Raw genomic sequence first — 132,161 nt, forward strand, 5'->3', positions numbered from 1 at the left:
ATCTTGGTTCATCAAGAGGAGGAGGTTGCACCAAAAGTACAGCTAGGGGCAGCACAGGGAGCTGTTCCTTTCTTCGAGCACAGTCTCTCAAACAGACATCTCTTCAACCATATGTTGACCTGTTGGAAGTTAAAACTATGAGAAAAAGGCATAGAATAATCATCGTGAAAGCAAGAACATCATACCTATAAGAGAGGGCAGGCAGGTAATCACAACAATGAGATACCACTTAACAATGGGTAAGATGGCTATTATTTTAAAGTATATTTTATTGATTATGCTATAACAGTTGTCCCATTTTTCCCCCTTAGACCCCCTCCACCAGGTACCCCCCTTCCCTTGAGCAATCCCCCCCTTAGTTCATGTCCACAGGTCGTACATGTAAATTCTTTGGCTTCTCCATTTCTACTATTCTTAACCTCTCCCTGTCTATTCTGTACCTACTAATTATGCTTCTTATTCCCTGCACCATTCCCCCCATTATCCCTCTCCCCTCTCCCAACTGATATCCCTCCAAATGATCTCCATATATATGATTCTGTTCCTGTTCTGCTTGTTTGCTTAGTTTGTCATTTGGATTCAATTATTGATAGTTGTGAATTTAGTGCCATTTTAATATTCATCATTTTGATCTTCTTTTTCTTATATAAGTACCTTTACCATTTCATATAATAAGGGTTTGGTGATGATGAACTCCTTTAACTTGACCTTATCTGGGAAACACTTTATCTTCCCTTTCCATTCTAAATGATAGCTTTGCTGGATAGAGTAATCTAGGATGTAGGTCCTTGCTTTTCATGTCTTTGAATACTTTCCAGCCCCTTCTTGCCTGCAAAGTTTCTTTTGAGAAATCAACTGATAGTCTTATGGGAACTCCTTTATAGGTAACTCTCTGCTCTTCTCCTGCTGCTTTTAAAATTCTCTCTTTATCTTCAATCTTTGGCAATTTGATTATGTTGTGTCTTGGTGTGGTCCTCTTAGGGTCCCACTTGTTTGGGACTCTCTGTGCTTCCTGGACTTGCATGTCTATTTTCTTCACCAAATTAGGGAAGTTTTCTTTGATTATTTGTTCAAATAAGTTTTCAATTTCTTGCTTTTCCTCTTCTCCTTCTGGCATCTCTATGATTCAGATGTTGACACATTTGGAGATGTCCCAGAGGCTTCTTATACTATCCTCATTTTTTTTTTTTGAATTCTTGTTTCTTCTTTCTGTTCTGGTTGAATGTTTATTTCTTCCTTATGTTCTAAATCATTGATTTGAATACTAGCTTCCATCCCTTTACTGTTGGTTCCCTGTAGATTTTCCTTTATTTTACTTAGTGTAACCTTCACTTTTTCCTTTATATTGTTGTACTCAGTGAGTTCTCTGAGTATCCTGATCACCAGTGTTTTGAACTCTGCATCTGATAGGTTGGCTATCTCCCTTTTGTTTAGTTCTTTTTCTGGGGTTTTGTTCTGTTCTTTAATTTGGGCCATATTTCTTTGTTTCCTCAACTTGGCAGCTTCCCTGGGTTTGTTTCTGTGTATTAGGTAGAGCTGGTTTGATTCCCTGTCTTTTGATTGCCAGGGTGGGGCAAACCACTTCACTACTTTGTGGCTCTGTGTGGGTGGAGGGCTTGGAGAGGGGACAGTGCCACTGCCTGACTTCTGGAGGTTTGCCTGGCACTTGACCCATTTCCAGTCACTTCACCCACTCCCCACATGTGACTGGATCCCTTTCAGCTGTTGCCCTGGTGCTGAATCCCAGAATGGGTGGGTTTGCATACATTCAAAGACTGTACAGCCTCTTTAAGTGGAGTTTCCTGAAAATCTGGCAGTTTATTCTGCTTCCCCAAAGCCCACTTGTTTTTATAGCCATAAGTTATGGAGATTTATCTTCTTGGCTGGAACCCTGGGCTGTGCAGTCTGGCATGGGGCTGGGATCATTTGCTCCCAAGGTATCCTTCCTAATTTTTATCTACCACCTGTGAATATGTGACTATCTGTTATGCCACCACCACTGCCACCTCTCCATGCCACACCATGTCACCTTGCCTATCCACCTGTCTCTGGGTCTCTGCTCCTCCTATCTATGTGGATGAATGTGGCTTCTTTAAATCCTTGGTTGCTGGACTTCCATACAGTTCAATTTTCTGACAGTTCTGGGTGTTATTTGTTTTGAGGCTTACCTGTAATTCTTTTTGTGGTTGTGCAAGGAGGTGAAGCATGTCTACCTATGCCTCCATCTTGACCAGAAGTGCAGATGGCTATTATTTTGTTAAAAAAAAAAGACCAACCCCCCCCCCCATAAAATAACAAGTGTTGTTGAGGATGTGGAGAAAGTGTACTGCTGGCATAAATGTAAATTGGTGTAGTTGCTCTGGAAAACAATATGGAGGTTCCTCAAAAAAATTAGCATTACCATGTGATCCAGCATTTCCTCTTCTGGGTAAGTATCCAAATGAATTGAGAGCCACTCCCTTACTGGTGTAGCTCAGTGGGTTGGGCATTGTCCTAGAAACTGAAAGGTATCTAGTTCTATTCTGGTCGGGGCACATACCCAGGTTGCAGGCTAGGTTCCCACTTGGGGGCCTGTGGGAGACAACCGATGATGTTTCTTTCACACATTGATGCTTCCCTCTGTTTCTTTCTCCCTCCCTTCCTCTCTCTCTAAAAATAAATAAATAAAATCTTTTTTAAAAATTAAAAGAAAGAACTGAAATCCAGGACTGAAATACATATTCCACAGCCACGGTTATTATTGCTCACAATAACCAAAACGTGGAAGCAACACAAGTGTCCATTCATGAATGAATAGGTAAGCAAATGTGTTATATGCATATAATGGACTGTCATTCAGCCTTAAAAAAGAAGGGAATTCTAACATATGCTACAGTATGGATGAACATTGGAGATATTATGCTAAGTAAAATAAGCCAGTCATAAAAGGAGAAATAGTCCATGATTCCACTTATATGAGATACCTAGAGTAGTGAAGTTCATGGAGACAGAAACCAGAATGGTGGTTGCCAGGGCCTGAGGGGAAAAGGAAAGGGGAATTATTGTTAATGGGTACAGAGTTTCAGTTTTGCAAGATGGAAAGTATTCTGTGAATGGATGGTGGTGATGATTCCACAACCATGTAAACGTACTTTATGCCATTGAACTGTACACATAAAATGGTAAGTTTATGTTATGTGTATTTTACCACAATTTTTAAAGGTTAAATGAAAAGGGAGAGAGAGGGCAGGAAGAGGGAAGTACCTGTTTCACCCACCATGATATTCCTCAGCTGGCTTCTCTTGATGTTAGAACCTGCTGAAATCTCTGAGTTGAACCCTGGTACAGTCACCTCTGTAACCCTTAATAACAGTGATAATCGAATCAGAATCTCTGGAGTTTTTTCCTTGGTCATCAATATTTTGAAAGGCTGCCTACATGATTCTCATGTGTAGCCATAGAGGACATCCACTGCTTTAGATACCCATTTAAACAATTTTATTTTTTAAGATTTTATTTATTTATTTTAGAGAGGGGAAGGGAGGGAGAAAAAGAGGGAAAGAAACATCAATTTGTGGTTGCCTCTCATGCACCCGTTGTTGGGCACCTGGCCTGCAATCCAGGCATGTTCCCTGACTGGGAACCGAACCAGCAGCCCTTAGATTCACAGGCTGGTGCTCAATCCACTGATCCACACCAGCCAGGGCCCATTTAAACAATTTTGAAGTGTACAATTCAATGGCACAAAGTACATTTGCAATATGTGGAACCATCATCACTATCTAGTTCTAGAACTTTCCAGTATCCACAAAAAGAGACTCCACACCCATTAAAGGTCACTATCCATTAACCTTCCCCCCAGTTTCTGGGAACTAGCATTGTACTTCCCGTCTGTATGGAATTTGCCTAGGCTACATATTTCATATATGTGGAATCATATAATATCTGTCCTTTTGTGTCTGGCTCATTTCACTTAACAATGTTTCTGAGGTTGATCCATATGGTAGCATGTATCATTCATTCATTTATTTCTATGGCAGAATAATATTCCATTGTATGAATGTACCACATTTTTATCCATTCATCCATCAATGGATACTTGGGGTACTTCTACATTTTGGCTATTGTGAATAATTCTATGATGAACATGGGCATACAAGTAGTTGTTCGAGTCTCTGCTTTTAATTCTGTTTGGTATATACTTCAGAGTGGAATAGCTGGCTCACATAGTAACTGTACATTAAATCTTTTGGAGAAGCACCATACTATGTTCCACAGAAGCTGTAACATTTCAAATTCTTACCAGCATTGTATGTGGGGCCTGGAAGTTGGCTTTGATTAGTCCTGGGAGAAAAGAAGACACTGTGTATAGGGGAGGGACTGGCTGGTACTTAGTTTTGAGCCAGTTTCCCTTGTGTTCTGTCTTTATACTTTTATGAATTGTGCTAATAAATCTTTTTTTTTTTTTTTTTACCAAATCTTACCATGCTGGCCCCATTTTGGAAGCCTTTCAATCACTAAAAGATTTCTGAGGAACCTTATGGTGCCGAGAAAACTGTTCCACACCTCCCAGGGCCATGTCACATAACTCCACTTGCGCTGCTTATTAGGCTTGGACTCAGAGAAAGGGCAGGTGCTGTGCTGCCGTGCTGTTCAGCCCTTTGCCTAGCTTCCCTTTGGCAGTGGCAGCAGGAGCATCTGAATGAGCAGTCTCCTATGGCCTGGAGCAAGCCTTCCCAGCCAAGTGCACTCAGGCAGCCCTAGAAGACATCCCCTCTTACCTTCTGGCCTCCTAATGTTTTGCTTTAAAATACTCATTTTGGCTTTTCCTTTGAGTCAGTTTTCAGGGAAGCAATAAAAGATGAGCCATTAACATGTGGCCCGTGGAGATGTAGTGGATTGAGAAACAATTACAAGTCATTCCATTCAAGCCCTTTTGGTACTTTTCCCCACACACCAGCATTGCCTAGAGTGATATGTGTCCTAGTTCCAGCTCTGCCACTAACTGAAGGTGCAATTTTAGCAAATCTCTTCCCCATTCTGGGCTCAGTTTCTCTATATAATAAATAAGTGGGGAGTCTCCAAGGAGCCCTCTGACTCTAAATATTACATGATTAATATTCAGACAGAGTCAGGCTCTAACAAAAACACTGGGCATTCCACTCTGTGCAGGAGAATGGTAGGGAACACTTTGCAGAATATTTTCTTTCCCTGGTAAAATGGTATAAAAATTTCTCTTTTATAATGATACCAGTTTCAACCTCTTCAAAATGGAGCTCCCCCCTTAGATATGTTGTAAGATAAGGTTTTATTTGCAGAATTTCAGTGTGACCTTTGCTGAGGCAGAACACTATGTTGGGGGAGCAGGGAAAGGAGAGTGGTAAATGGGGGTGGGAAATGCTGGATTGTGATTAACCAGATAATGAACCCCATCTGCTTTTAATCAGCTCCTTCCTGTTCTCCCAGACCTCTAAACTTTTAATATTAATGGAAACAGATTTGAATTCTGGAAAGAGCTATTCTGGAAAATAATTGGATATTTACTAGGTGAAAAGTGAAATTGCACAGGCATTTCATAGGGCTTGGTATTTGACAGGTGCCATTTTTCTTTCCAATGTGTTGCATACCTCCGTTTTATAAACCAATATGGATAGTGGCATAAAAGGATTACAGGTTTACATGGTGTTGAGGCCTGGGAATATGTTTCTGAGTTGGAGGGGCATTGGTGGGCAGAGAGAGAGAACTTCAACTGGGGACAAGGCTGAAATGCTTGAATTTGTAGGGCAAAACTAACTGAAAGCAAAGAATTATATGTCTTTTAAAAAATAGGGCCATGTTCATAAATGAAGATTGCACCCAGAGAAAGAGAAAGAAAATATTTATGGAACTAACCTGTGGAAGTCTGACTCCATCTAGGAAGGTAACACCTCCCTTAGCTTCAAAAAGGACTTTGTAGTTAGAAGAAGTAGAAAGGCCCTGTAAAGGAGTAGGGAACTTTTATTAAAATAAAGCACAGACCCCTCCAGGGTTGTAGGCGAGCTGAACACGGTATAGACAGATCCATTAGGAAGGAAGGAGTTGCCCCAGTGGGATGACTAAGTCCTCTCTGGTTCTTTGCCTGGGAAGCCTCTCACTTAAATTGTTACTGCTGTGAGCATCATGGTCCCCCCGTGCTCCTCCTTTAATGGTCTGGCCCTAGTGTGAACAGGGTCCTCTTGGGGGGAATTCCTCTGGATGTAGTTAAAACAGGCAGATATTTTTCAAATTATTTTTCTCTACATGAAGGAGAGAACCAAAAGGAAATCCTTTACAAAGAATACAAGAAGCATACAAATAGGTTTCCCAATTAGATATTTTCCTGATGCTGCCTTAATTTACTTATAATCCCAAATGACTGGTCTAGTTTCACCAGAACCTTAGCTTCTTTTTGGCCCTACTACCTCCCTGTTAGTTTCCACATGGTAGTTACTATCTTGTTTTCTACCTGGAGAGTGTGAGCACCCAGTCATTTTTTCTGTCCAGCCAAACAGGGAAAGAGGTGGTTTTCATGGTTAATTTTTTCCCCTCAAGTTCCTGGTTCTGGTTTTCAAGCTGAAGGATGCTCTTTGTTCACAATCAATTGGCAGGATGAGGTGTGTCTTTTATCTGTGAGTACAATGTTGATCACAGATGAGGCTGGGCAGAAAAGTCAGGACTTCTTAGTGCAAATTGAGCCAATACTGGGAGAACAATGGAACCCCACACCTTTTATATTGATAAAATCGCATATTTGCATTTCAAGGGACAGACACAATTGCTTTGCAGGACTTTATTTATGTTCTTTAGGGAGGACACTCTAGGAGCATTAGTGCGGTATCTCAATCACATAAAAGCTTTCTTTTTTAAAAACTCCTTTTTCACTTTTCAATTCCAGTTGACATACAATACTATATTAATTTCAGGTGTACACCCCAATGATCAGACATTATATAACTTACTAAGTGATCATAATTCTTGGATGGCCATGTGTTTCAATTTTTTTAGGTGGTTACTTAGAACAAAAGATGAAATATTTTAGCTTCTGCAAACTTATGAAGATTATGGTGTACTTTCAGCTTATCCTGAAAACTTTGCCTTTTAGGAGAACCAAGATGGCGGCGTAGGTAGACACACTGCGCCTCCTCGCACAACCAGAACTGACAGAGAATCGAACAGCAAGGGGGACCAACACCAAGAAAATAGAAAATAACCATTCATCCAGACTGGTAGGAGGGGCGGAGACGGGCACCGGGGTGGAGAGGACTCTCGTGGCTGTGGCAGGACTGAGACTGGCGGAGTGTGGGACAAATGGCGCAGGCAGTCCGAGCACTAGCAGACCCTGTGGCCCCACATTTGCACAGATAAACCCAGAGGGCCGGACTCAGAGTGGTGGAGAGTGGGGCAGGCAGAGCAGCGGGTAGCACCCCGCGGCACCACATTTGCCCACAGAGAAACTGGACAAACGGCAGGGAGCGAAGCAGACCACATAACCCAGGGCTCCAGCTCAGGGAAATAAAGCCTCAAACCTCTGATTGAAAACACCCGTAGGGGTTGGGGCGGCAGCAGGAGAGACTCCCAGCCTCACAGGAGAGGTTGTTGGAGAGACCCACAGGGGCCTAGAGTGTGCACAGGCCCACTTACTCGGGAACCAGCACCAGAGTGGCCCAGTTTGATTGTGGGTATCGGAGTGAAAGATTGAAATCCGGAGGAGAGTGAGGCAGGCGCCATTGCTCCCTCTCGGCCCCGCCCCCACGTACAGAGTCACAGCACAGCGACCAGCGTTACCCCGCCCTGGTGAACACCTAAGGCTCCGCCCCTTAAAGTAACAGACGCGCCAAGACAAGAAAAAAAATGGCCCAAATGACAGAACACTTCAAAGCTCCAGAAAAAATACAACTAAGCGATGAAGAGATAGCCAACCTATCGGATGCACAGTTCAAAGCACTGGTTATCAATATGCTCACAGACTTGGTTGAATCTATTCGAAAAACAGATGAAAAAATGAAGCCTATGCTAAGAGAAACAAAGGAAAATGTACAGGGAACCAATAGTGATGAGAAGGAAACTGGGACTCAAATCAATGGTGTGGACCAGAAGGAAGAAACAAACATCCAACCAGAAAAGAATGAAGAAACAAGAACTTGGAAAAATGAGGAGAGGCTTAGGAACCTCCCAGACGCCTTGAAACGTTCCAACATCCGAATTATAGGGGTGCCAGAAGGAGAAGAGGAAGAACAAAAAATTGAAAACTTATTTGAACAAATAATGGAGAACTTCCCTCATCTGGCAAAGGAAATAGACTTCCGGGAAGTCCAGGAAGCTCAGAGAGTCCCAAAGAAGCTGGACCCAAGGAGGAACACGCCAAGGCACATCATCATTACATTACCCAAGATTAAATGCAAGGACCTACATCCAAGATTACTGTATCCAGCAAAGCTATCACTTAGAATGGAAGGGAAGATAAAGTGCTTCTCAGATAAGGTCAAGTTAAAGAAGTTCATCATCACCAAGCCCTTATTATATGAAATGTTAAAGGGAGTTACCTAAGAAAAAGAAGATCAAAAATTGGAACAGTAAAAATGACAGCAAACTCACAGTTATTAATGGCCACACATAAAACAAAAACGAGAGCAAACTAGGCAAACAACTAGAACATGAGGGTTGTCATTAAGGGAGTGGGAGGGGGAGAGGGGGGGAAAGGTACAGAGAATAAGTAGCATGGATGATAGGTGGAAAATAGACAGGGGGAGGGTAAAAATAGTGTAGGAAATGTAGAAGCCAAAGAACTTATAAGTATGACCTATGGACATGAACTATAGGGGGGGAATGTGGGAGGGAGGCGGGTGGGCAGGATGGAGTGGAGTGGGGGCGGGGAATGGGACAACTGTAATAGCATAATCAATAAATATATTAAAAAAAAAAAGAACTATAAAAAAAAAAAAAAAAAACTTTGCCTTTTAGACCACTGTTCTTGGAGATGGGAAACTGAGGCCCATATACGGGAAGGAACTTGTCAGTCACTCAGTAAATCACTAACAGAGCCAGGACTAGATTCCAGTCTGCCCGGGTGCCAGGGCAGTGCACTGTCAGATAAAGAATTTTGGAGAACCAAATGAAGACAATAGAATTAAGTCCCCTGGCTCACACAGAGTTCAAACCCAGGACCAAGGACACGCCATTATTGCGTTCTGATCCAAGGTTCTAAACGGCCCCCATCTAGTACAGGAACTTTGAGCAAGAAAAGATCTCTTCATTCTTACCAGGTTCAGTCCCATCACCTGGACTCTTTGGATATAGCTAAAAGCTAGTTCGTGGAAGAAAGTTCTTTTTTTTTTTTTTTAATATATTTATTGATTATGCTATTACAGTTGTCCCATTTCCCCCCCCACTCCACTCCATCCTGCCCACCCCCCTCCCTCCCACATTCCCCCCTATAGTTCATGTCCATGGGTCATACTTATAAGTTCTTTGGCTTCTACATTTCCTACACTATTCTTACCCTCCCCCTGTCTATTTTCCACCTATCATCTATGCTACTTATTCTCTGTACCTTTCCCCCCTATCCCCCTCCCACTCCCCTATTGACACCCCTCCATGTGATCTCCATCTCTATGGTTCTGTTCCTGTTCTTGTTGTTTGCCTAGTTTACTCTTGTTTTTGTTTTAGGTGTGGCCGTTAATAACTGTGAGTTTGCTGTCATTTTTACTGTTCCTATTTTTGATCTTCTTTTTCTTAGGTAACTCCCTTTAACATTTCCTATAATAAGGGCTTGGTGATGATGAACTTCTTTAACTTGACCTTATCTGAGAAGCACTTTATCTTCCCTTCCATTCTAAATGATAGCTTTGCTGGATACAGTAATCTTGGATGTAGGTCCTTGCGTTTAATCTTGGGTAATGTAATGATGATGTACCTTGGCATGTTCCTCCTTGGGTCCAGCGTCTTTGGGACTCTCTGAGCTTCCTGGACTTCCCGGAAGTCTATTTCCTTTGCCATATTAGGGAAGTTCTCCTTTATTATTTGTTCAAATAAGTTTTCAATTTTTTGTTCTTCCTCTTCTCCTTCTGGCACCCCTATAATTCGGATATTGGAACGTTTCGAGATGTCCTGGAGGTTCCTATGCCTCTCATCATTTTTCTGAATTCTTGTTTCTTCATTCTTTTCTGGTTGCATGTTTCTTTCCTCCTTCTGGTTCACACCATTGATTTGAGTCCCAGTTTCCTTTGCATCACTATTGGTTCCCTGTACATTTTCCTTTGTTTCTATTTGCATAGGCTTCATTTTTTCATCTACTTCTCGAACAGATTCAACCAATTCTGTGAGCATCTTGATAACCAGTGTTTTGAACTGTGCATCTGATAGGTTGGCTATCTCTTCGTCACTTAGTTGTATTTTTTCTGGAGCTTTGAAGTGTTCTGTCATTTGGGCCTTTTTTTTTTTTTGGTCTTGGCGCTTCTGTTACTTTAAGGGGTGGAGCCTTAGGTGTTCACCGGGGTGGGGTAATGCTGGTCGCTGTGCTGTGAAGCTGTACGTGGGGGAGGGGCCGAGAGGGAGCAATGGCGCCTGCCTCACTCTCCTCTGGATTTCAGTCTTTCACTCCGATACCCACAATCAAACTGGGCCACTCTGGTGCTGGTTCCCGAGTGGGTGGGCTTGTGCACACTCTAGGCCACTGTGGGTCTCTCCAAGGACCTCTCCCGTGAGGCTGGGAGTCTCTCCTGCTGCTGCCCCAAACCCCACGGGCACTTTCAATCAGAGGTTTGAGGCTTTATTTCCCCGAGCTGGAGCCCTGGGTTGCGCAGTCTGCTTCGCTCCCCGCCGTTCGCCCGGTTTATCTGTGTGCGAATGTGGGGCCCCGGGGTGCTACCCACTGCTCTGCCTGCCCCGCTCTCCACCACTCTGAGTCCGGCCCTCTCTGTTTATCTGCACAAATGTAGGGTTGCAGGGTCTGCTAGTGCTCGGACTGCCTGCCCCGTTCATCCCACACTCTGCCAGTCTTAGTCCTGCCACGGCCACGTGAGTCCTCTCCACCCCGGTGCCCGTCTCCGCCCCTCCTACCGGTCTGGATGAATGTTTATTTTGTATTTCCTTGGTGTCGGACCCCCTTGCCATTCGATTTTCTGTCAGTTCTGGTTGTGCGAGGAGGCGCAGTGTGTCTACCTATGCCGCCATCTTGGTTCTCCCAGAAAGTTCTTGTTAGTTTCTCTCCCAATTATTGCTTTCAATTCTCTACATTTATCCCAGACATTGTCTTTGTTCTATAAAATTCACGGAAAGCATGTTTAGAGTAAAATGTATAGAGGAAGAAAAGGAGAGAGAAGAGAGGAAGAGGATGGATTTCCTTGAATCCATGAGTCAAGCTCAGCCCAACCACATGCAATACCTTGGGCTATGTCTCCTCCTGGGGATTACTCATCTTCAACAGACGATCCAGAGATGCCTGCTGTTGACCAGATATCCTCCAAGAACCACTTCCCCTAGTCTGCAACTTTCTTGCTCTACAAACACCCAGCTGAAGAAATTATTGTGCGTTTCGGTTTGAATAATGATACAGTATATTTATGAGTCAAGGATTCACTTTGTGGGACATGTATGGCGATTATGTCTTACTGAGGTGAAATTCCTGTAACAAAATTAACCATTTTACAACAAACAATTCAGTGGCATTTAGTACATTCATGATGTTGTGTAATCACTACCTCTGTATAGTTATAAAACATTTTCACGATCCCAAAAGGAACCCCATGCCCATTAAGCAGTAACTCCTTATTCTCCTCCCCACTGGGCCCTGGCAACCACCAATCTTCATTCTTTCTCTATTGATTTACCTTCTTTGGATGTTTCATATAAGTGAAATCATACAATATGTGACATTTGGTGTCTAACACCTTTCACTTAGCATGAAGTCTTCAAGATTCATCCAAGTTGTAGCTTTGTATGAATACTTCATTGCTTTTTATGGTTGAATAATATTCCATTGTCTGGATGTACCACAATTTGTTATTCCTCATCCATTGATGGGCCTTTGGCTATTTCCATGTTTTGGCTATTATAAATAGTGCTGCTTATGACTATGTGTGGACATGTATTTGTTTAAGTTTTCAGTTCTCTGGGGTATATATCTAGGAGTAGAATTGCTAAGTTATATGGTAATTCTGTTTAAATTTTGGAAGTGCTTTATGGCAAATTTTAAATATTATTCTGACTTCTCTTGACCACTTCTCAAGCTCCATGGCCACAGTCTCCCACTCCATAACTGGCAGATGTTCAGAGGATATTAACCGGGTTTAAAATTAGTGTACTTAACCTAAAATTAATCAAATAAAAAATTTAAGTGTTTTATTGCAAATTCTTCATAAAATCCTTTTTAAAATCAGACAGGAAATTATGTTTAGATTATAGACTAGCAGTATATACTAGAACTTTCTGCATTGTCCAGTGTGGTAGCCATTAGGCACATGTGAACACTGAGCACTTAAAATGTGGCTAGGGAGGCTGATAAATTTAATTTTAAATTAATTTTTATTAAAAACAAAAATTAAATTTAAATAGTCACATGTGGCTAATGGCTACTACAATTATAAACTGCATCTCTAACCTTTTCCAGCTGAGTAAAAACTGAAACTTATCCCCAAGTAGTATTTATTTTTCACATCAGTGAAGGGAAATAACTTTGGATATGGTAAAACAACTTACTTTTCTTTGTAAATATCAAGCATAAATGCACAATGGTGGTAATATTAGTGTAGACATGGCATTTTCAAACAGTGTGGTGGCGGCATAAATTTATTTATTCATTCATTCATTCATTTACCCATATTACTCAATAAATGTTTTAGTTGAATGCTTATTGTGCTCTAAGCACTGTGCTATGTGCTGGGGATGCAGAGATGACCAAGACATGATCTCTTCCCTCAAAGGTCATGGTCAAGTAGCTGCCTAAACATAAAATTGCAATTGGATGTGATAATAATAGTAGCTTTCATTTTTTAAGCACTGACTTGTCAGTGCTAAGGACTTTATATACATTATTTCATGTAATTCTTGTAATAGCCCTGTGAGTTAGGCATGATGATCTCCATTTGACAGACAAGGAGGCTGTGGCTTAGAGAAACAAATTTGCAAATGTTGTATCATGAATGTCATAGTTGAGATATATATAAGGTACAGTTCTTGGACAAATGAGGGAGTAATTCACTTATGCTTGGAGTGTAAGTAGGAATAGGAAGGGGGAACAGCTGGATTTTGAAGGATGAGCAAGAGATATGCCCCACAACAATACATTTAGTTCTATAGCTTTAAAATTGTGTCACATAATTTGACACAGTAACTCCACTTCAGGGAATTATCTCAAGGAAATATCCAAAAGTAAGGGCACAAACCCTACAAAAATGAAGATGTTCATTGATCAATTATTTATAATACTGAACAATTGGAAACAAGTTACATGTTTAACAACAGGAGACTGGTTAAATAAATTATTGTCTCTCCTCTCTATGTAATATTAATGCAACCAATATAAAATTTTAAATGATAATTAAGAAGACTATATAGCAACATCAAAAACATTTATGGTATGATGCCAAGTGATAAAAGCAAACCACCATATTGTATATTAACTGTGAATGCAATTAGGGAGAATGTGATTCCATAGAGACAGGGTTTATAAGCAAAACACACACAAAAAGTTAAGTTCAGGCTGTGGGGTCAAGGGTAAGAGTTTAACTTTTCCTTTTTTCAAAATGTTATATTGTATTACTTGAGTTTTTACTATAAAATAAGGAGAAATTGAAAAAAAAAGAGAAATCAATCACTTGCCCCTGGTTTTAATGTGACTTTTACTTGTTCCAAACACTCATTTTCACTTGAAAATTTGAGATTCCTTTTAAAATGGGTTGGCTATGGAAGATATTGTGTGGTCCACTCTGTCTCAACCAACACACAATCAACCTGTGGGTAATAGAAGTAAGTTGCAAGTTGTTTTTGTTGCCCATGTTTGAGTGGTCTTGACTGCATTGTGAAGACCAACAGAAATCACATTGCTGTCACATATTGGCTGATGTTTATGAGGCCAAAGATTTGGAGTAAGAGAACCAGTGGGTGACAGTCATTCCATTTTCTTTTTTTTTTTTGATATATTTATTGATTATGCTATTACAGTTGTCCCATTTCCGCCCCTTCACTCAACTCCATCCTGCCCAACCCCTCCCTCCCACATTCCCCTCCTATAGTTCATGTCCATGGGTCATACTTTGGCTTCTACATTTCCTACACTATTCTTACCCTCCCCCTGTCTATTTTCCACCTATCATCTATGCTATTTATTCTCTGTACCTTTCCCCCCTCTCCCCCTCCCACTCCCCTATTGACAACCCTCCATGTGATCTCCATTTCTGTGGTTCTGTTCCTGTTCTAGTTGTTTGCCTAGTTTGCTCTTGTTTTTGTTTTAGGTGTGGTCGTTAATAACTGTGAGTTTGCTGTCATTTTTACTGTTCCTATTTTTGATCTTCTTTTTCTTAGGTAACTCCCTTTAACATTTCCTATAATAAGGGCTTGGTGATGATGAACTCCTTTAACTTGACTTTATCTGAGAAGCACTTTATCTTCCCTTCCATTCTAAATGATAGCTTTGCTGGATAGAGTAATCTTGGATGTAGGCCCTTGCCTTTCATGACTTGGAATACTTCTTGCCAGCCCCTTCTTGCCTGCAAGGTCTCTTTGGAGAAATCAGCTGACAGTCTTATGGGAACCCCTTTGTAGGTAACTGTGTCCTTTTCTCTTGCTGCTTCTAAGATTCTCTCCTTCTGCTTAATCTTGGGTAATGTAATGATGATGTACCTTGGCATGTTCCTCCTTGGGTCCAGCGTCTTTGGGACTCTCTGAGCTTCCTGGACTTCCTGGAAGTCTATTTCCTTTGCCAGACTGGGGAAGTTCTCCTTCATTGTTTGTTCAAATAAGTTTTCAAGTTTTTGTTCTTCCTCTTCTCCTTCTGGCACCCCTATAATTCAGATGTTGGAACGTTTCAAGATGTCCTGGAGGTTCCTAAGCCTCTCCTCATTTTTCTGAATACTTGTTTCTTCATTCTTTTCTGGTTGGATGTTTCTTTCTTCCTTCTGGTCCACACCATTGATTTGAGTCCCAGTTTCCTTTGCATCACTATTGGTTCCCTGTACGTTTTCCTTTGTTTCTCTTGGCATAGCCTTCATTTTTTCATCTAATTTTCAAACAAATTCAACCAATTCTGTGAGCGTCTTAATAACCAGTGTTTTGAACTGTGCATCTGATAGGTTGGCTATCTCTTCGTCGCTTAGTTGTATTTTTTCTGGAGCTTAGAAGTGTTCTGTCATTTGGGCCATTTTTTTTTTTGTCTTGGCCTGTCTGTTACTTTAAGGGGCGGAGCCTTAGGTGTTCACTGGGGCGGGGTTACGCTGGTCCCTTCCCTGTGAGGCTGTACATGGGGGAGGGGCCTAGAGGGAGCAATGGCGCCCGCTCCACTCTCCACTGGATTACAGTCACTCCCTCCGCTACCCACAATCAAATTGGGCCCCTCTGGTACTGGTTCCCGAGTGGGTGGGCTTGTGCACACTCTAGGCCCCTGTGGGTCTCTCCAACGACCTCTCCTGTGAGGCTGGGAGTCTCTCCTGCTGCCGCCACAACTCCCACAGGCGTTTTCAATCAGAGGTTTGAGGCTTTATTTCCCCCCGCGGGAGCCCTGGGTTACGCGGTCTGCTTTGCTCCCCTCCGTTTGTCTTGGTTTATCTGTGCTCGAATGTGGGGCCGCCGGGTGCTACCCACCGCTCTGCCTGCCCGGTTCTCTGTCACTCTGAGTTCGGCCCTCTCGGTTTATCTGTGCACGAATGTGGGGCCGCAGGGTCTGCTAGTGCTCGGACTGCCTGCCCCGTTAGTCCCACACTCCGGCAGTCTTGGTCCCGCCACAGCAACGCAAGTCCTCTCCGCCCAGGTGCCCGTCTCTACCCCTCCTACCGGTCTGGATGTATGTTTCTTTTTTATCTACTTGGTGTTGGACTTCCTTGCTGTTCGATTTTCTGTCAGTTCTGGTTGTGTGAGGAGGCGCAGTGTGTCTACCTACGCCGCCATCTTGGTTGTCCAACAGTCATTCCATTTTCAAACTGCCTTTCTCTTGGGACCAAAGTCGGATTTTGGGTGTATTTCTGTTTAATTTATGTGATGACATTAATATAAATCGAAGCCTTGATTTTGATAATGGGCTGCTGCTGATAGACCATGTGAAAGAGAGGAGAAGGAGGTATTTGTTTTTCTTAAACTGTTGTTCACATGACATATTTGTAGAAATACAATCTCAATAATGCTGTGACCTTGGGGCAAGCGGGGAAGCCCTTGAGGCACAGTCCTGGTTGACTAATGGGACTGCTGTAGGTGTTTAAATAAGGAGTACTGAGATATTATTTTTGTTCAGAGGTTATTTCACATTTAACAAATAAGGTCAACCATTAGGCTCAGCATGACATATTGGTTACGAGTCACACAGGCCAAGCCTCAAATCCTGTTATCCCAGCTGTGTGACCTCGGCAAATTACTTCACCTTTCTATGCCTCGGTTTTCTCACTTGTAAAAAAGGAACAAGAGTAAGCTCATCTCATAGAGTTGATTTGAGCATTATCTGAGACAATACCTAGTGCTCAGCACAGTACCTGACACACACGCTAATAGCTTAATAAATGGTAACTGCTATTATTAGCATGTGTAACATACTGTGCTAAGTAATAAATCATTGTCTTTTCCTTCTATTATAAATTACTTAAGGGCAGGGGCTAAGTGTGACTTATTTACAATTGTAAACCCAGGTCCTAGTACATGGTCTGGGAAACATTAGTTGCTCAAGAAAATTCATGGATGTGTTGTATTCTTTTTTGAGATGGTTAGTCAGATGTGGCCACAAAAAAGGAGGCAGAGGAGAGGCTTGGGAAAACAAAATTTATTATGTTCACAGGTACAGGAGGTACTGCACATCCCACAGGGCTAATGGGAAAGAGACCAGGCTGGTCAGGAGGCAAAGGTTTACGTTGTGGCCTTTATTGTGGTTTTGGCTGGAAAGGCAGGATAAAGAGTTTGGGATTGCCTAGTTTGAATAATTTCCCTGGGTTTTGGGATATAAGGGTGGTACCTAGTAGTCTGTCATCTGGCCCTGGGATGATTAAGACAGAGAAATATTGTCTCCTGGGGTGTAGGGACTGGACAGAGGAGATAATGGCTTTAGATTGGTTAGTTTGCATATCAAAAGCATGCAACTGGCTAGGTCTTTTTTTGAAGAATTGCCTAGCCTCAGGAGGGACTGTCACTCCTTAGCCAGAAAAGTTTTTTTAAAATGTCAAAACATCATAATATACAAAAATGTAAAATATTTGTAATTCAGGAGAATTAATTCTAATGGCTGCCTAGTGATTTTTTTGGAGGCACCAGGAAGCATGAGATGTAGCCCCTGCTCTTCAGGAGTTTATAGACAGTGTGGGTGGGAGTAGGGAGGAGGGCAGGGAGATGTGAACAGACAGCTGGGGGTTTGAGGGAACAGGTGCTCAAAACCAGAAAACCAGGTTTTAACTACTAATTCTGCTTACTAGCTGTGTGGTCTTTGGAATGGAAGTTAACCTTTCCTTAACCCTAGGTGGGAATAATAATAATAATAAACCTCACAAAATGTTATGAATTTACGTGATAAATGCATATGAATGTGCTTTGTGAACTGAAATGAAAAGCTGTATGTAGACCTAAAGAGGTGCTTATTTTAAATAACATCAATGCTATGCTGGAAATGGTAAGTTTCAGATGGGTGGATCTTAGTCTCTCTAAGGGCTATAGGAGCTCTGAAAGAAAAAGACCTGAACTAAGTGTTCATTGGATGACTATTATTGTGTTGGCTTGTCAGTTAAAAATATGTTTATTATTCTTCACCCTTCAGAGATAGAATAAGGCCTAGGAAATGACCTGCATTATATCATGTCTAATCTTTACACAAATTGTTTCTAACATCGGGGCAATTGATTTGGAAATCTTGAGATTGCCAAATTTTCCTTCTGCTGCAATAATGAATGTTATCAAAACCAATTTGGAAGCGTGATAATAAAATTAAAATTTGGATTTTTCCTCTATTTTTCTTCTTCTTCTTCTCCTTCTCTTCCGCCTCCTCCTCCTCCTCCCCCTCCTTCTTCAAGCAAGCCCTTTACCATTTATTGTAATACTGGTTTGATGAGAATAAAATTTCTTTAGTGTTTTCTTGTCTGGGAAGCTCCATCAATTTTAAATAACAGCCTTGCTGGGTAAAGTAGCCTTGGTCATAGGTCCTTGCCTTTCATCACTTTCAATATTTCATGTCAATTCCTTCTGGCCTGAAATGTTTTTGTTGAGAAAGCATCTGATAGTGTTATATAAGAAAACTCCCTTGTAGGCAACTTAATTGCCTTTCTCCTGTGGCTTTTAAGATTCTCTCCTTGTCTTTAAACTTTGTCATTTAAATTATGATGTGTCTTGGTGTGGGCCTCTTTGGGTCCATCTTGTTTGACACTCTGTGTGCTTCCTGGATTTGTGTGTCTTTTTCCTTCACTAGGTTAAGGAAGTTTACAGTCATTATTTCTTCAAATAGCTTATCAATCCCTTGATCTCTCTTTTCCTTCTGGTACCCCTGTGATGTGGATGTTGTTATGCTTCATATTGTCTCAAAGGTCCCTTAAAGTATCTTCATTTCATCATTATTTTTTATTTGTGTTGCTCTGATTGGTTGTTTTTTTTTTCTATCCTGTCTTCCAAATCACTGATTCAATCTTTTGCTTGATCTAACTTACTGTTTATTCTTTCCAGTGTCTTCTACTCCTTGGCTATAAAAAAGAGGAAAATATTACCCTTTGTGACAGCATGTATGGACTTGGAGAACACTATGCTAAGTGAAATAAGTTAAGCAGAGAAAGTCAAGTACCATATGATTTCACTCATATGTGCTATCTAATGAACTGAACTAACACACGAAATAGAGACAGGCTCAGAGAGCAGACTGAAACTCTGGGAGGGTAGGGGTGGAAGGATTGAACAAAAAAGAAAAAAAATGAGAAAGAAGTCATGGACACGGACAACAATGTGGTCATTGAGAGGGGGGAGACGGGTGTGTGGAGGTGGAAGACAATATAGGAGGGAATAAATGGTAAGGGGGGTAAACGTTAATGAAAAAATACAATAAAGTAAAAAAACAAAATAAAATAAAATTTGAATTTTAAAAAATTATACTGACTTTCAAGTCTCTCCCTCTGTCCTCATCCTCTCAAGTGACTCTCCAAATTGTTTCAGCCCTTGAACTGTAGTAGAAATACCAACCTGATATACCTGAAGAATGGGAAGGGCAAGTGTATACATAGGTAGGCAGAGGGGTTTGTTCTAATATTGATTTAATTACTGGGCAAAGGAAAAGCACAAAGCATATGGGAACCAGAAATACATATACATATCTGGTGTATTCTTCCTTAAGTAGGTGCTTCAAATCTTTGAACCCACTTGGTGATCTGCTGTTGCTGTTGAAATCACTAGGCTAGTCTGTATTTGGCCCAAGAGGAGTGGGTATGTGGTTTTCCATTGTTTGGTATCATAGAATCTTCAGCAGTTGCAGAAGCCATTTTTCTGATATGTTCAGAAAACAGCAAAATACAATTGTGACTCATGCAGCTCAACCTCTGCTTTGAGCATAACAACATAAAAAGCTTGATTCAATGGGGGAAGAAAAATAGTGTTCATTTTTACCCTTTGTTTTGTTACATGGCAAATTATGCTCAGGAATTGAGATTGCCTTTGCCAATGGTTTATTTAACACAAGTTCACTGTGGGAATTATAATAATTTCACAAGTAAATACCATACAGGATATCTCTGAATAAGCCAATAAAGAAATAACATACTCCAAACCAATGATAGGTTAATCACACTGTTATTCCAGGCAAGGGGAGATGAAAGGAATAAAGTCCAAATTTAGTTGAGGTGGACCTTAGGCAATGGAAAGCTGATGTATAGCTGTAAGTGCAAAAGTAAAAGACCCCTGTTATTACAGTCAGTTGCTAGGAAATGAAAACGCCAGTGTTGGGTGAGCAACAGGGTCTCTTTCTCTTTCTCCCAGGCTGCTATGTGGTGTTCAACACTGCTGGCAAAAGACTTGCCTTTACCATGGCAGGAGTTAATGCCCCAAAGGTTTTTAGAGAGCTATTTATATCTGCAAAGTGCAGCCTTGCTCAAACTGAAAGCTCTCAGATAATCCTTACAAACTTTTGGAATTTATACTCTAAATGTCCTCTCACCATAGTTGCTTCACCACAATTTTTTTTGTAAACCTTATGCCAAAGAGACATGATTTAGGGTGGCCAATTCTGCCCCCTTTAATTTGGTTACTTTTAATTTTCCTTCTTCCTTCATTAATTGGGTTGGGAGGCTATTGTACTATACTAAGACAAACATAAACTTTGTGGTCAGACAGTTTGGGGTTTGAATCCCAGCTCTGCCCCTTAATAGCTGGGTAATGTTGGGGAAAGTCCTTACTGTACTCTGAGCCCTAGTTTTCAACTGAAAAATAAAAAAAGCTTTGGTGAGGGTTTAACGTGACATTGTATATAAAGCAACTGGAACATAGACTGTTCCAAAAATACTAGGTAAGGGAAGTAAAGGTAATGTTTTCATTTTTAATTCAAAAGAAAAAAAATCACTGGAAAGAGATTTAGCCTCTCTGGCTCCTACAGCATGGACTCTTGGGGTCTTTATTACACCTTTAATGGCAGCATTTTTCATATATGTTAATCAAGAAGCATTACATGTGAGGATGGTACAAGTATCTTCACTGGTCTGACTGGGGTCTGTGTAACAGTTGTTTTTCTCCACATTATAAGTGAACTCTTATTTTTGTAGAAATAATTAAGTTTTTATACTGAACAAAACATTTCTGCCCAGGTTGGTTCTTTGATCCATTAAAACAACACTAGCAGATTAATTGTCCTGAAACACAAAGTTGAGTGTAGCATTACCCTACTCACTAGAGTCCACTGGCTCCCACTGCCTACTTCCCAGTCTGGCAGTCAAGGCCATGTCTGGGACCATTATAGTATTATATCATACTGCATTATCCTAAGGGATCACTAAATGGCTAACAGCAAAGTAGTTGTTTTGTTATTTCCAATATACAACATGTGTTTTCCTAGAAAGTTCTTGGGAAGGGAAGGATGGAAGAGAGGAAGGAAAAATGGAGAATTACTATGGGGTTTTCAGTATGTATGCATGTGGGTATGCATGTGTAAACAAATGCATGCACATGTGTGTGTATGTGTATGTGCACGACCCAGCCAACTTTTTTCATGCTCTAAGAAGGACTTCTGCTGTGAAAAGACAGCTGGGAAAAGCCATTTCTGTAGTTAGTGGTGATGCCAACTGAACTACCATTATTCCTTCAATTTGCTTCAATTTTTCTTGTCTCATTCTTTGGAGAAAGTGTTTCACATTCTCCCCTGTACCCATCCTCATCTCCACTTATGAAAACCCTACCCAGTCACCAAGGCCAGGTTCAATTTCCACTTTCATTTCATGTTACTTCCCTCTCTTCTGAGGCCTTTATGTACTGTAATATACATTGTCAATCTCTTCTAACCCTGTATTTGAGTGGTTTGTACTTCTTTTGTTTAAATATTTTATTTATTTATTTTTAGAGAGAGGGGAAGGGAGAGAGAAAGAGAGAGGGAGAGAAATATCAATGTTTCTCCCCTTGCATGCTCCCTACTGTGGACCTGGCCTGCAACCCAGGCATGTGCCCTGACTGGGAATTGAACCAGCGACCTGTTGCTTCACAGGCTGGCACTCAACCCACTGAGCCATGCCAGCCAGGGCTGTGCTTCTTTTCTGATAGCAGAACTGCCAAATCCAGTTATTCTTTTTGTGCCTTTCATAAAGGTGTCTGGCTACAGGGGCAAATAGGGGCTGAAATCCACCTGACATTCAGTGCTTGGAGGGAGCGCCATTTCTAATTTACACAAAAACACAGGGTGTAGCTAGCAACTTTGCCGGTGAGATTAACATCTCCTTGAGGACAGGAACTGGATCATGAACACCTTTGTGTCTTCCCAGCACTTTGACCAGGGCTTGTTGGAGGCCTTGTTTTATGCATCAAATGTGACCTCTCTCTCTCTCTGTCCACCACTCCCTCAGTGTCTCCATCTCCCCCTTCCCCTCTCCCTCCCTCTGATGATTAATTTTATGTGTCAACTAGACATGGATAAAGGATGCCCAGACAGCTGCCAAAACCTTATTTCCCAGGTATGTCTGTGAGGGCATTTCCAGAAGAGATTAGAATTTAAATTGTAAAGATCAATAAACAGAAACTTCATTTACACTGGAGTTGGGAGGGCCTGTAGGAGGAGCTCACACACCCTACTACTCATCACCAATTACCCCAAGCAGGAAGAGACCTACTTTCCATCTCCAACAGCAAGGTGTTTTTCTACTCTACTACTCCAGCAGGAAGAAAATCTGCTCATCCTAACAACCACTCAACCAATGAAAGCGTGTTATAACTCAGTCAACGAAAAGCCACTACACTTCGAACTTCCAGTTTTCTCTAATGGACTCTGTTTACAACAGCCCCTCTGAACTCCCTCTTTCCTCCATAAAAGAATCTTCTTCTTTTTTGTTCTCTGGATTTGCACATGGTTCACCATTAGACCACTTATCCAGAATTGCAATTCTTTGTTGTTCCTAAATAAACCCATTTTGTTGGAGAAATATCTGGCTCTTTATTTGTTTAAGACCAACAGAATCAGTAGACTGAGTAAAGAAGATCAATTCATCATCGAATCCACTAAGGACCTCAATAGAACAAAAAGGCAGATAAAGGGTAAATTCTCTCTCTCGTTGAGCTGGGATGTCCACCTTCTCCTGCCCTCAGACATTGGAGCTCTTCGTCCTTGGATGCGAATTATACTACCAACTTTCCTCACTTTCCATCTTGCAGATGGCATAGCATATCTCAGCCCCCATAATCACATGAGCCAATTCCTATAATAAATCTCCTCATATATCTATATGTATCTTATCAGTTCTGTTTCTCTGGAGAATCCTAATATACTTTCTCACTCACTATATCCAATTAATCACCCTGTCCTGTTGATTCTACCTCTTAAATAATTTCTCTAATCCACTAAGCATTTCTCTCTATTTTCCTGGCTGTCCCCCCTAGGGTATTGTCGTCATCTTGCTTAGAATTCAATACAAATTCAATAGAAAAAGTTTCTCAGCCTTCTGCCTTGCTTCCTTCCTACATATCCTATATGTTCTCACAGCTACCAGATAATCTAAAATATAAAAATGATCATGTCAAACCCAATTGCTGTGCCTTTATGATCTATTTCTGCTCCAGTTTTATCTCTCACTCCCCCACACCCACCCCTTCCCTACCCTGCATTGCCTAATCATTCCATTCCTCAAGGACCTTATTTTCTCATTTTGTCAATATTTTCCTTTCTGTTTAGAATTTCTTGCTGCCAGCTCCTGTTTTTAACTGGATAACTCCTATTCATTTTTCAGGTCTCTCTCTCTCTCTCTCTCTCTCTCTCACACACACACACACACACACACACAGAGTGCTTTCCTTATTACACTGTGTTACAATTGTCCACTTATGTCTCTGTCTTCTCCACCAGACTGTGTGCTCTCGGAAGAAAGCATGTCTGTCTTATTCATGGTTATTTCCCTCTGCCATCTCCTCCCACTGTGCCTGTACACAGCAGGAGCCCGTTATTGTTTGTTGAGTGAATACTTGAACTCCAGAGATTCATTAGCTCTCATTCAAGAACTTTTGAACACATAATTATATGGTGCCAGTGGTAATTTTAACTTTATAATAAGGGAGAATAGTTTTTTAAAGGATTGCCTGTGTATCATCAGCAATGAGTATAATGATGTATACCTGCCTATACCAATTCAGATATGCAGATCAAAACGAAGACTGTGTTTCAGGGGAAAAAAAGCTAGCCCTGACTGGTGTAGCTCAGTGGGTTGGACATCATCCAACAAACTGGAAGGACTGGTTTGATTCCCAGTCAGGGCACAAGCTTGGGTTGAGGGCCAGGTTCCTGGTTGGGGGCATGTGAGAGGTAGCTGATCGATGTTTCTCTCCCTCTCCTCTCCCTCCCTTCCCCCCTCTCTAAAAATAAATAAAAATAAAATCTCAAAAAACAAATAAAACATCCCTGCACTGTTTGAATTTAGACAGAGCATCTACAAAATCCCTCCCATTTCAGCATTCCTTTAACTGTTGTTTTTTTTAGTGGCTATGGTTTTTTTTTTTTTTTCCTGCTTTAGTGGTGGTTATTTTTCCCCATGGTTTAAAATGATTTCAGCTAAAGTAGCATTTATGAAAATCCCCAACCAGATGTGTTCTCTCCATAATCTGAACTCTTCCACAGCCTCTTAAATTGTTCTCATCGTGATACCCAGTGTTGCAATTATATGGTTACACACATAAAGCTTCTTGAGGACAGGGACTGCCTTTCATTTTTGTGTCCCAAGCTCCTAGCAAAATGCTTAAGATGTAGTATCTAGGGCATATTTGTTAAATGAACAGATGCAATAGATTAAAGGATTAATCTTGAGAGTAGAAAGTCATTTGTAGCTCATAGACTAGGAAGGACTAAACAACCTCTAATGCATTATACAGGATGCAGTCTCTAGTCTTCCATTCCCATCAGTCACTTTTCTCTAAGTGTATATAATCCATTTTTTTCTCTAATTGGAATGTAACAGCACAAAAAGAAATGAATGTAGATAAATTGGACTTCATTAAAATTAAAAATTATCCTACAAATATCACAATCAAGAAAGTGAAATTACAATCCATAGAATGGGAGAAAATATTTGTAAGTCATTTATCTGATAAGGATTGAGCATCCAGAATATATAAACAACTCATACAATGCAACAATAAAAAGACAACCTACCCAACTAATACATGGGCAAAAGATCTGAATGACATCTCTCCAAAGATGTACAGATGGCCAACAGGCACCCAGAAAGATGTTCAACATTATTAGCCATTAGGAAAATGCAAGTAAAAAACACAGTAAGATATCACTTCACACCTACTAGAATGACAATAATAATAATATAAATATAATAAATGTTGGTGACAATGTGGAGAAACTGGAACCCTCTCATGTTGCTGGTGTGAATGCAAAATGGTGCAGCTCTTTGGGAAAACAGCCTGGGTGTTCCTTAAACAATTGTACATTGAGTTGTGACCCACAAATTCCATTTCTAGGTACATATTCAAGAGAAATGAAAACATTCACACAAAATTCATGTGAATGATTATAGGAACATTATTTATAATAGCTAAAAAGTGGCAATAATCCACAATATGTAAGTACATCATGGTGGCATATCACACTTGCTTACCTATTTTTCTATTTAGGAGGATGAGCTTTGACTGTTTATTATAATAATAATTGTTTTTTATAGTATAGTAGTTTATGGATAGCCATGTTATTTAAAATTAATTCTATTATTGAATATTAACGTGTCATTAGCATTTAAAAACAAATATAGTTTTGATAATTGTTTAAAATATTTTAAATTTATTTTTAATTTTTTATTTTTCAAAATACATTTTATTGATTATGCTATTACAGTTGTCCCAGTTTTCCCCTTTGCTTCCCTCCACCTGGTACCCCCATTCCCTCCAGCAATAACCTCTTAGTTCATGTCCATGGGTCGTGCATATAAGTTCTTTGGCTTCCCCCTTTCCTATAGTGTTCTTAACACGCCCCTGTCTACTCTGTATCTACCAATTTGTACTTCTTTTGTTGTTGTTGTTGTTGTTGTTTAGTTGTTATTTCATAAACGTAACTCTTCAAACCAGCTAGACTTGGAAGGGGTAAGGAAAACATGGAACCCAATGAACTGTGGTGAGAGCAGGAAGATTATAGAACATTCCAAGCAGATGAGGGTGAAGGGGAGCTCTCCTGAGCTACAGAAGGAATGGTCAGGTGGTTAAGATAAAACACAAGTCAAATGTATTAGAGTTGTCCACAGTCAGATGCTGATCTTCTTGCTGGTCTTGCCATTCCTGGACCCATAGTGCTCCATGGCTGTCACAACATCTGTGTGTCTTTCACTGGCCGAAGACCACATGCTTGCCATCCAGCCACTCAGTCTTGGCAGTGCAGATGAAAAATGGAACTGTTTGTGTTGGGTCCAGCATTTGCCATCGACAAGATGCCGGGGCCTCTGTGCTTCAGGACAAAATTCTCATCATCAAATTTCTCCCCGTAGATGGACTTGCTGCCTGTGCCATTGTGGCATGGGCAGTCACCACTCTGGCACCTCAATCCTGGAATAATTCTGTGAAAGCAGGAGCCTTTATAACCAAATCCTTTCTCCCTAGTGCTCAGAGCATGAAAGTTTTCTGCCATGTTTGGGACTTTGTCTGCAAACAGCTGGAAGGAGGTGCGGCCCAAAGGCTCGACGTCAACAGTCATGTCGAAGAACACAGTGGGGTTGACTATGACTGGGCACGGGAAGGTCCAAGGCAGCAGCGTCTGCAAGGCCCCAATTTGTACTTCTTAATCCCTACACATTTTCCCCCATTCTCTCCTTCTCCCTCCCAACTGATAACTCTCCAAATGATCTTCATGTCTATGATTCTGTTTCTCTTCTGCTTGTTTGTGTAGTTTGTTTTTTAGATTCAATTGTTGATAGTTGTGAATTTATTGCCATTTTAATATTCATCATTTTGATCTTCTTTTTCTTAAATAAGGCTTGGTGATGATGAATTCTTTTAGCTTTACCTTGTCTGGGAAGCACTGAATCTGCCCTTGCATTCTAAATGATGGCTTTGCTGGCTAGAGTAATCTGGGTTGTAGGTCCTTGCTTTTCATCACTTTGAATACTTCTTACCAATCCCTTCTAGCCTGTAAGGTTTCTTTTGAGAAATCAGCTCTTAGTGTTATAGGAACTCCTTTGTAGGTAACTGCCTGCTTTCCTCTTGCTGCTTTAAGATTCTCTCTTTCTCTTTAGCCTTTGGTATTCTAATTATGATGCATCTTGGTGTAGACCCCTTGCATCCAATGTGTTTGGACTCTCTGTGCTTCCTGGACTTGTATGTCTATTTCCTTCACCAAACTAGGGAAGTTTTCTTTCATTATTTTTTCAAATAAGTTTTCAATTTCTTGTTCTTTCTCTTCTCTCTGACACCCCTATGATTCAAATGTTGGTACAATTAAAGTTGTCCCAGAGGTTCCTTACCCTATCCTCATTTTTTTGGATTCTTTTTCTTCTTGCTGTTCTGATTGAATATTTTTTCTTCCTGATGTTCCAAATCATTGATTTCATTCTTGGCTTCATCGACTCCATTCTAAATTTTTCTTTAGTTCACTTAGTGTAAACTTTATTTTTGCCTGGGTCTATTTTATGCTGTTGACGTACCTAATGAGTTCCTTGAGCATCCTAAAACTAGTGTTTTGAACTCTGCATCTGATAGATTGTTTATCACCATTTCGTTTCATTCTTTTTCTGGAGGTTTGATCTGTTCATTCATTTGGGCCATATTTCTTTGTCTCCTCATTTTGGCAGCCTCCCTGTGTTTGTTTCTATGTATTAGGTGGAGCTGCTTTGACTTATTTTCTTAGTAGCATGGCCTAATGTAGAAAAGCACACCCATAAGTTGAAAGGGGTGGGGAGCCTAAGGTAGTTACCTGGGTGGGGTAACCTACATGAACCAGGTTGATGGAATCTCACATATGTGGCTCTGTTTGAGCAAGGGCTCAAAAAAGGGACAATGGCTGCTGCCTGTACTTTGGAGTTTTGTCCAGGAGGAAGCTTTGCCCCAGCACTTGCCCTGATGCCAGACACTTCAGTTCTACATGCCATTAGTGCCCTTTAATTTGCTGCCCCAGTGCTGGTGCCCAGAGGGAGTGAGTCTGCATAAGTCATAGTCCATTGAGGATGCTTTAAGAGGAGATACCTGAGAATCTTGCAGTTTCTTCCATTGCCCACACTCCCACCGGTTTTTGCAGCCAGAAGTATGGGGACTTATATCCCTGGCACTGGAACCCTGAGCTGGGTGGTCTGGTGTGGGGCTGGGATCCCTTACTCCCTAGATATCCCTCTGATTTTTATCTACCACATGTGGGTGTGGGACTGCTCATTCCATGTCTCTGCTTCTTTGCATCTCTGTGTCTCCACCCTCCTACCCGTTTGAATGAATGCGACTTCTTTAATTCCTTGGTTGCCTGGCTTCTCTACAGCTCAATCTCTCACAGTTCTGAGTGATAGCTGTTTTGTAGTTTAGTTGTAGTTTTTGCTGTAATTGTGTGAGGAAGCAAGCATGTTTACCTACATCTCCATCTTGACTGGAATTGTTTAAAAATCTTAAAGAAAGAGTCTATAGTAATTGTATTCTCCAGAATAATTTTTCTAATGACTTGTCAAAATCTATAAAATTTCTCTCAGTGGCTTTCATTTGTACTACATTAAATTTATGTATAAACCTAGCTACATTTATAGTATTTGATATCTCAAGTATTTTTTCTTCTCAGTAAATAGCATCATTTATGCATGTCTTCCTGTGCTTTTTCCACTGATAAAATTTTCTTTCAATATTTGTCTCTCAAGTTGAGTGAATAACCAAGTATTTAATATTTTGTCATTATTGTGAATCTCCTTTCTTGTTATATTGTCTAGCTTTGTGTCACTTATTAGTGATACAACTGAGTTTTGTCAGTTATATTATATTACTTTGTTCAACATTAATTTTTAATGAATTATATATTGATGACAGACTTCTTTATATAATCCTGTCATTTTAGAGAAGTGGTATTTCTATTTCTTCCATATATTTATAATTCATTTATTTTTCTTTTTCAGTCTCATTTTACCATAACTTTATTTAGCCTGATGAGAGAGACATCATGTTGTATTTGTGTTTTTAGTAGGGTGTCTCCAGTGCCTCTGGATCTTGATTTTAGGTTTATATAATGATTCTGTTAAGAAAGGAAATTTCCCATGCCTTTTTATTTTGTTCAACCAATGGAAGGTTTAAATTTTAAGAAATGTCTTTTTACCATCTTTTGAAATATTAGGCCTCAGCTCGAGGATCCCCAAACAGGCCTTTTTTGATACCCTATCTAATGTGATCACTCACCTATGGTGACACTCTAATATATCGCTGTTTTATATTCTTCAGAGCACTCGTCACCATATGAACCTATTCTAGAGAGTTATTGCCTTACTTACTTGTCTACCCCATGAGAATGGAAGCTCCGAGAAAGTGAAGTTTTTTGCCCATTTTGTTCACTGTTGTATCCCCAGTGCCTAGAACAGTGCCTGATACATACTAGGCACTAAGTTTATATTGTATGAAGACAAAAATAGATATAGTTTGTAGAGTTTATCCATTAAGGTGATATCTTATATTGAAAGTGTTTTTAAGGTTATAACATTTTTATAACTAGTTCATAGCTCTTTTGTTGTATTGTATTCTTTTTGTTGCCATATTCTTTAGAATTTTTGTGCCCATATTCATAAAACTAACTTATAATTTTATTTCTTGATAGTGTTGTTTTTAAGCATTTAAATAAGAAATATACTTGCTTCATAAAACAAATTTGGTAGTATATCCCAGGGGTGTCAAACTCATTTTCACCAGGGGCCACATCAGCCTCGCAGTTTCCTTCAAAGGGCCAAATGTAATTTTAGGACTGTATAAATGTAAGTACTCCTTAACAGTTAAGCGAGAGCTTAGCACTGCCGCTGGGTAGAAACAAGGTTCCAGGCTGGATAAAACAAGGCGGAGGGCCGGATTTGGCCCATGGGCCTTGTGTTTGCCACCGGTGATATATCCTTTTCTGTACTTTTGGACAGATTGCTTAATTAGAAGTATTGTTTCTTGGCAAAATTCTCCAGTGAACCAGAGCCAGGTATTTGATTTTATATTATTTTATTTATATTTATTTTTTCTTTCAGCTTTATTGAGGTATAATTGTGCATATTATTTTAATATGCTTTTTATATTGTTTTCTCTGTGAATAGTCCATTAATACTAACTTTGCTGCATATAGCTGGTATTGTATATATCTGTATGAATAGAACCTCATTCATAGCTACTCAGTTATCTCTTTCATGAGCATGTAACTGAGAATGATAACTCATTCAATTCAATCATTCATTCATTCAACAAAATATTTTTTGAATCATTGCTCTTAAGTACTGATGGAACAGAAATGAATCAGGCACAGTCTCCATTCTCGTGGACTCCATAGCTGTATTGCAGAAGGTGCAGGTTAGTCTCTGTTTGTGGCCCTCTCAGTCCCACTCCATTCATACTGTGCCCTTCTCTGCACTGCTCTGTGCCTTGGGACATTGACTCTATGGAGTCAGTCACCAAGACTCACCTGCCCTCTGGCCTCAAGTAAGATTTCATCTTTGGAAGGAATAGCAGGAAATGAGAAGTCCTGAGGTATGAGAAATGAGTGTGTTTATTCTCCTGGATTCTGCATCCCAGGCTGTTTGGTGGTGGCTTCATTCTCCTACCTATTATCACAACTCCTGTCAGGCAGCCCTTCTCTCACATCTCCAATTCTTGCCATGTTCCCTTAACACCATTCCTGTTCCTTGTCCTTTAGTACTGGGAAAATATTGACTTGTTGCTATTGGTAGCCCCAGGGTGCTTCAGCCTCCCTTGTTGGTTCCCTTAAATCTGTGATTATTATTGCAAATAGTCCCTTTATTAGTCTCTTCAATAAGATCTTCTGTTTCCTGCCAGCAGCCTGGTTAATACAATAAGACAGGCATATAAACATATGATTAAAGTATAGCACAATAAATATTTTCATAGAGTTACATACAGTGTGCTATAGAAAGAGAAGGGTACACAGCCATAAGTGTTTTGAATTTCTCTTCTATTTGTTATTAAAACACTTTTGCTCTTATGTATGATAAACAGTTGATTAATTTGTCCAAAAAACCTACTTTTTTCATCTCTGATTTATTCTTTATTTTGTGTTTTTCTTTTTTTTTTTTGTAATTCATTTGGCCAAAAATTGTGCTAATGGGTCAAAGAAACAACTGTTAGTTTGTTCACCAAATGATGCTTTGTATCTTTTCTATTTTGCTGACTTTTATTTGGCTTTTCTATTTCTATATTTTGGGGGCTGCTTTCCCTTTAAAAGGATTCAGAGATGTTTGTTATATTTCCCTTACTCTCTGTTTCTTACTTATTAATACAGACATTTACAGTGATACTAGCTAGTATATTTCATATACTAGCAGCATTATCAAATTATTTCTTTATATTTTCATTTTACATATTTTTAACATTTATTTTATTGACTTTATTGGAATGACATTAGTTAATAAATTTTTAGGTTTCAGCTATACAATTCTACAATATATCATTGGTGTATTGCATTGTGTGTTTACCACCCCAAGTCTTCTATCACCATTTATCCCCCTTCACCTCTTCTACCTCCCCCTAACTTCCCTTCCCTGTCATTTTCATATTGCATTTCTTCCTTCACCTGGGAGTAACTTCAGAGAGTTTTTAACATTCTACATTGTTATTTATTATTTAGTTCCATTCTTGCTATATATATTTTAATATTATTTCATTGTAGTCTGAGAATGTGCTACATAGATTTTTTGTATTTACAAAATTATTTTTTTGCATTTTCTGCTTATGACCAATTTTTGTGACATTTCTGTATTAACTACAAATAAAGTGTCTTTTATGGCCTGACCAAAAGGTGTCTCTATGTGGTAATGTTGTCCAGGCCAGTGTGGCTCCTTTAAAAAGCTGTTCCAGCCCCTGCTTTCCTCAGCAGGTGCCACCACCTAAAGGACTTCCATGGAACATACCCTCTTTTTTTTAAAAAAAACCCCAAAATCTGAACAACTAATCTGACTCAAAACTCAAACCTTGTCCCGTGTTGTTTTCTGGCAGCAGTGGGTGGGAGGGTTGCTTGTTTGCTTATTTGTTTGTACTCTTTTAGCCACTGATTTTGTTTCCCCTTTTCTATTATGATGTCTTTGTTTGGTCCTTTGGAATTAATGAAGAAATGAATGAGTCTTTCTTTCCTTTGACAACTTTATCTGCTATTCTCACTCTTCTTCAACTTAAGGCCATTTTAGGTAATGTGTCTCCTAGTTGAATCTGACTTTTAGCCTTGTAATGAACTCATGGACAAATGCTGCCTTATTTTCTATGTTTGATTTTAAATATTTGTTCTTCACCTCTCTGTAACAGAGGTGGCTAGTTCGTTTGTCAAGAATCACCCTGGCAATCCAAGATGGCAGCAGAGTATGTAGAAGTTACGCTCACTTCCTCCCAGGACCAAATTTGAAGTACAACTAAAATATAGAACAATTAACCTGAATAAACTAACTGAAGAGTAGCCGAACAGAAGTGTTATAACCAAGGACTTACAGAAGAAGCCACATTGAGACTGATAGAAAGCACAAAGATGGAAAAAGGCCTGGCCCCATTCCCACTGGTGGCAGTTGAGATTCCAGAAGGATATTTCAGCTGCAAATGTTCCCTGTGAAAAGCAGGGGTCTCAACCCCATGCCAAGCTCCCCAGCCCAGAGCACCAGAGCCAACAAGAGGTGCCCACATAAAATCTGGCTGTGAAAATCAGCAGGGTTTCCATCTGCAAGGGAGAAACAGGAGTCTGCTAAAATCCAGGAGACCTCTTAAAGAGCCAAGGAACAAAATGTCATTTGTAACCACTTATCCTGGGCTTTAGCAGAGGGAGGGCAGAGTGGAATAGTGTTGTGTGAGGAGAGACTGGGGTTTGTTGCTCCTGGAAGAGAGCTAATGAGACATCCACCAGTGTCCCTGTGCTGTGTCACTCTCCCACAACTCATATGCTATCTTTTTTGAGCTGAGCACTCCCCTCCATATAGCATCAGCTTGGGAGAATGCAATAACTCCACTCTCCAGATTCCCTGTAGCCCTACCCTGCAGAGTTCATGCCTTGTGTAGGAGTCAGCTTCCTGGGCCACAGTTGTAGAGGTATGAATGGACACAGAATATGTCAGTGACTGAGTTGTGTGGCTCTGGGGTGCAGGCATAACCCCACTTTGTCCTGAACATGACCAGGGCCTCCACCTCACAGAGGTCCACTAGACTTACCTTCTGGACTCTTGGTGGCCCCACCCTCTGGGCTCCTAGGAACCCCCCTCACAACTTCTGGAAGCTCTGCCCTGCTCTCCAGGAGTTCTGGGCAGAATTGAGGCCAGACTGAGCGGTGTGGCACCAGGACAGAGGCCATTTTTCTCTCATACATGACCAGTGAAGAGCCGTTCCTTCATATGGCCAAATTTGGGTCTGTTTGGGCCTGATAAACTTGGCTGTCCTCACCCTGACAGCTCCCTGAGACCCCATGCCACTACAAAGGTCTGTGGACACCTGGCGCATGGCAGCCAGCCTTAGTGTATACTGGCACTTTTTCTGAGTGGCCTCAAACCCAGCACTGGTACCAAGATTTAACCTGTATCAATCTAGTGAACACCATTCTACCCTGCCTGGTAACTCACTGAGAACCTGCCTCATGCAACTTGAATCCTGCCAGAGGCTCTTTCAGTGACTGAGCATAATAGGCATCCAGTAGGTAGAGGCATAGCTCCGGGTCCTTTGGGCCTTTTGCTGACTTGCCACCAGGCTCAGTGCTGGTGGAAGCTGACCTCAGTAAAATATTAATAAAATATTAAGAACAACTACATGCCAACAAATTGGACAATCTAGAAAAAACGGATAAGTTCCTAGAAACTAAACCTGCCAAAATTGAAGCAAGAAGAAAAAGAAAATATGAACAGATGGATTACAACAAATGAAATAGAAGCAGTAATTTAAAAAACTTCCAACAAACATTTCATTCCTGGACTGAATGTGAATGGCATTGCAAGGGAATTTTACCAAACATTCAAAGAATTAACACTTATCCTTCTCAGACCATTTCAGAAATTCAAGAGAAAGTAAGACTCTTAAACTTATGTTACGAAGCCAGCATTATGCTAATTCTAAAATCAGATAAAACAGTCAAAGAAAGAAAATTATAGGTTAGTATTTCTGATGAACATAGATGTAAAAATTTTCAACTAAATATCAGCAATCCAAATCCAAGAAATTTCTGGTCAAGATGGCACCACAGGTAAACATGGCTCACCTCCTCACACAACCATATCAAAATTACAGATAAAATATAAAACAACTATCACTAAGAACAATTAGAATTAGAGTTGAATGGAAGTCTGACAACTACAGAATTAAAGAAAACAAATCCATCCAGACAAGTAATAGGGGAGGAGATGTGGGATGGGCTGGTTCCACATCCACATATGGAAGATAAACATTTGGGAGGGATATTTCAAGAGTGAGGAGTTCTATCCACACACAAGGACCCCCAGCGCAGGGTCCTAGTGCCAGGAAGACAAATCCCCATAAATTCTGGCTACAAAAACCAGTGGAATTGAATCAGTGGAAGAAACTTCTGGGGTCCCAGCAGTTCCTTTTAAAGAACCTATACACAGATTTACTCAGACTCACTTCCTCTGAGCTGCAGCATTCAGGTAGCAGCTTGAAAGGCACCAGTGGTATATAGGGAGAACTGAAGTGTCTGACATCAAGGCAGGAGCTGGGGAACAGCTTTCTCCCAACTAAAGGAGGGCACAGGCCATTATTGCTTTTCGGAGTCCCTCCTCCCCACAGAGCCACAGAACCTGCAGGTGGGATCCGTATTTGAGGCTCCATCAACCCGTCTAACACCGTTTGCCCTGCCCTGGAGATCGACCCAATTTATGGGCCCATTCAAAGTGTGAACAGTGGCTTTTCCACATGAATGTCTGGTCTTGGCTCATGATTCACAGCTTCCTAAATCCTATCAAACAAGCAACAGCCAGTCACTAAGCCCCCAGCCCCCATACTTCTTGCTAAGTGGTCCCTGGCCTGCCACTAGCAGCAGCCAGCCTAGATTCACAGCTTGGCTTTGCCTGGGAATCTTCAAGTCCAGCACAAGTAGCAGCCATCTGCAGATTTATAATGAACTATCAGAAAAGGAAATTAAGAAAGCATTCATATTTATAATTGCATCAAACAATACCTCAAAATAAATTTAACCAAGGAGGTAAAAGAACTGTACTCAGAATATTTATAGAACTCTGAAGAAAGAAATTGAAAAAGATACAAATAAATGGCAGCATATTCCATGCTAATGGATAGGAAGAATTGTTAAAATGTCCATACCACCCAGAGAAATCTATAGATTTAATGCAATTCCTATCAAAATACCAATGGTGTATTTCACAGAACTATAATAAATAATCCAAAAATTTATATGGAACCACACAATACTCAGAATAGCCACAACAATCTTGAGAAAGAAGACCTAAGTTTCAGGAATCACACTACCTAATATCAAACTATACTACAAGGGCACAATAATCAAAACAGCCTGGTACTGGCATAAAAACAGACACATAGATCAATGGAACAGAATAGAGAGCCCAGAAATAAACTCACACCTATATGGTCATTTTATATTTTACAAAGGAGGCAAGAACATACAATGGGTTAAAGATGTTCTATTCAATAAATGGTGTTGGAAAAATTGGACATATACATGCAAAAAATAAAATTAGACCACCTTTTTACACCACATACAAGAATAAACTCAAAATGCATTATAGGCTTAAAAGTAAGATTCAATACCAAAAAATTCTAGAAGACAACAGAATAGTCTCGGATCTTTCTTTTAGTAATATTTTTTTCTGAAATATCTCCTTGGGCAAGGGAAACAAGAGAAAAATAAACAAATGGGACTACATCAAACTAAAAAGTTTTTGCACAGCAAAGGAAACCATCAACAAAATGAAAAAACAACCCACTGAATGGGAGAACATATTGACTGATGATACATATGATAAATGGTTTATATCCAAATTTTATAAAGAACTCATACAACTCAACACCAAAAAAACAAACAGTCCAATGATAAAAAGTGGATAAAGAACCTAAGTAGACACTTCTCCAAAGAGGACATACAGATGGCCAATAGAAATATGAAAAGGTGCCCCACATCACTAATCATCAAATCAAAACCACAATGAAATATCTTCTTACACCTGTCAGAATGACTATCGTCAATAAATCAACAAACAACAAGTGTTGGAGAGGATGTGGAAAAAAAGGAACCCTAGTGCACCCTTGGTGGAAATTCAGATTGGTACAGCCATCGTGCAAAACATTATAGAGGGTCCCCAAAAGATTTAAAATGAAACTGCTTTATGATCCAGTGATTTCACTTCTGGGTATACATCTGAAGAAACTCAAAATACTCATTTGAAAGAATATGTGCAGCCCTATGTTCATTGCAGCATTATTTACAATAGCCAAGGTATGGAAGCATCCCAAGTGCCCATCAATAGACAATGGAATAAAAAGTAGTGGACATATTACTCATCCATTAAAAAGAACAAAACCTTTCCATTTGCTACAACATGGATGGACCTAGAGGGTATTATGATAAGTGAAATAAGTCAGTCAGAGAAAGGGAAATACCACATGATCTCACTTATATGTGGAATGTAAAGAACAATATAAATGAACAAACAAAACAGAAACAGACTCATATATACAAAGAATAGACTGGTGGTTTCCAGACAAGAGGGGGTTTAGGGAACTGGGTGAAAAAGTCGAAGGTACTGAGAAGCACAGATTAGAAATTACAAAATAGCCATAGGTTTGTGAAGTACAGCATAGGAAATATAGTCATTAATATTGTAATAATTATGTATGATTTCCACTGGGTATAGGAAATATCAGGGGGAACACTATAAATTATGATTGGCTAACTACTATACTGTACAACTGAAACCAATACAAAATGTAAACTGTAATTTAAAAATTAAAAAAATAGAAAAAAAATAAGGAATAACCCTGCTCCCTCTTGCATACTGTGGAATTGTTCCTGGGAGATGGCTGTAAAACCAGAGACTAATTTTCCCAGATGCCTTTGCACCTAGGCATAGTTATGTTCTCTCCAGTGGAATGTGAGCTTATATGGTCTGTATTACTTCCAGACTGGGGCTTTTGAGAACTGGTGGGGTTTTCCACTCTTTCCCTTTCTGATGTCCAGGAGCAGAGGACACTGGGGTCCTATGAGAATGGTGAAAACTCAGAATGGAAGCAACTTGGTCTCTTAATTATTACCGGAAAAAAGGTGTTCACTAACCAGGAACATCCACATTCTACCATTCAGTCAGTGAAAGCTTCTAATGTGTTAAACAACTAAAATGTTGGTGTTTATTTTGATTACCAAAGCTAGTATCACCCTAATAATATACTTTTTTAAATGTCCTATCTCAAATATTAAGATTTCTAATTAAATTTAATGTAATCCTTTCTTCTGATATTTCTGTCAGTTTTATTTTTAATTGTATGTTGTTGATTTGTAGCTAGAGATATAATAAAATCAGAATATTAGGTTTTGCTAATTTTTTGTCATGGTTTCTTTATTTAACCAGTTATTGTTTTGCAATGTTATCTATTTTGTCTTCTATTTTTAAGAATCACTGTTTTGCTGGCATTTCCATAAACTATAATAGACCTTAAACCAGCTCTTAACCTTGGATAATTGTGTGCATTTTCATTTAATATATTTTGTGAATGATAAGATGTATTTTTCAAAAGTCATTCTCTTACTCTCCTTTTTAGACAGGAATTCAAGCCATATATACACTGTTCTATAATGGATATTCTGCCAGTATGATTAGGTGAAAGGAATACTGCATTTAGATCCCAGACCCATCCAAGTCCTACTACCACCATTCAAAAGGTATGCGACTTACGATAAGTCTTCTACTCTCTTTGGATCTCAATTTTCTTATGTATTAAATATAAGTCAAATATTACAGGATTGCTTTGACTATTAGCAATTACAGGATTGCTTTTGATAAAACAAAAATGTGAAATGTCCCTCTTGAACTCTGTTGACAATTTGCTTCAGTTTTTCTAGAAATTAAAGTATATTGCTTTCTGAATGAAATTTCAGTTTGGTTGAATCCCTGTGATGACAGTTCCAATTAATTTAGTTTTTCATAGATTTTGCTTCATGATTTTTCTTCTCCAGAGCATGAATGGCAAGATTTAGAAGTATCCTTTAAATATTTTCTTTATTTTCTTTGGTCAGCTCAATAATGTCTTTCATCTTTTTAAAATTATTTTCATTTTTCATTTTTATTTTTATTGTTGTTCAAGTACAGTTGTCTCCATTCTCTCCCCACGACTCCCCCCACCCCAGCCTATTTTTCAAATTATATTTTATTGATTATGTTATTATAGTTATCCCAATTTTTCTTTTATTAACTTTTCAAATAAGTTTCCAATTTCTTGCTCTTTCTCTTCTCCTTCTGGCACCACTATGATGCAAATATGGAATGCTTGAAATTGTTCCAGAGGCTCCTTACACTATCCTTTATTTTTTTGTATTCTTTTTTCTTCTTGTTGCTCTGATTGGTTGTTTTTTACTTCCTTATGTTTCAAATCATTGATTTGATTCTCAGCTTCATCCACTCTACTGTTGTTTCCTTGTAAATTGTTCTCTGTTTCACTTAGTGTAGACTTTGTTTCTGACTGGATCTTTTTTATGCTGTTCAGCTCCTCACTAGGTTCTTTGAGCATCCTTATAACCAGTGTTTTCAACTCTGCATCTGACAGATTGCTTATCTCCATTTTGTTTAGTACTTTTTCTGGAGTTTTGATCTGTTCTTTCATGTGGGCCATGTTTCCTTATCTCTTTATTTTGGCAGCCTCCCTGTGTTTGTTTCTATGTGTTAGTTAGAGCTGCTATGACTCCCTGTCTTGGTGGCACGGACTAATGTGGTAGGTGTCCTGTAGTGTCTAGGGCACATCCTCCCCTATCACCCAAGCTGGGTACTTGAAGTGTACCCTTCATATGGGCTGAGTACACCCTCTTCTTATAGTTGAGCCTTGGTTGCTGTTGGCAAATCAATAGGAGGGATTTACCTAGGCCAGTCAGCTGCAAGGACTGGCTCTGACCACTGACCACCAACATCTGCCCTCCATGGATGATCAGCAGTGCAGGGGCAGGGGTGATGCTCCAATGTGGTCTGTAGCTGTCCACTGGGTGCACAGGCTCTGGGGTTCCCCGGGTGGTGCAGGCCAAGGTCAGCCGCCACCTGTGTTCTGCCAGGGGCCACCTTGCATGAGCTATGAAGCAATCTGAGATGGCTGCTATTTGTGTTGGGTTTGGAGATTCCCAGGCAAAGCCAAGCTGTGAATCTAGGCTGGCTGCTGCTAGTGTCGAGTCTGGGGCCAATTAGCAAGAGGTTCAGGGGCTGGGGCTCACTGTTGCTTGTTTGAAAGGATTTAGGATGCTGTTGCAAATCATGAGCCAAAACCAGCCATTCATATGGAAAAGCCACTGTTAACAGTTTGGGTTGGCTGGTAAGTGGGTGGGACAGAGCCTCATGGATTTCCAGGGCAAGGCAAACAGTGTTAGCCAGGTTGATGGAGTCTCAGATATGGCATCAGCCTGCTGGATCTGTGGCTGTTTTAGGGGAAGCCATGAAAAGGGACAATGGCCTCTGCCCCCTTCCTGTCTAGGAGAAAGCTCTCCCTGAGCTCTCACCTTGATGCTGGACACTTCAGTTCCTCTCTTTAGGCCCCTGGTGCCTTTAAAGGTATATCCTTGTATTAGTTAGAGCTGCTGAAGCTCAGAAGAAGTGATTCTGAGTAAGTCCCTGTGTGGGTTCTTTAACAGGAATTGCTTCGGTCTCCAGAAGTTTCTTCCACTGATTCAATCCCTGCTGGTTTTTGGAGCCTGAATTTATGGGGACTTGTCTTCCTGGCACTGGAACCCTGGGCTGCGGGGCCTGGTGTGGGGCTGGGACCCCTCACTCCTGAGGTACCCCTCCCAAATTTTAATCCACCACACATGGATATGGAACCAGCCCATTCCATGTCTCTGCCCCTCCTACCAGTCTGGATGGATTTAGTTTCTTTAATTCTGTAGTTGTCAGACTTCCATTCAACTTGATAGCTGATGGTTCTGAGTGATGATTGTTCTATAGTTTGGTTGTAATTTTGATGTGGTTATGTGAGGAGGCAAGCAGTGCTTACTTATGCTTCCATCTTGACTGGAAGTTAATCTGTTATATTGAATAATGTTTTTCATCTTAAAGTGGAAATATTTGATATGTTAAGTAGCAGGATTTGAATCCAGATTTTCTGACTTTTAAATCCTGAGCTCTTTATAGTGCATTAGAATTGCTAGTAGAAGATGAGACATTAACTTCCCACTTCATCTCTCATTACCACCACCATTAAAACAAAACCACAAAACCAATGACCATTTACATGACTCAAAAAATCGTGAAAGGTGTGGTGGGTGGTTTAGGGCCATTGAGGTTTTATTGAATTCCATGATTTTTCCCCTTCAATTAACTTGGTAATCCCTAGATATAATAGCTTTCTGGATGATTAAGAGATTTGGAAACAATGATACAAGATAAGTCATCTGGGAGACAACCTTATAATGCTGTTGATTCATTATATAATTGTCCTAAGCCTGAATGCTGGTGGTACCAAACAGTGCTTTGTTGTTCTCAGAAACTCTAAGAGAGCAACTCTGGCACAACATCTTTCACTTTCCAGAGAAAATATAGCTTTCAATGAGCAATCCAATTATGGGTTTTGGAAGAAGGTTTTCTGGGGACAGAATGAGTATCCAGTGTTGTGGTTTTGCAGTGAGATCCATAATTGTGTGTTCCCAAGGGAAGAGGTTCAAGAAGGGCATCTCAGAGAGAAATTTCAGCCTTCCTCTGCGGCCCAAGCATGATCATGGGAACTGAAAACTAGATGTATGAAAAGACTAGTGCCAGGCCTGGCCTTCTAGGAAGACAATCACTTGCCTGGTGTACTCTGAGGGGCATCAGAAAAATCCCCCTCATTACATACTGCCCCACAACCACCACTGATTCCAGCAACTTAACCTGGGCATTTTTGCATTAAGCATTGGCATCTTTAAAACATAAATCACTCTGGTGCCAGTGAGGTAGCATAGAGTGAATTTAGGGAAAAATCCTGTCAAACAGAATGAGAAAGTAGGAGTGGATATCACAGGCAAAAATGCTGCTAGGTCTTCTTATCACAGCCCCCACCTCCACACATGATCAAAGGGAAACTTTTTATGGCAGGAAACCACTGCTGTGGACCTAGAAGTCACCAACAGCAAGGACTGGCTAAAACCAGATCAATCCAAGATGGAGGAAAAACTGACTGGGGATAGACCCTAAAGTTCATTATACTATTATAATAAAAACTGACATCACAAGTAGAAGGGGGCTGGGGGCGCCGAATGCCATGAGAACACCATGATGCTTCCTGAACATATTAAGAGCAAGACCCTGCTCCCATCCAGGAGGCAGAGTCACCATTTGGCACCACAAAGCTTAGAAACAACCCACACTTGAAAATATATAAAATCCCAAGAACTGACTGACCATGTGAGTTGGCCCATGTCTATCTGGTTGTGTACTTTCACTTCCTTCAAAGGGGTGCCCCTGTCCTGGCCTCTCTCTTTTCCTCTACCTGAATAAAACTTGCTTTAATTCTCATTGTGACTCATTTTTGAAACCTTTCCTGCATGAGTCAAGAACATGGAGGTCCTGGATTGTGCTGAGCAGGACCAGCCCATGGCATGTAACCCATCTAGTGACACCAAGTACCTGTTAAGCTGCTAGTGAGCTCCTCCACATGAATGAGTTTCTCAGATCCCTTTCCTTTCCTTTATGACTACAGAAGCAAAGCTTTAATTGCTTTGGGAGGAAAGGTGGGATGGCAATGCAGAGGGAGCTGTTACCTGCCTGATTCACATTTTCCCTAGCCATTTTGGACCTGGATCCCTTGGTGTTGTTGTTAGAAAGTTCCTCGGCATATCATCTGCTCCACAAAGACTTTGGAGGTTCCTAGAGCTTTGGGTCTCATCAGAAGCCCTGGAAGCCTTTGAAGGAGTTGTTCCTTGTGGCAGGGCTTGTTCAAGGCCCTTAATGGCCCCTGGTCTAGGAATGCCTGCCATAGTTCTGGTAGAGGTAGGTGGGAGGTGGCCCTCTGGCTGAGAATCTGGAGCTGGTGCTGCTCCCCCTCTGGCTGGGGTTGCCTTTCTATCCCCTCTCCTGCTCATCCACATAGAGGGAGAAGAGGCTCTTTTGGCCTTGTTTGATGGAGCTGGCTGCTGAGGAGGGGAATGTGCCAGGAAATGAAAGACAAATGTTTAAATTCTAAAGGGGAAGGGTGGAGTTCAGAAGGAAATCACTGACTTATCTATATTATCTCATGTATATAAGAAAAAAAAAAGTTACCTGATTCACAGCTGGCTGAGGAAAGAAAGGAAATGGGGATATTGCTGGGTGAGGAGAGCTTCTCTGTCCTAGCTCCTGAGGAACAAAGGAAGCTGGTTTGTGTAGATTCCCACCTAGTTCCTAAGGCTTGAGCCTTCTTGGACCATTGTACTGCCAGGGAGGGCCTGAGGCCAAATTATGAAGCAGGTAGATAGACCTGAGCTTTGTTGTTCCCCTCTTCACCACTGGACTCAGTTCCCATCTCAAATATCTCTCCCCTTGTCTGTCCCTTCTCCTTGTACCACTCAGAGTTAAGTGTTTCTGAGGTCTATCCAGGAGGAAGAACTTATGCTTCATTCAAAATTTACAAGGTGATAACATCAAGTGGCATCCTAACTAGATTACCTTTCTAAAGAGGATAGTGGAGGCAGATATGAATGACTATCTCATCACTAGACCTGAATCTCTGATAGAGAAATTTTAGAATGAGGGGGTAGGAGTCTCAGTGTTCATAGAAGGTTGGGACCTGGTTTGGGAGGGTCAAAAAAGCAGCCTAAGAATTACCATCACTGGAATAGGGAATTCTGAGCTGTTTTACACCTTTAATCTCATTGGGGAGAGAGCCAAGTATGGCAGTAACTCACTAGAACAGTTTCATATGGTGACAAGTGCTCTGAAAAAATAAGAGTGATATGATAGAGTGTGACCAGGGGCTCTCTTCCCACCCCCAGAATGCACCTCTCTAGCATTTTGGCAAAAGCAGCCACGATTTCTTTCAGTCTGCTCCCTTCAGTGTCCAGAATGATACTTTAGGCTGAGGCTGTTTGAATGAAATCCAAACAGTCTGCCCTGCCTTAGATCAGAACTCAGACAAGCAGAAAAACTCTCAAAACCTCACCTGTTTGTGGTTATTTTCCACCAATCAGAGCTCCACAGTAAATGCAGTTACAGATAATTCAAGTATCCAAATTGGGGGGAGAATCTCCTAATCCCCCTTTCCCAGACCCAGGACCAAAGAAAGTTGAGCAGAGAAGATGGCTTTTAATGGATTCCAAGAGGCTCCTAAACAAACGTCAAGTTTAACATTAATGTGTTTAGAAAATCACCCAAGATCATTCTTCTAAAATCTATTTTGTAAACTGCCAGCTAGCAGGCCTCCCAGGATCATTTCTAATTTGTTGGGTTTATAGATGAAAACTGTCCCTCAGAGACCCCAGGCAGTCAGAAACATGCTTCTATTGATACGGAAAAAAAAAAAAAAAAAAAAAAAAAAAAAAGGAGACTCATGAGAAAAGAATTTTAAAGCTAGAGCTGAATGTATTCAAAGACAAATTAAAATTAGGAGTCAGCCTGAAGAAACATATGGCTTGAAACTGACCATTCCAACCTCCATCAGGGAGTTTTCCATTCTCTATGCCAGCCCCTTAAGTACATCCCTATGGAACCAAAGAGGAGTTCCCAGTGTCTTTAGGCAATTGTGTGAATCAATTGCCTTCTTGTTTGGTAAAGTAAGTAAGCCATTATTTACAGTTGTCTCTCAGGAACCTCTGGAGATGCAAAATAATTATAGTTCCCAGCAATATGATTAAATTGTTTGCAAGTGATGCCCTGCAGCAAGAACAGAACAGAAAAGTGAGGCAGTACTTTGTTCTAATGGGTGTTTAAATTGGAAAAACACACACAGGAATTTGCAGCCAAGAAGGAGGAATCTTAAAGAACATCTTTAAAATACATTGTTCAAGCTTGTTGGGCCATATGTCTTTCTTGGATTTGGGGAATCACTTCAGATTGGTGTCCTCTGGAGCTGACTGGAGCCAGGGGAAGCACAAGTCCTGTGACTTATTGGATTGGTTTACATCTAGGAGGAGCCTACTTTTTAATAAAAATTATTGAATTTATTGGGGTGACATTGGTTAATAAAATTATATACGTTTCTGGTGTATAACTCTATAATAATCAACTGTATATTGTATTGTATGTTCACCACCCCAAGTCAGGCTTCCTTCCATCACCATTCACCCTCCCTCTACCCTCTTCTACGTCCCCCCACTCCCCCTTTCCCCCTGATAATCACCATACTGTTGTCTGTGTCTATGAAACATTTTTCTTTGCTTTGCGTAATCCCTTCTCTTTTTCTATGCATCCCTACAACCCCCTCCTCTGTGACAGCTGTCAGTCTGTTCTCTCTATCTATGAGTCTGTTTCTGTTTTGTTTGTTAGTTTATTTTGTTCATTAGATTCCACATACGAGTTGTATAAGTGAAATCATATGGTATTTGTCTTTCCCTGACTGGCTTATTTCACTTAGCATAATGTTCTCCAGATACATCCATGCTGTCGCAAAAGGTGAAGTGGGCCCCTCTAGACTCTAAACACACAGTGATCCAGGAAGGGAGTTTCCACATAGGCCTTTGCAGCCAAGAGAAAACCTGGGGGTCCTCATGAGAGGGGAATGCATGAGGGGAGGGGCATGGGATAAACATTCCAGAAGGTGTGACGGAAGCCTCCAGAGAATTCTTGCTTTTCTATAAATCTGCTACTTTAAATTTAACTGTATGAGCACTTTTTTTTCTTTCCTTAATTCTAAATGAAAAACTTAGGAGGCAGATCCCATAGCCATATATGGACTGAAAGTTCAAGCTCATCAGCTAGAAAGCACACCTGCATCAGGGTGTGGGAAAGCACATTTCTTTCTATCTACACATTTGTCTTTTATTTGGGCAAATCAGGAAAGGCATTCCTCTTAACACAATTGACTCTGGAATAAAGGAGAGCTGTGGGGCACAAAGAGAGAGAGTGCTTGTATGGCCATCAGAAAACTTAGCTTCCAGGTTTAGCCTTCCCCCTCCTTTGGGTTATATAATCTTGGATCATCCGTTTCTCCTCATGGAGCCTTTTTTCCCATGTGAATTTTCATGTATCTATATATTTACTTTTAATTTTTTAAAATTCTATTAAATTTATTGGGGTGACATTGGTTAACAAGGTTATGTAAGTTTCAAGTGCACAAATCTATAATACATCATGTGTGTATTGCACTGTATGCTCACCACCCAATGTCAAGTCTCAAGTCTCCTTCGAACACAAATATATTTGAGCCCCTTTATCCTCTTTTACCACTCCCACACCCCCTTTCCCTCTGGTAATCACCATACTGTTGCCTGTGTCTATGAGTTTTTGTTTGCTTGTTCATTGTTGCTTTCTGTTTTATATCCTATATATGGGTGAAGTCATATGGTTCTTGTCTTTTTTTATCTGCTAATTTCACTTAGCATGATACTGTCAAGATTCATCCACCTTGTTGTAAATGGGAGTGTTTTCTTATTGCCGAGTAGTATTTCATTGTGTATTTGTACCACATCTTCTTCACCCCCTCATCCTCAGAAGGACACTTAGGTTGTTTCCATGTCTTGGCCACCAACAATAATGCTGCAATGAACATAGGGGTATATATAGTTTTATAAATAAATGTTTCCAAATTTTTCGGGTAGATACACAGAAGAGGTATTTTTGGGTCACATGGTAGTTCTGTTCTTATTTTTTTGAGGAGTCTCCATATTGTTTTCCACAGTGGCTGTACCCCTTTACATTCCCACCAGCAGTGAATTAGGTTTCCTTTTTCTTCACATCCTCTCCAACACTTGTTTCTTGTCTTGTTGATGATAGCCATTCTGACAGATGTGAGGTGGTATCTTATTGTGGTTTTGATTTGCATTTCCCTTATAACTAGTAAAGTCGAGCATTTCTTCATATATCTGTTAGACATTTGTATGTCTTTTTGGGAGTATTGTCTGTTCAGGTCCTCTGCCCATTTTTAAATTGGATTTTTTGTTTTTTTGTTGTTGAATTATATGAGTTCTTTATACATTTTGGATATTACCTGTATCAGAGGTATTGTTTCACTAGTGAATTCTACCAAATATTCAAAGAAGATTTAAAACCTATCCTTCTCAAACTCTTCCAAAAAATTGAAGAAGCAGCAATATTTCCTAACTCATTTTATAAGGCCAACATTAACTTGATACCAAAACTTGGCAAGGGCACACAAAAAAGAAAATTACAGATGAACATCTCTGATAAATACAGTTGCAAAACTCCTAAACAAAATACTAGCAAATTAAATATAATAATACATTAAAAAATACATCAAGATCAAGTGGGATTCATTTCAAGGGGGCAATGATGGCTCAACATATGCAAATCCATCAATGTGATACACCACATTAACAAAACAAAGGATAAAATCATCTGATCATGTCAATAGATGCAGAAAAGCATTTGACAAGCTACAACATGCATTTATGATTAAAACATTCAATAATATGCATATATTTTTCTCATCTTTAAAATGAAGAGCTTAATAATTTTTTAAAACTTCCTTCTCCTTCAAGGAATCTATCAGCTCTGAAGACAAGAGCTGTCATCTCAGGCCCCACGTGTTCTATTCGGGTTCATTTTCTCCTATTCAAAGGTCATGCTTCGAACAGTTTAAGGGCCATTCTTTATTCTCCTTTTTATTTCCATCACCCAACAGATTCTCCTTGGCAGTGAGCTCTTTGTGAAGACAGCAGTAGTTTGAACCCATTTGCATTCTGGAGCAGCTAGTGTCCTGGATTAGTCTAGCTTGATGTCTTCTCAAGGAATCCCTGAAAAAGTAGAGGTATACTTAATCATTTTATGATCACATGATTTTTATTAGATTATTATTCTAAGTGAGTTATAAGTGCATTTCTTGGTGTAGTCTGGTGCCAACGGATTTGAAGCATGCAGAACTCTTGATTACGAGGCAGATATAGACTGTGTTTGGAGCATGGGCTTTGGAGTTAGACCTGAGTTTGAAGCTAGGGCTCTCTATAACTTTCTAGATATTTGACCTTTGACACATTACCTGACCTTCCTAAGCATAATCTTCCTCAATTGGAAAAAGAAAAAAAAAGGGCCATGGTAAAATTGTCATGATATTTTTGGTGAGAATTAAATAAGCTAACACATAGAAAGCACCAGTACAGTGCCTGAGACTTATTCAAAATTCAATCAATGCAGCTATTGTTGTTATGGAATCTGGCTAATATCAAACATCTACCTCTGTTTGCAGTGGTAATGTTAAAAGCAGCTACCTCTTTCACTGTGTAGAGTGTTTGCTGTTGGATTTTCTGCCTCTCTCCCGCTCTTCCCTTTGGCCCTGTTCACCCATCTTCCCACTTTATTTTCCTCTTCTTCCCTCCTCTCTGACTTTTATGTTTTCCTCCCTTCTCCCTCGTTCTCTCCTTACCTTCTTCCTCCTCATACACTCACTATCACACAAACATTTGTTGTACCTATCTTGGCTGGTTTCCTGGTTCAGACTAACTAATTTCAGATATGGCCTTAATGTTATACCAATAGCAGTTAATTCACACAGCCCATATTATGTGCTTTACACATAGCAACTCACTTAATTTTCATAATCCTAAGAGGTAGCTACTATTAGTATAACTGTTTTACAGGTGGAAGTATGAAATCTTGAGAAATAAAGTGACCTGCTCAGGGTCATATAACCAGTGAGTGGTGGAAAAGGGAGCCAAGCCCAGACAGTTTGGCTCCAGGACCCGAGTTCCAGGATCTGCGCTCTTAGTCCCTATAGGACACTGCCTCTGTGAAGCAAAAAGACACAAGAGTCTTGTATCTTCACAGACAATCCAACAATGAACAATTCACTTATTGATAATTAAACAGATTTTGAATTTCCATGGTTGCAGAGGTTGTTATACACTATGAGTTGAACTTTTGCTTCTCTATATTTTAATAGCACGAAGGAAGAGGAGCAAGGTAGAGTGGTGGAGTACAGTGATGTGTGGGTAATGATCCCAATGAGAATACAAATAGCCCTGTAGTCCAAACATGCCCCAAGTTGCATCCCTGAGCAGGCCCTAGGAAGTTGTTGAGAAGCACTGGGAAGTTGGGGCTTCCACTTCTGAGGACACCTTTACTGTCACACCTTAAATGGATCTTGCCATTCCTGTTGTGACTGAGGCAGGTTTTGCTGAGGTAGCTAAGGGTCTCTTTCCACTAGCATTAATAGCTAGTAGATCTCTTGCATCACTCAGTCAGTTTCCTCATCTGGAAAATGGGAATTTTCTTAACTACCTTGTAGATAGAGTAACTTTGTGGACCTAAAGAAGATAGGGTGTAACTAATATAATATTGCATGGCAATTGTAATTTAAAAATAAAAAAAGAAGACAGGGTATATAAAGTATACTTAATACTATTCATGGTCCACAGTGGGCACTCTTCATAGGATTCCAAAAGGATGGCCTGTACCTTCCAGTTTTTTACTGGACCATAGCATTCTCTACCTGACAACACCCTACTTGAATCCCTTGTTGAAATTCTGGTATCTTGGGAGAGTCCCTTGCCCATCTGGGGCATACTCTTCACATTCACCAGCCCCTTAGGCTAGGAAGAGTGTCCTTTGACCTTTGTCTCTGGAAGCTTAATGCAAGAATTTGTCCCCCCACCACAGTGGCAAAGTGTGTGACCTTATGTAAGTCATTTCCCTTTAATGAGTTTTATTTACCCCTATATTAGATAAGAAGGTTGGATTTAGTTCATGGTTCATAACTTGGAGCCCCTCGATATGTGAAGATCTGTGTATACCTACCTTCACATGGTAACTCAGACATCTGATGTCTGTGCTGAGAAAGTACACGTGTGATATTGAAAAGCTATATGCATCTTTAAACATGGTAGTTGCTGGAGTTTTGGGGAATTTACTCATGGGTTAGTTCTTGAAATGGGCTCAAATTTTGTCAGTTCTGTTTAGTGAGTTGTTTCTCAGTATGAGTCCCTAATTTATCTGCTGATGGAACTTACCTCATTCATTCTCTAATTTATTAACCTCAGGAATTAGAATTAGAAGGCAAAGGTGATATTTCTTTGATAGCAATTTATTAACCTTTCAGTTATCTGACATTGTCATGTAATGAAGAATTCAGGTTATCTGGTGAGGGGTTGGAGATTCTTCTTTTTACATTGAAATGATCCTAGAGAAAATGTTTCCTCCTATAGGAGTAGGGTCTGCACTCTCAAGAACATCACTCTTTGCTATTCCTCACCTCCTTTCTAAGCTCTGGTGTTTAATCCTGCAGACAGATCAGGGGTCAGGAAATGATGGCTCATGGGTCATATCTGGGCCACCACCTGTGTTTGTACACCTGTTGTGTGAGCTAAGAATGTTTTTGACATTTCTAAATAGTTGGGAAAAGTCAAAAGAATGCTATTTGGTGACACATGAAAATAACATAAAATTAAAATTTTACACAGCCACTCTCATTCATTTACATATTGTCCATGGTTACTTTTGTATTACAACAGTGGAGTTGATTGATTGCGACAGAGCCTTTACCACCTGCAAACCTACTAGCTAGCCCTTTCTATAAAAATTTTGTTGGCCCCTGAACTAGATCATCAACCCTAGTGTTGTGAATTTGGGAAGAGATTCATGAAAACTCAAAGTCCTGGTTACTTCTGGACCATCAGAACAAACCTAGGGGGATTAGCACTCCCTAACCCCCAGCCCATTCAACCTTACCATACCCAAACCCCTATCCAACCACAGATTCAAACCTCAAACAGGTGGAAAGCATAAATCACTAAACATCCAACTCCTTCATGTCCATGGGTGAGCAATTGTTTTGAAATGTTCTGCTTCAGGCTCAGCAGCAGAGGGGAGGTACCTCTGACCTGTGTGGCTCACCTCTGCCTTTGTTCTCAGGGACAGAAAAACCATGGGGCCATACTGCTGTAAGTGTAACTTTTTGAACTCATTTGTATGAGGCAGCCTCCAAGAACAGATCTGAGTCACTCTGACAGCTCCCATAGCCAAAGGACTTCCAGATGGAGATGGTTAATTTGCTGACCAATTTTTCTCCTTGTAAAACACATGTCTAAACCCAAAGTCATCTCTTCACTGGGGTGCAGGTATAAAACATTCATCCTTTCAAAAGAAAATTAATTTTACTTCAGAAAAAAACTTTGAGGTTTAAAAAAATGCAGAAAAGCTGCTTCTAAGAGCCAAAAAAAAGTAATGCATTTCAAAAGGTGGTGACAACTTCCTCTGAAGTCCAGAGTTCAGCAGATAGCAGGTGATGGTAAATTATACACCCACCACACACCCACCAGCTGCCCATCCTGCAACTCCTTGCCTGTCTCCCTCTCCTCCCAGCTGCCTGTCTTGTCTTGCCCACTGGTTCTCCCTTTGGATTAATTTGATCCTCTCTGCTTCTGGCCCTGTCTCTGTCCATTTTTCTTCTCTCAATTCCTCAACTCTCAGCGTGTCATCTTCTCTCATCCCCTGTGTTTTATCTCCCTCTCTTCCTGTAGCCTACCCCTAATAGGTCCATACTATAAAATGGAAGGAAGTCTTTAAATCATTTATAAATAGTATTGATGGCTTCAACTTAGTTTTAAAAGCAGTCGAATAAAATGTTTTCTATTTGTCAAACTAAGTGTTTTTTGCTTATTGGAGTGCCTTGGTAACAATGCTAATAGCTACCATTAATTGAGCACTTAATAAGTGCTGGGCACCAAGTTAGGCACTTAAGATGTTATTAACTCATTTAATACTAACATGATGAAATATCAATTGTTATTATTTTCATTTCAAAGATGAGAAAATGGAGGTTCATATATTAAATGTTTTGTCTGAGGTCCTCCAGCCTGTAACTGTTAGAGGTTGAAACTCAGTCAGTCTGGTTCCCAAGTTCACTACTTCTTAACCTTGAAACTTAACTAATGGCCTGTTGTTAGATGGCCCTCAGCTGAGAGAAGGCACAGAAGTTCCTCCATTTATTATTCATGCTCCTTTGCAGGATTTCATGCTTTGGGTATGCACCTCTCACATTGATATATTGGCCTACTTTTATTTTCAAAGAAGTATACATAGAGATGGAGAGCACGGCTTGGAATCCTCCTACAACCTTCTCACTCTAACTAAAAGGTGTCACTTTAATTTTTATATTCTACCTCTGTATGTTCACACTAACCCCAAGTAGAAGTCTCTCTTTTTTTTTACGTTTTCTGTTTCACAGGGCATAAAAAATGAGGGGTCATGGTTCTCCCCTGCCATTTGCAGACTATTATTTCATGGCCATTACTCTCCAACCACATTCATTTTGAAGCCTGATGATGATGATGATGATGATGATGATGGTAAAAAGAATACCTGGAGAGCATAAACATTATCCCCAAAGCATGAATTTCTTATGATGGAGACATCATGCTATGTGGAAACAGTATGTAGGAAACTTATAAATAATAATAAATATTAGTGATTACTGAACACTTACTATGTGCCAGACTCTGTTCTAAAGACTTTACATATATTAACTTATTAAGTCTACTTAAGATACTTATGATAACTTTGTGAGGGATATTGTGTTACCAATAAGGGAAACAAGGATCAGACAGGTCAAGGGATTTAAAGTCACAGAGCAGGTCAGAGGTTGGACCCTGGTTGAAGCCCAGATCTGTCTGACTTTAAAGCTTGACCTTAAAAAGCAAAGTGCTATATTGATGACCTTCAAATTATATGATGTAGATAAGTAATTCTTGCTCACAGCCACCATGGGTACTACTCTTCCTCAACATTTCCAGTGACATAAGTTTCTGCAAGCACAAACTTGACCCCTCATTTTCTATCCAATTTCTGTAGGTCATCTGATATAGAAGAGATTGGTTTGTTCTGTCTCCATGGGGAGTGAGGGACTTGCCCAGAGCCAGCATTTTCTTAATTCTTTTCCTGCCTCTTTTTCTTGTTTCCTAAAGGCTACTAAAGTCACTTTTTTTTTCCTGAGGATGATTTTGTTGTTTTTCCTTTTGAAAATTGTTAAAAAGCATTTTTTCCAGTTTTGAAGTTCTACCTGGCAGTGTTTATTTTGGTTTTAATTAATGGAGGTATTTGGCAAATTATAAAAGTAAATATAACTGATGAAGAAAATTTTAAAAATAAGGCAAAGAAGAAAGACACAGGGTATCCTGTCATGCTGGCATAACTGCTGTTATCATTTGGCAGAAGAGCATAGAGAAGGGGCCCAGGTTCTGAAGACAGACTGAATGTGTTTAGATCCCCAGCTTTGCACTTATTAGCTATGTTAATTAACCTTTCTCACATTGTAAATGGGTTCTGATACCAATTTCCAAAGTGTGCTTGTGGGGGATGGTGTTCCCCTCATACCACTCAATTCTTCCACACGAGTTGGGTGTCCAACAATTAAACTCAATTCCAGAGATAGCATCAGATCCCACAGGTTAAGAGTATTAGCACGGAGAACCAAGATGGCGGCGTAGGTAGACACACTGCGCCTCCTCCCACAACCAGAACTGACAGAGAATCGAACGGCAAGGGGGTCCGACACCAAGGAAATAAAAAATGAACATTCTTCTAGACCGGTAGGAGGGGCGGAGACGGGCACCGGGCTGGAGAGTACTCGCATAGCTGTGGTAGGACAGAGACTGGCGGAGTGTGGGACGAACGGGGCAGGCAGTCCGAGCACTAGCAGACCCTGCGGCCACACATTCGAGCAGATAAACCAAGAGGGCCGGACTCAGAGTGGCGGAGAGCGGGGCAGGCAGAGTGCGGGTAGCACACCGCAGCCCCACATTCGAACATAGATAAACTGGACGAACAGCGGGGAGCGAAGCAGACCTCGCAACCCAGGGCTACAGCTCAGGGAAATAAAGCCTCAAACCTTTGATTGAGGATGCCCGTGGGGGTTGGGGCGGCAGCAGGAGAGACTCCCAGCCTCACGGGAGAGGTCCTTGGAGAGACCCACAGGGGCCTAGAGTGTGCACGGGCCCACCCACTCGGGAGCCAGCACCAGAGGGGCCCAATTTGACTGTGGGTATTGGAGTGAAAGATTGAAATCCAGAGGAGAGTGAGGCGGGCACCATTGCTCCCTCTGGGCCCCTCCCCCACGTACAGCGTCACAGCACAGCAACCAGCCTTACCCCACCCCGGTGAACACCTAAGGCTCCGCCCCTTAAAGTAACAGACACGCCAAGACAAAAAAAGAAAAAAAAATGGCCCAAATGACAGAACGCTTCAAAGCTCCAGAAAAAATACAACTAAGCGAGGAAGAGATAGCCAACCTATCGGATGCACAGTTCAAAACACTGGTTATCAATATGCTCACAGAATTGGTTGAATCTATTCGAAAAGTAGATGAAAAAATGAAGCCTATGCTAAGAGAAACAAAGGAAAATGTACAGGGAACCAATAGTGATGTGAAGGAAACTGGGACTCAAATCAATGGTGTGGACCAGAAGGAAGAAAGGAACATCCAACCAGAAAAGAATGAAGAAACAAGAATTCGGAAAAATGAGGAGAGGCTTAGGAACCTCCAGGTCATCTTGAAACATTCCAACATCCGAATTATAGGTGTGCCAGGAGAAGAGGAAGAACAAAAAACCGAAAACTTATTTGAACAAATAATGAAGGAGAACTTCCCTAATCTGGCAAAGGAAACAGACTTCCAGGAAGTCCAGGAAGCTCAGAGAGTCCCAAAGAAGCTAGACCCAAGGAGGAACACACCAAGGCACATCATAATTACATTACCCAAGATTAAACGCAAGGATCTACATCCAAGATTACTGTACCCAGCAAAGCTATCATTTAGAATGGAAGGGAAGATAAAGTGCTTCTCAGATAAGGTCAAGTTAAAGAAGTTCATCATCACCAAGCCCTTATTATATGAAATGTTAAAGGGAGTTACCTAAGAGAAAGAAGATAAAAAATAGGAACAGTAAAAATGACAGCAAACTCACAGTTATTAACGACCACACGTAAAACCAAAACAAAAGAAAACTAAGCAAACAACTAGAACAGAAACAGAACCACAGAAATGGAGATCACATGGAGGGTTGTCAATAGGGGAGTGGGAGGGGGAGAGGGGGGAAAGGTACAGAGAATAAGTAGCATAAATGGTAGGTAGAAAATAGACAGGGGGAGGGTAAGAATAGTGTAGGAACTGTAGAAGCCAAAGAACTTATATACATGACTCATGGACATGAACTATAGGGGGGAATGTGGGAGGGAGGGGGTGGGCAGGATGGAGTTGAGTGAAGGGGCGGAAATGGGACAACTGTAATAGCATAATCAATAAATATATTTTTTAAAAAAAGAGTATTAGTACTATAAGAGTGCCATTCAGAGTGAAAAAAAAGACTGCCATTCGAATCCCCCCACTTCAGGAGCCGATCACAACCCCAGGTTGTCACTTGTGCTTCTGAATGATCAGCTATATATAGGAGGTTCCCATAATCCCCTTCTTGGGTTGGATTAATTTGCTACATCGGCCCACAGAACTCAGAGAAACATTTACCATATTTTTCAGACTATAAGACACACCAGACCATAAGCCGTACCTAAGTTTTAGAGGAGGAAAATAGGAAAAAAAAACCCCGCTCCACCGCCGTCCCCTTTCCCCCCAGCGAGCCAGGTAAGCTACATTCAGACTATAAGACACATCCCCATTTTCTCCCAAATTTGGGGGGAGTGCATCTTATAGTCCGAAAATACTGTAATAACTAAATTATTAATTTATCATAAAATAATGTAACCCAGGAACAGCCAGATGAAAGAGATGCATAGGGCAGGGTATGGGAAAGGGGTGCAGAGCTTTCATGATTTTTCTGAGGGCATCATTTTCCCCAAAACTCCACATGTACAGCAACCCAGAAGCTCTCTGAACCTGGTCCTTTGGGTACCTATGGAGGCTTCATTACATATGTCTGATTGATTAAATCATTGGTCATTGACAAATGAGTCAAATTCCAGCCCTGCTCCCCTCCCCAGAGGTGAGAGGAGTTGTATTGAAAGTTCCAATCAACATGGTTGATTCTCCTGGCAATAAGTCTCATACACTGGTGGGCCCCCCAAATCAGGTAATTAACATGACAATGATACTTTTATCACTCTCATCACTTAAGAAATTCCAATGATTTTATGAGTTTAATGTCAGAAACAGAAAAACCAACTATATAGTTCTTATTATAAATCACAATATCACACTTTCATTTCCCACATCTGAAAAATGGAGTTTATATAAGGTCAGTGTGAGGATCTAATGAGAAGGCATAAAATGCTTATCTCTGCATCTTGCATGCTTGGTATTTATCCAATGAATACTTTCTTTCCAGTCTATTTCCCTAAGCAAATTCTAAATAATTATAATAATATATGTAACTTCTTATATTTTACTTCTTTTATTCATTCATTTTTAAATTACAGTTTATACTCAATATTATTTTGTATTAGTTTCAGGTGTACAGCACAGTGATCACACAATCATACGGAAATAAAGAATACAATATATGAAATGAAGAATGCATTGGGAGGAATAAATACTAGGCTGGATAAGCAGAGGATCGCATCAGCAATGTGGAATTTGCAGTGAAAAAACCACTCAGTCAGAGCAGTAAAAAGAAAAAAAGGATTTAAAAAAATGATAGTAGAGTGTAAGGAACCTTTGAGGCAACAGGAGCCATAACAACATATGCCTCACAGGAGTACCAGAAGGAGAAGAGAGAGATCAAGGGATTGATAAGCTATTTGAAGAAATAATGACTGAGAACTTCCTTAACCTAGTGAAGGAAAAACACATGCAAATCCAGGAAGTACAAAGAGTCTCAAACAAGATGGACCCAAAGAGGCCCACACCAAGACACATCATAATTTAAATGGCAAAGGTTAAAGACAAGGAGAGACTCTTAAAGCCACAAGAGAAAGGCAGCTACCTACAAGGGAATTTTTTAATATAATACTGTCAACTGATTTCTCAACAGAAGCATTTCGGGCTAGAAGGAATTGGCAGAAAATATTCAAAGTGATAAAAGGCAAGAATCTATAACTAAGACTACCTAGCAAGGCTATCATTTAAAAATTGAAAAAAAAGAAAGAAAGAGCTTCCCAGACAAGAAAAAGCTGAAGGTGTTCATTGCCACCAAATCAGTATGACAAGAAATGTTAAAGGGTCTTCCTTAAGAAGAAGATGATGATGAAGGAGAAGGAAAATGAGAAGAAGAGGAGGAGGAGGAGGAAGGAGGAGAAGACAACAGAGGAATATGGCTAAAACAATAAAATGGCAATAAATACGTACGTATCAATAATAGGCATGGGGAGGTTAAGAATATTATAGGAAATGTAGAAGCCAAAGAACTTACATGTACGACCCATGGACATGAACTAAGGGCGGGGGTAATGAGGGTGGGAGAGGGTGTATAGGGTGGAGGGGAATAAAGGGGGGGAAATGGGACAAATGTATTAGCATAATCAATAAAATATATTCAAAAATAAATTGTATCTTTGCTGGGTTAAAAAATATCACTTTAAACGTAAATGACTTAAATGCTCTAATCAAAACACATAGGGTAGCTGAATGGATAAGAAAACAAGACTCATATACATGCTAACTAAAACACCACCTCACGACAAAAGATACTCACAAACTAAGAGTAAAGAAATGGAGAAAGATATTTCATGCAAATGGAAAGGAAAAAAGAAGCTAGGGTAGCAGTACATATATCTGACAAATTAGACTAGAAAACAAAGGTTACAGTAAAAGAGAAAGAACACTACATAATGATAAAGGGAACAATCCAACCAGAGGATATGACCCTTGTAAACATTTATGCATCCAACATAAAAACACCTAAATATGTGAAGCAAATCTTGATGGACATAATGGGAGAGAGTGATAGTAACACAGTCATAGTAGGAGATTTAAACAGCCCATTGACATCAATGAATAGATCTTCCAGACAGAAAATCAATGAGAAAGCAGTGGCCTTAAAGAACCCACTAGATCAGATCAATGTAATTGATATCTTCAGAGCATTTCACCCCAAAACACCAGACTATATATTCTTTTCAAGTGCACATGGATCATTTTCTAGGATAAACCACATGTTAGGATACAAAACAAGTCTCAATAAATTTAAGAAGATTAAAATCATATCAAACATTTTCTGAGATGATAATGGTATGAAACTAGAGATCAATCACCAGAAAAACCTGAAAACACACAAAGACATGGAAGCAAAATGACATGTTAATAAGCAATGAATGGGTTAACACTGATATCAACAAAGAATTCAAAAGATACCTTGAGACAAATGAAAATGAGAACCAAACACACAAAATCAAAGGGACAGAGCAAAAGTAGCCCTGCGAGGGAAATTCATAGCATTACAGGCCTATCTCAAGAAATAAGAAAAATCACAAATAAACAATCTAACTTTACACTTAAAGCATCTTGCAAAAGAACACCAAAACAAAGGCTAAATTAAGTAGAAGAAATAATAAAGAACAGAGCAAAAATAAATAGAATCTAAAAAACAATATAAAAGTTCAATGAAACCAAGAACTGTTTTTTTAAAAAAAGATAAACAAGATTCAAAAACCTTTAACCAGGCTCTTCAAGAAAATGAGAGAACCCAAATAAATAAAATTAGAAAAAAGAAAAGAAGTAATAACTAGCACCAAAGAAATACAAAGAATTGTGATTAGGAAGATGGCAGCTGAGCAGGTGGAAGCTGAGCCCACTTGCTTGTAACTCCAGTATACATTTTTGGCTGATCTGCCAACAAGTGACCAGAACAATCAAAGGAATCTCAACTGATATGAATTTTTAAAGCCAAGGAGTACAAAGAATGCTTTGCACCATCCGGTAAGAGATTTTATAAATTGAGGGGTAAATGCCCTGTGTGAGGTATCTGCAGCAGAGGACAGATCAGACAGAAAATGCGACTGAGGGTCTCCCTCCCCTCCCAGAGCAGGGCCCTGGTCCCACACAGGGAAACCACCAACCTAATCTGGAGAGACTTAGGAGGATATACAGTCTGGGAGAGTTAGGCTACACACACAGTGAGCAGCATGTCCATATCTGCAGCGCCAACCAGGAGAGTTCCAGAAAGAAACTCTATCTCCTAAAACTGTCTGAGGCACGGCAGGCTGCGTACAGCCCTGACTGAGAGAGGCTTTGTGCTTTGAGGGTAGGTGGAGAGCGTAGAGAAGTGGCCCAGGGCTCGGTGCTGCAGTGTGGGGGACACATAGAGAGTCTTTTAAAAGCGGAGCTGAGGCAAGACTGGTAGGGACCCTGTGCTCATGCGCACACGCAGCACCTTTGCCAACAAAGAAACCAGAGTGAAAGCACAGTTCAGTCCCACTGCATCCAGCTGCACAAGAAGAACAGAAAGTGTCATGCTGAAGGGACTCTGGGATCTGATCCAGCATGGCTGGTGAGCAGGGGGCTGTGCAGAGTGGAGAGTTCGGGCCTGAGTCTCCTGTGAGACCGGCAGGCTGGGGACTAGCTGGCCAGGAGCTCAACACCTGAGATTTGTTGTAGCCAGGCAGGTTGCCTCACAAGCAAGTGTGTCCAACCCCCATCTATGAGGTTGCACACTTTGCAGATTAGTGAGGCCAGGCTCAGGAGCCCCCAGCTCAGTGCATATCCACAGGAGAAAGATGGAGAAGCTCTAAAGGGCCCTTTCTGAACTTCTGTCAGACGCTACGAGATGTGCTGGTTCCTTGGGCCCTGATCCATGGAAACCAGCAAAGCAGAGAAGTTAGAAACAGGCACGAAAAGGAAGGGATGCTCAGGGCCCCACTGAACCTCAGCTCTTATACAGAGCTGTTATCAGCACCAGTAGGGAAGAGCTGCCCTTTTTACACAGATGGGTCCCTCACAGGGAATGGAGAGCTAATCCACCAGAAACTATACATTATTGGAAATAATCTGGGATAGACCAAGACCACTGGCAGGGGGGCCAAGAAACACTCCCACCATCTTCCCTGAAGACTGAACAGCGCCCCCTGGGAGTTACCCAGGGTTTCCACCCTCCACATGGCACCAGAGGCTCTCTCTGGAGGCAGGTGGAGTTGGCACTGGCAGTGCTCTCAGACATTAGATGAACCACCCCTGGGCTTTGTGCTGATGGAAAGCCAGAAGGGCAGAACAGTGGGGACCAGCCAAGCCTGAAGGAGACAGCCACAGAATGTGGATTGTTTGCAGTCTCCAACAGGTTGCCTAGGGCCAGACTAGAATACCATCTGACATTACCAAGGGTGGACCCAGAAAGAGAAGACAGTGGCAAACACTAGACTCTGCTGAGACGAATTCCACCTTGGTCTTCTTTGTTATTTGTGTTATTTTTCTCCTGCATAGCTTTTTAACATTTTTTTCTTTTTCTTCAAGTTTGTCTCTATTATTTCACTATTTTTTATTTTAATTTATTTCAAATCTCATATTTTACTCCTCCCTTCTCTTACTCCACTTTGCCTTCTTCCTTCCTCTTTTTATTTTTGTTTTAAATTTTATTGTTCCCTTTCTACTTGTTTCTATTCCCCTCTCTTACTATTTCTCCTCCCTCCAGTCTCTCAAAAACATTTTTCTTGCCATTAGTCAGTTCACATTCTTTTCCCCTTTCTTATAATATACTTATATTAATCTTTGCTCATTGGTTGCTGATATTGTGGTTGTTGTTGCATTTCTTTAATTTTATTCCTAGATGTTCAATATTTTGTATTTCAAATCTCAAATTTTATTGTTCCCCTCTCCTACTGAATTTTGCCTTCCTGCTGCCCTTTCTTTTTTTCATTTTAAATTTGATTTTTCACTCTCTTGGCCTGTGTTTCATTCCTCACTCTTATATCTTCTCCCTCTATCTTCTCAAAATCATTTTTCCTTGTTTTAGATATCTCATAATCTTTTTTTTCCTTCTTATTCCCTTTCCACCTTTATTAATGTGTGCTCATTTGTCAATCGTATTGCTGTGGTGGTTGTTTTTCTTCAATTTTGTTCCTATTTTTTCATTATTTTTTTAAACCTTATATAATACTCTTCCCTTTTCTTACTCAATTTTACCTTCTTTCCTCCTTTTTTAAAATTTACAATGCAAATTTTCTTTGTTTCTTCACTTTGTTTCCATTCCCTACTCTTATTATTCTCTTCCCTCTATCCTCTCAAAATCATTTTTCCATTACTCATCTCATATTTGTTTTTCCTCTTATAATAGCCTTATTCTTTTCCCAACTTTATTAATATTTGGTTATTTGTTGTTAATAGTGTAGATATGGGTGGGGGTTAATTTTGTGGATGTGGGTTTTGTTTCCTGGGTTGTTTTGTTTTGTTCTGGCAGCACCTATAGAGCAGTATAGAAGACATGGTGGGCGGTGTGACTCTCAGTCAGCCAGCTAGAGGGAAGAACCCACCAAAGAATGAGCTAACAACAATCAAAACCCAATTACAAGACGGCCAACATATATGGCATAAAGGGCACCCAGCTCAGGAGATTAAGGAGACTGTACCACTGAGTTCCACAGGTTTCCTGTCAGAGAAGGCCACACCACAGGACAGGGAGTCAAAACAGATCAGTGAAATGCAGAAACAAATGAAAAGGGCCACCTAAAATGGGGAGACAAAGAAACAATCCCCTCTGAGAGGAAAGGAGGCATCCTTTCCTTTCAGGGTGCTAAATGAAATTGAGGCAATCTATCAGAATTTGATCAAAATAATGGTTGTAAACATGCTCCAGGAGCTCAGTGAGAACTACAAAGAACTCTATGGAAGCTACAAGGAACTTACTGGGAACTACACCAGCATGAAAAAAGACATAGAATCTATTAATAAGAGCAAATGAAGAATACAATATCTGAAGTGAAGAATGCACTAGAAGGAATTAAAAGCAGGCTACATGAAGCAGAGGATCAAATCAGCCAGTTGGAGGACAAGGTACAAAAAAACACCCTGACAGGGCAATGAAATGAAAAAAGACTAAAAAAGAATGAAGATTGTTTAAGGGAAATGCAGGACAACATGACAAATAATAATATTCCAATCATAAGGATACGACAGGGAGAAGAAAAGGAGCAAGGAATGGAAAACCTGTTTGAAAAAGTAATGACAGCCCTGGCTGGTGTGGCTCAGTGGATTGAGTGCTGGCCTGCAAACCAACGGGTCTCCAGTTTGATTCCCAGTCAGGGCACCTGCCTGGCTTGCGATCTGGGTCCCCAGTGGGGGGTGAATGGCAGACAACCAAACATTGATGTTTCTCTTCCTCTCTTTCTCTCTCCCTTCCCATCTCTCTGAAAATAGATAGATGAAGTCTTTAAAAAAAAAAAAAAAAGAAAGAAAGAAAAAGTAATGACAGAAAACTTCCATAACTTGATGAGGAAAAAAGTCACACAAGTCCAGGAAGCACAGAGGGTCCCAATCAAGATGAACCCAAAGAGGCCCACATCAAGACAAATCACAATTAAAATGACAAAATTTAAAGACAAAGAGAGAATCTTAAAGGTAGCAAGGGAGAAATAGCTAGTAACAAACAATGGAGCTCCGATAAGGCTATCAGCTGATTTCTCAATAGAAACACTACAAGCCAGAAGGGAATGGCAAGAAATATTCCAAGTAATGAAAAGCAAAGGCCTGCAACCAAGACTACTAAACTCAAAAAGGCCCTCATTTAAAATGGAAGGCAAAATCAGGAGTTTCCCAGACAAAAAGAGGCTAACAGTGTACATCTCCATCAAACCAGCATTTAAGAATGCAAAAGGGAGTGCTTTAAGAAGATGAAGAAAAAGAGAGAGACAGCTAGGAACACAGGTACAGAGGAAAAAATGGCAATGAATAAGTACCTTTCAATTCAAACCCTAAATGTTAATGGATTAAATGCTCAAATCAAAAGACATACGTTACTTGAATGGATAAGAAAACACTATCCACATATATGCTGTCTACAAGAGACCCACCTCAGAACAAAAGACCTACACAGGCTGAAAGTGAAGGGATGAAAAAATATTTCATGAAAATGGACATTAAAAAAAGCTGGGGTAACAATATTTATATCAGACAAAATAGACAGCAAAACAAACATCGTAACAAGAGACAAAGAAGGTCATTACATAATACTTAAGAGTTTTCCAACAGGAGGATATAACCCTTGTAAATATATATGCACTCAACATAGGAACATCTAAATATATAAAGAAAATCTTGGAGGACTTCAAGAAAGATATCAAAAACAATATATTCATTGTAGGGAATTTTAACACCTCATTGTCAACAATGGATAGACTTTCCAAGCAAAGAATCAATAAGAATATTGTGGCATTGAACAACACTTTAGATCAAATGGACTTAATTGATATATAGAGAACCTTCCATCCCAAAGAAGTAAAATATACATTTTTTTAATGCACATGGAACATTTTCAAAGATAGAGCACATGAGAGGACACAAAACAAGCTTCAAGAAATTTGAAATCATATCAAGCATCTTCTCGGATCACAGTGGCTTGAAGCTCAAATCCAGCCTCAAGGAAAAAAAAACCAAAACATTCAAATATACGGTGACTGAATAACATGTTATTAGATAGTGAAAAGGTTAAGAATGAGAGCAAGGAGGAAATCAAAAAGTTTCTGGAAACAAATGAAAATGAATAAACAATAACCTCAAACCTATGGGACACAGCAAAGGCAGTCCTGAGAGGGAAGTTCATAGCAATGAAGGCCTACCTAAAGAAGATAGAAACATTTTAAATAAACAACCTAACCCTACATCTACAAGAACTGGAGGAACAATGACAAACAAACCCCAGAATGAGAAGAAGGGAGGGAAGAGTCAAGATCAGAACAGAATTAAATGACATAAAGACTAAAAAACATGGCAAAATATCAATGAATCCAAGAGCTACTTCTTTAAAAAGATAAACAAAAGTGACAAACCCTTAAGCAGACTCATCAAGAAAAAAAGAGAGATGACCCAAATAAACACAATCAGAAATGAAAGAGGAGAAGTAATGACTGATACCACAGAAATACAAAAGATTGTAAGAATTTACTATGAACAACTATATGCCAACAAATTGGACAGCTTGGGTTTAACAGACAAATTTCTAGAAACATACAATCTTCCAAAACTAAATCAAGAGGAAGCAGAGATCCTGAATAGACCAATAAAAATTAAAAACTAGTGAAATTGAAGCAGTAATCAAAAAACTCCCCATAAACAAAAATCTTGGGCTGAACAGGGTAGTCTTTGTTGTAGGTCTTGCTTTTCATTACTCTGAATCTTTTTGCCAATCCCTTCTGGTTTGGAATGTTTCTGTCGAGAAATGAACTGACAGTATTATGGGAGCTCTCTTGCAGGCAATTGTGTTTCTCTTGCTGCTTTTAAGATTCTTTCTTTGTCTTTAACCTTTGCCATTTTAATTATGATGTGTCTTGGTGTGGGCCTCTTTGGGTTCATCTTTTTGGGGACCCTGCATTTCCTGGACTTGTTTGTCTTTTTCCTTCACCTGGTTAAGGAAAGTTTTAGTCATTATTTCTCCAAATGGGTTCTTAATCTTTTGCTTTCTCTCTTGTCCTCCTGGTACCCCTATGATGTGAATATTGTCATGCTTCATATTGTCGTAGAGGTCCCTTAAACTGTTTTTATTTAAAAAATGTTTTGATATGCAGATTGCATATTTTCTTCTATCTTGTCTTCTAAATTGCTCATTTTATCTTCTGTTTCATCTCTCTTAATGTTGATTCCTTCTAGTGTGTTCTTCATTTCAGACATTGTATTCTTCATTTCTGACTGGTTTTATTTTTTATGGTTTCTATGTCCTTTTTAATGCTTCCCATCTCTTTAAGTTCTCACTCAGTTCATACATTCTTGTCCTAACTTCCTTGAGCATCATTATAACCATTACTTTGAACTCTGCATCTGGTAGATTGTTTGCCTCTATTTCATTTAGTTATTTTTCTTGGGGAGTTTCCTGTTCTTTAATTTAGAGGTATGTTTCCTTGACTCCTTATTTTAGCTACCTTTCTGCACTTGATTGTGTGTATAAGGTATATCTGCTATTTCTCCCAATCTTGGTATGGTGGCCTTATGTAGTAGTGGGGGCCTTACGCAGTGGTTGTCTTGTGGGGCACAGTGGCGCAGTCTCCTCGATCAGTTGTACTAGTTGCTCCAGGTATGTCTCTTGTGTGGGTTAAGTGAGCCCCTCTGTTGTAGCTAAGTGTTGATTGCTGGTGGCCTGTCCATGGGTGGGGTTGATCCTCAGGGTGGTTGACTATGAGGACTGATCCTGACCACAGTGTATGATTTGTTTTGCGGGGACTGACCCCATGGAGAAGAATTTGCCCTGGCAATACTTAGTACTTGCCAAGATCTCTCTTTAGGTTTGCTGCTTGTGGAGCTAATTTACTGTGCTTTGATGTGGTCTGAAGTCTGTCACCAGGTGTGTTTGTTTTGGGGCCTTTTGGGTGGATTCTGCTGCAGATCAATGGCACACACTGCTTGCGGCCAGCCCTGGATTACCTGTATGAAGAATCAAAGTGATCCACAGTTTCTGGCTACCTTTGCTGGGCATGGGTGCACATGGGAGGGGTAAAGCTGAGTACCATAGCTGGCTTCCACCAGCACTGAGTCCAGGGGCTGGTCAGCAAAAGACCCAAGGTATCCTGAGATATCTGTCTCTACCTGCTGGCTATCTGTTAAGCTCAGTCACTGAAAGAACCTCTGGCAGTATGTGGGTTGCATTTGGAAGGGTTTTAGTGAGTCACCAGTTAGTGGCAGGTGGTATTCACCAGGTCGATACAGATTCAATGGAAGGTTTTCAATGAGTTAGCAGTCCGTAGCAAATGGTATTTACCAGACTGATACAGATCCTGTCAGTGACAGTGCTGGGTCTGAAGCCACTTAGCAAAAGTTTCAGGGTAAACCATGGCCAGCCACCACCCACTGGGGGCCTAGAGATTTTTGTCATAGGGCAGGGTCTCAGGGAGTCATCAGGGAGAGGCCAGCAGAGTTCATCAGGCTAAAACAGACCAATATTTGGCCACATAGAGGGAAGGCTCTGCACAGGAATGGTGGTGCCAGCATGTGAGGGGAAAATGGCCCTTGCCTTAGAGCCACAGACCTCTGTGCCACCCCCTGAGTCTACCCAGACCTTCTCAAGAGCTTTTCATCAAAGCCTGCACTTATAGGCCCAGTTTCCACAGCCAGCTGATTCCTTTATAGTGCTAGAGCTTGACAGTGTGGGGCTACAGGGAACTGGGAGAATGGGGCTAGTTGATCTCTCACTGAGGGAGAGCTCTAGTCAGGTGTGAGAGGGGAAATAGTCTTCACCTTAGTGCCACGCCACTCAGTATTTCCCTGTTCATTTCTGATACCTCAAGACTACTTGCACCTATGTAAGGACCCTCCAGGAAAGTCATTATCATGGGCTCAGGCTGGCAACAGCCAGCATATTTTTTCTTCAGGGTGCAAGCTTGGCAGGGTGGGGACACTGGGAGTTCAGAGGGCGGGGCTAGCACATTCCCTTAGGCTGATGCCGTAGGGAAGGGAGTGCTTGAACCAGGAAAGATGGTGTCTCTGGGCAGCTTGGGGGAGGAACTCAGCACAGGCAACTTGGTGGCTGTCCGTTAAGCCTTCACTCTGAAGCCACACAACTTTCTTAGCTGCTTCCCTTTGCTGGAGTCCAGGGTGAGTGACTGTGAAGAAGATTTTGTGTGTTGGAAAAAAAAGATTTTGTGTGTTGGCTCTTTAAGACAGCACTTGGGTCTCTAGCAGACTCCTGTCTTACCCTAGCAGATGGAATCTCAGCTGATTTTTACAGGCAGATATTATGTGGGCTTCTCTTCCTAGTTCTGGTGCTCCAGCCTGGGGAGCCCAGGGTGGGGTCGAGACCCATCACTTCTCAGGGGGAACCTTTGTAGCTGAGTTAACCTCCATATTCTCAGTCACTGCAACTGAGTGCGGGGCCAACCCTTCATGAGTCTCAATACTGCTTCTTCCTTAAATGCTTGTTCATAAGACTTCTGTTGAGCTAGTCTTCAGTTGGTTATTCAGGTTGGTTGTTTTATAACTTAATTGTGATTCTTTTTTAGTCCTGGTAGGAAGTGAATGTGACTTTCAGTTACTTTGCCACTGTCTTGGATCTCCTTTTATTTTGTTTCTTCACCGAACATAAGTTTTCATGGTGCTACTTAGTCTTTATGACCATCATTTTTAATGATTTTATGAATGTCCATTAAGTGAAGCATCAATAATTTACTTAACTTCTCTTGTATTGGGGCAATTAAATCATTTTCAGTCAGTGTGTGTGTGTGATTTACCATATTTTGATAAGATGGTAATATATTCCTTACACTTTGATTTTTTTACTTTAATTTTGTTGGTGTTTCTCAATCTAATTAAACATCATCAAAACATTTAAAAATAATCAGAATGCTTTGGTTTTTGGAGGGGAGGTGGTAAAGTTATTATACTCAGAGATTGATTCTATCTTTACCAGCAATTTATTTAGTATAGGTTCACTGTGGGAATTATAATTTCACAAGTCAATAACATACAGGATAATATTTCTTTTTAAAAAAATATTTATTTATGTATTTTTAGAGAGAGGGAAAGGGAGGGAGAAAGAGAGGGAGAGAAACATCAATGCGTGGTTGCCTCTCACATGCCCCCACTGGGGGACCTGGCCTGCAACCCAGGCATGTGCCCCAACTGGGAATTGAACTGGCGACCTTTTGATTCGCAGCCCACACTCAATCCACTGAGCTACACCAGCCAGGGCAGGATAATATTTCTTAATAAGCCAAATAAATGACATATTCCAAACAAATGACAGACTATTTATACTATTGTTCCATGCAAAGGGAGGTGAAAAGAATAAAGTCCAAATTTAGAAATGTACCTTTTATATGAGTTTGATTTCTCAAAAGAGACCACTTAACCCACCAACCAACCAGAAGCTGACTTCTGGTTGCCAGTGCAAGAAGGAAGTCTCTTGTTGGAATAGCACGTTGTTAGGGAACAAAGATGCTGGTGTTGGTGGACAGGCTAAAACTGTTCCTAAGGTTATCACCCCAGGGACTGTTGACTCATTTAGTACCATTGACAAAGACTCCCCTTGGCTGTGGCAGGCAAAACATCTCCATATTTTTGAAGAGCTGTTTAGGTCTGCAAAGTGTCACCTTGCACAGATTGAAACTCTGAAATAGCTCTCACAAACTCTCAGTATTTACAGTCTAAATGTCTGCTTGCTATAGTTGCTTCTCTACATGTTTGTACTGATAATCCTTCAGCGGGGCCCCTCAGCTTCTGGGCTGCTGGGCTGCTGATGGCTTATCAATGTCGACAAGCATAGAATGATGGCATCCTGAGACAACTTACTTCATTCTTAAATCAAAACATCTTAACTTCCAAAAACAACTGGTTTTGTCTTTGTCATAAACAAGTGGATAAAAACAACTTCACTTAATCCATAAACAATTGGTTTGATACATTAAACCAACACACAGCACAGAATAAAACCACTGACCTGGTTCCTGAGGGGTTTCCAGATTTTGGGGGAGGATAAAACCTTCCTGTGTTCTTTGTTTTGGACCCTGTAGCAGATGGTTTCTGAACCATGTTCGGCACCTGAAGGCATCCATCAGACAAGGAAGGGGAAAGGAGATTCCCCTGTAGTTGCTTTGTTTTAAGCTTCCCCACATGGAAATCATTTACCTGATACGAAGGCAAGAGATTCTGAATGAGATGCTCTTACTGTCATTACTATTTTGGGAGACCCTTTAATTTCCCTGACCTAGTAGGATGGGCTGATGATGGACTTAGAAGACCTCTTTTACTGAATGTTTCTGAAATGAAAGCACAACATAATAGAATATCAGTTTCATTTGATGCTGTTCCTCAATAGCCATTTGATTTCATTCTCCTCCATCTCCATAGCAACTGCCTTGGTCTCAGGGCTGGGCTAAGGTGAAGCCACTGAGTCACTGGCCTCTACTATAAAATTTAAAAGGGTGCCAAAACCCTCACATTTTAATGCAGTATTTTAATATCCAAATTAATGCAAAACAATCAGTGATGAACAAAATATTAAAAATTTAAGTACAGAATCCAACAGTGCTGTTTCAAACTTGAAGCAAAAGTAAAAATGTGTGTCCCTATATACATGTTTTTTTAATGTATTCTAAGGGTTTTTTTTTCTGGAAGAAGATTGTGAAAATATCATTGATGGTTTATTTCAATTAAATTCAGAAAAGTAAAATTATCATAAATTATGTTTGGGGTAGAAACAAAATATTGAAGCCCAAAATAATGTTAGAAGTTTTAGTATACCTACTTAAATTTTTTTCAGTAATTTCTTCAAGTCCTTTACTTTCAGTTTTTTTATGAGAAAAATTTTGTTTCCCTTGTCTGCCTTTACAAGTTCATCCTATAAACCAGCAAAAAAATAACTGAAGTACTATCTCTCCAGCACTGGGCTGGATCCTAGGGATGATAAAAATATGAGTAGGATAGAGGGGTTGCCTTAAAGGAGCTCACGGTCTACTAGAACAGAGATTGCAGTATGTGCAAAAGCCTACAGTCTGAAAAAGGGAGACCCACTGGCAGCAGCATAGAGTGTGTGTAAAGGGACCTGGAAGTAGATGAGATGGGAAAAATAGCCGAGCCCAGAAATGCAGAATCTGATAGTATACTTGAGAATGGCTCTGGAGTTAGCTAGCTCTGGTTTCAGCTCTCAGCTCTGCCACTGACTGGGCAAGTTATTTTGCCTTATTCTGCTTACTTGTAAACTGAGTGTGTGCTGGACATTCTCTGTGTGATCCTTCAGAACCCCCTTCGCCCTTCTCTACCCTGCTCTGTTACCAGGAGGCAGATCTTAATGGACTGCATCTGTGGGTTCCCATCCCCTCTGGCTTATGGTTGAACTGGGCCAATGGAAGGTACTAAGAGACTTGAGATTAAGAGGAGAGTGAGAAAAGTTTATTTGTCCACTTGGCTACCTCCTTATGTCAATGCTGTAGGTTGCGTGTATTTTATTCCCCAGTCACTCACCGCATTTTTCAAGTGCAGATGCCTTGAGCCAAGGCTCCTTTGTTCCCTCGGGCTAAGGGATCCCATCCGATGCTAGCACAAAGGTGCTTCATCTTTGCTGGCCACCCTAACTCTGCCTGTACTTTTGTAAACAGTCACTTCATTATATTCTACTTATTTACATCTTTGAATATGCCATCTTTTTTCTGTTGGTACTTGGTACATAATGTGTTAAATAAACACTAGCCCATACGCTATACTTCCTAGATGAAATCTTTAATGGTGATATCTCCTGCTGAAAGTCTCTGTCTTTTTCAAAGATCTGCTGGGGGCCCTGAACTAGCCCACATGTCAGCAAAATAGAACACAGGATTCTCAATTTGAAGTTAGCAGCTGTGCCAGGTTAATTGTCAGGACTGATTTCCCAACAGAATTGCTCTGTGATGCCAGCCAAATACATATTCCAGGCAATCTCTCCTGCCATTGTCCCCTTGGACTGGGTCCATCACTTTGTCACCTGGTTCAGAGGGTTCAATGAGCAGTGCATCAACATTCATTTTAAGTGGCTGTGTTTCCATTTTGGTTTTTGTTTGTCTTTGGATTAATGCAGGTCAACCACTCAGTCTATGAAATAAAGAACTTGGTGGCAGCTCCTTCTTCCCCAGTCACATATTGTGAGACTGGATGTGAGAGTGCAGCACTATTCAGGATCTCAACTGCGGCAACATCAGGCATTTTAACAGGGACCGTCCCCGGGTGGATTTTGGTATTGTATTGATCAGTCAAAGGAGAGGAGTTTCATTTCTGAGAACATTGTTGCAGAAAGACATAATACATGGCCTTAGCAGAGAGATTATGTTGGCCTCCCTTTTCCCTTAAAGCTGCCAGAAATCCTAATTCTGCCCCCTCTCCCTTCATTGTTGGTGTCATCACTGAAGCTTTTTCAAGAATGGTGCCTCTGATTTATACTGTAAGCTCACAAAGGCTACAGAAACTTCTGTGAGATGACTTACATCAATCCTGAGCAATTTTATAGTCACCTATGAGATGTGTACCTAACACCTACAACACATTGATTGAGAAACTCCTTGTTTATTATTATTGATGTGCCTGTTTTAGTGGCTTCTCATTAAAGCACATACAACGACCTTAGAGTATTAGGAAATGTGGGGGAAAATAATGGCATAGATAATCTAAACCACAAACAAGGAAAAGGATATGCAAATTTGATAGGAACTAACCGACATTACACTAAACTCTCCATTTAATTAGCAAAATCCAACCTTCACATAAATGCTTAGAGAATCGGGCAAGTCCTGCACCAGAGAAACCACACAAACCTTACTTACTACTATTCCACTTAGTCAAACAGTGCAGACTTTCATATGGTGCTACTGCTGATGTAAAACTGTTGGGGAGGGACAGTTGCAATCCAGGCATGGGAACTGCATTTCCTTCCCTTCCTCTTCTTTTCTGATGAAGCTACAAAAGAGGACAAAGGCTGAAAGTAGGGAAAAGCAAGAGCAAAATGTATAAGCAAATGCTCCATGGCTTTTGCATAGGTACAGTCATATGTCTGGCCAAATTATTTGGCCCATGGTTTGGCTCAGCAAAACCATGACTTCATTGCTATTGCTCCTGCCTGCTTCTGAGGGAGTCTAGATAGGCAGTGTTTGCATCTATGCTGCAGGATCTGGCCCTCCAGGTCACTCTGGTGTTGGAGCTCTCTGGTAGGGCCTCCATCCTCCTCTCCAGAAACAAAGCCCACGGCCCTGGATTGTGGCCTAGCATTTCTTTAACAATTGTGATTCCTCCTTAGGTCCATTAAAAAAAAAAAAATCTACACATGTGCTTTGAAGTGCAGGCGTATGAAAAGTAAATAGCCCCTTTAATTCTTGGGGAGGACTGTTCAAACGGCATCCATACTGCCTGAAAGTGTCCAGTTAATCTACAGTGTCATTAAAATTCTGCTTGAGCCCATCACTGTCTCAGTGTTGCGTTTCTAAGAAAGTTCCTTTGTTTGCAGTGTCATGATGTCATGCTTCTACTGTTTGCTCCCTCTCTGGAGTTGATGGACTTGGATTTAAATATGTGCTTCCCCAACTCACAGCTGTGGGACCACAGCATTATTTTTTTTAGCCCTTTCATTATTTTTATTGTGAGCTTCAACCACTCTACTGAAAAAAAACAGACTCAGAACCTAATGCACATTCAATTCTATTTGTGTCACTCCAAGTTCAGTTATAAACTTGGCTGATGTACAAACTGGGTTCCTGCAGGGTTGTAATCAGTGTGTACATATTGTTTCACCTAACATTATTGTGTATACACATTTCCATAGGACAAGAAAGTCCACATACGTGTCATCTTTAATGTCATAGAGGATTCCACTGCAGAAATGCAGCACTTGAGAAAATATCGCATTTACATGTTTTCCTATCTGTGGGTTGCACTTCAAAATGTGCTAGTTGGAAAGAGCGCTCTGCTAAACTCTGGGCACACATCAATAACAGGGCACTATATGAATTAAGCCACATTTGATCTGAACTTCACCAAGTTGAATTTCATCAGTATATATTATTACAGGGTAGTTTATTCTCTCCTGGGCTAGGCCCCCAATGTCTCCAGGTTCCAGTTATTATTCACTCAGCAGAGAATAGAAGATGGGATTTGAAACAAACCTTAGCTGTTTGGGACTGCGGTTCTCAGTGAGCTTAACTTTCATTCATTTCTGAGATGGCCACATTCTGCTGGGTTCTTCTGCTTGGATCCTTTATGTGTGTACCACAGGGAACTGGCTCTGTGTTGTTTTCCTCCAGGCGTTAGTGTCTTTCTAATTTTTTTAGCTGTGGTGGTCTGACAAAGCCTCACTGACTTTAAGCAATATGAGATGACCTTTCCAAGCTGACAAGATACCACACCATTTTACTTATTCATGTTGCTGCTGGGTAGGCTAAGGATTGTCAGGAATGTCCTGTTACTGGCATTATGGTACTTTTTACTTTAAGAGAGCAATTTTCATTTTCGGAATCTATTTGTTTTGTATTCCTTGTCAGTTGGAGTTGGTACTGGGTTCATTTTCCTCCCAGTGAGGGGTAAGTATATATAGTCGTCTGCTGAGGATAGACTAGTCCCCTGGATATGATCATATAAGGCTATTCAAAGCCTTTTGACTTATTTACCTGTTTCAGCCAAATTCAACCTTGTAATATTGCACTTCATATCTCTGAAGGATCCTAGTGCAGCAGTAACATCTCTACTGTCTTGAAATAGCCAGGAGCAAGACTTGATAATTTGCGAGGCAGGTTAGGTGGATGAGAGTGGCCGTTAATAGGTTTGTTCAAAAGAAACTGCTTAGTGGCCAGGGGCTGCACAATGTCCACAGTGGCTGAATATTTCACTTCAGAGCAGTGGCAGCAGTTGAGCACAGAAGTCCCCTGTACTGAGAGTGGCTTCGGAGGATGCTCAGTCTCACAACCACCTCAAGCAGCTGTCTTTATATTTGGTACCCACAGGTAGCCAGGAGACCTAATGAGGTGGGCTTGGTGTCCTGTCCCAAGGTGGAACTCCTCAAAGACTGTCAGTAGGACAAACAATTTTATCTGTAGGCTCCATCAAATTCTTTAGGCTTCTTGTACCAATTGGCTCACACTTACAAGTTACCTGGCTAGGATTAGGAATGCATCCTATGGGCATATTACAGAATTAAATGAACTAGCTTATATGAAAATCAATCCATGAACTTGGCCTACACCTAAACTATAGTCTAAGCAGCTGAACTTGACAGTTACTGCTTACAAGCCATCCCTGCTACTAGAAAAATAATTCACACACACTTTCTACTGATAACAACATGTAACAAATCAATACAGTGGGTGGTCCAGGAAATTGGTCTTTGCAAGTCTGAAGAGGCAGTAACAGTGTGGTAGTCCTTTGAATATTTAGGAAGCTCTGTTTAGTGTGCAAAGGAACCTTGCACTAAGAGGGTTTTATCCTTTGTTTGCTTATTGATTCATGAATTCATCTATCCAATGATTCATTCATTTACTTATTTACCAAATACTTATTAAGTACCTCATGTGTGCCAGACATTGCACTAGGCTTACAGGCTACAGAGATAAATAAGGCAGTTTCTTTTCTGGAAAGCCTCATGTGTAAATTAACAGTATGAATACTAATGATTATATATAATTTATTATTATCAGATATAGAGTGATAAATGCTAAAATCAAGCCATATACATATACTGTAGGATCACAGATGAAGTGAATTACTACTTCAATCCTGGGACAGGAGGTAGGCAGGAAGGGTGTCACAGAGTTAGTGTTGAAGGTTGCACAGAAGTTCACTAAGCAAAGGCTGGTGAGGATTCATCAGGCTATTGAGATCAGACAACTTTTCATTTTAATGCAATAAAAAAAAGAAATTTCCCTGTACAAAGAATACACGTTCATATTTTCCTAATTTCATTTGTACCTGTGCTTGCTCATTAATTCATTAAATATATATACAATTTTTCCAGTTTTATTGAGATATAATTGACTATAACATTTTATTCCTTTAAAATGTACAACACAATGATTTGATATATGTAGATGAGGTCTGTCCAGAAGATATCCAGCCATGTAATGTAAAAATAGAGACATTTATTGAAGAAGGTACAAGAAACAAGAAACATTGTACATAAGACAATGTAGGCACCTTGCGACCTCACACAGTTCTCCCAATCACCATCAGCTGCCCCGTCATATTGTCCTGAATCTCATCGATGGTCTGAAATTTCTTCCCTTTCAAAGGTGATTTTAGTTTTGGGAAAAGCCAGAAGTCATAGGACGCCAAATCTGTGCTGTAGGGGGTCTGAGTCACCTGGGTGATTTGATGTTTTGCCAAAAATCTCTGCACAAGATATGACGCATGGGCGGGAAGCTGCCAATCAGCAGTTGCCTGTAACTGTGGCCTTCTGAATCATCCAAAGTTTCCGTGGAGCTTAATGCAAAATTTGATGCACATTTGTTGCTCTATTAACTCAGTCATTTTGAATGCAGATCACACAGTACATGTGCTCACTCAACAGTTCCTAGCATCCCCACTGACTAGTACAGTGAAATCGTCTTTCTTCATGCGTATGCCTTCTAGTCCACTCTCCTTGGCTGCCAGATTATATTGATGTTGTGCAAACCGTTCTTGTTATATTAACAGTGGCTGGACTTTTTCTTGACAGACCTTGTATATTGAGAAATGATTATCACAATAAATTTAGTTACCATCCATCACTTCACATAGTCACAAATCTTTCCCTTGTGGTAAGAATGTTAAGATCTACTGTATTAACAGATTTCAAATATGCAATACAGTATTGTTAACTAGTCATCATGCTGTGTATTACATCTCCAGAAGTTATTTAGCTTATAACAGGAACTTTATAACTTTTGACCACTTTTATCTAATTCCCCCACCCCCTACCTCCTGTCTCTGGTAACAACTAAACTGATCTCTGTTCCTATAAGCTTGGTTTTTTTCAGATTCCACATGTAAGTGAGGTTGTACAGTATTTGTCTTTCTTTGTCTGACTTATTTCACTTAGCGTAATGCTCTCAAGGTCCATCTATGTTGTCTCGAATGGCAGGATTTCAGTCTTTTCAATGGCTGAATAGTATTCCCTTGTGTGTGTATGTGTGTCTGTGTATGCTACATTTTATTTATCCATTAATTTGTAAATGTTTACTTAGGTTGTTTCCATGTCTTGACTATTGTAAATAAGTCTGCAATGAACATGGGGCATTCATTCAATATTTATTGACTATGTACTATGTGCTATGTACTATTTTAGGCACTGGGCATATAACTCTCTAAAAAAACAAATTCTTTACCTCCTAGAGTTTATTTTTTATTAGGTAAGAACAATAAAGAAAAATATATGTGTAATATTGTATTATATAAAATATCACAGAATAAAAATGTTCTCTGGAGAAAAGGTAGAAAAGAGATCTAGGGGGTGAGGTGCTCACATTTAAATGAGGTGCTAAGGAAAGGCCTTGCTGTTGTGAAAGAGACATTTGAAGTATGGGGCTAGTCATGAGGCTTCAGAGAAAGAGTATTCCAGGTACGTGAGTCAGTGTGGCTGGAGCAGACTGGGTGGGATTGTAGGAGGAAATGAGATCAGAGAGGTAACAGGAGGTCAGACTGTCTAGAACCTTGTAAAATCTGGTAAGGTATCTGGCTTTTATGCTGAGACAAGAAGCCATTGGAAGCAATAAAATCATGGATGCTGGTTGTAAAGCTGGCTTTCAGACTTTTGGGAAACTCATGCAATAAAACAATCATAAATATTTGCCAATGTAAACAATAAAATGTTTTTAAAAGGTTGGTTTTTTTTTGCAATGATTGAGTTAAAAACTTACTTTAAAAACCTTTGACGAAGTTAAACAATTAAGAAGGTTTTGTGAAAGTCATTATTTTAGAATATTTTGTTCTGTAAGCCAGTCTTTTCCTTTATAAAATATGCCTTGCTTCTGATTCTAATGGTCTCTATACTAACCCTTCACCCTTCATTTAGAAAACAAAGCTGAGTGTGAGATTACAGATGGCCTGATAAGAGTGTTGAAGTGCATCACAGGAACACTGCCCCCAGGGAAAAAAGTCAGAGCCGAGAACACAAGTAGAATATTCAACTTCCAGGGAGAGATGAGTGTTGGAGGATCTTGACAGAGAAATATTTGCAGAAGAATCTTTGAAGCTCCTTCTGGATCTCTGGTAAATACCCATGATGAGATTTTTAAATGAATAAGTCAATGAGGGGACAACTATAAAATCCTATTTATGCAGACTTTTACTCTTAACATTTAATAACATTAATATGAATTTCTGCATTTTTTTTAAAAAAACAAGCAGAGAGAATAAAATAGAGTAAGTTCAAGCATTCACATTTGGCCCTTCATAAAAATACTCAACAGTTTACAGAACTGGAAGCTTTTCTTTGGGTATTTCTCTAAGTGGCCACTGAGTGGCAGTCCATGTAAAATTATTATAAAGCACAAACTTGCTGAGTACATATTAATAAGTGGAACTAACACAATGCTGAGGGCAAAAACATTTCCTGCTCCTGGATTCTGCAACTCTCTGAGTCCTGCCATGGACCCACTGGAGACAAAGGCAGGGTCATTTGTCAGTGGCCCACCATTAGTGAAGGCCACACATCTTTCACAGCCCCTCTGGGGACTCTGTGAGGGTATTATAAGCAGGTACGTGTTTATGTATATATGTGTAGGTCACGAACATTAATCTGCCAGTGCTGTTCAAATGGCACCTAGAGAGTTTCCCGTTTAGTTGCATAATGTGCTCTTTAAATAGAACTAAACCAATTTGGGACTACAGCCCTATTCAGCAATTTGGTGGGGTGGTATTGAGAGAGAGGGGAAAGAAATAGTGCTGCCAACATTTAATAGCTGAGATGGAAATAGCAGTGGCTGGGAGATGGCAGGGAGGGGACTTCAATGGAAGTTATTGAAATGTACTTTTTACTTACTTCTAGAAATCAAAGCTGGCCCTTGCTATCCTATTAAAATAGTTATGTCCTAGGGTTTTATATCTGAAGGCCATTCAAATGCACGCATTCCAAGAGGTTCAGCCATTGGCCCCTTGCTCCTTTTCTTCTGTAAAATTGTTCACTATTATAAGGAGGACTACTCACATTTCCAGACCTAACCCACCACCAGAAGATATGTCAACTGCTTGCCACACAAATACCTCAACTAATATAAGCCCAGTTATGGGCCAATTCACATACCACCAAATGCATATGTTGAAGTCTTAACTCCTAATACCTCAAATGTGAGTGTATTATGAGATAGAGTATTTACAGAGGTAATTAGGTTTATATGAGTTCATTATGCTGGGTCCTAATCAAATGTGGCTGGTGTCCTTACAGAAAAAGGAGAGTAGGACACAGAAAGGTACAGAGAGAAGACTACGAGAAGGCAGAGGGAGAAGGTGGCTATTGCCAGTCCAAAGAGAAAGGCCTCAGAAGAAACTAACCCTGTCAACACCTTGATCTCAGACTTCTAGCTTTCAGAACTGTGAGAAAATCAATTTCTCTTGTTTAAGTCACCTAGTCCATGGCACTTTGTCATGGCACCCATAGAAAACTACTGCAAGCTCCAAACACAACACAATGTCTATCGGTGACATCGCTATTTTTACTTCACCCAAGCAGAGGCATCTTAATGCCCTTCCTCTTTTTCTTTTATTTTAAGTTTTCATTTATTTTTAGAGAAAGGGGAAGGGAAGGAAAAAGAGGGAGAGCAACATCTATGTGTGGTTGCCTCTCACATACCCCCCACTACTGGGGACCCAGGCATGTGCCCTGACTGGGAATCGAAACAGTGACCCTTTCACAGGGATGGAAACAGTTCACAGGCCAGTGCTTGATCCACTGAGCCACACCATCTGGAAGCCTTCCTCTTTTTCTCTTCTCCCTCCAACTCACTTGCTATTCCCATCTAAGGGGGCCCCAAACTCTCTATTCTGTCACGGAAACGTTTCCTGAATCCATATTCTCTGTTCAGTCCTCACTTCCATTGTCTTAATTCAACTCACATCATTTCCCATTTGAACTGTGCAATAGCCTCTTAAAGTATACTTTGACTTTTCATCTCTCTCCTCCTCCATCTACCCTTCAGTCTACCACTAGTAGTCACTGTAGATGAGAGGAATGGCAGAATTATTGTATATTGATGAGAATAATGCAGTGGAGAGGAAAAGATGATGAGTCAGAAGAGACGTGGTAGAATTTCTGGTGTAATGCCATGGCACCGGTGAGATGGAAGGGGATCTAGTACACAAGCGTGCTGGTACACAGGTGTGGTCTGAGATAGAAAAATGCAGACAGCTCATCTACAGTAACAAGAGAAAAAGTAGAGAATATAGTACAGGTATAGATAGTGTTATAGATTTGGCAGGTATAGTATAAAAGTTGCCTTTTGACTGCTATTATTTTCTCAGTGGAAGAGGAAGCAAGGTTATAAATCGATCACCTGACAGTGAGACTAGTAAAGATTAGTAGGTTTGAGAAGAATAGAGAAATTATGAAAACATCATCTAGATATGTGGGAGAGTAACTGGCTTGAAAAATATCACGTAATTGGGTGGCACTCAGAGCTCACTGTAGGTTTGTGCTTTTAGATGTAATGCTGGAGCAGTCAAAAGAGCTCGTTGCTTTTCTTCAGCTGTAATGGGCCTCACAGTTGCAGGTCCAGTGCTGGTAGAGAGGTGGATTTAACTGGGTTGGGGGGTTGCCAGGTGAGAATAACAGAGGAAGATGGAGACAAGGGAATTGAGGGTGTATACGAGAGAATGACCATAATGATGGACCACGGGATTTAATGCCAGGAAGGAAGTGGGAAGATTTCAAAGGCTGAGGATCAGTGAAAAGATGGTAAGTAAGGTCAGTAGACTTTAAGACCCTGTGAGTTTGAAGAAATGTTGGAGTTAGTGTTCAAAAGCAAGTGAGCTGGAGGTTTAGTAGATGGTGCTCAGAGTGGAAGGCTTGAAAGTGAGTTTCTAGAGAGAAGGGGGAGTTGCAGCAGTGAGATTCTGGGGTGAGAGGCCAAGGCATCATGCAAGCCAAGATCATTAGTAGAGAGAAGTTCAATGAATTGAAAAGACAGAATGTGGGAAGGATCATCTATGCGTATATTAAAACTACTAGGAGCCCTGCCTGATGTGACCCAGTGGATTGAGTGCCAGCCTGCGAACCCAAAGGTCACCGGTTCGATTCCCAATCAGGGCACATGCCTGGGTTTCAGGCCAGATCCCCAGTAGGGGGTGTGTGAGAGGCAACCATGTATCTCTCACACATTGATGTTGCTCTCCCTCTCTTTCTCCCTTTCTTCCCCTCTCTACAAAAAAGTAAATAAATAAAATCTTTAAAACTACTAAGAATGATTACAGGTATAGGATTTAGAGAGATTGTAATTCCCAAAGCTAAAACTAAAGTCAGAAATGCATAGTTTCAGCTCTTTAGAAAAGACAAGACTCAACCAATACCAATAAAAATCATCTACAATTTCTGACAAGTTCACTTTCAGTGTCTGCCACATCCTCACCACCTCTTGACTAAAGACAAAACCTACTGGCTTTACTGGTCTGATACATATGTGTGTAATGTACCTTCACTAGAATGGGTTTTTCCCCTCTAAAATTTCCCAAATTATGAATTGACCTTTCTAAAATCATTTAAGTGTTTTTAAATATAATGTGCCTTTGACATTCATAGACTTAACATTTGTGGTTTCTACCTTTAGGAGAAATTCAGGATGCCCACATCATGTAGTGATTTGCAGTTTTGCTGAAGCACAAATTTGAACTTCATTTCTTACCAGGCTGATGTACAGAGTGAGGCAGTGGTTGACCAACACTCATTAATCCTAGCCAATCACCCAGATTCCATATCCAGAACAGGAACTCCTGTGAAGTTCAAAACAATTTTGCCCCTGTCCCCTCCCCCATATAAAATAAAGGCCCTGAACAGAAAGCCAACTGCTACTGCTGGAGTGAAAATGAGCAGAAATAAAGGGTATCTAAAAAGGTGGTGATTCTTTTGCAGAACACAGAGGTCTTTTTAGGGAAATTATGTACCATAGTGATATATGGGAATTGTAAGGACCTCCTGTACAGCTGTACATAAGAAAGAAAAGTTTGCATATTCTTTCTCTAATATTTTTGTTCTGGAATAGGCAAAGCCTCTCCTAACATCCCCATACCCCCTAACACCCCTCCAACTTGTACTCTTGGCAAAAAGTACAATAACAAACATTTGCATTGTGTAGGAAAAATTAAAACTACAAAGATTTGGCTCTTCTCTACACCTTGCAGCATCTCCTCTTACAAAGATTAGGATAAAACTAGCAATTTTGGTGTTTCCTCAAGACTGTTCACATAGAATTGTGCCTGTACAGGCAAATCTCACAGAGGCCAAAGAAAGATTCAGGTCAGATGGACGAGGACTTAAATTATCAGCTGTGCACATTTCAGCTCCTAAAGTCTTTTGTGAAAACCCAGGGTGCCTGCCCTAGGTAACCACTCTATTATTGAATTGAGTTGGAGAGGACCTCTTCAGGGAGAAATTATAATTGGAAGTGTCATTTATCCTAAATTTGTATCCTGAAGGACAAGACCCTGGACACAAAGCCAAGATTCCTATAGATTTAGAATATTTTTTAAACCCTCAAACAAGAGAACATGCATCAGCGTAAGTTTAACGTTCAGGGTTCTTTTAAGACAATGTTTTAGAAAGGAGGGTAGCCCTGGCTGGCGTGGCTCAGTGGATTGAGCACTGGCCTGTGAACCAAAGTTTGCCAGTTTGATTCCCAGTCAGGGCACATGCCTGGGTTGCGGGCCAGGTCCCCGGTGGGGGACATGCAAGAGGCAATCACACATTGATGTTTCTATCCCTTTCTTTCTCCCTTCCTCCCCATCTCTCTGGAAATGAATAAATAAAATATGTAAAAAAACCCGAAGGCATAAAATAATAGAGTCCATAAGACCACATGAGTAGGTAGGTATGTAATATAGGCCAATGACTCATTTGTGAATCTTCAAAAAGATTCTCAGATGACTGTATGCACCTTAAAGTTTGATAAGCAGTGCATGGCATGACCTTTGAGGTCTTTTTTTTTAACCCTGAGGACCAGAACCTTGTTGCTGCACTGCTGTGTTACTTAACGGTAATTGACTATAACCTCTCTGCATTACTAGAAGAAGGTTTCCTAAGGCTATGGTTCAACTTTCAGATATAGATATCAAATGCAGAATTTTCAGGGAAATGAGGAGAAACTGGTTCACTCAAATAAGTGCTAGGCTTGCTTCAACTGGCCATGAGTTGAAGTTCAAGAGTTCCACACTAGGAATGCGGTCAATCACAACTGCCTACAGCAGTGGTTCCCAAACTTGAGCCTGCATCAGAATCACCAGAGGGTTTATTAAAATGCAGATTGCTGGCCCCTACCTGCAGAGTTTGCAATTTGTTAGGTCTGGGAGAGTTGACAAGATTTTATTTCTAACATGTTTCCAGCTAATGCTGGTGCTGCTGGTCTCGGGACCACACCTTTGGAACAATCTGTCCAGATTAAAAGCCCGCGGTCCACAGAACTTCATCAGATCAGCAACCTCCTCAAAGTTGAGAATGGCCTGGCTGCAGTTTAACTTTCTTGCCAGGAAATTTGCTGATGTTTCCAGTGCGGTATGAAGACTGGTTTCACTTTCCTACTATGAGCCAGGCCAACCCGCTTGCAAGTGGTTGTGATCAAAATGTGTCGGCCTGGGATTTGCTGAGTCCTGTTCAATGAATGGGAGCTTTTCTGACTTTCTGGCTTTGCCCAGATTAATTGCGGTATTCAAGATGATTCAAGATGATGACCCCACCCCTGCTCAGGTTTTTGTGGTTTTTATGTATAGAGTATTCCCAAAGGGAGTTATTAAATTGAATCCACTGATAATCACTAGTGAAGTTGGCCTTTATTACATATTACCCTGCTGAAAGCCACACAATCACAAGTGCCACTGGTATTTTTTGCTCTATATTTCAGAGCCCATAGCTTTCTCCTTCTGTATTTGTATGACTTCTAAAATAAAACATCTTTTGGAAGAAACCTGCATTTCTCTTACTCTTCTTGTAGATACAGATAGATCTCTGGGAGTATCTCTCCACAATGTGACTTTGAATTTTTGAATTTTCCGAGCATATCTCCTTCCTAATGTTTTACCAAAGTTGTATTCATCTAAGCTTTTCTGCCTTCTTGTACTAGAAGCTCTTGGTGATGCCACTCTGCTTCTGTTGGTTCTAATCAAACCCTTCCATGTGTAATTGGGCAAATAACTTTGCCAGTTGGTCTTTGAAAGGGCCAGGCTGTTATAAATGTTGCTATATACAACGTTGAAAATCCAATGACTCTACAAGTACAGAGATTTTTTTTTTTTTGATGTTTGGAGAATGGTAACTGAAGAAGCTTATTCTGGTTAAGACCCTGTTTTTGTTAAAGGTATACCAATTATCTTTTGCTATGTAAGAAAATACCCCCAAATAAGTGACGTAATACAATTTGGTTCAAAATTCTCTGGTTGACAATGTGGGCAGAGCTCAGCTAGTGGTTCACATAAACTTGGCTAAGTGTTCTCTTACAATTGTGGTCAGCTGCTGGGTCAGCTGCAGGCTGGCTGGTCTAAGATGATGTGGTTCAGCTGGAATGGCAGGTCTGTTCTGTAGTCTTTAATCTTCCAGCAAGGTAATCTGGGCTTGGTCATGTGCCAACTAAGCAGGTACTGAAAGAAGAAGTGTACAGAATCTCTTGAGGCCTGGACTCTTCTATTGTATTCTATTAGCCAAAGTAAAGCACAAGTCCGGCCCAGGTTCAAGGGGTGTAAAATAGACTCTACCTCTTGGCAGGGAGAACTAAAGTCAAATTCCAAAGAGCCTGGATAGAAGGAGGAAAGAAGGATTTGCAGAGTTACCTCAGGGCCTTAGAACATGCTGGTCTCTTTTCCTGGAACTCTTTTCTTTACTCTTTCCATGGCTGTTCCTTATCACATTTGAGATCTCAGCTTAATTACCACCTTTTCCAAAAGGTCTTTGTACTGTTCTGCTATTGTCTATTTAAAATTGCTGTTTTTTCTTCCCTCAAGTGCTTATCTCATTTTGTAATTGTGTTATTTATAGGTTTACCAACTTCCTGTGATTACACTGCTAGCACAAAAGTCCCATAAAGTCAAGGAATAAATTTGTCTTTTTTACCATTGTATCAATATTACTTATTGTAGTGCTTGACACATAGTAGGCCTTCACTAAATATATGTCTAATGAATGAACTGAATGAAAGAGGAAGGTGATACAATCTATCTAATTGAGGAAAGTTTGAGCATTTCAGAACAGGGTGGAAGGGTAGGCCTCACCATTGCAATAAGCAGAACAAAGAAAGGAATCAAAAGAGATTTTTTAAAAAGGTGCAGTGAGCTTTTACCACCTATGTGATGTACTTTAAGTCCTAAAAAAGTGCTTTCTCCCCATGGTGGTCCTTCATACCCTAGCTGAAGTTAAAAGCATGTTGAGGCTTGGAAAAAACCTTGAAACCTAAGATGACTTATTGGTTTTCCAAAGGATCATGTGTCCGATTCATGATTGTGTTAAAATAAGAGCACTAGACATATATAGAAATAAAAAAATTAAATATGTTTAATAAATCACTATTACCAGAGGAATGAAATGATGATAAATGAGGACTTTCTTTAAGAAAAGAGACTTATATGATTGCCAATGCTTCAAGACCACCTGGCACCTGAAACTTCAGTATCAGAGTATCAACCCATTAAATCTTGATGCTTTTGACAGTCAAGCCACTGCAAATCTACACTAGAACAGACCAAAGTAGGGTTCTGTTCCCACTCCTACTTTGCCAGACTTTAGGGAACTGGTTCTTACCTAGGCTGATTATATTGTCAAGGAATTTGACAATATCTACACACATTTTTTGGTTTGCCACAGTTGGAGGAAATGCTACTAGCAAATAGCAGGATAGAGGTCAGAGGTACTGCTAGATATCATACAATACACAAGACACCACCCACAAGAATTATATAGAACCTTCACTGCAGCATTATTTACAATAGCCAATAACCTAAATGTTCATTGACAGATGAATAGACAAAGAAAATATTATACATTCACACACACTGGGATATTTAGTCATAATAAAGAATGAAATGCTGTCATATGCAACAACATGAATGGGCCTTGAGGACACTATGCTAAGTGAGATAAGTCAGACAGAGAAAGACAAATACTATATGATCTTACTTACATGTGAAATCTTAAAAAACAAACAAACAAACAAACAAACAAAAACCCTAACTCATAGAAACAGAGATCAGGTGGAAAATAATCTTTTGTCCAAATACTCCTAGAAAGCATGCCTCCCAAATACAAAGTCATCATGTTTGTACGTTTATCCCAGTGTGGGCTGAAGCAGGTTTCAAGAGGGCTGGAACAAGGATGAGATGAAGGAAGGCAACTTTTGCAAGTGCAGGCTCAGATCCTACATTGAGTTAAAATTTTGACATTTTGTTCACAATGGTTTTTGCATTAATTTTGAAATTTTAGAAACAGTGCATTCAAATAGCATTAATCTTAATTGCTGAGATTTCGGTGTCCCCTCAAATTTCGTGCCAAATTTAAATGCTTTACTTGTCCCACCCCCTCTCCATCTTGTTTCAGGCTTTTCTGTTCTCAAAATTTTGTCACCTCCTGAGCAATGCCACAACATCTTTAGTATTGACTCTGAACTCATTTCTAGGCATTATATTCTACAGAATTTACCAAAAAGGAGTGGGGAGTGGTGATAAGGGCAAAGCTCTATGTGAGGAGGGCCAAACTCAGTGTAATTAAATGGTGTCCGAACACAGTTCTCTGCAGATAACACCTCTGTCCAGTGCTCATGAATAGGGGAGGCTCTGCTACATTACCTTGTGAATGGGTCTAAAACTAGTGTTCACACTTAACTAATGTTAATACTCAGCGTTGGAGCTTTTTAAAGTTGTTTCTGTTCTCCTATCGTTAAAATAATTGTAACTTTTTTTTTTGGCCTCAGAGAGCCAAAGATCTCTTCCAAGAGGTTGTTCCTAGCCCCTTATTTTATGCACAAGGAAACCAAGACCCAAAATGGAGTGCATCCTTAGAATCCTCTGTTGTTTCATAACACTAAGCTGGAGCAACAACCCAAGTCTCCTAATTTCCAGGTCAACATTAATACTGCACTTCCTCTGTTTTGTGTAACATCTTTATAAAACATATTTTCACGCTTTTTAATTTGTAAAAAAATTGTGAAACAATCACTAAAGTTACATTTTAATATTTGAGAAGCAGTCAGGTGAGGTAGTGAAGATCCACTGGCCTCAAAATGAACCAGACCTGTGTTGTCTCCTGGCTCTGGCCATTGCTCACTGTGTGCCTTCGAAAGCTTGTTTCAAGTTTATGAGCTTCTTTTCCTTCAATTTTAATGGGGATATTAATAGGACTTACCTCAAGGTGTAGTTGTGAGGATAAACTGAGCTAGTGCATGGATGGTGCTGCGAACATAACACTTGCTCAATAAGATATAGCTGTGATGATAATCATGGTGATCATGGGGCTATTCTGAGCCAGGCTGCATCTCTTTACCAGCCAGGGGGATATTCAGAGGACCTCGGTGTTGGGATGGCACTTAGTAGTCTATGAAAACAACTCTACAATCCCTCTCAAAGCTCCTCTTGCACGCTGAAACTGCTGCCCCCTGCCTCTTCCTTTTCAAAGCTCCCACCCTTTGGTCACAGCCTGTGTAGCAGGAAAAAACAAAACAAAACATTTTTCTTTCAGAGTTCTCTCTCTCACCTTCCCTTTCTTCATGTCGTCACCACCACCATCACGCCACCCTACCTCCCACCTAAACACACTCCTTTATGTCCCAGACACCCCCAGCACAACTGAATTAGAGGAGTAATTAATTTTTCACTGTTGACCTTTACACTTCACCCTTCTCCCTTTACCTCTAATAGTAGGGTCTCAGATATTGACAGTTCCTGTTTCTGTCTCTGCCTCTGTGTGTGTCTAGATCTCCCATTAAAGAAGACGGCAAAGAGAAACAATGTGTTTGAAGGGCCAAATGCTTGCTCTTTCTAGATATTCTCACAAAAAGAAAAGTAAAACACTATATGGGGAAACACCTTTTTAAAGGACTTTTCAAATTCTCTGGGTGAGGATTCCCAAAGCAAAATTTTTGTATAGGAGGTGGGGGAGGGAGGGGGTTTTGGCTGGGGTGGGGTGGAGGGATGGGGAGAAAAGGCACACAACTGTAATTGAATAACAATAAAAAAATTAAAAAAATTGTATAGGAAAATACTGCAGCCATAGCAGAAAACTGCCAGTGGGAAGAGGAGGGGAAACCAAGGTAACCTTTGCTACTGCTTTGTGTGGTTATTGGAACCCCGTAAAGCCAATGGAAATAATTAAACATATATATGCATGAAACAAATAACTTGATAATATGGAGTACGCTTGCCCTTCAAGTTTTTCATAGCACTGATTTCATTTTAGTAGAGAATAAAATGACAGGGAGGTATTAGTCAACCACATTGTCACTTGGTTCCCAGTAGGTCTTAATGAGATTCATTGTATTCAGGCAATACCTGTGCTGGAGAAAGAATGGAAGAAGTGGAATGGAAGCAAAATGCTAAAATGACTGCAATAATTTATTCATAGGAACTAGGTAAAGAGTCACTATAGTGACAAATGTCAAAGAAAAGAGGGACAATGACGCACTGCACGTCTGTCTGCAGATAAGAACCAACATTGCCTAACCTGGCTTCCAAGAACTTTGAAGGATTGGATAGTTTTCTTATAAAAGAAACTCTCTAAATTGGAAGCTGCTCTCTTTCTTTCTATTACTATCTGTCTGTCTGGCTGTCTTTGTCTGCCTCTGTCTCCCTCCTTCCTTTCTCCCTCCCCTTCTTCCCTCAGGGCTACACTATTGCCTGTATTTCCTGTGTGCGTTTAGCTTGAAGGCAGCCATGGTCTATTATCCAAGGCTATTTATTCTTCCTGCCTTTGGGACAGGGGAGGAAGCTGGGCAGGGTGAATGCTCAGACAGATTTTCTTTGTAGTTTATCGCAACTGTCCATGTGGCTTCAGTTGACTGCTGGAAATGATGAGTCTCCAGTGCGTGACACCCTGCAACACAGCAGAGGGCTGGCTTCAGAAAACCATGTGCCGTTCTCTGTGGACTTGGAAACATACAGAGAAAATACCAAGACACAATGCCAAATCCATGACTAGGAATATTAAAGGGGTCTGAAGCAGCAATAGCAGCATAGCTGAAGTACAAATTTTGTCTGGAATTTGTCTCTGACTTCAACAGGAGGCAAATACTATAAACTGTGTTTCTGATTGGCAAGGCATCTAGAAATATATAATAAAATATGCCAGTGGTTTTAAAAGCAGATTTTGATGTCTTCTTGTTCTCTAAAGCATACAGCGCAATGCCAAAATGAGAATTTCCATTCAGCAGAAGCCCTCTATAATGGCCTTTTATTTAAATGTCTTGTTTTATGTAGTTCCTTTAGTTCCCAGTATCTGTGGCCACAAAAATTGAATAGATCAAAAGCACTAATAGTTGTATAAATACCAGGTGACCTCCTCATGGTATTTCATTATGATCTTGATTTGATGAGTGAGCACTACCCTGTAATTGTTATGTGGGGGAAGCAAAATAATTTTTCTTCTACTTTCTAGGTTTTTCTGCTGCTCTAACAATGAAATTGACATGAGACAGACTAACAGGAGAAAATGAGCAAATTTACTGCATATGTACATATTGGGGGTTCTGTAAGAATATGGACACATTGGGAAATTTAGGCTATATGCTCTATTGCACTAAGGAGACTGGAGGCAGGGGTCTGGGACTTCCAGAGGAAAGTAGGCCATTCACAAGTAGAAGAAAAAGAGTAAACATCTGGTAAATAAATTCTTGCTAGGCCACCCAGAAATAATGAGACACAGAGGGGAGTGTAACAGACAGACTTTGCTAGGTTCTTCCCTGTCTGCCACACTTGTTTCATATTATGGTGCTAAAGTGATAGCTCCTTCTTTTTATGCAGGGTTTTCTATTTGAATTACTTTAGGCAGATAAGGGGGAGGGTCAAAGCTTCTTTCTGAGTCTTTTGTTTCTCAAAAATAACCTGCTTATAATAACCAATATCCCCAAAAGTCCTATTTTGGGGTGGCAAACTCTGCTTCCCCTCAGTTAACAAAGAAACCTTTCAGAGGTTTCCACATGATCACTCTGGCTATATTTATCCCTATCTCTGAAGTTTTATCCAGTGCTTGTTTTAGTTTAATATAGCTGCACTATGATTGTTGGTAGGAATGTACAATGGGACAGCAACTATGGAAAACAGTATAAAGGTATCTCGAAAAGTTAAAAATCAAATTTTCATGTGATTCAGCAGTCCCACTTATTGATTGGTATATGAAGTCTGTCCAGATAAACTGTAGCCATTGTTAATATAACGAGAATGGTTTGTGTGACTTGGATATAACCTGGCAGCCAAGGAGAGTAGAGTGGAACATGCATGCATGAATGATGACAACTTCACTGTACTAGTCAGTGGGGGTGGTAGATGTTGTTGAGTGAACATGTGTACTGTGTGGCCATCACATTCAAAATGAGTGAGTAGAGCAACAAATCTGCATCAAATTTTGTGTTAAACTTGAGCATTCCTCCAAGGAAACTATTTGGATGATTCAGAAGGCTGTAGCTATGGGCAACTGGTGACTGGCAGCTTCATCACGATAGTGTGCCTGCTCACACATCATGTCTCAAGCAGAGTGTTTTGGCGTAACATCAAATCACCCAGGTGACTCAGACTCTCTACAGCCCTGATATAGTACCCTGCGACTTCTGGCTTTTCCCAAAACTAAAATCACCTTCGAGAGGGGAGAATTTGAGACTGTTGATGATATGCAGAAAAATATGACAGGGCAGCTGATGGCAATTGGGAGAACTGGGTGAGGTCTCAAGGTGCCTACTTTGAAGGGGACTGAGGCGTCATTGTCCTATGTACAATGTTTCTTGCATCTTGTATCTCCTTCAATAAATGTCTCTGGTTTTCATATTACATGGCTGGATACCTTCTGAACAGATCTTGTATATCCAAAAAAAAAAAAAAAAAAAAGAAAGCAGGACCTCTTTGGCACCTTAATGTAAGTTAATTTAATTATAGCATCTCCCTAGTTTAATTCTAGCATGGTTCAGAATAGCATGAGAACACTGAATTTAAGATTATTGGAAGCAGATACTCAAAGTAGGGATGAGGATAAAGAAAGAGGAAGCATTAGGGAAGATGGTGTACCAAAAGGACACAGGAGAAAAACTTCACAAACTTAACAACTTTGTGCTGTTTCAGTGTTAGACTCCATCTGCAGCTGTGTGCTAACGAGTTAGACTGTTACAAAGCTCCAGCCTTGATGGGTGAAGAAACACCAATCTGCAGCCCTGTCATGGGCCCTGTGGGAGATGAAACTTTATTTACTGAGCAGTCTGGGGGAAAGCAAGGGGACTCTAACTTTCCTTACCAGGATTCTTGATCTGAAAACCTGAGTGAGTTGTAGGTACAGTAAGTATTCCCTGACTCTATTGCAATCATAATGCATCATTTAATTCAGGTTGCATCTTTTCATTTTCATAAATGAACAATTACTCTAGAACTCTGAAGAAAGTGAGTGCAAGCACTGTTGGAGACATGTGAGTAATCTTGAAATATTTTCTTGACACTTGGTATGAGAAATAAAATAGCCAAGGTAGTAAGTTTCTCATTAGATTATAGAGAGGGCTGGGAGACCACCATATTTTACTACCAAGTGATCAACTTGCTTTATGGTTTAACCCTTGATGAGGGTATGTACAGGTACCATAAAGCATATGTTTACACCATGGTTTGTTGTTGTTTTAATCAAGAAGAACATAATGTACCCACTTAGCTACTTATAAAGTTCATCCTAACAGCTTAACTATTTCTCAGCCTTCTCCCAGACTACTACAACAGTTTCCTAATTGGTCTTCCTGTTATCAGTATCATCCCCTTTGGATTTTTCCTTGCAAATGCCCCAGATAAAAGTCTCTATACCACAAACTTGCAGGTATTACTTCTTTTGTTAAATCTTGATTGTCTATAGGACAAAGTTCCTTGACATGTCTTACAAGAATCTCCATGTTTTGACCTTTACTAATAGCTCACCTTTTCATTGAGCACATACTTTGTACCAGTAACATACTAACTACTTTACAAGCATCACTTAATGTTAAACTTTATAACAACCCTAAAAAGTGAGTATGATTATTACTATTATCTTACAGATGGGAAAACTGAGCCATAGAATCCTCATCTCCTTGCCCAATGCCATAGACAGGAATTGGCAGAGCTGGAGTTTGAACCCAGATCTCCCCAATGCCAAAGTCCATAGACATAAGGTACACATGTATACTTCCTGTTTCTTCAGCTTAATTTCCTTTTGTGTCTGCCCCAACATCACTCTCTAACAATACCAAACTACTTTGTTTTCCCTCATACTGTATGCTTTATGTCTTAGCTCACAGGGTCATATAAGTAGCTTTTTGTCTTCCAACTTGATTGTGAAAATCTTCCAGTCTGAAACTATTCTTATTCACCTTTAAATCTATATTAATTATCTATTGCTGGATTACAACGTTACCACACACATAGCATCTTGGAACACACACATATTATCTCACAGTTTTTGTCCTCCAGGAGTCTGGACACAGCTTAGCTGGATCCTCTGCTTGATGTCTCATAAGACTGAAATCAAAGTGTCACCTGGGACTTGTTTTACCTGAGGTTTGACTGGGAAAGGACTTGCTTTTAAGCTCATGTGGTTGTTTACAAGATTCAGTTCATTGTAGGCTGCCAGACTGAGGAACGCAGTTTAATGTTGGTTGTCAGCTTAAAATGATCCTCTGCTCCTTCTCCATATGGCAGTTCACAACATGGAAGCTTTCTTCTTCAAAGCCAGCAAGGAAGAGCATCTCTCTTAACCAGATAGACATTAAAATCCTATGTAATATAATCATGTATTCATAATCACAAACATTGTGTCACCTTTGCTGTATTATATTAGTTAGAAGTGGTCACAGGTCCTCCCAACACTCAAGGGGAGGGGATCACACAATGGTGTGAGGACCAGGAGGTGGGAATCATGGGGGCCACAGTATGTCATCATTTAGACTTAGGACTACCACTGCACAGCTTCGTGGCGTTATAAATTATGTCAATCCTTTACTAAGTACTCAGTAAATATTTGCTGGCCAAAAGCACAAATAAACCAGTTAGATCAGCATAGGAACAAAATTACTTGAGGTGTAGCTTTATAAAAAGAGTTTTAACATGGGAATCCACAATTTCATCTGTCTGGGTTTCAATTTCTTTATTTGTAAAATTAGTTGCATAAGCCAGCTGATCTCTAAGGTCCTTTTCATCTTTAAAATTCTGAAATTTTAGATTATCTGTTTCTTTCCATCTTTATCCATCCTTAACCCCTTCATGACATAATAATAGCAAATGCTTATGCAGCATTTACTTGTGCTAGATACTGTTCTAAATGATTTATATGTTTTAGATTTTTACAACATCACTATGGGGTAAGTCCTTTCATTTTCTCAATTATATGGATTGAGGCAGTTGAAATTCAGAAAGTTAAGTAACATGAGCCTGGCCTCAGAGTGTGCAATAACCCCTACATAGTACTGTCTTTCCAAAAGCAAGATCCCCAGTCCGGGGCGTGTGAGAGGCAACCAATTGATATATCTCTTGCACAATGATCTTTCTCTCCATCTCTTTCTCCCTCCCTTCCCTTCTCTCTAAGAAGTAAATAAATAAAATCTTTAAAAAAATCATTTTGGATTTATAAAAAAAATAAAAGAAAGAAACAGAAGCAGGAGTAAAGGAGAGGAAATTAATTTTCAGGACTTGGATGGCAATATTTAGGATTTCCTTTTCTTTCAAGGTTCAAATTTGAGGTTTGGGCACCATGACTCTAGGGAAAGGAAGACTAGACAATTGTTGCATCTCTTTCTCAAACCTGCCACCTTCCCAGAGCATAAAAGGCATATTGGCAGAACCAAAGCTCAGCATAGCTAGCAACAAGTAGTGGGAGGGAGAATACAGTAGTCCTCCCTTATCTTTGGGGAATACATTCTAAGACCCCTAGTAGATAACCTGAAACTGCAGATATTACTGAACCCTATATCCTGTTTTTTCATATACATATATACCTATAATAAAGTTTAATTTATAAATTTGGCACAGTGATAGATTAAAACAAAATCTAATAATAAAATAGAATAATTAGAGAAATATACTATCATAAAAGTTATGTGGATATGGCATTATTAAGTAAAATAAGGGTTAAGGAGCTACCACTACAGTCAATCTGATACTTAATAGGCTATTAAGTGGCTAAACGATGGACACGGTGTGTACAGTGTGAAGATGCTGGACACAATTTGAAACTTATGAATGATGTATTTCTGGACTTTTCATTTAATATTTTCAAACCACACTTGACTGCAGGTAACAAACCATGGAAAGTGAAAGCATGGATAAGGGTGAGGGGCTACTTGCATAAAGCTCTAACAGGGAATTAAAAGACTCAACATCAATCTCTACTCCCTCTCCCACCCCAGACAGTGACTGGCAGGCACTATGTCCTTTATGTCTATTCTTTATTTGCTTGGCTGGACAATGCCCCTTTCATGTATGGAGTTTCCAAGTAGCAAAACAAGTGTGTAGAGATCAGGCTGGTATGGATGGTGGGAGAGAGTTGGGTAAGAAAGGTAATGAAGCAGAACATACCCAAGAATGACAGTTTCTTTTTCATTAAATTATCAACTCCTTGACAGAACAGACTGAGTCCAAGTAGATCCTTATTAGACCTGAACTGGACTGGCTTAGTCCTAAGACTTTGCTCAATAAGCCAGGCGGTGAGGGACAAATACCATATGATCTCACCTTTAACTGGAATATAATCAACAAAAGAAAAAAGCAAACAAAATATAACCAGAGACATTGAAATTAAGAACAATGTAACAATAGCCAGAGGGGAGTGGGGAGGGGATAGTGGGGAGAGGGGTCTGTAGGAGCTACTATAAAGGACACAAGGACAAAATCAAGGGGGAGGGTAGAGGTGGGGGAGGGAGGTGGGACTGGTTGGGGTGGGGTGGAGGGATGGGGAGAAAATGCAGACAATTGTAACTGAATAAAAAAAAGTCATTGTTTTATTTCTCTACCAGATGTAATTCTACATCAAAGAGCAAGGTGTATTCTGACTTTTTATTACTATTCAGTGAAGTGGTAGTTTCTGGTGCAGGGAAAGATATAGGGCTGTATCATGCATTGTGATCTCTCTACCTGCTTCTATTTAAGTTAAATGGAGAGTCAGCATTATGGTAAACTTCTGACTTTGTTCCACTCTTGGAGAGTACATGTTAACTTTTATGGAAGAGAATCGACAATTTAATAGAAATAAAAATGTATGTCCACCTTGGAGAGAATGAAAACTCTGTGAACCTCCTTGCCCCAGGTTGTGACACAAAACAGAAAGTGTAGGCTGACTGTGCATTCAGGCAACACCCCTGGGGAATGGCAGCACCGTGGGGGGAGGGGACTCTGAGGCTCTGAGATCCCACATCCACCGAGTTAGCAATGATGCCTGGACAAATTACCTTTGGGAAACAAGGTAACTTCCTTCAGTGACAAATGTGCTGCCTGCTTTTCTATCTCACATCAAAATAGTTTGGCTTAAATGTAATGGGGGAAAATAAAGCACAATGGAAAGTCCTTTTGTTTGGATAAATCGTAAGAAGGTTTTAATGATGAAAAATTCAGAAATTCCAACCTAGCATAATGCTTAAGTAACCTAATGGTTAGACTGTCAATCTAGGCTAACCATTCTAGTGTAGGTTCAAGACCTGGTGCTTGCATTCACCAGCTGTGCAACCACGGGCAAGTTACTCAACCTCTCTGCATCTCAGTTTTGTCATCTATACAAGAAAATAATAACAGTACATACACCCTTATAGCTGTTATGAAGGTTAAGTGAATTAAAAATTGTAAAGTATTTAGAATAGTGCCTGGCATATAGTAAGCTTTCTATAAGCATAAAATAAATAAACTAATATTTATTCACTTCCTGCTTGGTCTTATGATATAGATTTTTTCTTTTGTTTCAAACACCTGAACTGAAACATATATATTCTTATTTCCCATGTATTGATATGAAAGTGGAGCCTCAGGCTGGTTACAGCCTGGTTAACTTCCCCAAGGTCACACAGGTTGTATGTTTCAGACCAAGATTCAAAATCTAATGTGCCTCATTTAAAAGCGAAGACTCTTTCCATCACACCCCAATAGCTTTCCTTTTTAGCCCTATAATATTTTGCTCACCACTTTCTTGAAGTATATGGATGTTAAACAAACTGCTCCTGGTATCAGCCTTTCTAGTTCCCCTGGAGAAGTGGCTGAAAGGGCTTCCACACAGCTCAGTATAGGTAGTCTCTGGATTTGTTACTTCTCATTTTAGAAATGTACTTCTGGAAAGCTGTAAGCACACATAAATGAACTGATCATATCATCTCTTATCCCATAAAGTACCTTGGGTGGTTGAGTTTAATTTGATTTCATCTCAGAGTAACCATGTGGTCTTCTTCAAGCAAGTTACATTTAATTACTGGCTCGTCACAGCCTTTGCACATGTTGTTAGCCAGCCTCATATTTAGCAACCTGTATAATCCCAGCTGTTGTTCCTCACTCCCAACTTTCATTGTAAACCTTTGAATCCTTACTTCCTTTAGTCATCAGCACTTGGAACCCCCACCCTGACCCTGTACTTTAGAGGATCCCTCTCTGAGCCTTGTCAGGCTCCACTTTTTCTAGTGGGATAAGAATTTTGTGGGGCCATACTTTGAGACAAGAGTATAGTGGACATAGGAGGAATTTTGGAGTTAGACATACCGAATTTTAAGACCAAGTCCAGTTATTCAATAGCTATGAATAGTTGGGGAAGTTAACCTAATCTTTATTTTTCATTTAATCACCATACTGTTATCTGTGTCTATGATTTTTATCTTTGCTTAATGCCCTCACCTTGTTTACCCAGGCCCCCAACTGAGGTTCAGAAAGAACCTCATCTAGAGAAAGGAGAGAATAAAACAGGCCTCAAAGGGTTGTGAAAATTGAATGAGGTAATAAATATAAAATACTCAGAATGGTACCTATCACACGGACACTTAAGGAAACTTGAGCTCCTTTTTGTATAGAAATGTTCTAGAATCATAGACTACAGAGTTTAAGAAAATCATCATAGTTTTTCCCTTAAGTTTCTTAAAGTCCTCAGATGGATATTACCTGGTTCTATTCCTCTTGATTGATCTGCACTGACGTGGTGTGTAAATTAGGATCAGAACATCTATGCTCTTATATTGTAATCCGGTATATCTCGGTGATCTGATTAAATATCCAATATAAAGGGGGAAAGAGAAAGAAAGCAGTAAAGGGGAACATAAAAGACATGTTTCTTGACTGTGGTATAATATGTTTCCAAAGCTGGCTGCAACATTATCTCCCATCCCATGTGCCCTTTTGCATCATGGTCTTGCCATTCTTTCCACTGAGAAGAGAATTCAGACTGGTCCTATGACTTGTTCTGACCACTGGAAGATAGCAATGGTAATGGTTAAACCTTGAGACAGCTTCAGTTTCTGTCTTTCTGAATGCAACACTTCTTGGAACCTAGCCATCATACTGAGAAAGCCCAACAAGGCTCATAGAGAGGCTCATGTGAAGAAAAATCTAGCCCCCAGCAGCCACATCTGAGCTCCCAGCCAGAAGCCAGCACCAACTGACAGCCCAATGACGAAGGCCATCAGAGAGAGAGCCATCCCAGAGACACAACCAACAGCACAGGAAGTAGAGGAATCATATGATCAACCCACATAACACAAATAATAAATTGATGTTGTTTTAAGTCATGAAGTTTTAAACTTGTTTGTTATATGCCAATAGTCAACTGACACTGAAACACTTAGTCATCATTTTGTGTTCATGTACATTATTTACTTAAAAGCATGTTCATAAAAACACAAGCGGAAGAAAACACATCATATTACCTTGTAACAAACTTGAAAGGAGATCTTCTTAGAAAAATTAATGGTACTTCACTATTAGTAACACATAGATCTATTCTTCATATCTGTAGAAGTGACATTTTTAAGACTTTATTTTAATCTTTTAAGCAGACATGCAGAGTGGTCAATTTGAAGGATATATATCTAGCTCCTAATTGTGTTTTGAATTCTTAACCATTAACAAAAAAGCCTGTACAATATGAAGATGATGTATTAGAGAATTGTACACTTGAAACCTATATAATTTTATTAACAAAAGTAACCCCAATAAATTCAATTTGGGAAAAGGTCTGCTGCCAACAGAGGTGAGAAAATTGAGTTCCCAGTGTGACTTTCATATAGAGAGACAGAGAGCTGCTGGAAGACAATGTATGTCTTTTGTGGCATGACTTTGGAAGCTGTGATTCATTTGCCTTATCTTCCCATCATAATGTTATTTCCTGCTCTGTTTTGGGTATGAGCAGGGACATGAGGCCTATGAAATATATATATGAATCTTAACATGAATGGCAAGTGTGAAGTGTAATTCTTCATTTATTCATTCATAAGTCAGGACTTCAACCAGTGCCAGGCATTGGCTTCAAATACCAAATAAGTTCTCCCTGACTCAGGGTTCAAGTGATTTTTGGTGTGAAAACTCCAAAATATTAATATACTAACTTTATGTATACTTTCATATATCTGGTAAGACTAGATATTTTTTTTCTTGTTCCACCGTTATGGGAAATCTCAGTCTATGGTTTCATTATCTTAAACATTGTACAAATGTAATCCAAATCTTGTGCAATTAATGTAAGACTTTCCACAGTATGCCCAGTTAGAAATCATCACTTGGCATTAAACTTTGTGACAACCTGGATGAGAGGTCTTCTGCTTAGCAAAAGCTTCTACCTGCCTAAAGCTCTAATTCTGCATCCAGCAGCTAAGATGCACACAGGGGAATGGAAACAGTATTTTGTAGACCTATCCTAAATGAAAACCTTCTCTTGGAAAACCCAACCATAATCTCCAATTATTGTTTAGTTCATTGTATTTGGATGGGGAAGAATTTTCAATTGCTGTTAACATTTAAATTCTGAAAAGAGTAATTTCATTTTTCCGGGCAAAGGAGCAAATGCTCATTTGATTCATTGTTGCAAGTAAATAATCAGAAAATTGTACTGGAAAGTAAAGGATCCACAATGAAAAGACAGTTAAATACTGACCTTATTCAATGCAAGCCGTGGGCCCAACTGTTCCTCTACTTGGCCCATCTCTCTGACCTACTTCTTTTTCTCAAAAAGACATTTTTTTCCAAATGACAGTGCTCAAAGATTAGATAAAGCATGCCTATGCTGCAGACCCTTGCATGTTGATTTTATTTAAACTACAATTCATTATTTTCTATTTACACTTGTTCAAGAGCTCACTGTTCATTACCCTTTCATCATTCTGTGATTACACTAATTTGTATGTGTCCCTTGTACATGGACCAAATGATGAAATAATCATTTGTGCATCTACACAGTATTTTACACCTATTGTTCACAGTCTAATGCATTCTATAAAGCCATTTTATCATTGTCTAACAATGATGGGATATCTGAGGTATCTGCTTAGTAGAAATAATTCATTTATTTATTTAATAATTATTCAATAGGTACCTACTGTGTAGTAGGCACTCTTCTAAGTAAAGAGGACATACAAATACAGAGGCACCAAATAAAGAAGTAAAATGCATGGTGTGTAGGAGGGTAAAAAGTGCTATAGAAAAGATAAATAGAGAAGGATGAATGGAGTTTTTGGTAGGAGATATGTGTAATTTTAAGTGGGATTATTGAGGAATGCCTACTGAGAAGATGGCACTTGATCCAAGACTGAAGGTTGCCGGGGAAGCAATAAGCCATGTGGATACCTAGAAAAGATCTTTCCAGCCAAGGAGAATAACAAACACAAAGGTCTTGACACACGAGTATGCTTTGGAGTGTTTGAGAAACAATAAAAAAATGCTTTGTCTGGAATGCATCTAGAGAGGGGAAGAGCAGGAGATAAGGTCACATAGATGATGGACAAGGGTATTGGTTAGGTTCTTATAGACCATTGTAAGGGCTTCTTCTTTTAGAGGATTCAAGCCCAAAGCTTACTATAACATTTTAACAAAATCATGTTCGCTGTACTGAAAATTGATTACAGAGCAGTCAGATCAGGGCAGGAAGACTAATTAAGAAGTTACTGCAACATTTAGCATGTTATTTTATTTATTTAAAAAAATTACTGTTCAGTTATAGTTGTCCCCATTTCCCCCCATTGCTGTCCCTTCCCCTACCCACCCCCATCTCCCATGTTCAATCCTTCCCCACATTGTCCCTGATTTTCGCTGACTTTTTACCCTTCCTGTAGCAGAGGATGAGTATCTTCGGTCTTCTCCCTCCCTTAACTTTTCTTTAGTCTGTGGAAGGTTTGAATTTACCTTCTCTATTAACTTCAGCGCCGAGTAGGGAAACAAGATAAACCCAGAAAGACATTGGTTTGGGGGAGGAGGATGGGAAATAAGTAAGAATGGGGTTGTAAGGGAATGAGAGTGAATTGAGGAGGGGTTTGTGCCAGGCACGGGCAGGGGGAAAGTCTTGCATGGGGCATCAGTGGGGAGGAAGAAGAGACATATGAGTAGGGTAGTCTGACCTTCTCCCTTTCTTTGTCGGCGAGTTGGGAATCGCTCTTCGTCTTCATTCCTGTGCTTGGTGTTGGTGTCTCCTCATCCGAACCAGACTCCATTGTTTCCTTACTTTCCTTGGCCTTCTGGTAGCACCAGTGCTCCACTCCAGGGCTCCTGACCTCCAGGAAAATGAGGAGCCATATCCTCAGCTGTGATTGGCCATCAAGAAATTCTCCAGTTAGTGGTAACCATGGTGTCACGTGACATCACAAGCCCCATGCTTCACATTCCAGGAGGGGTAGGAGAGGGTGAAGAGGAGTCTAGAGGCTCTGCTTAGAGAAAGGTGGAGCTTCCTCAACACCTGCTAAGGGCTTGCCCAAACTGACCTCTCACTCTCCCTCATCTCCTCTAGGCAAGTGCTTGTGGTGCACACAGCAGGAAGAGGGTGTTTCCTCTAAGCCACTCCCCACAGCCGTTTCCATTCTTTGGTTCATTCTGTTGTCTCCCAGCTCTCATCATTATCTAGTATTTTGTGAGTTTTTAGTGTATGTTTTATTTGAGAACAGTTTTAGATTTACAGAAAAACTGTGAAGGTAATACCCATATACCCCACACCAAATTTCCCTTATTATTAACATCTTGCATTACTATGGTGCATTTGTTACACTTAGTGAACCAACAGTGAAACAGTTATTAATTAAAGTCTGTACATTATTCAGGTTTCCTTAGTTTTTACTTAATGTGCCTTTTCTGTCCCAGGATCCTGTCCAGGATACATATTACATTTAGTCATCATGGCATGCCTCAGAGGCTCCTCTTGGCTGTGACAGTTTTTAGAATTTTTGTTTTTGAGAACATTGAGAGTTTGCTTTGTTTGTTGTGTTTTCTTTAAAGATTTTATTTATTTTAGAGAGGGGGAGGGGTTAGAAAGAGGGAGAGAAACGTCAGTGTGTGGTTGCCTCTCATGTGTCCCCTATTGGGGACCTGGTCCATAACCCAGGCATGTGCCTTGACTGGGAATCCAACCAGTGACCCTGTGGTTCACAGTCTGGCACTCATTCCACTGAGCCACACCAGCCAGGGCTAGTTGTGTTTTTTAACATTACATTTGCAGATGTTATTGACGTTATAGTTGAAAGTTTGTACCCTTTTACCATGCCGTGCCTTGTTAGACTCCTCTTGGCTGTAACCATTTTTAGACTCCTTGTTTTTGAGAACCTTGAGAGTTTGGTTTATTAGTTGTGTTTTTTAACGTTAAATTCTCAGGTGTTATTGATTTTGTAGTTGAAAGTTTGTGTGCTATTTCCTCTACCCTTCAGCCCCTGGCTAATACTTTTCTAGTCCCTGTTTTAATGAGTTTGACTTTTTCTTTTTTTAAATATTACATACATAAATGATACAATGCAGTGTATAACATCTTTATCCATCTATCTATTGATGGATACTTGCATTATTTATATTGCCTATTGTGAATAATGCAGCACACCTACCTAGTATTTTTTAAATCATTTTTATTGTTATTCTGTTGTAGTTGTCTCAAATTTTCCCCCTTTGCTCTACTCTGCCCACCCCACTCCTGGCCCCCCACGGTGAATTCCCACACCCTTGTCCATATCCATGGGTTATTCATAATGTTCCTTGTCTAGTCCCTTCCCCTTCTTTCCACCATTATCCTCCTCCCCCCTCTCCTCTGGTCACTTTCACTCTGTTCCATATTTCCATGCCTGTGGTTCTGTTTTGCTCATTAGTTTATTTTTTCATTAGTTTCCTCTTATAGGTGAGATCACATGGTATTTGTCTCCTGCTTATTTTACTCAGCACAATACTCTCCAGTTCCATCCATGCGTCACAAAAGGTAGGAGTCCTTTCTTTCTTTCTGCTGCATAGTATTCCATTGTGTAAATGTACCATGATTTTTTGATCCACTCATCTACTGATGGGCACATAGGCTGTTTCTAGCACTTGGCTATTGTAAATAGCACCACTATGAACATAGGGGTATATAAGTTCTTTTGAATTGGTGACTCGGGATTCTTAGAGTAAATATTCCCAGCAATGGAATCGCTGGGTGAAAAGGCAGTTCCATGTTCAGTTTTCTGAGGAAATTCCATACTGTTTTCCATAGTGGCTGGAACAGTCTACATTTTCACCAACAGTGCAATAGGGTTCCCTTTCCTCCACATCCTCAACAACACTTGTTGTTTTTTGATTTATTGATGGTAGCCATTCTAACAGGTATGAGGTGCTATCTCATTGTGGTTTTAATTTACATTTCTCTAATGGCTCATGATGTTGAGCATCTTTTCGTCTATGGACCATCTGTATGCCCTCCTTGGAGAATGATCTCTTCAGATCCTTTGCCCATTTTAAATTGGATTGTTTGTCTTCCTGGTGTTGTCATATGAGTTCTTTATATATTCCTACCTAGTATTTTGGATATCTTACCTAAAATCCCAAAGAGCTAAACACTGATATTTAACTTTCAGTAAAGAAATGAGTTATCACACTTCCGTCCAACACTTGGCTCTTCTAGACAACTTTCCAGGTTGTATTTGGTGTGTGCGTCCATTCGTGTATGTTTACTAGGTATTGTTCAATGGTTTTATTCTCTACCCACCTCATATTTATAAGCTTTTTCTTCAGAGAACCTGAAACCAAGTCAGTACCATCAGGGTTTTGGTCCTGCCCATGGTAGTGGCTGAATTCATCCCTTGTCTTTGTCACAGGGATGCCATGGTTTTTTCTCTCTAGAGCCCTGGGGATCAAGATCCTCTGTGTGTGTGTGTGTGTGTGTGTGTGTGTGTGTGTGTGTGTGTGTGTGTGACAGAGGCATATGCAGCAGGCCCATATGTAGGTACCAACACTTACTGGGCACCTATAAAGCTAAAGCTAGGAAAGCAGAGAGGCTGAAGGGAAGTGGTAGTGTTGTCCCAATACAGGAATGCATTTACTTAGGCCTCCTAAATGGCAGGTGGAAAATAAATGAAAGAAAGGAAAGTGAGTTTGTTTTTTCCCTAAAACTCATAGACACAGACGCCAGTTTGGTGCTTACCAGAGGGAAGGGGGTGAGGAGTAGTAAAGTGTAAAGGGGGCCAAATATATGGTGATGGAAGATGATTTGACTTTGAGTAGTAGGTACACAATGCAATATACAGATCTCTTATCATAGAAATGTACACTTGAAACTTCTATGATCTTGTTCACCAATATCACTCCAATAAAATTAATTAAAATAAAATAAAGTGTTGGTGTCAGGTTGGTGAGTACTTCTTGGGAAGAAACTCAGATTATGAAAGGATGAAAGCAGGTTCTGGGTCTTGCATCCAACAACAGGTACTGCGTTTTTTTCTTGCAGCTTCTTCTTTTATTCTTCTCCTCTTTCTTATTCCTGAAGAAAGTACTTTACTAGCTCTGGCATCTTATGAGTATGGTTTCCTTCAAACCCTGGCCCTGGAAAAGAATGAAAATTCACGGATTAAGAGAAAAATATAATGCCTTGGGATTTGTTTGAAGTGCACTTTTGTTTTTTAAATAGACATCTTTGGAACTTAATGAAAAACATTTAGCCCTGGCTGGTGTGGCTCAGTGGATTGAGCCTGTGAACCAAGGGGTCACCAGTTTGATTCCCAGTCTAGGGCACATGCCTGGGTTGTGGGCCAGTTCTCCAGTAAGGGGCACACGAGAGGCAACCACACATTGATGTTTCTCTCCCTCTCTAAAAATAAATAAAATCTTTTTTTAAAATAAAAAACATTTAAAATAAATCTTTTGATGTGGTATCTGGTGCCTGGATTAAGAGAATTTTGTGGTGGAGTGGATAGAGCCGTATAAGGGACATCAGGACACCTGATTTCTAGCTCTCATTCTGCCATTTGCTCTCTATGAGGCAGCCGGTGTGTTGCTTTTACTTTCCTGGGACTCGGTGACCTTGCTGTAAATTGAAGGGCTAGACTACATCATCTGTGAGACTCTGTGTATTTCACATAAATTCAGTATTATTTTATTGTTTTCTCATTAGTTATAGAATGCATACTTTTCATTCCATGGGATTTGGCGGAAGATTTTCTATTTCTCATAAATTTTGGAATGCCTGTAGGATATTTTGGCTCCCTTTTACTGGGTTGACATTTTTTATTCTATAGTCCCAAAACAATTTATTTAATTGACTTTGCTACATGGGGCTTTATTTCATGTTATAGACAAAAAAACCCCCACCTTTCTGGCTTGTCATAATTTAACTGTATTGGACTACCTATGTCCTTTTCCAATTTTTGAACAGTAATGGAAAAAGAAAGGCCACAAAAACTCTCTTGTGTTGTTCAGTTTATAAGTAAGAATATTGGGAAATTTTTTCCAGGGTATGTTTATAGATGATGATTCTGTGCTACTGCTCACAGAAAGTGCTTGGTAAATTGGTGAATGATGACATGTATAGATGCTTTTTTGGGTTTACTCCTTGCTCTCAAAGGAAGTTTTCATCGTTACTTTTTTCAAACAGGTTTTCTATCTTTTCCTCCACTTCTTCTCCTTCTGGTATCCCTATGATGCAGATATTATTACATTTCATGTTTTCCTGCACCTACCTTAACCCCTCTTTGTTCTTCTTGAGTCTTTTTTCCTTTTCTTGGCTTTTCTACCTTGTCCTAGAGCTCACTATTTCAATCCTGTGCTTCATCCAGCGTGCTTTTTATTCCTTCTACTGTTTCTTCAGTTCAGAAGTTGTATTCTTCATTTCCTCCTGGCCCTTCTTGATACTTTCTGTGTCCCTTGTCATTCTGATATAGTTCGCAGTAAGTTCCTTGTAGCTTCCCTGTATGTTTTTTTAGTTGTCAGTGAGCTCACTGAGCTTCCTTAAAACTATTGTTTTGCACTCAGTGTCTGATAGTTTACTTGCCTCAATATCATTTAGTGCTTTTTTGTGGGATTCCTCCTTTCCATTTGATTGGGAGTTGTTTCTTTGTCTCATTATAGGGGAAACTCTTCTTGTTTGTTTCTGCTTCTCAAATAGATATGTTTTGATTTCCTGTTTTTGTGATGTGAATGTCTACAGTGGGAGACCTGTGAGATTCAGTGGTGCAGTCTCCTTGATCTCCTGAACTTGATGTTCTTGGGATGCCCCTTATGTTGGCTCTCTGGATGTAATTGGGTTTTAATTATTGTTGGGTCATTCTTTGGTGGGTCCTTCCCTCCAGCTGGCTGACTGAGGATATCTGCACCCACCATGTCTTGTATGCTGTTGTGCAGGTGCTGCCAGAACAACACCACAGCACAGGAAACAAACCTGTACTCACAAAAATAACTCCCACCCACAATCCCACTATCAACAGCCAATGAACCAGTATTAATAAGGGTGTAAAGAGATTAAGACTATTATAAGAAAGGAGAAGCAAATATGAGATGAGTAGCTGAAAGAAAAATGATTTTGAGAGGATAGAGGGAAGTGCACTAAGAGTAGGGAATCAGAGCAAAGCAAAGAAGGAAAGTAAAATTTACATTGTAAATGGAAAAGAAATGAAGAAGGTGGAATGGAGTAAGAGAAAGGAAGTGTATAGCATTAGGTTTAAACAGAAACTAAAATAAAATAAAGTGAGAAAAAGAAAAGGAAAAAAAAGTAAATGCATAATTAAAAAAATAGGAAACAAGTTGGAGAAAAGGATACACCACAGCACTACCAATGACAAATGATCTAAGATTAAAAATATAGGTGGGATGGGAATAAGAGCAAAAAAAGAAAGAAAGAAAATTTTAAGAGATGTGTAGAGAAAGGGGAAATGATTTTGAGATGATAGAGGGAGAGGGAACACTAAGAGTGAGAAACAAAAACCAGGCTAAGAAAGGGAAAAGTTAAAATTTGAGATGAAAAAAAGAAAGTTCAGGATTAATGAAAACATAGAAAAGAAAAAAAACAGGTTAAGACAGAGAAAAGTTAATTTTGAGACAAAAAAGAATGAGCAGGATGATGGCAGAATGGAGTAGGAGAGGAGAATGGTAAAAATTGAGATTTTGAAATACAAGAATAGTGAAGATCTAGAGATAAAATTGAAAAATGCAACAACAACACTATGCACAGCGAGCAAGCAAAGATTGCTAAAGGCGGAGAGAGAACGCAGGTATTTTAAGAGCAGGAAAAAGAAAGTGAGATGATCTTTGACAAGAAAATTGGTTTTGAGAGTCTGGACGGGGAGAAATAGTAAGAATGTGGAATGGAAATAAGTTGTAGCAAAAAAGAACACAAATTTTAAATTAAAATAATAATAGGAAAGAAGAAGGTAAATGGGGTAAGAGAAGGGAGGAGCAAAATATGAGAATTGAAATAAACTATAGTATAAAATTTAGTGGTTTAATATCACAAACTTGAAGGATAAAAAATGAATGTTAAAAAACTATGCAGGAAAGAAAACATCGCAAATCATGGAGAAGACCACGGTGGATTCCTTCTCAGTAGCATCTAGTATTTACCACTTTTTTCTTTCTGGATCCACCTCTGGTGATGTCATATGATGTCCCAGTCTGGCCTTAGGCAGCCTGTTCGAGACTGTCAGACATCTACCATCTGTCACTGACTCCTTCAGTTGCTAATCTAGTTGATCTACAATCAGCAGTCAGGCTTTAGCATCATAGGTGGAGCAGAGTAACTCCCTGGAGCAAGGCTATTGCTTCCCCTCAGGCTCATGCCACAAGGAAAGGAGTGGTCTGTCTGAGCAGGATGACTCCTGCAGTATGGGGGATAACTCAGCACCCAGTTCCCAGCAGCTGCTCTCTCAGTTCTCTCCCCAGAGGTGCCATCTCCAGTCTCTTCTCAAGCATCTCTGGTCTACTCTGCCACTCAACCCTTTGCCGGAGCCCAGGGTAAGTGACTGCATATGAAAATTTTTGCTTTGGCCCTTTAAATGGCTCTTTGTGTCTCCAACCGTTTGTCTCTGGCAGACAGAATCTCTGCTGCTTTTCACAGCTCGATGTTATCTGTCTACTTTTTGGGCTCTGGTGCTATAGGTTGAGGAGCCCAGCTTGAGGTTTAGACCCCACATTTCTCAGGGGGATCCCCCCCAGCTGCTGAGATATCTTTCCAGCACTTCGACCACCACCCTTGTGGGCCCAGCCAGCCCTCTTGTATCCCCTCCACACTCCCTACCAGTCACGTTGTGTTGAAGATGTTTCTTCTCTCTGTCTGTATTTATAAGGCTTCTCTCCCACTAGTGTTCAGTTGTTTATTCTAGATGATTTCTCCCACAATTTAGTTGCAATTCCAGATTGGTCCTGGGAGGGGGTGAGTATAACTTCCGCTCACTCCTTCACCATCTTGGATGTCCCCTTTGGCATTTTAATTATGATGTGTTTTGGTGTGGGCCTCTTGGGTCCATCTTGTTTGGAACTCTCTGTGCTTCCTAGACTTATATGTCTATTTCCTTCACCAAGTTAGGGAAGTTTTGTGTCATTATTTTTTCAAATAAATTTCCAGTTTCTTGCTCTGTCTCTTCTCCTTCTTGCATCCTCATGATGCAAATGTTGGTGTGCTTTAAGTTTTCTGAGATGCTCCTTACACTAGCCTCATTTTTCTGGATTCTTTTTTCTTTTTGCTATTCTGATTGGTTGGGTTTTTTTTTTGTTTCCTTGTATTCCAAAGAGCTGACTTGATTCTCAGCTTCATCCATAATTAAAGACAAAGAGAGAATATTAAAAGCAGCAAGAGAAAAGCAGTTAGTTACTACAAGGGAGGTCCCATAAGAGTGTTAGCTGATTTCTCAAAAGAAAATTTGCAAGCTATAAGGGAATGGTAAGAAACATTCACAGTGATGAAAAGCAAGGATGTATAACCGAGATCACTCTACTCAGCAAAGCTATCATTTATAATCATAGGACTGATAAACAGCTTCCCAGTCAAGAAAAAGTTAAAAGGGTTCATTACCACCAAACCTATATTATATGAAATGTTAAAGGGTCTTCTTTAAGAAGGTCAAAAATATGGCAATAAAATGGCAATAAATACATATCTATCAATAATTGAATCTAAAAAACAAAATAACCAAATAAGCAAAATAAGAACAGAATCATAGATACAGAGAATGTTTTGATGGTTGCCAGATGAGAGAGGGTTTAGGGGATTGGGTGAAAAAGGTGAAGAGATTAAGAAGTACAAATTGGTAGTTACAGAATAGCCATAGGGATGTACAGTACACTATAGGAAATGGAGTAGCCAAAGAACTTATATGCATGACCCATGGACATGAACAATGGTGTAGGAGTTGCCTGAGGGAGTTTGGGGGGCTGGCTGGAGGGGGACAAATAGGAGAAAATTAGGACAACTGTAAGAGCAGAAACAATAAAATATAACTTAAAAATAAAATAAAGTAAACTGAAAAAAACTAGGTAAGAGATGATGGTGCTTTGGACCAAGGCAGTAGCAGTGTGTGTGGTGGTAAGTGATGGCATTCCTTATGTACAGGGTGGGGCAAAAGTAGGTTTATAGTTGTTTGTATGGCAAATAATACAATAATTAATAGATAATAATAATACAAAAACTCTCTGTTTTGTGTACTCACAAGTATAAACCTGTTTTTGCTCCACAGTGTATATTATAGGTAGAAACTGTAGGATTTACCAATGAATTGGTGAGAAAAAAAGAAGTCAAGGATGCCTCCAAGATTTTGGCCTGAGTGACTGTATGTATTGAGTTGCTGCTTATAAAGACATGAAGACTAATGGAGGAGCTAGTCTGGATGAAAAGATAAGGAGGGTGATTTGGACATGTTAAGTATGAGGTGTCTACTGACTCTCAAAAAGAGATGTCTAGTAGGTAGTTTGGTGTATATAATTGGTGTATGAGGGAGAGTTTTGGACTGGGGAGATATATTATGGAGTTATAGGTGGCATTTAAGCCATGAAAGCCAAAGAGGTTAGTACAGGGGTAACGGTGAATAAAAAAGAGACTCAGGGCCTGACCCCTATGCACTACAAGGCGGAAACAAAACCCAGCAAGGAGTATTTAAAAAGTGTAGCTAGTTTCAGCTGTTTGAATGTTGCTACTTGTGAATGGACTAAAATATTTATGACTAGATTCTCTTGGTAAATCTACTTGATTTACTAACAAAGATCTTAATGGAAGGAGGATGAAAGGAACAAAACAAAGTACTTAAAACCATAGAATTCTAGAATATTTGAACTCAAAGGAAGCATTAGAGATCATCTAGTTCAACTCTTTCAATGTGTACATGGTGAAACTGAGGTCAAAGTGGCAGAGCTCTTAGGTGCACAGCTGGACCTCAAGCTAAAGTCTCTGGGCATTGGCATCCTGGCACATGTTCTTCAATACATAGCTAGTTCCCTTTGAACGCCATGGGGGAAAGTGTTAAAATAGATGCAAACTTTGAGGAGGCAACAAAGATTTCCTCTCAGTGTCAAGATTTGAAGTAAATAAAAGAATGATTATAACATTAGAGGGGACAATTTCCAGTTGGTGTTTCCATTTCCTTTTTATAAATCTATTTCCAGTCAATTAATTAAAAAGACATATATTTTGGCTCTCCAAATATCACGTATTAGTATGTAAAGACAGGTTTAGTGGTTACTTAGAAAAGGTCAGAACCTGCATTTCAGTGCTTTTTAGTGAGCTACTATTTCCCTCAGACTTTGTATCACTACTTCATCCAGCTCTTAGAATGTTAAATGGTTTCTGGTCACAAGATTAGATGCCATTGTATGCTTAGAAATCACCCAAGAATTACCTGGTGTCAGTTTATACTTGTTCTTTTTTATATTTCATTTTTTAATTTCAGTGTGAAAAATAAGATAGGGATTTACCTTTCATTCCTATGCTCGCACCAAATGGCTAGCTGGTTGTCCTAGGAGATCTATTCAATAAACCATCTCTCTCTCTCACATTTCAATCTATGTAGTAATCCATTTGTTAAATGTACATTTAGGCCCATTTGGAGAATTTTTTCATGTTCCATTAATTTGTTAGTCTGTGGTACAGTAACACACACACTAACACAAGGATTATTATTATATCCTTGTAATGCACTTTAATATCTGATGGTGCTAAGCCCTCTAACTTCTCTTTTTGTTCAAAATGGTTCAGGCTGTTTCTCATGCCTTTTTTTCAGATGAATTTTGGAGTTATATATTTAAGTTCCAAAGTAGAATATTACATTAATGTGTTTGTTGGGATTACATTGAAGATTTAGATTACTATAATTGATTTTAAAAAATAATTTATACTTTTTATACAGGAATAAGTTAGAGGCATACCCTGAAGACATTGTGGGTTTGGTTCCAAACACCACACTAAAGTATCACAATAAAGTGAATTGTATTTTTTTTTTTTTTGCTGGTAGAGGGGCTTGCCTTTGGCTTGTAATAAACAGAACATCTGTGAAGCGCAATAAAGGAAAGAGCAATAAGTGAAGTATACCTGTATGTCCTATCATTTACTGGTCTTCTTTTAAGGTTATCAGCAGAGATTACCAAGTTTGTTTTTTTATATAGGCCTTGTATATATCTTGCTAAGTTTAGTTTTAGGAAATTAATATTTATTATTACTTGTATAAAAGAGATATATTCTTATATTGAATGTATATTAATGTTATCAAATTCTTATTAACAATTGTAACCAATTACCTTGCAAATTATCTTCTAATAATTTAAATAATTTCTGAGTTTTTAAATTATGTATAATCATTTTACATGTTGATAATTTCCCATTTTTCCTGTTTTGTATATCTTATTATCTTCTCTTCTCTAAATGCAATGTCTAATACTTCCAGAACAATGTTAAATGATAATCACACAGTATTTTCCGTGCCTTATTCTTGATTTTAATGGAAATGCTTCTATTGTTTCAAAATGAGAAGGGTTAAAGAAGTATTCATCTATTTCATATTTTATTAAGCATCAAAAAATCAGATACAGATAAATTTTATCATCTATTTCAATATCTATTGAGATAATGACATGCTGAGTCTTTGTTGATTTATTAAGATATTAAATAACATTAATTTAATGCTTTATCTTGAATAGTTCTTTCTTTCCTAGGGAAAAGAAATTCCACTTGGTTATAATGTGTTAATGTTTTAATTTGCATGAAGATGGATTCTATGTTTTGAGAATTTAGGGTGCTTATATGAATATGCAGGGATGGGATGCGTCTGCATTTTTCTATTTTGTCCTAATTGTCTGACCTTGGGATCAGTATTGTCTTTTTCTAGTCACCCCTTCAACACACACAATCAATACACACAAATGCACATACATTTTTTAAATAGATAGTTAAGGGATGTTCTAATTTTTTCCCCCAAAATAACCACCTTTCATTTTTTACTCTATAAATATTTATTTAATGCACAAACAGTAAAAAAGTTTGTTTGCCCACTTTAGAAACTTTACAAGAGGTTGCTGTGAGTCTTAAGGTATGAAAAGTTGGTATTTTTATCTTTTCTCTTTACTTTTGACCCTCTTCACCCATTACCCTGCTCCCATGGTTTATGCTTGTTCTTTTGATAGTTGTTGAGGGAGATAGTTCAGACTATCTGCCTCCAAGAAAATGAATTTCCCTTGGCAAGTCCCATCTGGCATCTCACAAAACATGCAATAACCAGGATAGTGTTCTCACTGCAATCCCTTCCTTTAGAATATAGCATGTGATTCTGAAATAGCTTTGATGTTCAGGAATAGAGTTAGGGCTTAGGTAGGTCCCAATGTTTATAGATCTGGAGCTAAACTGAGCTCAGAAAGGCAATTGTATGAGGCTTGGGGTTTCCGTATGATTTTTGCTTTCTTCCCATATAATGCTGATATAGTCATGAGTAGTCCTGAACAATTCTGAAATGTACTGTTTTAAAGTCATTGAATTTTCCCTTTTGGTGGTATCAGACTGAGCTGGCCATTGCCTCTCCATCCTTATCTCCCAAAGAAAGGGATGCATGAGTTTGAATTCCTCAGGGAATTATTTCTGTGACTTCCTTGTCAGAGCTATGTCAGGTCTTCAGAGCTGACTGAGCCTCTGCTGGCTAGTGGTCATTTAGTCAACAGTAACAGACACTGGAATAGGCCAGATGAGGGCAGCAAAGGGCTAATCATGGAGCATGATTTGTGTCTAGTGTCAAACAATTAGCCCAGAAGGCAGAGGCTAAGAGGTGCTTGCCAGAGCCAACGTTTTTATTAAGAAAGTCAAAGTTGCAAGGATTAGATGAGAAAGGGTAGACAAGGAGGATGTTCCAGAGATAAATGAAGGCAATTCAGGAACACAAATAGGGAAGGAACCTATGCATAAATACATGGGAGCCAAACTAAGACCAGGAAAAGGGAGAAGAAACTTTCTGGCACCTATTTTGAGCAAGACACTTTATCTGTAATAATAACTCATTTAGGTAAAAATGAATACCATTTTCGATTAGTTACTATGTGTCAGGTATTGTTCTAGGTTGTTAAATGCTTATATACCTGTATATAAATATATATACACATATACATGCACACACATGTATAAATATATATTTTATATGTAGTATTTAAGATAGGAAATCAATACATGGGTAAAGGTAGACAGATAAAGAGTCTCAAGGCCTGAGCCCTGGGAACTCTATTGCTTAGAATTAAGAAAGAGAACCAGCAAGAAGACCTAAAAAGGAACAGCTAAAGTATAAATAAATAAATAATAAAATTATACAATATATTTTAATTAAATTATATTATATAAAATTATTATATATAAATTTTAAATTGTATGTATAAATTTAAAATAATAAATGTATACAATATATTTTAATTATGTATAAAATATAATGATTCATTATATGTAATATAATGTATAATTTAATATTATTAGAACATATTTATAATCCTAAAAAGGTACCCAAGATAGGTATTAATATCCTCAAAATATTTTTTTAAATTTTCACATATTTGTGAGTTTACCAAATTTCCTTATTTTATGGATTTCTAATTTCATCCTATTTTTGTATTGCAAAGCTACTTTGTCTAATTTCAATCTCTTTAAATTTGTTTAGACTTGGTTAATGGCCTGACATATGGTCTATTCTGTAGTTTGTTCTATGTGGACTCCAGTATAATATGATTTCTTCTCTTTTTAGGTGGAGTGTTCTATGGTTTGTTTAGTTGGTTTATAATATTTAAGTTTTCAATTCCCCTGTTGATTTGTGTACTTATTCAATCCATTATTGAAAGTAAAGTATTAAAAACTGCCAAAACAATCAATTTTGAATTATTTATCTCTCCCTTCAGTTCTGTCAGTTTTTGCTTCATGTATTTAGGGACTCTGTTGTTAGGTCTACATATGTTTATAAATGTTATAATTTTTGGAGCAATTTCACCTTTTGTCATTATATAATGTTCTCTTTCTCTAGTAACAATTTTCTGTTAAGTCTATTTTGTCTGATATTAATATAATCAACCACTCCAGCTCTCTTTAGTTACTGTTTGCATGTAATATCATTGTCCTTTGTTTTACTTCAACTTATTTTTGTCTAACTCTAAAGGGAATCTGTTATATTTTATATAGGTAGATATTTTATATAGATATCTGTTATAGACAATTTTAAAAATTCAAAATTCATTCTACTGATCTTTGCCTTTTCATTGCAGTGTTTAATCTATTGATAATTACTTTAACTATTCATAGGATATATGTTTGTCATTTTTATAATTGTTTTCTGTATGTCATACAGACTTTCTGTTCCTCATTCCTTCATTATTGCCTTTTCTGTATTAATAGATATTTTCTAGTATGTCGTTTAATTCCCTTTCATTTTTTTCCTACATATTTTTAGTTGTTTTCTTAGTGGTTGCCATGGAGATTATAATTAACCACTTAACTAATAACAATATAGCTCTGATTAATGCCAACTAAATTTCAATAGTATACAATGGGTAGTGACAGCTTAATAGGTACAGAGTATCTGTTTGGGATGATAAAAATAAGTTTGGAACTCTATACTGGTTAATGGTTGTAGAACATTTTGAATGTATTTAATGTCACTGAATTGTATACTTTTAAATGGCTAAAGTAATAAATATATGTTATGTTTATTTTACTACAATAAAAAAGAGAATTAAGACATTTATAGATAAACAAAACCAAATTTGTCACTTGCAAAGCTGCTCTAAAAGAAATACCAAAGGCAGTTATTTATACTAAAATTTAAAGACACTAAACTGGAACTGAAATCCACATGAAGAAATAAAGACATCTGTAAAGGTAACTACATAGTTATAAAAAGGTACAATAAATGTAATTTTTGTTTATAACTATTTTTCTCATTACTGAGAAGATATCTATACAAACCAGTAGTTTTGAATATGTATTGATGGCTAAAATGTAGATGAACTTCAACAATAGTAGGCTAAGTGAAAGAAGTAAGATACAAAAGGTCAAATATTATGTGATTCCATTTATATGAAATGGCTAGAATAGGCAGATATGTAGAGATAGAAAGCAGATTGGTGGTTTCCAGTGGCTGGAGGGACGTGGAATAGGGATGAACTGCCTAACAGGTACTGGATTTCCTTCTGGGGTGAGCTGCACAACAATGTAAATGTACTAAATACCACTGAATTGTTCACTTTGAAATGTTAATTTTATGTTACGTGAATCTCACCTCAATAACAAAAAACAGCAGTGGGTTTAGGAGCCATACTTTAGTTGATCAGTCTTAATGACATAATTTAGGCCTCTAAAGAATGAGGATTACAATTCTTCTGTATTCTCTCCACTTGAAGGCCTCTGAAGGGTCAAGTAGAAACAAATAACATAGCAGACGATACCATCTCCAACAACCTCCCCTATGCAAGAGCACTTGTCTAGTTCAGTCTGCTTATCCACCCCTCCAGTTTTTGGTCTTAATAGTATCTTCCTGTCCATCCTGAGACATGATTATTATGGAGGTTGAATTCCTGTTTCTTATCATCCTGGTGGCTGTTATGTGTTACTTTGTTTACTAAGTTTGTTCTTTTTAAAAAAAAATTATTGTTATTCAATTACAGTTGTATGCCTTTTCTCCCCATCCCTCCACCCCACCCCAGTAACCTCCCTCCCCCACCTCCACACTCCCCCTTGATTTTGTCCATGTGTCCTTTATAGTAGTTCCTGTAATCCCCTCTCCTCACTGTCCCTTCTAAGTTTGTTCTTTACCAAGTTCGTTTTCAGCTGTAATTTGCATTTAAACTTCCTTGAACAATCAGGAGATAGGTATGGGTTACTTTGTGGTCTGTTTGCCCGGGACCTTCCAGAATGTCTGCAACCTTGACACAGAAGAAAAACCTCCCAGTACAAGACTTGAGTCCTTCCCATCACGTCCGGTTCAGTAGTTAACTGATCCGAGTTCGCCCAATAGTCCCCCTCACTCCAGCTCTGATATTTTCCCCTATTATCCACCCCATCGCCGCAGGGGAGAGTCCATTACCTGTTGGAGTAGGAACAGAAGATCAGGGAGGCTTCATGGAGGAGGCTGCATTGGAGCTGGTCCCAGAGGGGTAGGCGTTGCAGGGAAGGACATTCCAGTAAGAGGTAACCGTGCAAAAGGCATGATTATTTTAGTATAGGAGCCTAAAGTGTGGGCATTGGTGCTGCAGGGACATGGGTTCAAACAAGTCTGGCTATTTCCGAGCTCTTTCCATGAACCTGTCGCTGATTCCTCTCTCACCCATACCCATCCTCCCTGTTGCATAAACAGCCTCCTAGCTGCCCATGCGCAGTTAGTTTCCCATTTCGTGTGTTTCGTCTTAAATGACTGAACCTCTTCTCATTTAATGCTCCTAGTGCCTATGCGCAGTTATCAGTTGAGCAGCTATTTAAGCTCACTTTCCACTCCAGATAGATCCCTGCCATGGTATCACCTCCATTCCTTTTCTCCAGTTTTAGTTTATGTGTTGCCTAAGTGAGTACTCCCAAGTGTAATTACTGGGGGGAAGGGGCAGTGAATTCCCTGCTAAGACCAATAAGGTATCTGACTTTGCTTTTTGCCCAAAAGCCGAAATGATGGAAGAATTTCTAGAAGCAAGTAATGATATACAAAGCTGAAATGAGTGGTTGAAGAATAGTTTGAATTCATTGCTGAGACCAGTCAGGGAATTATTCGTGTGCTTCACATAATTCTTTTAACTCCAATTCAAACATGGACACTTTCATATGCTTCCCACTAGTAATGCGCCAACTCCTGGATATGGTGGGTTTCTCATGTATAAAGCGAGTGAGTAGATGCTATCTGTGTCAATCATTTACCTCCAACCAGTCAGGATATTTGAAGGTGGCGCAATAAGCTGGCTGTAACAGGAGCGCACTAGCTTGCAACTGGGCGCATTTCACCTTGGGTTGTGCTGTGGCACCCTGGCGGTTCAGTGGCACTGTAGCTCTGTGGTGGCACTGTAGCTCTGTGGTGGCGCTGTAGCTCTGTGGTGGCGCTGTAGCTCTGTGGTGGCGCTGTAGTGACGCCTTCTCTTCAGGGGTGAGTGCACACGGTGGCCATTCCTGCACAGAATCACAAAATGTAAGATTGATTTTAATAATATACTTCAATAGTCTGGAGGGCTTTGGATTTATGACTGTGCCTAAGTTTGGGCTCGGAGTTGTGCTTTATGTTACTTATTGAGGACTTTAACATTTCGTTTGTTTTCTGAGCAAGGTGGCCACCAAAGAGCTGATTTTGGCTTTTGTTTTAAATCTTTGGATGATTATTGTCTTGCGTATTTGTTTAATTCTTGATTTTGGCCCCTCTGTTTCTGTTATTTTCAACCTGAAAAGGAGAAATTTCACTCTGAGGTCTTGTGTGTGGATTAGGACAGTGGCTTTTGGCTGCCGTCAAGCACAGTTTCATATTTTGTTTTCTTTTTTTCATTTTGTTGAATATCATTTGTGTGGCTACATTTTAGAATTAGTCCTCTCATGCTGTGACTTAATTTAAAAGGAAGAAAGGTTTCTTGGTATTTTCATCTTGAAAATGGCAAAACTGATGGTCCAATATGTGCAGGACTTGTTCATTGATAAATTTAAACGTCCTTTAGTCTCTGTGAAGCCATTTTGCATTTTAGTGCAATATATTTGTTTATTTAATAAAGTTTACAAGGATAGCAGTGGTAAAGTCAGATAAAGCCAGAATCCATCGCTCCTCCCCTATGCTTGTGTGTGCTGGCCCTGCCCCTTCTCATGCTCCTCCCTTATTGTAGTACTTGCTGGCCCTGCCCCTTTCGCTACGCACTCAGTGCCATTATATCCATGCGTGTTGTTAAGGGCAGGCATTCAAAATAGGCAAGGATTGTACTATACGGCATCTAATGTGTATTCAAGGGGAGAATTAAAGTAAAAGAAAACTCTTGTCTCTCAAAAACCTGAGCACCACAATCACGGAGAGGAAACTGATACTTGCTTTTTGGTAAAATGGTGCTGATTGAATTGGTCTGGTTTATTCCTGATTTTGACTTCGTTTATGTATATTGTTTAGTATATAGGTGATTTAATGATACTTTCATTGATTAAATATTGGTATTCTCCAAATATTATCTCCCTGGATTATATTTACAAATCAGAAAAGCCAAGTGTTGGTTGGGTTGAAAGCTACCTCTGCCTTTGTTAGTATGAGGTACCAAAGTTTTAGGAATCGGGACATTAACTGGAGTCATGTTACCATTTGAAGCAGAGCCCTAAACTTTGAACAATTTCTAACTTTGGGATTGAGATCCAAGTGTCAGGCTTGATGGCATCTTTATTGCATCCTCTTTGTTCACAGAATCCTAGAGATTTTCCAAAGACCACATCTACAAAAACCAATACTAGCAACAGGAAAATTTCTTTCATTATTCTCTCCTTGAAACTATACTCAGTGTCAAAGAGTAGCAAAATTATTCAATGATAGAAATTCTTCATGAAATTACCCTAAATGATGTTAGCTTCTTTCTGATGTCCATGATAGTCTAACTTAACTGTGTTACCAGTTAACTGACACTAACACACCATTAAAAAACTGTTGTATAACCTGGCGAACAACTCATCCTCTTATTTGAAAGGTTTATTACCCATAATCCTGCCTGAGTCTTTAGCTATGGTATTGAATAGGATAAACTGATTGGTTTGAGACTCCTTCTTACAGTAATTGAGGGAATTGCCTTTCAGCCTAATATTTCATAATTCCCCTGTGATGTTTGATTAGAGCAGAATGAACTATAGTTCATTTTGAAGAAACAGTCAAACCTCTGAAGCAGTAGTCTCATCTGATCTTGTAACCCCAAGATTGGTGCAGGCACTGTCATACATTATTTTTCACTCTGCCTGATTGGGTTCTCTAGGTTACCAACCATTTTTAGAAGTTCTTCTGGATAAGGGAAAGAGGATGTTTGTCCTAGCCACCCACTAAATGAGTATAAATTTCCTGCAGGGGTGCTAAGTTTTTCACCCTGGGCAAGCCACCTTGCAGATTTGTATGATCACCACCTTCTTAAAGACCTGCAATGGAAAAGTCTGTGGGTCTGTAATGTGAAGAAAATGGAACGAGAACCAGTAGTCAAAACCAGCCAGATGAATAAGTACATCTCTATATAGAGTGAAGTGAGGGGGGTTAAGCAGAGGACAGTGCCCATCTCTTATCCCCTGGTGCCATCATTAAAGGTGGTGTTGAAACCGCTTCCCTGGGGAGACAGGGGTGGCTAGCAGTGGCAGGGTCACTCCTGGACACTGCTGACTTGCTCCATGGTAAAAAAACATGTTTTTACAATCTGCTTATTTAATTAAGCAAGAGCATCTTTTTTCCGGGTGTATTTGTGTTCCTCTGTACACTGTATGTGCCACTGTCACAGACACATGGACATAATTAGACTGTCCTGATTCTGAAAGAACCTCGCTTTGACATTTTAACACCATAGTTCTGATTTTTCGTTTTCTTCTTTTTGAAAAGCTAGTAGCAGTTGGATGGACTGGACCAGACTGAAGGAGACAAACTAAGGGAGCCTAAGGAGTATGGGATGCTGCTCAGGCTTTGTTTCAACAGGTATGAGAATGTGGATCAGAATGTAATGATAAAGCCCAGCTCTATTTATGAAAAAGGGGAGACATGACACCCATGCACCAAGTAGTGGTCATGGAGCTGTAGTCTGTCAGCCTCCCTGTAGCATTTGTTTACAGAGGTCCTGAAGGCATAGGGCAGCAATTAAAGTAATTACAGATCAATACTCCTCAAAATCTTTACCCTTCCATGTATTGTTGGCCATTTCTCTCTGTTGCAGACATTGCTGGGCCCCATAACATGTTTAATACACAGTAAACCTCCAGTCTGAGTGAGAGACACTCAGCTCATTTTCACTCCAAGGCGATAGTCTGGCAGCTCAGCTGGCTTCTAACATTATTTCAACACTCTGTGCCACTGCTGAAATTTTTCAGTGAATTCAGGTATTGGAAGCTGGGGGCAGGTTTTGAGATTTGCATGCTAAGACTCTCGACCCTGTGTTTCCTGTCCTATTATACAGAAGAAGTGCAGTGGGATGAACGGATTTGAGTGAGTTGATTATGACAAAAAGTGCTAATGTTGGATGGGTTACACTTAATGCTCCTGTATAATAAATGCTCTGCCTTGTTCCTTTCCAGGTCATTGTCTCTGTCAATACAGTGGCCAAACCACAAGGCTTGATTGGTAAACATCCCCAGTATTTGATACTGTTTTCTCCGGATTGCTGTCTGATGCACAGATCCTGTGTCTGAACTTTACTGTACCTTTGCTATCTGTCAATTTTCTGGCAAGGTATGCAGTAACTGGATCAAGATTTCTTTCCCTTTTTATTATTATTTTTTTCATCTACAGTTTACATTCAATACTGTTTTGTATCAGTTTCAGGTATACAGCATAGTGGTTAGACAATTTATATACTTTACAAAGTGTTCCCCGTTGTATTTCCAAAAGCCACCTGGAACCATACACAGGTATCACAGTATTATTGACTATATTCCCTGTGCTGTACTTTACATCCCTGTGAGTATTTTGTAATGACCAATCTGTACTTCTCCATCCCATCATCTTTTCCAGCCAGTCCCCTACCACCCTCTGTTCTGGCAACCATCAGTCTATTCTATCTATGAGTCTGTTTTTGTTTTGTTTTTTGTGTCCATTTATTGTTCTTTAGATTCCACATATAAGTGAAATTATATGGTATTTGTCTTTTTCAAATTGACTTATTTCACTTAGCATAATACCCTCTAGGTTCACCCATGCTGTCATGAATGCTAAGATTTCATTCTTTTTTATGGCCGAGTAATATTCCATTGTGTATTTGTACCACCACTTTTTATCCACTTGTATATTGATGGGCACTTGGCTGTTGTAAATAATGCTGCAATGAACATAAGGGTGCATATATTGTTTTGAATTAGTGTTTTGAGTTTCTTTGTATATATACCCAGAGGGTGAATGTCTACGTCATAAGGCAGTTTCGTTTTTAATATTTTGAAGACCCTCCATACTGTTTTCTATGGTGGCTGCACCAGTCTGTATTACCAACAACATTGCACAAGGGTTCCCCCTTGTCCACATCCCCACCACCACTTGTTTGTTGATTTATTGATGATAGCCCTTCTGACAGGTGTGAAGTGATATCTCATTCTGGTTTCAATCAGCATTTCTCTGATGATTAGCGACATTGAGGACCTTTTCATATGTCTATTGGCATCTGTATGTCCTTTTTGAAGAAGTGTCTATTCAGATCTTTGCCCATATTTTAATTGGACTGTTTGTTTTTTAGTGTTGAGTTATATGAGTTAATTATAAATTTTGGACATTAACCCTTTATCATATGTATCGTTCTGATAATATGTTCTCCCATTCGGTGGGTTGTCTTTTCATTTTGTTGATGATTTCCTTTGCTGTGCAGAAACTTTTTAGTTTGCTGTCCCATTTGTTTTCCTTGATGAGTAAATGTATCAGAAATATATTATAAAGAGAAATGTCCAAGATTTGCTGCATGTTTTCTTCTAGGTATTTTATGGGTTTGAGTCTTACATTTAAGTCTTTGATAATTTTGAGTTTATTCTTGTATGTGGTGGAAGAAGGTGGTCTAATTTCATTTTTTGCACGTATCTGTCCATTTTCCCAGCACCATTTATTAAACAGAGTATCTTTATCCCATTGTATGTTCTTGTCCCCTTTGTCAAATATTAATTGACCATAAAGGCGTGGGTTTATTTCTGGGCTCTTCATTATGTTCCATTGATTTATATAACGGTTTTCATGGCAATACCATGCTGTTTTGATTACTATAGGCTGATAGTATATTTGATACCAAGTAATGTGGTATCTTCTTTTTTTTTCCTTCCTCAAGATTGCTGTGGCTATTTGGGCATCTTTTGTGGTTCCATATAGGAATTCTTTCTGATGAGTGATCAGCTTTCATATGAACTTCAGATTCAAACTTTCAGAATATAGGTATACGAAATCTCAGAATGGAGGATCTCCTAACTACAGTTTACACATTTGATGTTGTTGCTCACTTTTAGAATGTGTTTTGGAGTATGGTCTTCCTATGAGGCCATGTAATAGTAAATCTTGTTAGTTGTGCTTATTATTATCATATGTAGAAGAAATGACTGCATTATGTAGCCCTAGTGCTTGGTGGTTTATAAATTTCTGGGTTGCTTTGGAGTCTGAACTCAGTTCAAACCTGATTTCACCAGCAACTGTCTATCCTTAGTTCCTAACTAATTCTTTGATCCTCAGTTTCCTTATCTGCAAAACTGGAATCATACTTTGCTATCAGGCATGTTATAAGAAAGAAGTGTGATAATGTTTGTAATGTACCCAATAGGACTTACTCAAGGAACTAGTCCTCTATTTTTGGATGCACAGATCAGATCGACAGTATAGTGATTGGCTTAGCCCCCTCCCTGTCCCTTACCTTTAATTATTTTCTTTCCTTTCTCAGGCACAGCAAATTTCTCATAGGTTACATGGGCTTCTCTTTGGAAACCACACATCAGTAATTTTTCTGTGAAGTAAGAGGTAGCCTGGGGACCTGAGATTTTTTGTGTTCTGAGCTTGGTTATATTCCGGCCAAGTCAGACAACTTACACCAAAGCTGACATGGCTCAGCATGCAGTGGGACATTCTAGGATTTGTCAGGCTGTGTGGGCTGGAGGGTGTCTGTTAACTAACAGCCCTAGAAAATTCTCTTCTCTTTGCTTATAACAAGTCACTTCTGAGCTGTGATTAGTTCATTTAATGTTAGGTACAAACATTGACAATGTGAAAGATGGAAAAATGCTAAAAATAAGTATGTGCTATCCTAAGGTATTGTCAAAGAAAATTTTAACCTTTTAGTCTCAAAAGATACCTCTGGTTCTTCTACTTTTACAGGAGAATAGGTTTTATTCTGGAGGATCATGGAACCTATCACCCACACAAGGTCAAAAAATGCACATGTCTCTTTGATTCGACATTGACACTTCAAAGCCTTTTGATTTATCTCTGTAATTGGTTAAATTACTTTAAAGCCCTGGGTGGTATGTGTGTGGTGGTGGGGGGAGTCATTACTATTTCCCATTAAGTGGAAAACTGATGTGGGATGTATTTACAAGAAGCTTAACCCAAAACCAGTCAGTGGAGCTGTGGCAGCCAAGTTTCTTTACCAAGTAACATGATGGTGACCTTAACTTACTTGCTGGTCCAAAGAAGGTGTGAAGCTCTGACACTACCACATCCTCCTCTTTCCATATACACTCGTACCCACTGCTGGCATCTTGGGCCTGCATTTGGGGAAGTATGGGGAAGGCCTAAATGAACTGTTCAGCAGATAATTTTACTAGGTGATGGCATTTTAATTCTGGGCACAAGGCAGAGGAACCCAAAATGGTTAATATGTATTTGGACGGATATTCCCAGAATTCAGAAACCTAGGAAAGTGAAAGTGCCTTGTTCAGAACTTAAGGTGGAGCTTGGTCTCTTGAATCCTAAAGCGTTCAGTCCTTTGCCCTTTGACTCATCTGAGGTGTGCTCTGTGAATAGTTACTAATTATTTGAAGTTTTATTGGACTATAAATTCTTGGTTTGGTTATTCTACCTCAAACTCATGTTTAGGTTAAATGTGCTTTCATACTTACTATTTATATGGAAACTGGTTATATGGATTATGGATCTTTTATGTAGGAAAAATACTTCCTTAGTACTTGAAGAAAAAGCACCATATACACAAAGGGTAATATGCTGAAATTTTATTTTCTTTAAAAATCACTTCATATTATAATTGCAATATGTGCTCACTAAGAAGGTCTAGAGGCTACAAAAAGCAGTGTTCTAGTAAGTGTTTAGTAACCAGCTCTCTAAAAGATGGAAAAACACCCTAATATAGGCAAAAACTCCCATCATGGCTTATGCCACAAATGTGACATCACTGAAAGCAGATTTAGGAAGAGATGTGGACTATCTGCTCATATGAGCCAGCTCTTACACAGCACTGAGTGAATTTTAAAATTGCTGGCAATCCAGTTTTAGAGCCATGGCAACTACCAACATTTTGATGTTTTCCAACTAGCCTTTCTATGAAAATATCAATATTAGTTTTGACGAAGAGTCTTGTCACTGGCCTTTAGGAAGTAAATCTGCGTTTTCCCATTCCAATGTTTGACTCCATTTTGTTTCCAAACTCAAATATTATGTATACACGTAGGAAGGGCATAATTATTCAGTGATTTTAAATATTCTATTTTTTGTTAACCCTAATTCTAAAAAGCATTTTACAGTGTAGTATTCAAAAAGCTGCAGGAAGTGTAGGAGTGGTGAGAAGATTACAATCCTTGCAGGAACTGTTACAGTTCATTTGTGTGGCTTTGGTGCCGACTGCTTATAAATCTGGCCCATGTGAATATAAACACAAGGGGGGGACGCTTTCTCTGTCCTGTTCATATTTGCAGTCTCAGCGTCTTGAATTTGTTCTAGAAATAAACTGCCTCCTAGTGAAGGACTTCAGGTCTAGGGCAGGTGGAAAAAGGGACAAGAGGTATTGCTATGTGTCTGTGTGTGTAGATAGACAATCTAAGAAGTTCTGTCCAAGGTCTAGGAGGAGCTGATGATGTTGCCACACTGTAATTCAATCGGAATCTCCAGGTCACTCTAGTAGAATACTGAATAAGGACTTTTTGCAGCCATGAGTGGTAGGTCCCCAAAAAGCAGACCTAAATGCTTCTGTGGGAGCTCTTCTTCCAGAGTCGAGAGTGGAGGCACTGTTCTCCTTACTTGGGTCTTTCTTTATCTGATGACACAGTGATTAATGTCTGGGGAAAGACTTTACTAGAGGAAGCAGGGTAAGAGATGCCAGCTGGAAGCATGGTGGGAAGAGAGTAGAGAGAGAAGAAGGATTGTTCATAGTGCATAAAGGGACATATGTAGCCTGCTGCTCAGAGAGTAACTTTTCTAAATTTGTTCTTTTCCCAACAGATCCAGTTTCACTGTTTCCTTCTGGGCTGATAAGTTTCTGCTCGTCTCAGGATCCTTGTGGAGGTGAGCATATGAGAGTCACAGAACACAAGTATGTTTAATAATTAATGATTTTGATTCACAAAACAAACAAAATGGCTGCAGGTGAAAATTTTCACAGCTTGCATTGAGTGTTAATTAAATCCAGTTACAAACCCTGGCTTTGAGAGTCACTTGTTTAATTTAAATATCTATGCAGAGAAACTGGTCCTTCGCAGTAAAAGCCACGGCTGGCAACCAGCCATAAGGAAACTTCAAAGCCCATTTGTTCCCTTGGACTTTTGACCAAAACAAAGTCACCCATGCATACCTAGTCAGTGTAAGAGTACATCATTTGGTTACTTCAACACAGTGGAAATTTTGATTCCTCTATTAGGTAAAAAACAGTTACCTATTGTCAACATCTCTCATTTTTAGCTATTTTGTAAACCTGTCCTCCATTTGCACATACAGTTAGATTGGAAATATCAAGAGACCACAGGAAGATGTCTATAAAATTTCATAAAAAATATGGTTTCAAAAAAATGTTGTTTATTGGTATTCTAGAGGAGCTGGTAATGATTTCTTTTCCATCCAAGTCTGCTCCTCAACCCCTCCCCCTCACCTTGAACTTTTGCTTGAGTCTAGGAATCAATTTTGTCTAATTTCCAAATGTTCCTTGTACTGGTTTGGCTGGATTATATATATATATGTATTTTTTTCTCCAGAATGGTGTATAACTTAGATGACTTGATGCATACAATATTATATTAGTTTCAGGTGTATACAAACCTGTGATTAGATATTTATATAACTTATGAAGTTACCCCTTGATAAGTCTAAAAGCAATCTAACATCACATATATTTATTAAATGTTATTGACTATATCCCTTATGCTCTACTTTACATCCCTGTGAATATTCTGTAATTACCAATTTGTACTTCTAAATCGCCTCAACTTTTCACCTGTTTCCACAACCTCCTTCCCATCTGGCAACTGTCAACATGTTCCTTGTATTTATGAGTCTGTTTTAGTTCTGCTTGTTTATTTTATTTTTTAGATTCCACATATAAATGAAATCATCTGGCATTTATCTTTCTCTGACTTACTTCACTCAGCATAATGCCCTCTACTTCCATCCACGTTGTTGCAGATGGCAAGATTTCATTCTTTTTTTTTTATGGCTGAGTCATATTCCATTGTATACAGGGTCCAGAACAAATAATACCCCTTTTATTACAAAATCTTTTATTACAAAATAATAAGCATGCCATTCTGCAATATAATGATAACACACTCAAACACACCATGTGACATTTTAGGTGAAATGTTCAAATTAAAACTGCAAATTGTTACACCCATATTATTACCCTACCAACCACACTCAAGCAGGCCTTACTTCTGCCGGACCCTGTATTTGCACCGCTTCTTCTTTATCCATTCATCTGTTGATGAACTTAGGTTGCTTCCATCTCTTGGCCATTATAAATAATACTGCAATAAACATGGGGATCTATATATGTTTTCGATCTAGTGTTTTGGGTTTCTTTGGAAATATACCCAGAATTGGAGTCCTGCGTCCTTCTTTGTCTCTTCTTATAGCCTTTGTTTTAAAGAGAGTTTGCCTGATGTAAGTATTACTACCCCGGCTTTTTTGTTTTGTTTTGTTTCCAGTTTCATGAGATATCTTTTTCCATCCGTTTACTTTCAGTCTCTGTATCTTTCAATCTCTTTTAGACAGCATATGTAAGGATCTTGTTTTGTTATCCATTCAGTCAATTTATGTCTTTTGATCGAAGCATTTAACCTATTTGCATTTAAAGTAATTGTTGACAGATGTGTATTTGTTGCCATTTTGTTATTCATATATTTTTTTATTTCTTCTCCTCCTCTTCCACCTTTCTTCTTCTCTGTGTTATTCATAAAGAAGACCCTTTAACATTTCTTGTAATACTGGTGGTGATGAATTCCTTATATTCCAAATTGCTGATTTGATTCCTGCTTCATCTACTGTACTGTTGCTTCCGTGTAATTAAGTATTTTTTCCCATTTAGTGTATCCTTCATTTCTGATTGGGTCTTCTTTATAGTTTTCTTGTTTTCTTTTTGTTGTTGTTGTTTAAGTTCTAAGTTCCTTTAGCATCCTTATAGCCGGTGTTTTGAACTCTGAATCTGGTAAATTGTCTCCATTTTGTTTAGCTCTTTCTCTGGAGTTTTGTTCTGTTCTTTTTTTTTAAATTTTTATTGTCATTCAGTTACAGTTGTATGCCTTTTCTCCCCATCCCTCCACCCCACCCCAGCCAAACCCACCTCCCTCCCTTGTTCTGTTCTTTTATGAGACATTTTAAATCTCATTTTGGCAGCCTCCCTGTGTTTATTTCTATGTGCTAGGTAGAGCTGCTTTGACTTCATGTGCTGGTAGCATGGCCTAATGTAGTAGGTGTCCTGTAGGACACAGCAGTAACAGCCTCCTTAGTCATCCAAGCTGGGTGCTTCAAGTGCGCCCCCTTGTGGACTGTGTACCCTGGTCATCCAAGCTGAGAGCTTCAGGGCGCCCCCTTGTGGGCTGTAAAGTGTACTGTTGTAGCTGAGCCTTGATTGCTGTTGGTACCTCACTGAGAGGGATTGACCCTCAGGTTGATTGACTATGAAAACCAGCTGCAACCAAAGTGGAGGAGTTGCTGTGCAGGGGTTGACCCAGGACTCGCTTCAGTGGGGCTTTGGTGCCCCCTGAGTCTCCTCATGAGTGTCATTCATGGAGGCAGTTGGGTTGTAATCTGCCATGGTCTGAAGCTGTCCACTGGGTATATTGTCTGAGGGACCTCCTGGGAGGTGCAGAGCAAGGCCAGCTAGCACTTGTGCCCTGCCTGGGTCCACCTGGCTTGAGCTACAGAGTGAATGCAGATATACAGGTGCTAGTTGTACTGGGCTGGGAGGTGTCTTGGAGAGGCCAAGCTGCAAGCTGAGGCTGGCTGCCACTAGTGCCAGGCCCGGAGCCACTTAGCAAGAGGTAGAGGTATACAGAGGCCAGATGCTTCTTTTTGAGAGACTTTAGGGAAGTCAGCCAAGAGAGGCTGTTTATATAAAAAAGCCACTGGAAATGGCTTGGGTGGGCCTGCGACTTGGGTGGGACAGATTCTCAGGGAATCACCAGGGTGGGCAAACAGTGTTACCCAAGTTGAAGGAGACTCAGATGTGGCACTCACCTGCTGGCTCTGTGGGAGAAGGGCTCAGCGAAGAACAATGACCTCTGCCAGCACTTCTGTCTGGGAGAAAGTTGTCCCTACAGCCCTTGCCCTGAAGCCAGACAATTCAGTTCCTCCCCTTATGTCCCTGGTGCCTTTCCAGCTGCTGCCCCAACACTGGAGCTCAGAGCAAGTGAGTAAGAGTAAGTACACATGCTGGCCCTTTAAGAGGGACTGCCTGGGACTCCAGCCATGCTCCATCTCACTCAACCACAATCCCCACTGATTTTTACAGGCAGAAATTATGGGGACTTCTCTTCCTGGCACCAGAATTCTGGGTTGTGGATTCTGATGTAGGGCTGGGACCCCTCACTTTTTAGTGGGGGGGGCGCTTTTCCATCTGAGCTGGTTCCCTGTCTCTGGCCCTCCTACCAGTCTTGATGTGGCTTCTTATTTATATCCTTAGTTTTAGGAGTTCTGTTCAGCTAGATTTCAGGCATTCTGAATGATCGTTTTTCTATAATTTAGTTGTAATTTTGATGTTGTTGTGGGAGATTAAGGATACTGTGTTTACCTGCTATCTTGATGGGAACTGCATCTTAATGACATAACACCCTTATCCTGAAAAGCTGTTTCTCCATTTCTTCTATTTTGTTTTGATATCTTAGTAGAATCAAGAGATATAATATTTTATTAAATTGAGGGGTTCTCTAAACATTACATGGATTCTACTGTATTATTTCATGATAAATTCTACTCATCACATGTAGGCATTTGTTGGAATTTATATTTTTCATGGCATTGTAATGAGTCAAAAGTGATCCAGAAAAAAAACTGTCCCTTGGTCACTGACTGTCTCACTGTGGGGTTGACATGCATCCCCTGCAGTCTGTCTGTGTGGGACTGTTTAGAATAATGGTCATCTAGCTACTCACTGGGTGCACAAACCAGTCAGGAAGTAAAAGTTTGTGTTTTTTTTCTTATTTCTTTAAAAATTTTTTATGAATGTATTTGGGTTAATAAAACTATACAGGTTTCAGGTGAACAATTCTATAATATATCATCTGTATATTGTATTGTGTGCTCACCACCCAAAGTCAAGTCTCCTTCCATCACCATTTACCCTCCTTTACCCTCCCCTACATCCCCCCACCCCTTTTCCCTCTGGTAATCACCAAATTGTTACAGTGCATTTTTTCTTTTTTTTTATTCTCATTTTTTTTTTAAATTGGAGAGACACATATCTTCTCATTCACAGTGTTGGACATAGGAAAGCTTGTTCACATAATGATCTATATTGTCATGCTTTTGCTTTGTTCTTCTTTCTTTTTTTTTCTTTTTAAATATATTTATTGATTATGCTATTACAGTTGTCCCATTCCCCCCCCACTCCACTCCATCCTGCCCATCCCCTCCTTCCCACATTCCCCCCCTGTAGTTCATGTCCATGGGTCATACTTATAAGTTCTTTGGCTTCTACATTTCCTACACTATTTTTACTCTCCCCCTGTCTATTTTCCACCTATCATCTATGCTACTTATTCTCTGTACCTTTCCCCCCCTCTCCCCCTCCCACTCCCTTATTGACAACCCTCATGTGATCTCCATCTCTATGGTTCTGTTCCTGTTCTTGTTGTTTGCTTAGTTTGCTCTCGTTTTTGTTTTAGGTGTGGTCGTTAATAACTGTGAGTTTGCTGTCATTTTTACTGTTTATATTTTTATCTTCTTTTTCTTAGATAAATCCCTTTAACATTTCATATAATAAGGGCTTGGTGATGATGAACTTCTTTAACTTGACCTTATCTGAAAAGCACTTTATCTTCCCTTCCCTTTCTATCAAACTTCTATAAGTACAACACTTAGAAAATAATTCCATTTATTTATAAAAATAGTAGTTCCCCCAACCTACCACCAACTTCCCATTTTCTGCTTACTATGTTTATCCAGACGTGACACCATGTGATTTTTGCAATTGTAGAAATAACTGGTGCTGAAAACTGCTCAGAAAAACATGGGAGTGCTAAAAGGATTTAAGATAGGGTTCTTTGGCCACTTTGGTTGCCTTTCTAAGAGGAGGAGAAATTCAAAGGATAAATCCTTAGCGAGGGGACCAGGACAGAGGGAAAGACAAATGGGAAATGGTCTCTTCTTTTCAGGCGCCTAGATCCTAGAGTTGGGGAAGGGGCGAGGGACAGTAGTCCTGTGTAGAGCTGCTCCTGAAGAAGAGGATAAAGTGGACAGTTAAAGGTTTTTTGGCATGAAAGGTGGCATGGACATCGAGTGTTCAGGGGAGTGTCTCCTGTCCCCTTTCCCCTTCCTACTCCACTCTGTTCTTCAGCATCTCCCAAAGTGGACAAGTAATCTAAGGGATGACAGATCTGGGTGCTTTATTACCATAGCGTGAGATACAGCCAGCAAATACAGAAGGATAGTATATATATGAAATCAAGAGACAAAACTGTGAAAGTCTGTAAATGCCACCTCTCCCTACATGTGTCAACTTCAGAATACATGCATTCAAAATAAATGCCTAGTACTTTGTCACTTGGATTTTTAAAACTTTCATGTGTCTTCCTACCTTCTGCCTTGGGGTTTGCTTGTAATAATGAGTAATAGCTAAAGATGATTTTAAATGGGTAAATATATTAGTGTAAATGAGACTTTAAATGTTAGTATCCTTGGAGGCAATCTCAGTTTGAATGCATCAGTTTCTTTAAATAGTTCCTTTAAATATGTATTTCACCTATGGTTTATTTTTTGAAACACTTGGGCAAGGAACTGGTTGGTCCAATGCTCTTAATACTGTCATTTTTCTTGGTCTGTTATTAAACTGACAGAAAGACTGATTGCTCTTGATACACAAGGAAAGGAAGGTAGGTAGTGTTCATTATCATGTGTTTATCATCTAGAGCCTGAGAATGATCTTTATTATTCCTGAAAAGTTAATGTATTTACCCAAATGCACAAGGATATTTGAGCTCTACTGTAGCTATTTTAAATACTAATTTTCAGTGATAGTTTCCCAACATGGAAAAATGATGAGTCAAAGTCTTAGGCTTATAAATGCCGTTAATGAGTCCACAAAAGGCCAGGAGACAGACCAAATTAGGCAATATAGAAAGGAGTGAAGAGACTAAGTGCAAAAAAAAAAAAAATCCCAAAAAGCAAAAACAAAACTCACAGACAAAGACAACAGCGTTGTGATTACCAGAGGGAAAGGGGGTGGGCGGTAGAGGGAGGTAGAAGAAGGTAAAACAGGAATAAATGGGGATGGAAGGAAATGACTTGGGGTGGTAAACACACAATACAATATATAGATGATGTAATATAGAATTGTACACCTGAAACATATAATTTTATTAACCAACGTCACTCCAATAAATTCAATGAAAATTTTAAAAAGAGAAAGCAAGGAGGGAAGGGGAAGTGGGTCACCTGGGATATACTCAGCAGGCAATTCACAATCAGCCCATTTGTAAGGAGACCATCATCTAACGACCTTTCAATTCTCAGAATTAATTTATATATTTGATTTATTTTTTTCCAAGCACATTGAGCTTAATGAAAAAAGAGTAGTTTGAAATTACATTGGATTGAGTATTCAAAGAATCAGCACATGGAGAAGAGCACCTAAAGCTGTAGCGATTTAAGGATCCTCAGGGTAAGGAAGAAGCAGATGCTAGTGCCCATTTTGTGTATATGAGAAAGTACTGCTCCGGCTGGCGTAGCTTAGTGCATTAAGCACCAGCCTGCGAACCAAAGGGTCACAGGTTCGATTTCCAGTCAGGGCACATGCCTGGGTTGTGGGCTGGGTCCCCAGTTAAGGGTGTGTGAGAGGCAACCACACATTGATGTTTCTCTCCCTCCATTTCTCTAGAATAAATAAATAAAATCTTTAAAACAAAAGAAAATACTGCCCTTTGGCAAAGTTGAGAATTTAGTGACAGAGACCATTCTTTACCATTTTCCCTATGAATGCTGTATTTCTGCGTTGGTGTAGGCTTTGTTTCCCCTGCCTCTTGCATATTTTTCCTGGGCTTGTGAAAAATGGCTGTAGGGATAGGTGGCCTCTCAACTTCTCATTTGTTAAGAGAGTTGAGTTCTCTGGGACAGACTTTTGTACATGAGCTGCTGTTTGAGGATGAGGTTGTATGAATATATTCCTTGGGACACGGTTTTCCCTCAACTTTTTCATATACCATATATTTCTGCTATACCTTAATCTACAGCCCAGGTCGCTGCTAGTAATATTTCATTTCCCTCTTGTGTCCCCTCATTGATTTTTCAGGAGGACTCAGCTAAGTTTCTAAGTTTTAACTTCTTACATTGGTCAGTTTCTTTTTCTTTATTATATAGAACTAGTTCTGTGTGCTGGGTTTCAGTGCCTTTTTTTTCCTGCGATTTCTCTTGTTTTCTGGCCCAGATTTTTGTTTTCTCAGTATATTCTTGTTTATGCGGTCTCAGTATACTGATACTTCTAAAACTGAGGTATTTTGTGTCTGTCAAAAAGCATCCATTCTTCAACTAAATTCTATCTCTTTTTCCATGAATGCTATCAGGCTGTCTAACATCTACTCTAAGCTTTGATTTTCTTTGTCTTTGTCTTGATTGGCTACACTTGGTCATGTTTAATCTTTGATGTGCCTTTCCTAATTCCATACATTTCTCTGCCATGTGCCCTTATGTCAACTCACTTATAGTAACCATCACTAGAAAATCATCTGGTAAGTCTGTTAGTATTTTGTGCTGACAGTACTAGACTTTTCTTCTCATGCATCTAGATTTTTTTCATGTTAATCCCCAAGAGGTCGTTTCCTAATTGCTATTAGTGCATAGTTTGTGCTTCATAATAATGTCCCGTCTCATGACTCCTTCAATGAGTAGGGGTGGGTGGCATCCCACTCTGACGATTGAGTTCTTATCTCTCATCAGTTCTTAGGTTCTTGGATCCTGGTCATTCTTTGTGATCTTTAACAACTTAAGTATCTTTCCTCATATAATACTCTCTTGAAGATAATGTAGACTTGGGTGTATTTCCTTTTCTATTTTTATCTGTCCCTCCTGATCTTAAAGAACTCATCTCTATCTGCACAGGCTGACTTCTAAGAACCCATATTAATATTAAGAATTCTTACTTTGAACTTATTCTGTTTTAATTGTTCCACTGCTCATGTTCTCTGATTTTGCAGATTATTTAACTTCTCTGAACTTTAGTTTCCATAAATATAAAATGGAGATTATAAGATCTGCCCCAGCTTCTTAAAGGGGCCATTATTAGGGCAGAATTTAAAAGTATTGTTGAATGCTAGGTCTTCACAAATACCACCAGAATTACTTGTTGCTAAGACAAAGTTGAGTTTATCCTGACTGTGCTAAGGAAGAGCACTACCTTGACAGAGCCTCATTAATGTCAGATGAGAGGCAACATGGGAATAATTGTAAGGTTTGGGAATTTGAAGATGGCTGTTTGAGCATGGGGGCTTGTTTAAGATTGGATAAGGGTCATGATATAATAGTTTAGGATTAGTGGACATACAAGGGGAGGTTTTTGAGACAAGGACCTTGATTTTAATCCTATCTGCTGTTCATTTGAATATTTTTCCAGATGTTTCTGGAATGAACAATAGAGTTATTTGCAATGTTTTTCTTCAGGAGCAAGAGTTTACCTGGAATAGTAAAGTCATATTGATGAATGCAGTAGAATAGTAAAATTATATTTGATAAGACAGCCAAAGAATAAAGTCAGGTTAATGTAGGCAGTGAGAAGTAAGGAGTGGGTAGATGCTCTTAGTTCCTGGCTTATAAAAGCACTTTGTAATTTTATAAGTACTACATAAATGGTGGTGGTGGTATCAGTAAGTAAAGCATTTCACTTGTTTTTGATTCTTA

General features: G+C 39.6%; 1 pseudogene; it reads right to left on the reverse strand.

Moving 5' to 3' along the window:
• Positions 1-26,056: 26,056 nt before the first annotated feature.
• LOC112310573 (peptidyl-prolyl cis-trans isomerase A-like) lies at positions 26,057-121,387 on the reverse strand (annotated as a pseudogene).
• Between the last annotated feature and the right edge of the window lie 10,774 nt (positions 121,388-132,161).

This window comes from Desmodus rotundus, chromosome X (assembly GCF_022682495.2).
Source record: "Desmodus rotundus isolate HL8 chromosome X, HLdesRot8A.1, whole genome shotgun sequence".
NCBI classification, from domain to species: domain Eukaryota; kingdom Metazoa; phylum Chordata; class Mammalia; order Chiroptera; family Phyllostomidae; genus Desmodus; species Desmodus rotundus.